Genomic DNA, 144179 nt, shown 5'->3' with positions numbered 1-144179 from the left:
CGGTATGAATTAACATTAAAAAGCATGTTAATATATGTATATATATATATATATATATATATATATATATATATATATATTATATGTATATATGTTGTCGTGTGTCATATATAAATACAATACTTAAATGTTTTTCTGATCAAAGTCAGGCAGCAAAATTCCTTGTTATGTGGACCGTACCGTTCTGGTAACTTGCAAACTACAATTTTCAAATTGTTTGAGCCACGACCCCCAACACCACGCAAAGACTGATTAAATGTGTGATATATCAAATGGTTCATCTTGCAGCCATCCTCTAAATTTAAGTCTGTAAAAATGTCAGAATATTCATAAATAAGGAGGATAAAGTGGTTTTTGGTGGTTTACTGCTGTGACAAGGTACCTACATGCCCCAAATCACCTCCCTTTGTGGAGATAATAATAATGTCAATTTAAAATTTTTAATATGGTATGTGCACTAACTTTGTTGTTTATTTGTTATTGTGTTTTAAAAAAATAATGCTTATTTCAAAGATTTTTCATTATTGGTTTAATTATGACAATCCTGGTAAAACAGCCCAATCACTGAAATCAACATGCGACCAAATTGACCAAATTTTGTATGTAATTTGCAGGTATTTGATTCAAATGTGTATTTTCAGGCTTGAACATATTATATTAGCAGTCTGTGTTAAGAGTAACACTTACTTCCACATCAGATTACAGCCTTTAGGGATAGATAAACATCGGGTTGTGACTTATTGTTGGAAGCAAAGATTGCCTACATATAAACTTATTAACTCAAGGCATAAAGTTACATACTGCTGCTACCAGAGCAGAAGTGTCCAGTGCAGCATTTATTCCAAGGAGCCGTGGTAGTTTAATGACACATTTCTAAATGAATAGCAATCAAAGCAGAATTAAATCTAATACTGAAGTTAGAGGCAATAAAAATGTGGTGAAATGTGAAGCCCCTGTTGGAGAACTGGTTAGTGATGCAGTCAGCAGACTAGCAGGGACATGACAAATTGAGGCTGCTGTTTGAATCCCCCTGAACCATCAACATCTCCTGCTCGGAGGAAATGGACCTGTCAGACTCACCTGACAGATTAAAGTAGCCTCTATATACATGTATGCATTTACTGACACACACTTGCCTTCCGTTTTGATAGCTGCCAGATACCGAGGTAATGGCAGAGTGCATCTTGGCACACACATGCATGTGTGTCACTTAAATGTGCAGCTCTTAATGTATAGGTAGCTGTGTGTTTGTGAAGAACAACAACAACACTGATTTACTGCACTGGTGCACACTCACACAGACTACTCATGCATTTTCAAAAGAAAGAACGGTTTCAGGGAATTGGCTTGAAAACAACACCGTAGATGGAACTTATAGATGAATTTTGCACTGCCAGAGGAGCATTATGCAGGAAACAATTCTCAGAGACAGCTTCTTTCCCAAAGCTGTTACCATACAAAACTCAAACCTGCACATATGTCATGCACTGATGCTCCTGTGCTGATAATTTTCTATATTACAAACACATTCAGACTACTGCACTGATTACTTTCCTTTGCACTACCCAATGCACAGACCCCCATACTACCTCAGACTGTTGTAATAATACCAACTAGGTGTAATAACACCTACTCATACACATGCAATTAATTAATTTTGAGTCTTGAGTGCTTTTTATAGCTACTATTTATGTTGTATTCTTATATTGTGTTTTTTATTTACACTATTACAACTTTTACAGAGCTACTTTTAAATCTCATTGTACCCTGTATAATGACAATAAAGGTTTTCTTTTTTATTCCATTCTATTCTATTCTATTAAAGTGTATGCAAGAGAAAATAAGGAGAATGACTCAAAAAAAAGTAATAGGGGGCAGAGTTTTTCCGATGGATGAAAGCATTAACGAGTGACAGAAAAAGGAGACTGGAGGGCACAAAAAAAAAAAAGATACTGAAGTCATCACCTGTATCTTTAATACGAAGCATATGTTAAAATAAATTAATACGAATAAATGTTGTTATACACTATTAAGAGTTCTGAGTCTGTGGTTTTGTTTTGCAATACAATTGATCTGTCTAAATAGTGCAATTTATTCAGGCAGGAGTGGAAGTGTGCAAAACAGTCACCACCTCATAAGTTGTACTGATTTGCACTCAAAGAGAAGAACTACCCTATTACCTGTTCATAGAAAAATCTGCAGTCTCAGCCCTCAGGGATCAAGAGTAATGACGTTATAAAAAAAAAAAACAAAAAGTGCTGGCTGAGTTTCCCTGTTTACATTAGTTTATCCAAAGTAGGGCAGCCCATTTTGAATGTGGTATAAATCAAGCATGGGTGCCATGAAAAGCAAGCCAATTACACAAAGCTTTGTTCAGAGGGGGATTCTGCTTCTGAAGAAAAAAAGATTTCATTTGTGCATACACAGTAAGTATCATACAATACATGACGCTGCAAATGAGAGTTAATTTGTGAAACAGCACAAAGGAGAGAAGGAGAGTGGGTCGATGAAGGAAATTCAATGAATGACAGGGATCCAACACCAGAGATCAAGAGCAACCAGGAAAATCAATATCTAATTTTGTAGGCAAACATTCTCACAAACTGTTGAATCTCAAGAGGTGATTTGTTTCAGTGCTGCATTCTGCATTGGTGTGATCGTTCTGTCCTGCACTTTCTAATCTTCCCAGAGATGAAACCTGTGTGATGGATTCATTTTTTACCCATGCTGATGTGTCTTTAAGTCTTCTGCTTTTCCCTTTGCTGTTAGTTGATTAAAATCTGTTGGTGACATGTAGTAATCAGAGAAAATCCCCTCAACATGAATTATTAAAATCACTGTTCCATGACCAGCCTGGATATACTGATGTTTTGTTTTGTGCCTAATCTTGTAAAGGAAGGAGAAAACAAGAGAGGGGTTGGTTTTATTGGTTATGTATGAGGAAAGCCCCTTTCAAAGAGGACAAGCTATTGTTCATTAGCGTCTGGAAAAGGGTACAAGCGGCATTCTGTCCTGCATCAAATCATTTTGCTAAAGTTGGGATTTATTGGCTCCCGTGCAGATCGACAGTGTTCTAAACATGACAACCCAGTGGAAATGCTGTGTTCAGGGCTAAAAGTAACTCAATTTCACAATGTCATGGACGGTAAAATAACTGGTCCACAGTTTCACAAAAAAGGTTGGAAAAGCTGCCCCCATCACTCTAAGACACCAAATTTGAAAGTGTGTCATTTTTAATGGCAATTTTTATTCTAAACAAATTCTATAATGGTCTACACTTTCCAAACTCATTTCCATTTATCTTTACATGAGGATTAATTAATCCAATGTCTATCTAGTGTTCTACTGGCCCTTATTCACTGGTGGAGAAGCTTAGCCCTCAACCTATTCAAATTAACGAGTCACCGTACAGAACTTGATAGGCAGTATGATTCATTTAATTTGAATAAGGTGTGTTTGTGTAGGGAATTATGGAAAACTTGCAGGACTGCAGCCTTCAAGGACTAGGGTTCCCCACCACTGCACTAGAACTTGATTCTTTTCGACTCGACTTGGTCTTTATGGTTCTCCATTAGGTAGTAACACCTGGTACCACCAACTTTTTTTAATACCTACTTGGCTGGGGTTCCAAACCAGTTGAGTTGATCTGAAAATGTGACATTTACGGACTGCAGGGCATTGTCTGGCCAGGAAATGATGTCACAAGAACCCCATGCAACTTCCATGTGCTTTTCTAGAGTATGTTGTCTTACCGTCTTCTCTGACTCGCTTCTTTGAACTTGAGTCCAACAAAAAGCTTTAGACTGAGCAGCAGATATACCATCTCCTAGATGTGTCACTTACCATGCAAAGAAGAGGAGATATAAATCAGTACTCCAGTAATTCTCATTCAAGAGATGGCTAGTTTGGGACTTGTCCTACACAACAAACCTCCCAGCCCAACCCACTTGGGGTGCCTCGCGTAAACTCCCTTGCTTGTTATTCAGATGGTGCAGTTGGCATGAATGGATGGATGGAGAAGTGGGGAAAGACATCATAGAGATGTTTTTTTTATTATTAGTATTATTATTATAGAGTTTAAATTAAACTAATAACCTGTTTAAAAAAAGACATGCTAAGTTTAGTAAGGTCAGTCCACTATGCAATATGGGGATATGTTTGTGTTTAAAAGTTTGTGCTGGTAGAGAAATACATTGTATGTACTGTAATAAAGGTATAATAAAGGTATATTAACAATGCACCCATCTACATGGACACATTGATTCAATGATCAAAGACCAAATGACATCAATCTATATTGCAAATATTGATCAAACATTTATACAGCAATGCTTTTATGTGATTTGATTCGAATGACAGTGACTGTGTTAGAATAAGTATCTCATATCATATCATAGCATATCATATCATATATCATAACTGGCTGCTGAATCTGATGGAATCAAATATGCATCGTGGCAGAATTTGTGAAACTCTGGATTTGAATAGATATAATACTGTATCATGATCAAACTTACATGCCTAATATATGGCTGATTTTTTACATGAAGTACTTATCAGTAGTATTGTAATAGTCTTACCTGAAGAAAACAGTCTTCAGAGTGGTGTCAGTTTGAAGAAACATACGCTTTCATTAAAGGGCAGGTTAAGCTACCCACAAAGGTACCACCAGAAGATATATACTTTCATCAAGACTTTAGATTAATAATATCAAATGCCCAGAAGAGAAGTGCTAACTTTGACTGTAGTACATTAAAGCTGCAAAGGTCCACATGTACTCATTGCAAGTTACTTTAAAAAGTGAAATTCATTGTGCAGCTGTTTCTTAAATCCCTGCAGATCATCTGCCAGCTTAATACATTAAAATGCAAATGGAAATCTTTCCCCTCTGGAAAATGTTGAGGCAAAGTCTAAGAGAGAAAAATAATAACGAGGTTCTCTGTCAGAAATTAATCACCGTTAAACATGTCCGAGGTCACAGATTCCACCTCAGTGATCTTTGTTTCTGTACAACAAAGATTAATCGAGAGACATGTGTATGCGTATGCATACACACACACAGAGTATGTTCACTTGCATGGCAAATTAAAATTCATATGAACATTTATATGTATTTAACGCAACAAACTCATATGTATGCATAAAGTAATTGAAATTTTATGCACAAGTGCACACAGTCAGAACATGATGGTCAAACATTTAAATGAAAAGAATGCTTACACACATTGTCACACTACCCCCAACTGTTTTATACACAGTTTTATATTTATGAAGACATTTATGGACATATTACATTCCTGTGGTTTCTATCTTATTCCACACATACATCACATAAACATGCATTTTTTAAAACATATAATCTTTATTTAGTACCAAATGTATATAGAAAAATGCAGTGTGTCTTGCAGTTGTTTGAAGAAGACTCAAATGCAAGCATGGCTCTGGCGGTAGGCAGGTGTAAAATATGTCAAGTTTTATCTAACAAAAGGTGCTGTGTAAGCAGGAAGACCAGAGAACTATAAACCAATAAAGAGTATGGCCAGAACCCAAATTTACTTGATAGGAGAAGAAAACACAATACAAAGATCTGGCGAGGAACAAAGTAAAAACTTACTGTAGGGAGATAATGACTAAAGTAATGCAGGTGTACACTAGAACCTGCTGAGAAGCTGGGCTCACAAGGTGGCAACAACAAAACCTAAAAAGTGATGTAAGGCGTGAGGCTAAATGTGAACCCATGACAAGCTAAAATACAGAAGATGGAAAAGGGGAGCATTTAGGATAATTGTCTAATTGTCAGGTGACAGTTAAAAGTTCTGGTGAATCAATGCAATATGAGCTCCATCTGACTCATTCCTGGGCTTCCTGTCTTTTTTCTGGGAGAGGTATGCTTTTCTTCTTCTATGTATATATGTCCAATCACAACCTGGAGTAAAATTAATTTCCTTTTGTTTAGAGAAAAGGATGCTCAATACAGTTTACAACATTTAACTTATGTTGACGCTAACGCATGCAAGTCCCAATTCTCTGCTTTTGCCTTCAAATTTTCAAATCTCAATCTTATTTTAAACTGTTCCTACAATGCAGTATCATGACAGATCATAACATTCATACATTTACAGTATATACTGTATGTAAAATTTTAAAGATAATAATTTCCATCTTCAGTTCTCTAATGATGTACAGCTTTTGTCACACAAATGATGAAATTTTCACTCTTATTGCGACATGAAGATGTTTACACTATCAACATCCTGCCAGTTGCCATTTTTTACTAAATCAAAGTTCTGTTTAAAGGGGGGAAAAGAGCTGGTGGATGGCATCAAATTCCTGCCTTTTACGTGAAAAATAGTGCTTCAGAAACTTTTCCAAATTTCTTTCACTGTAATTCTGAGATCGCTTGCATTCTGCTTCGCTCCCTCCAGCTGATATCGAATTATATAATACATATAGTTTACATAGTTTAATGCTTATTGGTTGTATTTCCTGTTCTGTGATACAATGCTACCCTAACAGAAAACAACAGCCTACCAAAACAAATCTCACAATTTTAATGCTTGGACAATAAAACTACAACATATTGTATCTAAGAATAATCATTCCTATTTAATCATTTATGCTGAGACTGAGCTGGACCTAACACCTACAATATATGGCGAGTTGAATCAGGATTAAGACTGTGGTGCAATGCTAGAAGACAGTGATTAAATGACTTATCCTTCTCTCCTTCTGGATTATTGTGTACCTATATTTATCTTCCTACATAATTTGTAATGGCACAAAAAAACTAAGTACTCTGGATAAATGTGTCATTTATCCTTTTAATATCCTTTTACAGATTTGATGGAGCTATTTGGTTAAATAAACACAAAAAGTGTGTTCAGTGTAATAGCTCTCAAATAATAATGTGAACAACCTTGTGCTGTGTTTCCAGAGAGGAGGGGATGCTGCACTCTTCAACTAAACATGCACACAGTCAATCAGGGCACTTAGCTGTGAAATGAGTTGATCCTACTGTGACAGAAGCTAGAAGCCGCAGTAAAGAGCATCCAGCTTGTGCACCCTCATTCACTTTTACATTTGCTCTGGTATAAATCAGATGGTAAATACAATATGTGCCAGCAGAAGCTCTCGGGCCTGTAGCTTTATGAGTGTGTGTGGTGACATAAGTTGGATCACTAGTTCTGCAAAGGCTAGGTAAACAATTGAGGTGTGTGTGGGTTGGACCTGCAGTTTAATGATAAATCTTAATGTAAGTGTGTGTTTACATTTGTGGGTCCATTTCCTTATATTCTGCAGATGTATTCTGCACTCAACTGATTGCTAAACACTTCTCCAATTTCATCTGAAAAGAAACATGGCGTTTAAATCCAGACTCAAAGCAAATAATTTCCTCAGTACTCAGCTATCATTTGGTACAGCAGGCTTTCCATCCTGTCTTGGGAATAACTTAAAAACTGAAAAATTTCATCTCAATTCTACAAAAATTAACTGGGGGTAGTGATCTTTTGTGTGTCCTTGCTGAAGTGAAGTACTTCTTTGTTGTTATCCATGGACTGGACAGCATGTGCTTCCACCTAAAGACAATGGGACCTAACCTGATCAGGACAGTTTTGTTTGTGTAACTCTGACCAGCACTTGTTCTTAGAAAAGAGGAATCTTAATTTAGTCAAACTAAAATTTCTGGGAAAAAGAAAAAAAATAGTAGCTCAAAATATAAAGCTGAAGTTGTCAAGAAATGTTAAAAAAAAAGGAAAATTATAATAATTTTAGAATAATCCTAAAAGAGTCCAGACTGAAAGAATAGCAGCAACAACTGACTACTGACTCTATAACATATTACTTGCATGAAGCCACAAACGAAAAGCGTATTACTTTCTGAATCACATGTAAGTAGCAGCAATCAGTAAACAAGTAGCAGACATCATTTGAAGGTAAACTAGCAATTAAATGGCACCTTGTGGAATACACACCAACTCAAGGAAAAAAAAGAAATTGAAATTGAAATGACACTACAAATGACACTACTGAGGAGTCAATAATGCACCTTTAAGCTGTTTAGCAATAACCCTTGAAAAAAATAGGAAGGAAGAGGATGTGTAATACATCAATGAAAGAGTCAAAACAAGCTCCTTAATTTTGTTCGACAGTCTCTCTTAGTCAGACTCACAACGCATTTCTTTGTACTGTGAAGTCCTGCTTTAGCTATTTTCTTGCAAGAATATATATTTATTCCAACTCGGTGGTTAAAGCTTGCAAAATGCCAAGGTTTTGTCACTGCAGGACCCACAGGGCATTTTATCTGACAGCACAGATCATGCCTGCAGCAATGTTAAAACTTGCCGTTCTTGCTAATTTTGTGTTGTCCAAGGGGATCTGTATCCCAGTGCAGACCTTAATTCTAGATCCCAGCTATCTTTACCTTCTGTTTATTTCCTGTTGAAGTGCGTTGGTTTTTCTGCAGTGCATTTGTTTTAGAAAGTTATTTTAATTTATTTTTGTCCTTCAAATTCTGACTCCTATCTCTCATTCTAGTGTTTAGGACATACTTCATACACACACAGTGACCCTAAAACATCTAAATTGTATTAAAACATGAATTTCGACAATAATATGCCAAACTCAGCAAGAAATAGATGAGTATTTAATGTGCTAAACATTGACCAACTGTAATAAACAAAATCAACTGAACTGCTTACACTTTACATTATAGCAATCAATGCAGCAGCCTCAGTAGTGGCAAAGCACAATGTATATCTCTCTTGCTAAATACAGAACTATATTGTAAGAGGAGAAGATACATTTCATATAGGAATGTTGATGGATTAGCCAAAGATGGAACAATGAAACTAGCCTAGGAAAAAAAAAAGATGTATCTCTTACACTTGATTTAGGAAAAGCTTACCAGCTGAACCTGACTAAATAAAACACCACAGGTGTATTTGCAGCTTCAGAGAACAAAGCAAAGTGGTTTAAGAGAGTGCATAATTCAGACAAATCATGGTAATGTGTAGTTCTTATTTAGAACTAGTAACCAAAGTGTTCATAAAAAAGACATGCTTTGCTGCAAAGGTGGTTTAAAATCTCAGCACAGCCTTGGTGTGAATCTTTTTCCTGTCCAGAATTTGCACAAAAAGAAGCTGCAGTACAGCATGGAAAAGGGTAAATAATGCAGAGCAAGAAGTATGCAAGGACACATAATGACCAGGGTCATGGCCACCAGTGTTAGCTAAATATGCATTTGAACTATTCCCTTTTAAAATGCACTGTAATAAGCAAGGACCCTGGTGGCTGTGTCACACAATATTTTTTAACATGCACAGCACAGTCTTTAAAATACACTATAAAACACATTTTTCGACAAACTCGGGGTAAAAACTGGATCTGGGTAGAAAGAAATGGAGAAGTAAAAAAGAGTATTTTCATGCAAAATGTCAGCTCAAAGTTCTTTATTAGACGACAGTATTATGAACAGAAGTTATTATGAACACTAATAAACCAGGCCTTGCTTTAATGTCACAGACATTACTACCTTTTTAATTTCACTTAACAATGGCATTCAGTGTAAATCATAAGGAACATAACTGTCAAATAAACATGTGGGTTTAATGTTTACAGTATGATTGTTTATAACCATCTCTTATGTTTCCTGTTAGTCTTTTTTCCAACCTGCCTTTGACCTATGACACTTTACATCTGCCCTGGTCAGATGCAAGATCATGATGTTGTTCCTGTTTGACATATTTTTTTGCCTGTGTGTTTTTTGTTTTGCTCCAAAACTTGCAACTGGTAACTGCTTCCAAATGGTAAGTTTAAATATTTCTTTAAAAGGATCTTAAACTGCTCCTGCCTCTTAGGTAGTATTCCGCTTTAGATTACATGGTGTGCACCTTATGTATACTGGATTCCAAGCTGCCATCATTTTGACAAAATACTAACAAAGAAACTTTTTTTTCTGTAGAATCTGTTTCTGCTAGCCAACTGTGAAGGGTAAGATCAGGAGGTTTGTGTGTGGAGAGGAATTTTGGGAGGTATCTAAGCAGCCAAACACAGCTGTTCTTGAAGTTTCAGTCCAATCCACTTAAAGGTTCAATGCTTTGGTCTTCAGTTTGCAGCACTGCAATATATAGCTTTTCAAAACTAGCTGTTTTCAAATAACTACCTGCATGTTGCTGAAAGATGAAAACACATGTCACGGTGACACAAATCACTAACTCAAATAGCTAGATTCAAAGGTGGGCTTCCATTGCACATCTGATTTGTGTTTTATACATTATGCTGAACTACTCTGCAGCTTTAACCCCATTGTCTGTGCTGTCAAACTGAACAAACAGGCACCTAAAACCACTGTCCTCTGCCATGCAGATTAGAAATAATAGACCTGATGTCATTAGGTAAACAGCAACTCTGTTGGCTGTGCTGTCAACATAGAAGACAAATGACTTCACAAAACTGAGAGAAAATATTGAGCTCGTGGACAGAGCTACAAGGTGAGATAAAAAGAAAGCAGAAGAGTGCTAATTGGAGGTAAAGATAATGAGACAGGGGAAAAATTGAAGAAACTCAGAAGAGGTGAAAAATAAAAAAAATGGAGAAAAGCATGGATGAGAACTTTGACAGATGCTAATGTGGAAAAAAGAAGGAAATACATATAAGAAGAAAGTAAGTGAAAAGGCAGTTAAGCATAATAAATGCTGAAAAATAATAGCGAGAAAGGTTGGGGGTGGGGTGGAGTTAGCGATAAAAATATTCCTGCAGTACAGAAGCGAATAATAAAGCTAGTGTGAGGTGAAGCTGATATAATAAAAAAGCGAAAGAGCAGGACAAATTGGGAGGAAAAGAGATGGTGATACTTGCAACAATTTCATTACAAGGGGATTTAGAGAATTTTCAAGTCAGTCCCGACATAAATATTTGAGTAATAAGACAAATTCACACTGATGATATGCAATGAAACCCTCCAAGCTTTACCTTGTAAGAATGCTAAATCATTTTCAGGTTGGGCAATATCACCCCTCACTCCTTCTGTGAGTATTATCTTAAAGATGTGTCCTCTGTCTGATGTGCATATGGTGCAGATGCACAAAACAAAGATTGCTTAAACAGTAAAGCTCATTTTATTTATATCATATGTAAGCATCTCATACAATTTTAAATGACCTACCAGTTTCATTTTCAGATCAAGCACTTTGGGTCCAATCAGAGGGTCTCATCGAAATCCTTATCATATACTCCATACTTAACATTATATGTCTAGTACTGTAATTACAAGATGAAAAGGTATCATGAATCATGTTCAACAACATGTGCAACTCATTCAGAACTTCCACGTTTAGTTATTTGCAAGAACCTAGAGATAAATAATGGCACTTTCCCTGCCATATCATAACCAGTCAGTTTGTAATGTCTAAATCGACGCAAACAGTGAGTGAACATAAACGTAACCAGGGGACTTTGCATCTCAGGGACGGATGTACACGGGGGTAGCTGGGGGGGTAGCTGCAAAACTACTTTAGATCATGTTAGCTTGAAGCTATGTAGCAGTGCTAATCTATTTATATGGTAGCACTAGATTAGTTTCAAGATAATGTTGGAAACCGTGTCATATTTAGTTTTCAGTGAGCGTATTTAGGGACTACACATCAACTCAGTTAATCAGGATTTACACACTGCAGCTGAAAAAAAACTATAAAGATGCTCAAAGAGTACTTCAATATCCAAGATACCTGCTAAGTCAGAGCTACATGATCCAGTTTGATTTAAACAGAAGGCTAGCAAGGCTGCTGGTTGGTTTTAAAGTACACTGTGGCATGAAAATATGGAGAAATATAACCTGTAACCAGTATAAAATTGTGTGGGAAGATATAAAAATAAAGAGAAAGGGAGATATTTTTGAAAAGAGGAAGGACAGAGATCAGGCCGAAACAGACCCCAGCCCCAATATCAGCAGCCCTGACAGCCCCAAATGTGGAGGTAGCCACACAAAGATTCATGCAGTCGACCACTGCCACCAGACAGTAAGCCATTACTGTTAGGAGAAGAAGCCATTGATCTTGATGCTACTACATCAAGCTCCACATCCTGCACCTCAAAACAAGCAACTTACATTTCTATGGGCCTCTTTGAACTTGAAAATGCAAATATTTAATATTCCAGTTGCAATCATTATCAGATTATTAATGTAAAGATGTTTTTTTTTTTTTTTGCCTGTCTCTCTTCTGTGACCACAGTTATCACCACAGTGCATGTGAGTGTGGAAGACAATAATCTTTTTTTACTAGTTACTGTTACTGTTATCTGTTATATATATATATATATATATATATATATATACATTTACTGTTAAACCAAGAGCAAGATGTCTGCCCTCTTTCACCCAGTTACCCGTTTCTTCATATCTCTATCTTTCTTTCTTTCTTCAATGCGTTCAGTAAACCCTGATTACTGGTTGCAGTTATTCTTCTTCTTCCTTATATTTCTGGTGGCTGGAAAAATGAATTGGTGCATTACTGCCACCAAGTTGTCTGGAGTGTGGACCAGAATTGTCCAAGTTGTCAAAAACATTAGTTTGTCAGCTATATTTTACCAATCCCATGTGACCCCTGTCATGTCCCTGTCCCCCACCCCCCTCCCTCCCTGCCTCAAAGATTCATAAAATACAGGTATGTAAAACACAAGTGAGTTTTTAAGAACTTAGCTAAGGGTCCCCTACCACAGGGGCTGAGAACAAATGCTACCAAACTGTGCCAAAAGGGCTTTTTAGAGGCCTTGCCTGACATGTCTATGGTAATGTGGCAAGATGACATGTGAGCAGAGGAAGAATGAGACCAATGGCAGGTTTAGGTGCAGATAATTGATTTTCCATTTATTGTGAGAATCAGCACACCTAACTTTTCAACTTTCCTCTGTGCAGACCATTCTGCTTGGTGGTGTATGTGTCATGAGGCACTGACTTCTCAGTCCAATTTAGCTTTCACAGCTGACCTCTGAAAAATAAAATCAACATAATTATTAAAGAACATGACTATATTGGAACATTTTCTACTCAGTTTTACAGCTCATGGATTAACAAGTCAATAATAACAAATAAGCAATGTATTTGTATAGTCTTCAATATTCAGCTTTCTACCTCTAATCACATCCACTCAATTATTCTATTAAGACTGAAATACTGTAGTTTTCCTTTATGTTAATGGGGATGTGATACTTCATGATTGAAGATGCCTACTTATGTGACTTGCAATTCATTCACCAAAGTACAGCTGATATTTTTCTGTCAACTTGAATGATTTTCTGCATTTTCTTGCAGCTAAAAAGTGTTGAAAAAGAAAGATAATTTAATGTAAAGTGTTGCCTTGCAGACTATAAAGCTTAATGAACGGTTTTATTTTGCTCTATGCAAACAAAGCGTCTGTTTCTGGACATTCACACCCAATAACTCTCAATCACTCAGGAAATTGTGAGGCTTGGCAGTCTCAATAGGTGTGAGATGAAGTACACAATGAAGTTTAGCACTTTAAATGATATCAGACTTATATTACAGTTGTCAATGATGCATTTAAACCAGGCTGATGGTTTCTGTAAGTGAGTTGATTGTTTGTCTAAAAATGTTTCCAGCCTCTCTGTTGCTGCTTTATCAAGCATTGTATGTAAGGTTAAGGCTGTCACGGTGCAGCAGATCATGAGAACCCAAATGCAGGCTGACAAGGCAGGAGGCAGACAGAATGCAGAAACAGTTTTTATATCAAACACAGGCCTTATAAAGATATCCATGCCATGCCTCATGGATCTATTAAATGTCCTGCTTCGTGCATTTGGGTCCTCATGTTCCGCACCGTGACAAAAGCCTATTAAATGTTTGGTTCATGTGTAGCATGATTTCCCCTAATCATTCAGTCTAGCTTTTAATTAACTATCTTCATTACAGGAACAGGGAGTCCAGATCACAAGATCATGGAGTTTATATTATTTAAAGAAACAGAAAACAATAAAGAGACAGACTAACTCAAGAAATGACGCAAATTCTCCAGGATGCCTACAAGAAACAACTAAAATGATTAAAAATGTCTTGTTTGAATCTGGATGGAAGCTGATGTTACTTTTGTAACCCCTGTGCTCTATGACCGGGATGGTTAGCCACCATGGTGTTGCAGAATTTGCCTGTTTTCTATAAGTCTCTCGTGGAAAGTGCAATCTGCTATGTGGCCATCTGTTGGGGCAGCAGCAGTAACTGATGTTCTGCTCCAGGCCTTTGACTGTCATTGCGATGTACTGTGGTAGTCCTAACCTTTTAAATCACAGCAGACCAGTTTTATGCTGACAGTATCCAAGTGACACAGAGTAAATTAGCAGATCAATACAGATGTTTACTATCAAAGAAGAAGATAGTATTCAAAGGTGGGAAAATCTCACAAGAATGGTAAGATGGTTTGGCTGTAACACACCCTGAATCACCAGTGACCTGAAAAGATGCTAAACACAAAAGAGAAACCTTACAGAAATGGAAGTAGGTTGTGTTAGGAAGCAACACAAAAACCAGTACCAGGAAATCAGGACAGAGCAAACTGGCCAAACATATTTTTCAACAGGTTCAGTTCAGAACAAAGTTTGACATTATCCCCATTGCCTCTAGTTAAACAGACCTCACGCCCTCCATGAGCCCACAGTTTTTTATTCACACCTGCACTCTGTCATGCTGAAGCTCAGTCATGAACTTTAACACAGCCTCAGCTCCCTCCAGATCAATAACATTGAGACCTTCCCTGCCTCCCCCTCCAGCCTGTCTGTTTCCTGCAGTCAGGGTGGCGAACCAGAGCAGAGCTTCAGCTTCAGGTGGTGTCAGCCCCACAGCAATGGCAAATGTTTCGCCTTGTTTGGAATGCAAACTGTGATTAAATGCGTTCATCTTTTTAAAGTTAAAGTCCCACCCCTATTGCACAAAATTTATTTCAGTAATTCAACTTAAAAAGGTAAACTAATATATTATATAGACTCATTAATGCAAAGTAAGATATTTCAAGCATTTATTTGTTATAATTTTGATGATTATAACTTATAGCTTATGAAAACACAAAAATCAAAATCTCAGAAAATTAAAATATTACATGAAATCAATAAAAAAAAAAATTTGAATACAGAAATGTTCACCATTTGAAGAGTACAGTCATGCATATGAACTCATTATGTGGTTTGAGCCCCTTTTGCATGAATTACTGTCTCAGTGCGGCGTGACATGGATGCTATAAGCCTGTGGCACTGCTGGGGTTTAATGGGAGACCTGAATGCTTCAATACTGGCCTTCAAGTTTTCTGCAGTCTCATGTGTCTCATCTTTCTCTTGGCAATGACCGAAAGATTTTCTATGGTGTTCGGATCAGGGGGGTTATCTGGCCAGTCAAGCATAGTAATCCCTTGGTCATTACCCAGCCATCATCATCAATATGCGTTGATTGATATATTTATAGTTCTATTTGGACCTATGCTGCTCCCAAAGATTTTCAATGCAAAGTCTTTCACCACTACTGCCTTAACCTTGGTTAGGTAAATCCTCAGAGTTGTCATATCCCATATGTGCTGCTTCTTGTAATATTATGAATGATGAGGCATCACTTTCGCTGTTGCTACATAAGGAATCGTCATCCTCAAGAGGCAAATATTCCCCTTCAGAAAGAGTTGTGATATGTTGCATGTTTTCTCTGTAATTCACTCTGTATCACCGACCATAAGTGTTATAGCCTCATTGGCTCTGTATGGTGTCTTTAAAATTTCCTCATAAAGTTTGAATAGATCCACACTACCCTCCCCTCACCCGTTACATAATTCACATGTCTGCTATCAAGCAGTGAAAAGTGGTAACGGGTTTAAACTCTATTTCTAGAGACAAGACCAGCTGCTAGTCGCAATTTTGCACCTTCGGTGCCTAAAAAGTAAGTAAAGTGTTTTTATATGTAATTTCATTTAATTTTGATTTCATTTCATCCAAAAGTGGATGATTTTGCTCTAAGTTCATTTCAAAGTGTTGACAACACCTGAACCAGTCCCAGGTAGTCAGCAATACCCCAGAGATACTTACAAAGCCAAATCTATCATTACAAAGTTTGCTTTCTTTTGCAAAATACAAAATCTGTTCTTTACATATTTGATCTTGAGAAAAGGGCTAGAATGTACCCTTATTCTACAAAGTGACTTTCCACTTTTCATTTATTGTAAACTTGGACATGTACATGTTCCGCAACCCTGAATTGGAATAAGCGGAATAGAAAGTGAATAAATGTATGAATGCACATACATGTTCTTTATCTGAAAGGCTTACTCATGTATCCATTCTTCTGTACTTCTTGAAAGTTTTTTGTATCTTATCGTTTTTACACTAGGGCTTGTCTTTTCACTTGTCTTTCTCTTTGACCTGGTTATCGTTGTTGGCAGATGGAAATGATGACACCTTAAAGCAATTTTCCTGCTCTGTCACCTTGTTCATTACAGCATGATAATGACAAGATGTCTCCTAATGTGTTCTTAACAGAGGAAAAAATATTCTGTCTCTTTCAGATAGACAGATAGACAGATAGACAGACAGACAGACAGACAGACAGACAGACAGATAGATAGATAGATAGATAGATAGATAGATAGATAGATAGATAGATAGATAGATAGATAGATAGATAGATAGATAGATAGATAGATAGATAGATAGATAGATAGATAGATAGATAGATAGATAGATAGATAGATAGATAGATAGATAGATAGATAGATAGATAGATAGATAGATAGAATAAGGCAGCTGGAGTTCATTACAAATGAGAACTGTACCAGAAAGTCCTGAAAAGATGGTTACCCTGATGAGGTCCAACATTAAAGAGGCAAAGACAGAACATTTTTCATTAATATACAGTTGACAGCTGATAAGGAAATGAAGACTGAAAAAGCTTTATAAAAAGGGACCTCAATCATCATGAATACTTGACTATTTGCAGTAACTAACTTAAATTTAAAGTGACTTTCCCTCCGATCAGCAAGGGATTGTTCTAGCAATATATACAGTATACTTCATAATTTATTTTTCCCCTGCCAGGGAAATTTGGCTCTGTACAAAGGAAGCTAACAGTGGGTTATATAATGGATGGGTCATAAGAATGTCAGTCAGTCACTGTGGAAAAAAATCACATTATGCTTATTACCCCTATGCTAATTAACTTTATGCTAATCCTCTCAAAGCACACTGGCTTAACCTCGACCCAACATCAGCTCAGAATGAGTAGGAGGGGGATCAGGTGTGCCTCCAATGCATGTGTGCACTGAACATTATGGTTTCTCAGCTATATTAATATGAGTATGTATGTGTGTGTGTCTGTTAGCACTGCTCTGGTATCAGCTCACCTGTGTCTCCAGTTAATCTACAATCTATACACTGAACCAAGATCAGCTAATCCTGCTCCTCTAATTTTAGCTTTGTGGCAATTCCACGTGTAAGAATTACAGGTATACGTGGCTTGAGAATTAAAGGGGTCATCTGCTAACTGAAGCAGCAGGGGAGCACCAGGAGTTTCATCTGTGGCTTTCCCAGCACACATGCTGAGGTGTCCTAGGTCAAGGCACTGAACTCCTCATTGCCCATGATGTCTGAGTGAGTATAATAGTGACTATGTTGTAAAGATACTGTATGACTGGTCAACAGACTACAGAAGTTCTGCATAAATGTTTTTGTAACCCACATCCATCTTTAGAACAAATAGCAAGCTATGAGGTTATTTTTAATATTTAATTACAAAAGCATGATTTAAGGTTAATTAAAATTTGAATTGTGCAACTTATAGTTGTGGTTAAGGTAAAGGCAAGTCTACAATATATCCAGAAGACATTACTATGAGTGAACTGTGTTTAGTTTAACTTGAAAATTGTCTATTAAAGAGAGAAAATCCTTATAAAAGGGGAGGAAATACCTCTCAGAAACTAGATAGGCTTTATTTAAGATTCCTTGTCTTTTGTCAAGTGATGACCATTCAGAGACATATCAATGCCAAACTAAGTACTGATTTAACACTTCATTCTCATATAAAGAATTTAAGGAGAACTGTAAGCTCAAAGCTCTGGTGTTCTACATTTATTAAAATTGTTCTGAATAAATGCCACATGTGGCCTTCTGTGCAGAGCTGCCCACAATGGTTCAACTTATCATGGAGGTGACAGCCACATAATAACATGGCTGTATGGCTAATGGCTCCCACACAGTCAGGGCTTACAAAATGCATTTCTCTCTGATGACGGTATATTACCCCTGCCCTCCTTCCTCTCAAACACAATGGGATAATACATCCAACAAAGGCAATGATTCAAGGAAAATTACTTGGGCATATAGAGGTGTTTGAAGCTAAAAACCTTTATAAAAGTAGGTTCAATTCTTGTTTGTAGTTAAAAGATCTTTTCAGTTGCTCCCTGACTGGCATCATTGACTGTTGTGTCAGTTTATTATGTGTTACTTTATTCCACCCAGGGTGTTTTTACAAGGATTTCTTTTGCATAGATAGCTTTTTCAAGGTAAATCACAATAATTCATAGTTGAAATGATAAACGCTCAAGCTTTCCACACATCTGGTGGTTTCCACATGATGATATAGTAACAAAGATTTATTTGTGATGAGATGTGTTTTCCTGAACGTTTTTGTGATTAGCAAATAAATATAAATTCAGACAGAAAAAAAGTTCACTGTAATTCATCACCAATCACTAAAACAATATATGGAAATAAACTTCTGTACTGTCCTAAATTTAAGTCCCTTCACAATATTCAACAGCCTGCATAGTTAAAAAATCAATGAGTGAATTGCAACTTATTGACAACCTGAGCAGGACATTGCTTTAAATTTAATTCAAATACAACATGAAAAAACATATATACATATATATATATATATATATATACTTAAAGTGGTGCATTTATTTCCACTGCCGTCTGAAGTGTTGTATTAACCAAACAACAATCCACAATTAATCAAAACACTAACCAAGACATTTTGATGGCTGAATTTCACTACATATGGGTTATCCAGATTAGCTGGGGTAAATAAGCATCAACTAGTCATGCATTCAGATTTGCATGAGTAAAACAAAGTATTACTGATGAATTTCTTTGTGAACAAACCTTGAATCGATCACTTATCAAATGATTTGCCGTTATACAATTCAAGGGACCAGCACACTGTAGAGATCCCCTTTAAGCACAGAAAGTAAATGCATCTTTCAAGCAAATTTCATCACACAAAGGGAAGAAAATCCTGAAAAAGACCTCCGTAAATTCACATGAAACAGGCAACAGCTGCTGCATTAGTCTGCAGCCAAAAAGGTGAGGCAGTGCAATGAGAGTGCTAAATGAAGCAGACGTTGCAAACTGCTCCAGGCAGACCAACCCCACTTTCCAGATGCACTTTGCATGGTACAGGCTACTCCTCTCATGGCATCTCACGGACATGAGTGAGTCCCGTGCTCTGAGGAATGTGCTTGAATGTTTTGCATCTGATCACACAGGCAATCTGTGTGGTTTGAGGGTTGTTTTACATTGGAACTTAGTAGGGTAGGATCTGGTGCTTGATGTGGTTCTGGTGTTCTGGTAGTTAATTGCAATCACCTGTTGCTGCACGAAATAATCCAATTCTGATTAGTCTAAATGGTCACATTTGCCTTCATACCAGATGCCAGAATCTATTAATGATTTTTAGCAAGGGCAGAAAGCAGTTGGGCTATCAGGCAGAAATGATGACTTTAAACCTGAAACTGTGTCACAGTACTCCTCATTTCAATGTACATGTCATGATTCCCGGTTTATCTTCCTTGGTTTACTGTTGTGTTGTTTCATGTTCTTGGTTTTTGTTATGTTCATTGTTTATGTTCTGGGTTTTGGGTGTTTAGGGTCATGTTTAGTTATGTGTTGCCTTTTGGTTCCTCATTAGTTCAAGAGGTCTGATCTGCTCATTCACGTCACCTGTGCCTTGTTAATCCTTGTTAATTGGTTTCAGTTCCTCCTTGCCAGTCTGTTGTTTGTTGCTTCTGTTTGGTGTTAGTAATATGTTTTATTTCATGCTTTTTTTTTTTTTTCTTTTGCTTCCATAGTCTTTTGTAAGTTTTTAGTTTTTGTCGTTAAAACCTTTTTCCCTGCACCGGCCTCCCTCCTGCCTCTTCTGGCTATAGGGATAGTGAAACTGAGGCCTCATGAAACATGAGTCAACTTTAACAAAAATGCATAAAATTATCTCACCGTGTTGAAACATTTGACCCTGTCAAGGAGCTCCATCTGCTGGCTGTACGTCTGCATCACAAGGACAGCTTTGACGTGGCTTCCTCAGTGCACATCTGTCATCCCTGTCTAATTTTTGACTAAGTGTTCAGTGAAGGATATGTTTTCTACCATGTCTGAATATGTTTTTTCTGTCTTTCCTATAAATGAATAAAGGGGGGTGTTAAGTAACATTGGTTTAGATAAACGAATTGTGGTGTAATTTAAAGTATACCAATCTCTGGTAACAGTAGCAGTCTATTCAGGTACATCTGTAGCAGGATGGGAACGTATGAAGGAAGAGGTGCTTGTGCAATGGGGATAGTGATTGTGTTAGTGGTTTTATACAGTTGTACTATGAGAAAAATGTTTTGGCAACTTTGTGATGTGTCAGATTTTTTTTTTAAAAAAAGTATTTTCTCAATAATATTAGGCTTCAGTCTGCTCCTTATCTGGCACACTACCTCTCCAGCTTTGGGGAGATTGCACCTGAAAGAAACACAAGAATTAACTTGTAAATAACCAAGTTTAACATCATTTAAATTCTCTGCTGATGGTGATTAGAAACTAGCCCGGCTCTCAAAGGTCCCACAGATTGTGGTGCTCCTCTGCAGCTGCAGACCGAGACGTTTCCTCTGATGCCTCTGGATGAAGTTTATTATTAACTTTAAAGTCTGCTTTTTTAAAGAACAAATATGTAAATAAAGGAAAATAAAGCCTACCTCTGTTGTTGAAGGCACCGCCCGCTCCATTCTCACACTCTCATACTCCGAGCTCGTTCAGCAGTTACCCTGGTAACCGCGTCTCGCGCAGATGTTTGTTTCCCAAAATCTCTAAAAGCTAAATGTGATCCAGTATTAGCTAATGTTGATGTGATTTTTTACCTAAATTTATTTTCAAAATGTAATGTCACACAATCGCTGGAAGAATCTCCTCCTCTTATAAGCCCACCATCTCCTAACCGTTTGGAATCCCATTTAAATCATTGAGACATTTATAAGCCCGGCAAAACGTTACTTTTGGCACATGAATCATTGTTCAGTAAACAATGTTTGTAACACTTCCATGTCACATGCTTGACACGTGATCGAGCAGATCTGTTCGAGCATAACATCACTATCTGCCTGCACTTGGGTCCTTACGTTCATGGTATCCTGACAGTACATTTTCCATTTTAATCTTTAGCTGAAGCTTAACCCTTAAATATATGTGTATGTGTTATTAGTAAAGATTAAATGAAGATTGCACATAGCACAAGTAAAAAAAAAAAAAAGTTTGAGGCTTGCCTAAAGAAAGGGGGAGAAAAAACACTTTCAGGTTGGATATAAATATCCTTTTTGAAAGGAGATCTAAACTTTTGTCAAATCACAAATCATAGTTGAATTTATGAATTTTATCTCTGCAAATGCCAACTCTAATACAGTGAAGCAGGACAAAATTAAAGAGGGTTTAGGCAGTTCAGGTGAGGGCTCCAAAAAGGCCATTTGGCCACATCTTGGCACCATATAATCTCTAAGTCCTCTCATTTGGGGGAACTTGGGTTTTAAAAGTTTTGTTTTGAAAGAAATTGCTTAGTGAGTACCGGTAAATAAATTCTTTTGTTTTCTAGTAAGCCTCTGCACCCTGGTATTATACATGTTGGCCCATGTTTATTGCAACAAAAAAAAAAAAAAAAAAAAAAATTACTTGGACTGAAGGCTCCAACAGACATTTTGTGGCTGGATTAGAGCTAGACGTGAAGTGGATGAACTGATCAATCAGCCAATAACTAAGAATGGCATGTCTGTGATTATTGGTCAAAAATAAAATCCAAAAACCAAAACCAGATCTAGCAGAATAAAGGAGATGTACTCAGAAAACTCTAAGATTAGCAGATCAAAAGTTACTTCCAATGATTTATAAATCCAATCAGTGCTAAATTTAAGACAAGTTGTGGAATACTTCCCTATCCACTCTGTCTCTTTTTCCTTAAAATTTCCTTCTTTGCTCTTTCCAAGCCTACAGTTGTTTTCTTAATCTATCTTACCTCAAGTCTGTCTCTGAAAACTAGTTGCCTCTATGTGTGTTTGTGTGTGTGTGTGAGCTAAAACTGATCACAGCCCTAGTTCATCGTCTGGATGTTTGTGTGATCAGTCAGGCGTGCTGCAGAGAGCCCTGTAAGTCATAAAAAACAGGGAAAGAGACCACATAAACCATTAAATTGAGCAAGGTTTCACACTCTGAAATGAAAGATGTATGTTAGTGAGAAAGAACATGAACATATGTGCAATTTTGCAAACATTTGGGAGGATTAAACCAGTGAACTTGTCATTTCAATCAGAGTTTTAGTTAGAAGAAGTTGCGTGCCTGCCTTCGTATGTGTATGTATGCTCATGTGCACACATATAAATGTTACAGTCTACTAAATCTTTCCATTATTATTGCAACATGAACGTGTAGGTTTGAGTGTGTGACTTCTTATTCAAGTATGTGTGTATACGTGCATGTATGTGCATGTGACTGTAAAGGACATCTTGCCATTTTCATGCTGTATTGAGCTGTGGCACAGCTCAAAATGGCTCAAAGGTCAAATTAGTTCCATTTGAAAATAATAAGAAAGAGAAAAGGCTGTGTGTCTGTGGGTGTGTGTGTGTGAGTGAGTGAGTGAAAGGGAACCAAGGGGATTTTATCACGTTAATGTTAGCTTGAGATGTTTTATGGCATCTATAGAACTTCAGCACATAGCAGAATGGCCGTCTTCCCTGCAGTTTGTTGTTGACTGTCCTGTTGCTGAAAATGGCTCACAACATGATGATGATGATGGTTGCTAACTGTGTGTAACAGTGTGTGAGTGGTTGTGTGTTTAGATAGGCGAATTAAGAGCTGGGCACTGTTTCAGAATCATGATTTTTCTCCCAGATAGTCTATAACATCCAAAACTGTTTCGCTCCTCCAACAATGTCATTGGCATTTGCAGTGTGTTTTTCTTCCTAAAAAGAAACTATAACTTTAGCTTTTAGATCAATACTGCACAGAAGCTATTTGAAAATGGAACAGATTTGTTAGAAATAATGGATGAATTATCCCACTGCCACAACTTCATCTTATACTTCTTTGAGGCACTTTTAGTAACCTCAGGCCTCTTTCAGAATGATCCTGCAAAATATGCACATCTTTCCTCTGGAAGTTATGTGCAATCCTTTTGGCATAATCATTTTATTTCAGTCCAACTGGATGGACTGCATAAGTGCACAGTTTTTTGCTGTTTTTTTTTTTAATGGTCTTTCAGGATATACCCTATTAGATTCAAATCAACATTGTGAGTGCGTCACTGTTACCATTTCTTTTTCTCCTCCGGTTGGAGACCATAAGGTTTTTATTCAAGACTGTTTTAAAGTTTTCCTTGTCTTTTAACTCTCCTGACTTGTCTACCGTGTTTGACCTTAGAAATGACATTAATTAATTAATTAATTCTCTGTCTGGTTTCCTCTTTGAATCTTTGCTTTTATCACATGTGATGATTTTACAAAGAGTCAGTGACACTGTGAGCTTGCGCCACTGCCAGGAGCAGTTAAAATCTGAGATATCGGCCTCGTTTGATAAGATAATTTCTCATTAGACTGAACCAGTGGTTCCCAAACTCGGGGGCGGGCCCAGTATTATGATGGGGAGGAGGGGCGCATCAGGGCTAAAAATTTATAGTTTTTGCACTGCAAACAAAGCATAGACAAAATTATATAATTATCAATGGGCAAGTAATGGTAATGGTCAATGGTGGGTAATGAAGAGAGACCACAGTGTGTTGTATGTCTCAAAATATTAGCATCTGACAGTACGAAGCCAAACTAGTTACAACACCACTTGGGGACTTCTCATCTAATCTCATATACAGCAGTTTGTTGAACTAAAGCAGTCTCTGTCTCATCAAAAGCTTAACTCACCTGAAGTAGATTGCAGAGCTTCCTGGTGTAAAAAGCCTCACCCTATAGCATGTGTGCCACTGACATGGCTTTAAGTATAGTTAATGAAGTAGCAGACAATAAACTACAGACATTTTTGTTGCACATTTCTTTGTAAGTTTCTTTGTAAGCATCGGGGTGCATATGGTAGTGGGATCGAAGAAACATTATTGTTGTCAATGAAAAGGGGGCCCTGCATACACCTTTGATTTGTTAAACAAATACCAAGTGACTCAGTAGTCTAGAAAGGCTAAATTGACAGAATGTAGTTTCTTTTGTTAATTTTCTGACATCTGATCAGTATTAGCTGTGAAGCTAAGATGATGTGGTTTGACTAATACTTTTAGCCATATCATTCAATCTTCTTCACATTTGGAGCCAACTGAGTTAGTACAGGAGGATTCTGTAATAAAAATGAAAGCACGAGGGAAGCCATTAAATTCAACATCATCTGGTGAGACTAATTTATCAACTTCTGTCAGAAACTCCTGATATATTTCTTTTTAAGCCAGAATAAAGTCAAACTCTGCATAGAGCTCAATGAAGAGGCTGAAAGCTCTGTTATCAGTGTACCTATTTTACCTAATTTAAATGGGTAGAATAAACTCATAAAACATACTGAATCCTCCAACAGTGCACTGTTCTGAAAAAAAAAGGCTGGGCTTAACATGCAAATATAGCTTTGTAATCAATATATAACTGTGAGCCAATTCAAAATCATCATGTCAAGAGGTACATGACACTTATTCAACTCCTTTGTACCCTCCCCAAAGTTTATTTAATGATAGGCTGTGAACCATTAGTGCTGGCGGAGTGCTATAGTCCTGTCCAGAGCTACAAGATGGATGGAGGGGAGGATATAAATGATGGCTCTTGTCATCTTTATTTATTATATTTTAAAAATGCAAGAATAGCAGAATAAGAAGGCAGTCAGTGAATAAACATCAAACTCAGATGAACTAACAAGAAGTGCTTGAATGAATATAAAACCCCTTCCTCTCATTTCTCCCTTTTTATGTCGTCATTTCCTTTGCAGCTGCATATTTTTTAAGAGTAGAATTTTAATAATTTACAAAAAGACATTTTGGCTGGCTGGCTGGCTGGCTGGCTGGCTGGCTGGATGGATGATGGATGATGGATGATGGATGATGGATGGATGGATGGATGGATGGATGGATGGATGGATGGATGGATGGATGGATGGATGGATGGATGATAAATAATCCAAAAGCCATAATGTAATGTTGCTACTGTGGGTAGGACCCTCTTCATGCAACTACTAAAAAGCCATGGACCAACCTGTGGTAAAACCATGCTTGGGTTTATACTTTTAAGAGTGAGATTCTCACCATGATGTATTCTCCCAGAGTCCTGTCCTTCAAAAAAGTTAAATTAACAACATATAGCTTTACTTTTTTTCTTAAAATAGGGACAACGTGTGGACATTAATCACAATGCCGCTGAGTGTTCAAAGCCCCAGGGACCCCCTGTGCTCATCTGGACCCCAATCTGGGGTCTTAAGCCATACAGCAGAGCTAAAAAGAAAGCATCCTTCTGAATACACTTTGCTGTTTAATCACTATGGCGTGTAGGTGCTGTTTCAGCATCCTGCACAATAAGCTTCAAGGACTCCAAAGCAGTGCCCCACCACAGAGCCAACTATCTTGATCAGTTTGAGTATAGTTTAGTGTATAAAACCATACATGTATCTGGCTTTTCCTCTAAACTTCCAATAAATTTTCGTTACATCACAAACGGCTGATATTTATGGTCTCAAATGACACACACTAAATCTGAAGAAATGGAGAGGAGAAGCTGTTCTTGTTGAGACCACGTTAGCCACGTTTACATCATTTTAATTTCCCCTTTAATTCAGAATAAAAATTAAATCCTCTTTTAAAAAAAAAATAAAAATGACCTTTTAAACACCTTATTCCAAATGAAAATGACCATTCTGAATAAAAGTTATATCTAAAGTAAGTGGCAGGTTTATTCTGATTTTAAGTCCAAATTGAATAATTTCCCGATCATGTAAATGTTCATTCCACTTTAAATTAATTACACTGGTTCTGTGCATGCTCGCAAGTATTATGATAGTGTTGAGCTGCTGTTTCAAAACTATTATCAAAATCAAAGCAAAAACAGTTCTTTATTATGTGGTCTTCTATGTTGTAGCCAAAATGAAAAGAAGCAGGAACTATTTTCTTCCAGTAGATGTAATTAAGTCACATCCACCCCCTGTCCAATCAGAACCCTTCCAAACCCCCAGATCTTAAGCAGAATTGAATAAAGCCAATTAAACATGTTTTCCATATGAACTAAAAATTTTTCTATGTAAACATGAAGGAGGATCCTTTAATTCTGAATTATTTCATTCTGTATAATTATTTTCAAATTAAAAAACATCATCTAACCATGGCCAGTGATGATAACTTGACACAAATTACACAAACTGGTGTTAAGACAATTGATTTAACTATTCTATATATTTAATATAAAATTAATGAATAAATAATACTTAAATATTTAAGAATAAAACAACTGTTGAGTAAAAATCCTGTTACAACCACATTGGCCACAGGCTGGAGATTAAAGGAAGCAAATGCATCCCAATATGTTCACTTTTCAGGTTCCTGTTTGTATGTTTACTTAAAACCTAATTTTCACAGCATGCTGGGATGTGACCCAGAAATGGACCACGCTCCTATACAGCAACTATACAATGAACTGCCAGGATATAAGTGAAACCAAGGGGTATATATATATATATATATATATAGAGGTGAACTAACAGGGAGCTGGTGAAGCAAATGAGCAAATCAAACCAGGTGTACCAATGAACAGGTAAATAAAACACAATGCAACACACCAGGGAAGGAACTACAAAATAAAACAGGAAACCAGACAGGTCAATGATCCCACAGGACAGTAAAAGTAAACCAAAAATGCACAGACCATGAAAAAGTAGACAACCATAGCATGTACCAGTCTTATTTTGTATTAGAACATAGAAGAATGAACAGGAGATATTTTTGACTTTTTTCTAAATGGGTATGACAGAGTCCAGGCCGAAACAGTCCCCAGCCCTAGTATCAGCAGCCCTGACAGCTCCCAATGTGGAGCTAGCCACACAAGAATCCAATCTACCACCACCACCAGACAGTAAACCAGAACTGCTAGGGGTAGAAGCCATTGATCCCCAGACTCCCACATCAAGCACCACATACTGCCCCCAAAATACTGACTTGCCTTTATAAGGACCTTGTTATAAATATTTCCAATTGTTTATTCTGATTATTAATGTAAAATTCTTTTATTTTTTATGTCTCTCTAATGTGACCCTAGTAATCACAGCAGTGTATGTGGGTGTGTGTATACAAAAACAGAAATCACTGTTTAATAACACTGTCATATGGAATCTGTTGCAAAATCTTTATAAATAGTTTTTGTCATGTGCAGTTTCCACTTGATAAATTGGGTCAAATTGATGTTGCACAAGAGCAGCTCTATGATTATAATGAGAGGCTCTTTTAGAGTATTAAACAGATTGTTGCTGAAAAGGAGTAAACATGTTCAGTGAACCTTTTCCTTGCAAAATGTCTTTTCAGTTGTTTACACAGATTGTCTTTCTCACAGACGTCACTATCTAATTTAAACCCAGAAGTCACAAGTACCTCCAAGAGAAAGTTATATAAGCTCAGCACTTTTGCAAATTTGGCAACACTTGGGGCTAATTCTGCCAAGACATGCAGTTTTTCATCGTTATGCCTCTGTACCTCATAAACAAATGTTCAGTTCACACTGCATTTTTTGTAGTCCTTCTTACTTAGAGCACATTGCCAGGCTCACTTGTTTGAAAATATTGCTAGTGGAGAACGACCCTTCACTGTCCCTGACCCTTGGTGAGGAAAACGAGGCCTCCCAGTCAGGCTGATGGACAGACAGAGAGAGCACAAGAGGATTATTTCATGGTTGTTGCAGTTCACTGATCTTAATTTTTTTGTACATGGTGCGGCTCACAGCTACGTCTCTCCATGTCAATGTAAATTAAAGTTACAAGAGTTGAAAGTAACTTCAGTGTTTGCCTGTGATGCCCAAAGCGCTGCACTTTTATCTGCCTGTTAACTTTCCTCAGCTTGGCTTCCACTGCAGGCTACAGATTAGTCATTATGCTGTTTACTATTAGAGGGCCAAACATATTTTGATAATAGTTCCTGATGCACAGGTGCCTCTGAGCAAAGAACGGACCTCTGACCTGTTTTGACTGTTTAAAGCTCAATGGAAAAATAAACATATATATGTATTACTATGAAAGAGAAACAGGGAAAAAGCTCATTTTGGACTGAATACAAAAGAGTACAAAATAGTATAAATTCCTCTTGCATGTGCAAATTACAGAAACCAGTGAATGCATGTTAAAATAGCTCATTTACATCATTGCAAAAAAAGGTACATTTGTCCACATGAGCAAAACCTTATGTTGTTGTGAGAAAGGTGCAGAAATTCAAAGATGGAAATTACTTTCTTTGCATGTAGCAATCTTGATATTTACTATAAATATTGTTTTTCATCCTAAATCATATTTTTCTTTGTATCAAAGCCGAACTATGTATTTTCTATGTCTAACTCTTAATGACTGTGCCTAACAGTTATTAGAATTTTAGGGACTGCAGATGGAAATTATCTCTACTACTGTTCCTAACCAGCTTATTTGTTTACACCGTCTAACCACCACCACATTTTTGCTCTTCATTTAAATCTCTCCCCTCATTCAGCTGCACTTTGTTCATGAGATAATGTTATTACGACATGACTTGCTTCATTCTTCACAGTTATTAACCAAACAGTTCATTTGGAATCACTCTGAGCTTCTGTTCAAGTATAATTGGTTTGTGTTGGTAAGAAAGTTTTATTAAGCGTTTATATAAAAGCCTGTTTTTTATGCTTTTTAAAATTATTTAGCGTTTTAGTCAAACCTTTAAATGTACAATTGAACACAGGATCACAACAATCAAATCTGAAAAGTAAAGTCTAACCATAAAACATTTTGGTGATGTTTTCATTGAACAAATTCTGCATTCAGCTTTTCAGTCTCCAATACCATTTAAATGCAGCCAGATGCTGCTTATTTTTTCAGTTTTAGCTCAGTTCTTCAGCTTTTCCCGACATCCTTGCATTAAAATCTAGCTCCTGTCTCTCTGTTGCTCCGTGAACCTGGTCTCTACTACACTGTCTTCAGAAGGTAAAAAAAAAACAGGAAATCATGCTGTATGATTTTAAAACAATTTATTTGTATAATGATACAGAAAATAAATATTTGGCCAATAGCAAAAGTTCAACTCAGTACTTTGTAATGTAACCTTAGTTGGCAATGACAAAAGTCAAACATTCCCTGTTGCTCTTGACAAGGTTTGTACACAGCTGGTAGCTGGTGTTTTGGCCTACTCTTTCGTGCAGATCTTCCTTAGAGTTGTGATGTTTTGGTGCTGTCACTGGGCAACACGGACGAACTCCCTCCACAGGTTTTCTATTAGGTTGAGGTCTGGAGACTGGCTAGGCCATTCCAGGACCTTGAAATGCTTCTTACGGAGCCACTCCTTAGTTACCCGGGTGGTGTATTTGGGATCGTTGTCATGCTGGAAGACCCAGCCACATGTCATCTTCAGTGCTCTTACTAACGGAAGGATGTTTTTGCCCAAAGTCTCACAATACATTTTTACATACATACTTACATACATATGCTGTATGTATATGTGATTGCCGTACCTACAGCCACACAGTATAAGACGGTAACCCACTACATCAACGCATTTCAGTTATGTTAGTTTATGAGTTAACACCATTTTGTTTACATATTTGGTTTAAATTTAGTTGAAATGCTTTAGTTCTCTTTTTGTTAGCGTGCACTATTGTATTTTCAACTCTGTTTAAGTTTTGTTTATTTAAGATGTATTCTTTTCTCTTAATGGTGCTGGGGCAGCCATATGAAAGCTCGGGGTCAGGAGTGAGCACAACCAGTAGAAGCCAAGGGAACAGGAAGTGCCATGGGCCTGTACCAAGACAGCTCCTTCCAGAGGGGAGATCATTTGCTCACTCTTTAAATATTTAGATTTGTTGTTTGGATTTTGAGTAGATTGCTTTCCTGTTTCATTTTTGGCCATTCTTTTGTTTAAGTAATAATTTAACTGTTTAGGTTTTGTCTCTTTGTTTAGATTATTCTTTAGTATTTGTTAACCCAGTCATGTCTTTAGACTGGTCTGATCAGCCAGTATATAAGTTTCCCTTTGTTTCATGTTTGTTAGGTCAGTTTGGTTCTTGTGTTAGTTTGGTTTCTTTGAGTTACATGTTAAACAGTTAAGGTTTTTGTTTAAAGTTATTGTTATACCTTTTGGTTTAGTTTTGTTCATTCAACCTCTTTAAAGGGCTCAAAATGTTTTGTGAGTATTTTGTTTGGGTAAATAAAACCCATTCTTTTTGAAACCACCTGTGTTTTTGTCCTTCACCAGCTCAGTCCCTTACATACATGATTCCAATTGCCTTGATTGGTCCTGTCCTCAATACAGATCAGTCATCCTGTCTCCTTTGCCTTTGCAGAAAACAGCCCCAAAGCATAATGTTTCCACCACCATGCTTCACAGTAGGCATGGTGTTCTTGGGATGCAACTCAGCATTTTTCCTCCTCCAAACACAGCAAGTGGAGTTTATACCAAAAAGTTCTATTTTGCTCCCACATGACATTCTCCCAATCTTCCTCTGAATCATCCAGATGGTCACTGGCAAACTTTAGACGGGCCTGGACATGTGCTGGCTTAAGGAGGGGGACCCTTTGGGCATTGCAGGACTTTAATCCATGACAACGTAGTGTGTTACTAAGAGTAACTTTTGTGACTGTGGTCCCAGCTCTCTTCAGGGTCATTGACCAGTTCTCCCCCTTCTGGGTCGATTCCTCACCGTTATCAAGCTCATTTGTATCCCACAAGGTGAGATCTTGCATGGGGCCCCAGGTCGAGGGAGACTGTGATCTTGTATTTCTTCTGTTTTTTAATAATTGCCCTAACAGTTGATACCAAGCTGCTTGTCTACTGTCGATTGGCTCCTGCCTTGTGCAGGTCTACAGTTTTGTCGCTGGTGTCCTTGGACAGTTCTCTGGTCTTGGCCTTGGTGGAGATTGGAGTCTGACTGTTTGATGGTGTGGACAGGTGTCTTTTATAGAGATAACGAGTTCAAACAGGTGCTATTAATACAGGTAACGAGTGGAGGATAGAAGAGTTTCTTAAGTAGAAGGTCTGTGAGGGACAGAATTCTTGCTTGATTGTAGGTGCCAAATACTTATTTTATACAAGAATTTACAAATAAATTGTTTAAAAATCATACATGACAACAGGATTTCCTGGATTTTTTTTTATTATTATTCTGTCTGTCACAGTAGAAGTGTACCTATGATGAAAATTCCACCATCCATCCGCTCGTATTATTTTTATCAGCATTCCTAAATGATATAGTTTGTACTAAAACAAACTCATTATTTAACAAGATATCGGTATCATTAGATTTAATGACATGGTTATAATTACATCTGGTAAATCACTACTGAGGGATGCAAAAGAGGCATATAGAAGGAAGGTGGAAGGGAAGTTGAGGGAGAACATTATCGGGGAGTTGGTTCCTCCCACATCACAGAGTGGTGTGGGAGGAACCAGCTACAGCTGAACATCTCAAAAACCAAAGAGTTGGTCGTGGATTTCCGAAAACAGCAGCCGTCTCTACAACCTGTCTGTATTGGGAGTGTGGCTATTGAGACAGTCACATCCTATAAATATTTGGGTCTCATCTTGGACAGTAACCTGGATTGGTCTCAAAACACGGATTACCTCTATAAGAAGGGCCAAACGAGGCTTTACTTCCTGCGGAGACTGGCATCTTTCAACATCTGTAGCATGCTGATGAACATGTTCTACCAGTCAATGGTTGCCAGCGTGGTCTTTTATGCTGTGGTCTGTTGGGGGTGCTGCATCAGGAGAAAGAGCCTAAATCGGCTGAATAAGTTGATTAAAAAGGCCGGATCGGCGGTAGGACTGAAGCTGGAGTCAGTGGAGGCAATGGCAGAAAAAAAATTCTGTCCAAATTTCGCTCCATCATTGACAATGCCACACATCCCCTGTATTCTGTCTTATCACAGAGGAGGAGCACATTCAGCAACAGGTTGATATCGGTCCGATGTGCCATGGACAGACTGAGGAAGTGCTTTGTTCCCTCTGCTATTAGGCTGCACAACTCTCTGGAGGGGAGGGGTGAGGGAGGGGGGCAGAGGAGAAGTAAGGAATAGTGGAGATGGGGCTTCCCTGGCTGTAATACATTAGCATGGACTTGTGATTTTTTATGATTGATCTTATTTTATTTTGCCTGGTTTTTATTGATTGGTTTTTAGTAATAGAATTCTTAACTTTATTGATTCATAATATATGTAAGCTTTTGTATGGGGCATGAGCAACTGGTGTTCAAAATTTCCTTCGGGATTAATAAAGTACATTTTATCTTATCTTATCTTATCTTATCTTATCTTATCTTATCTTATCTTATCCCTATACTGAAGCAGTTTGAAGACCAGAATTACAGCCTATTGTCTGTTTTTTGTTTTTTGTTTTTTTAATCTTAAGCCAGGAGGAGGTGTTTGAAACTCTGGAAACATGCACTGCTTTTGCAACTTTTTCAAACGCTTGGAAACACTTTAAATCCAATAAATTTTAAAAGGCTGGTTTCAGTTTGATTAGAAAGAATTCAGTTTTTTCTACATTTGGCTCTGGTGTACACTCTAAAATTACAGTGCCAGTTTAGTGTCAGTTTTTGCCAATCTTGCATTTGTAAAATGAATACAGAATATAGGGATTTCATGATCAATATTGTTTATACTGACATAATTTAAGGTTGCTTCCTGGTGGAAGTTTCAAGAAATAATCCAGGACTTAAGGGACTTAAAACATTAAATAGCCTGAGACTTAATATTGTGTTTACAAGCCAGAAATAAAATCTAACACAAGCAATATGAAACTCTTAAAATGATTACAGACAAATTTATTACTAAACTGGTATTGCTGTTAGCACCTTGGGTCATGTTTGAAAAAGTATTGACAAAGGACCACCACCAAGAAATGGTCAGTTCTTTTACTTTTTATAGGCATAATGTAACTGCCAACAATAGCAATGTGTCTCATTCACAAACTGTTCTCATCAACAAATTTGGTTTTAAGTCCTACTTACAAACTTTTAATGTTTATTGTGGCATTCATGGAAATCTTGTGCAGACATGTTTGAACAAAGCCAGGATTTGTGGTGTCTTCTGCTTTTTAGTTCATTAAAATACAACAATAAAATTACAGTAATGTTTTTAAAAAATAACTTTTGGTAATTTACAAAGCACTTTGTTATTAGACAGCAGATGTTACAAATATTGTTCTAACATTATAAAGACTTTTTCATCCATTTGCACAGAATTAGTAAGTCTTTACCTTTTATGGGTAGGGTTTTAGGTCTTTACCTCTGCAGAGTAGGGCTAGCTAACATATGGCGAGGTTGGTATTCACCAGGAAAGATATTGTAGTGGGTGATGCAGGAGTGAGGAGAGTGAGAGAGGAGAGCAGTGATTACACCTGTGAGCAAAAGTGTTTGTGAGAGAGGAAGTGACAAAACGAGGAAGTGATCAGGGAAACAATGAAAACCTACAGGATACCGACCCTCGAGGACCGGAGTTTTACACCCCTGGCCTAGTCAAGTCAAAGAAACACACTTGTGTATGGGAGGTGGGTGTGGTTCATGTGCTGCTTAAGGCTGCTGGCGGTGAAGATAGCTATGGGCAGTAGGGATAGGTTCCCGTGCAGGCAGGGTAGAGTGACAGAAAGTGGGAATCCTAGGAATGCAGGAATCCACTTTACAGTTGAGGAGGAGGTTCTCTTGCCGCTTATGGAGATCCTCTCTGCGCCAGACCAGTGGCAGGCCCATACGTACCAAACTCCGGAGCCGACCGGCACCAAAGCTCAGACACTGGGGGAGGGTCTCATAACCTGGGCAGGCTAAGAGTTTTAATCATTCTAGTTTATTTTTTGGTTATTTGTTTGTATTTTGTTTGTAGATTTTAGGTTGTAGCTAAGCCAGCCATTTAGGTGGGGGAGATCATAGCCAAGGATGAAAACCTACAAGTGCATTGGTGTATATACCCCTGGGTCACAAGTGGGTTTGCTTTGGAAGACGAGTAGCTGGTAGCGTAATGCTGTGTGAGGTGTCCAGAAGGGGTTAAAGTTTAGTGTGGTGTTGCAGCGCATGTCTTGTTGCAGTGCCCTGTGGAGATGTAGTGTGGTTCTAAGGGGCATAAGCCCACAGTGCAAGGCCTTGCATTGTCTCTGTGGAGGGCTTGGGGAGAAGGACTGTGATGTTCACTCCAACGTAAAAGATGGTTTGCTGCCCTAATAGTTGGAAAAAAAGATTTCTATACTGTAACTCACTGACTGTCATCCTTTGATTGCTGACGTTGGGGAAATACACATTCGGCTCTGGTGGAGAAAGGTTTATTACAATATAAACAATTATCTAAAGTCTAAGAATACATTTATGAATCCAGAAGGTTTCCGTAAAAAACTTAAAACCAAATTAAGGCTAAATTCTAAGAAGATTCTTGAGAAAATGTTGGTGAAATGAGGCCCATTGATTTTAGATAATTCTTCATTGGTTACAGCCTCAATTTCCTGAGACCATTGCAGCTGATGAAGCAAATACTTTTTAAAGTGATGTTTTATGTTTATCAAAGAAATTTTTGTCCAATGACTCATATCTTTTTCATTTTCTTTTTTCTCTTTCTTCCTAATTTCCTGCCTTTTTAAAGCCATCTTCACACAGTTATCTAATAAACTAACCTTATGGCCTTCATAGTTTTGAATGGCTTTCACATGGTTCAGTTAAATTAGCAAGAATTGCCAATTACCCTGTCACACTAGTGGGCACTAGGATCAAGGACTTTACAATTGTTCAAGCAACCTGCTGAGAAATTTATAAATTTGGCTATTTGAAACTTTAAAATGAACCCTATTTTAAAAAGAAACAAAAATAAATAAATAAATACCAAACCATTTTGTGCCTTAGATGATCTTTATCTACCTTAATTTGCAGAGGATTAGTGCAGCGAAAAGAAATGTACACCTTCACAAATTGCCTTCCACACACAGTTAGTGATGACAGCAGAATATGTTTTATGGCAGATTTTGGATCATTTTGCTGCAGCAGGCTGTATAACTGTCAGAGCTGAGAGTTGTGGAATTGCTTAAGGGTTAAAAGCAGTCAAACTGCAGAGGAGAGAAAATGGGAAGGAGTTTATGAAACGTGACATCTCAAGTAGAGCTGTTCCATAAAGTTAGCCCGATAGCTACAGTCAAGGTGTGTTTATGTGTGTTTGTGATATCCTTGCTGACATTACAGGCTATTGAGACTCCCCCTTTCCACTGCACAGATGAAAGATTATTTTGTCTGCAAATTCATTAGCTCATTACTCTTCTATCAATCAAGATGATGACAGTTTGGATGAAGCTAATACAGAAAGCGACAGATTTGACGAGTGTTCCTTCAGCAGTGATAACACCTGAAGATGTGATGCAATTTGTACCAATAATATAGCAATTGATACATAAATTGGGTCCCATGCTGTTTCAAACAAGACACTAATCTGATCCATTTGTTCCCCTCATACTGGTTCAAAAGATCTGAACAGAACACTTTGTAGGTCCCATAATAAATTAGTATTTTAAAGAGTTTATCTAAATCAGAAGGAGAAAGAGCCCATTTATGAAAATAAGACTGAATGGCTTTGGACACATTAAAAAAATTCATGAAAAGGCAGGGGTCCTCAAACTGGTCAGTATCTTGTTTGCCTGCCACCTGTAGTAAGTTTAACATGCCTGTGGGGCTCAACAACACATGCAAAGCCTACATCACAACTTTTATACTAACAGCTGTATGTGTCCACAAGCAGGGCCCTATTGCAAGGTCAGTAGAGCAGGACAGAGGTTGAATGAATGCCTGCACTTTGAAATCAAGGTGCCTGACTGTGTGACTTGGCCTTGCGATGGACTGGTGACCTGTCCAGGGTGTACCCTGCCTCTGGGCTGCTAATTGCTGGGACGGGCTTTCTGAATTGGACTAAGTGATATAGAGAATGGATGAGTGCAGATGTCGTAGTTCAGTGCACCAGCATCTGAACTCATTCAGGCTCCTCTGAGCCTTCTCATTTCCTCCTTTTATCACTTCCTCTCTCACAAACACTTCAGCCCACAGGTGTAATGATTCAGCTCCTCAGGTGTAATCACTGCTCACTTCTCTCACTCTCCTCACTCCTGCTTCACCCACTACACTCCCCTCCTCCCTTAAATGTGACTCGTCCCTGAGTCAAAACATCTTATAGTCCTTGGACCAAAGTGGTGGTCTCCTCCATTAGACAAACTTTTAAAGGACATATTTCAGTCACACACTTGAAAAATAAGTCCATGTTGATTTGGACTCTGTGGTGTTCTAAGGACTTATACTCATGCATGATGATGGAAAAAATGTTTACATGAGGGAGAATTTCACTTAGCTTGTCAAAGCTGAAGTGCTGCTCAGAGTAAAACTCTCAAGATGAGATGATTGAGGTGGAGGCATCTAGGATGGAGAAAAGAAATTGTTGTGGGTCTACACAACTTACTGTTTTTGTTGTTGTCTCTATGGATGGATGGATGGATGGATGGAGATGTCTCTCTGTCTCTTCTCCACTTTAAAAATGCAGTCAACTTATTATTTATTTTTAATATTTTATACTTAAACAGCATCATTTTTACTTGGGGATTAATAAAATATGATTTAATTAAATTTAAATGTAAAAATTTAGCATTTTTCTATTTAGTGACAAGATTATATGCATTTTTATGTATTTTATCTTCAATTAACTGCACCTTTTTTCACACTTAAATGTCTTTTTCATTGTTGAGAGATTTCAGTGTGGACTACAGTGGTAATTCACAGGAAAAAAACATTCATCTAAGGTGACCTTAAAGAAATATTTTTACTCTCTTTGCTTTCAAGGATTCAATCTTAGTCTTGTGGGCAGAAATTACTCTGTAGTAGGAAGAATAGAAAGGATTTTTAATGTATTACTCTGATCTGATATATAAGACATCGGGAAATAATGAATTACATTTTATTAACCTTATTATTAACCGTATTTCTGCAGCAGTGATGAATTCAGTAAATTTCACTGTCCTTCCTGAAATGAAAAAAGTTGAGTTTAGAAATACATAACACCAATCTAACAATAAAAACCTATTATTATCTAGGACTGTCATTGTAATTGTCATTAGCTAAATTCAAACAAGTAGCACAAAAAATCTACCACAGAACAAAATGTGACCATTAAGAAAAAGACTGCTATTTATTGTCACTTATGAACCATGGTTCTTAAATACTTCCACTCTAACAGCTCAAAACAACTGCTGTGATTTAAAGAAAACACAATACTTGACTTGAGGGGTTGATAAGAAGGAGACAGCGTCTCCTCTGAGGGCAAAATACTTCAGTTGAGCATGGAAAGTGGTTCTGCTGAAGGGAAATTATGACTGCTGTAAAACATCCTCTCCTACATCTCCGTGGCCATTAAGCACTGGATTTAAACCGTGCGCTGCACACCAGATGCTTGAAAAGGCTGCTGGTTTATGCTGCATGACTCATTCAGAATGGAGAGAGGAGCACAACATATCTGTGTTCAGTATTGATTAGATTTGTCCATGACCAGATTAAAAATATCTGCTGGATACAGCATGGGTTTTGGGTTATGAGTGCTTTAAGTATGTAGGTTGAAACAGAAAAGTGTGTGTATGTGTGTCCAAGGACTGGTCGCTTTGTATGGTGTCTTTAGAATATAGATGCATTAAAGGCAAATCTGAAATGATTTCTTAGAGCTTGCAAGATGACAGAAAGCTGCAGTGTTGTTTATACAATGTTCATATATATATATATATATATATATAATATTCTGTCTCAATATGCAAATTATTACATTACATTTTGCCACATGCTGCATTTTCTGCAACACATCCTACAAGGCTGTGGGTGTAAATTAGTGTATTTAAATAGCCTTGTTATTTTTCATTCTTAAAGCCTTGTTTTACAAGCACATTGTCAAGTTAATATCTTTGACTGTTGCTTTCTTCTCTCCCCCCTCAGCTAATTGTCAGCCTGCAGTTACAACGGGAGCCATTTTCATCTGTTGGTAAATTATTTATCAGCTTACATAATTCAGTAAGTGTAATAATTGCAAAATACTGCTTAAATGAATAGTGGAACTGTAGTCCTTTAAAAAGCACATCTAAAATTTGTCTCACTGAAAAGTCTTTTTTGTGTGACCTCAGGTTGTTGAGTCCCTACACAACACTGACTCATGTTTATAATTCCTTGTAGTGTTGCAAACATAAATTGCAAACTACAGTGATACAAACGTGCATTTTTATATATGTGTTTAAACTAACAGTTTTGTATGCAGAACCTTTGCTTCATTAATATTCTGATTATGCTAACACTTAGATTTGAGGTGGAATATTTTCAAATAAATGAAACACTTCTGACCCAAAAAGCTCCAAGCGAGTATGGAACTGGTGAAGTAAAATAGAAAATGATCACATTTCCTATTTGGCTTTTGGAAGTACAAAATAATGAAAATATAACTCTTATATTAGCAAGTTTTAGACAGCTGCTAATGTCCCCAACCTGAAATTTAAACTAACAGGTCAGGGTATACACCATTGATTATCTTTTTGGAATGGCACCTGTCAGAACATGGGGTATACTGACCATCAACTGAACTGTCAGTTGTTGAAATTACATATTGGTAAAAAGTAAAAATGGGCAAATGTCCCAATCTGAGTGACTTTGACAAGGACTAAAATAACATGATGTTGTAGGGTGTTTCTGGTATGCTGGATGTTTGCAACCAGAAGTGGTAAGAAAGGAAAACCACTTGACACGTCACAGGATCGTGGTCACACAGAGCTTACTGATGCATGAGGCAAAGAAAATGCTGCACATGAAGCTGTGCAGCTGTAGTCAGGATAAAGTGACTGTATATACAAAGTGACAATGGCTACAAAGGGTCATGAGCCTCCAGAACAAGATCACAGGGCAATGAAAGATGATGTCTTGGTCTAAGAAATCACATTTTCTGTAACATCATGTGGATGTAAGTGTGACTCATTTATCAGAGGAGAAGAAGGCAGAAGGATGTGCAGGGAGAAGAAGGCAACTGTTCTTTTCGTTTCTACTGAGAAACCTTTGATCCTGACATTTATGGGGCTTTTACTTCACATGTATTACCTGACTACAAACCCTCATGCATGACATTACTTCCAGACAGTAGCCTCTTTCAAGAAAATAAGGTGGTGTTTACATTTACAGCCTATAACAGCAACTGGATGATGAATCAGTCAAAGGTGTGAAAATTGCATCATATTTCAGCCTGCAAATAGGATTTGAATTAATAATATCCATGTTCTGCAATGTACAAATAATCTAAATGTCGAAGACTGTGATATAACTGTAACAAACCTTTTAGATGTGTCAGTGTCTCAGTGTGTCACCGATGTGTCAGACAAAATAAGTAATAATGAATAATCATGTTCCAGCTTGTCGTCGCTGCAGTTGAAAATGTGGTGCTGGCCTCAGGTTTGGCTCCTTGTCCCCTCGCCCTGTGCTTCTGTAAGAGATGAAACACTGTGCCTGACCCTAAGATGAGAAGACAGGCAGGGACAAATAAGAGATGATAAATGTATGTCCAGAGGGAGGTAAAAGAGTGGTGTTCAGATAAGGTTAAATGTGCTTTTTATCTGAATGTCAGCTTTTATATTGTCAATGCACTTTGCACATCTTAAATTGAAGACAACTTCAGTCAAGAAATCCTCTAAGAAATCGAATGTGTTCCTAAAATGTTTATATATCTGAAGTTATATTTTAAAAAACGAAGAAAAATGAAACACTAATGGCCAATGTCTTTGGGTCAGTGGCTATCTTAACCTGTTTCTGCCCACCAACAGATGCTTAATACAACTCTGATTACACTGTTTGGCCTTTTTAATTTAGCCATAACTCTTTAAAACAGAATCCAGTTCTCGGGAAAAGGAAGCTTAAATTAAAGTTGCAAACAACTGAAAGCACTAGATTATACCCTACTTTTACTTTTTACTTTTTATGCATGTGTGTGTTTTAAATGCCCCGGCTCTCAGCAAGCTTGGCCCAGCCAGCAATTTTTCCAGTTTTCTCCACTGCTAACAGAGAGCAGCACTTCTCCAACAGTCTTTACAAGAGATGCAAAAAATCTCACCCTGGAAGCAGTGAGAATTGGCTCCTGAGGTTTCCTATGTATGGGATGTCTAACCTTGCCTTTTGGAAATGGAAGATGGTGCTCTGCAAATATGAAGCAGAAATCATCAGTCATACTGATCACCGATTTTCCATCTGTCCATTTTCTATGTCAACTTAGTCCAGTGCCGGTTCACAGCCGGCTGTTATCATGTGAGAGGCAGGGTAGTCACTGGACAGGCCATCACACAGCTAATACAGAGAGACAAATGACCATTCATGCTCAAAGTCCAGTTAACCAAACATGCATGTTTTCAGACTGTAAGAGGAAGCAAAGGTACCCAGAAATGACCCATGCATACATGGGAAGAGCAAGCAAACTTCTCAGAGAAAGGCTCCAGCTGAGGTTTGAAAGAGGAACCTTCTTGCTGTGCTGTGACAGTGCTAACCATGTTAGCAAAACTTAAAACTTAGGGGAAGGCTGTTCAGACATTTCAAATGTTTACCTAATAATTTTCTCCATAACCTCAATGCAGTACTTTATCCAGGACAAGAAGCTTCACAGCCCAGTGACTGTGTGCAGAATCCACTCGACGATTGTGCTGCATCACTCTCTGCAGAAAGCAAAGCCTCGTCGCTCCATCCAACTCACTGCAAACAGCAGAATCTAAAGAGCTTCCGGTGAAATGACACGATCACACTGATCTGATTTGAAAAGACGATGACCCTCTACAGCAAATTCAGGCAACTCACTACCCGAGGTTTGCTTGCAGTATGTCTGGTTTAACAGAGGTCTCACTCTTTCCTGTTTCCAGTCCTCTTCACCCTAGCTGCCTTATTACTCATTTGTTCAGAAAGGGAAGAAGGTGACCTATCCCCCTGCAAGGGAAAAAATGAGTTCTTTGTCCTCAACAGAGGTGACCATTAGAATATGTAACTGCTGAAAACCAAAACCTTGCATCAATCTTTATTTAAAAACAGCTCTGATATGGGACATAATCTATTACATGGACACAAATGATTACCTTCATTTTTCTTGAGGTGTTCTTTCATCTGTTATCTTAATGTTATGTCTTATCCTTTCTTGTTTCCCCATGCTCTTGCATTTACATTTCAACCTTCTGCCCTTCTTTGTCTCATTAACTTGCTGTTCTGCTGCCTGACACTTCTTGGTTCTCTGCTTCTCTATATTTCTCTTTATCACACTGATTTCTCCCCTCTTCTGTTTTTCTTTTTTAAAAGATCCATTTCATCTCCGTTGGGTGGTCAGGGTTCCTGTGCTGTTATCAACAGCTGCTCTTAACAATTTCAAGGTTTAACTTTCACCCTATCGCTCTCTCTTCAGTTGTTTTCTTCTTTTGCATTCTCGTCCTTCTTTCCAATTCATTCATTCTTTTATCAGCTCTGTATATTCTCGATAGTTAAATTTTCTTTTAGCTTCATCCTGCTTTCCTGTTTTTTCCTGCTTTCCTTTTCTTAACACCTGTTGCCTGTGTTTTCTTTTTTTGTAATTTCTTCCCTGCTTTCCACTCCATGTTTTCCTCATTCCTTGCTTTCCATTAAATTTCTTGCTTCTCTTGTCTACTTCTTTTCCTCCACCTCAGGTCCCTTTAGTCACTTGTTTTTCTTCCATTAATTTGTTTCCCACCTATTTCAATTCTTCTATTGACTTTTCACACCTCTCTCATCTTTCTGCTCGCTCAAGCCAGATCTTTATATATAGCAGAATTTAATCAGATCCCTTTATTCTCCCTCCTCTGATCACTACATGAAGGTGTAGAAAGATGTTCATGCAGTAATGAATGTTTTATTGTCAGATTCTGGACCAGAGTTAATCAGGTATGACTCACAGGTAAAGAGAGCAATACAATCAATTTCAAGAATTATGGATAAATCATTCATAATTGTCTTATATCACATCTCATATCTGGTTAGAAACCATTAATTATGAGTTGAACTTTATGGGGGAGGAATTTAAATTTACTTTCTTATTATTTGTGATTCTTTTTTATAGCATAAAAATGCACATTTTCATGTGCAGCTGTGCTGTAAATTTTTGTAATATTTTCTTTGTTTTCTTAAAGGTTCACTATTAGAGCATGACTGGGCCTTACTTTGTCTTTTTCAAAGGGATTCACCCTCAGCTTAAATCTGACAAAAAGTTGGTTTCTCATTGCATTGGACATAATGTTGAAGATGAGCAAAACGATTTAAAGTCTTCTTTCATAAACTGCATCATGGTTCTAGACAATAGTGAAGAGGACAAAAAAGCTTTAATAAAACTCTGAAGTTAGGAAATCCAAAACTGAAAATCTAAAATATAAGATGGAATAGATCATAGCATGAGGAAACCAAAAACTTGACAAGAGACAGTTATTATACTGTAAAACAAGTACAGGGATCTGCCACTGACCAAAAGTATACCAAGAGAGATAACGTTGAACACAGTTGAGAAGCAAACTGGGACCTCTTCTGAATCAAACAGGAAGTGAATCGACATAATGCATAAATGGTGTCAACACTATATAATAAAACACACAAAAATGCTAACTTCAGTGTATAAAGAAAACATTTGAACAGAAAATCACAGAAACATCTGAAGATCAAGGCAATAAAACCATCAAAACCCAAAGATCATGACACAATGAGTTGTATGCAGAGGAAAAGACTAGTGTAAACTCTTTTTCTTTTTATCTTTGAGCATACTTCATTGTTTTCACAATATTAGACTCTTGGACTAAAAAAAAATATGTGTGTAATGTCCTGCTTCACTTTAAACCAGTGTTTTTACCCCTAAATATGAAACTGTGTATACAAATGTAGCTTACTCAGTTACTCTGCTCTCAGTCACTGTCCAGTTTTCACATCTTTTTTTGATGTGTTCAGCAGCACTGATCACCTAACCTAAATACAAATGTGGCACAGATTAGATATTCAATTGTCTTAAAACCTGATCATAGCACATTGCTCCAGTTAATTAGCTTTGGTGCTCTCACTATTATCAGAAAAACATTGCATTACTTAAGGCAATATGTTACTTTCTGACCTGAAGATGCTTCTGACTCATTTGTTTGCACCCTCATATTTATTATGAACATTCCTCGAGGCATTGTTGCCCTGCAGCATCTTTAAGTGTCCAGAGAATCTGCACTTTCATCATTTTCTAGCCCAGAGCATCACATTACAATTCTGTTTTGCTTAATGGCACTGCTTCACACTGGAAATCAGCACATTGCTTTACACATTGTTTTAGACGTTGGCTAATTCTGTAGGAAAACCAAAGAGGGCATTATTAGAGGAAGCCAGAAAAGTGACAGAGCAAGAGATAAGACAAGAGTCAACATCAGACGGATTTTTACTGACTGGAGAGATCTCAGAAGAGAGGCATGTGACAAGGAGGTATTTCAACAAGTAAATGTTTAATTAGAGCAGAGACGTAGTATCCAATATAAGTATTTTTATTTGGACAGAAATTACTTTCCTCCTTTTTTCAAACATGTTAAAATCCTAAAAATGCACTAAAGTTGTTGCAGTCTGGGTACTCAGAAAGAAAGGAACAAAAGATTAAAAAGATTGCAGACAGGCCTACTGGTGGGGAGCCAGCCCTATTATAACTAAAAACCAAAAGATAGGTCCTCCACATGCTCCACACACACAAACACAAACCTCAAAGTGAGAAAAATAAATAAATAAACAAATACAATGGGAGGACCGGATCCCCAGCAGTAGTCCACAATTATTCAAAACTTTTATATGAAAATTTCACTAGAGGCAGCACCACAGTTAGCTCCAAAATATTGAAGGGGAAAGCCAAAATCTAAGTCATTTCAGAAATATATATCTAAAAAAACAAACAACTGCAGGCTGATCTGCAAGAAAATAAAAGAAAGTTAAAATAAAACAAAAATCAGGTTGACTAGAAGTATTGCAGTGGGAAGAAGTCTTATATTAACTATATAACCAAGAATTGTTGTTTTTTATTGTTTCTTTTAAAAAAAAAGAAAGAAAAAAACAATAAATTAAATCACACTTCAATAAAGACAAAGAGTCAACATGCTGAAGGCTTGGTAGTCTCTGGTCATAGCCCTATCCTTCTTATTTATAACAGACTACCAGGTCATATGAGGGCAGTAATCAGTTATAAGTGCCAGGCAGGACCAAGAGGCCAACCTGGCAAGCTGGCACTACTACAGACACAATGCAAGACCGAGGCCCAATTAGTCTTTGTTAGTGGGCGTCACACTAAACATCTGCCAAAGTTCAGAGGCTGGGCTTTAAATTCTTTTACTCCACCTGCTATTAGGCTGCTAAAGTCAAGTCAACTTTATTTATAAGCACATTTAAAAACAACATATGTAGACAAAAGTGCTGTAGAACTAAGAGTGATAAAATAGAAATAAAAATTAGAAGTAAACATAAGACGGATATAACAAAAATAAAAAACTATTTGTGTCATGCTTGTCTTTTTATAATCAGCAGGGGAAAAAGCCAAAGCTTAGTCTGGTTTAAAAGCAAAAGAACAAAGACGTGTCTTTAAACATGATTTTAAAATGTCTGGTAGATAAGGTCTTAATATGAAGGGGGAGACTGTTCCACAATTTGAGGGCGACAACAGACAAAGTTCTGTCCCTTCTTAATTTCAGCCTGGACCCCAGGACAACAGGGAGTGACTGGTCACCAGGTTTAAAAGATCAGCGAGGTAATAAGAGGCCAGCTCGTTTAAAGATTTAAAAACAAACAAAATCTTAAAATCAGCTCTTAAACTAACAGGAAGTCAGTGCAAGGAAGTTAAAACTGATGGGATGTGGTCTCTCTTCTGAGTGCCAGTTAACATGGAGGCGGCTGCGTTTTGGACCATCTGCAGAAGGCACATGAGGGACTAACCCACACCTGAGAGGCTGTTGCAGAAGTCGAGTCTAGGCAAAATAAAAGCATGAATGAAGCCATAAAAAACATCGGTGTGAGTTTGAAATGGTGCATTGACCATGAATTCTAACTTATTGATGATTTTTATATACCAGAACTGAAGGATCAGCATCTAAAATCACATTTTAGTCTGTTTTCTTTTCCCCATAACCAAATGCTAAATACATTTGTCCACTACAAGTTGAAATAGTTTTTTAAAGAGTTTTAAAAATTGAGCACATCTTTTTATTAATATATTGGCTCATAAAATCTGTAACTTAAAATGAAATAGACTGCTGAATGCCTTATGATTTAATCACTTTAATAAAACCTGTGGGTTGGGTTTTGCTGTGAGGTCAGATTTAGCTCCACAGCAGCTAATAAATTAGCAGATTGTGTGTTCAGCTTTTCCTGCTAAGGTCCATCTTTCTTCTTCTTTTCTGCCTCGGTTTCCTTCTTAACTAAAACTGTTTTTGGCCAAAGAAACAAAACAACAAGCAGCAGTCGTAGTAAACAGAGGCAACAAAATGGCAATTTTTACACAATGGTGGACCTGCCTAGCATCCAGCACAGCTTAACGAACCTCCGCATTCTTTACATAGTATGTAGAGACTTAGTGAGTTTAGTATTTGTACCTAAACACCATATGCTGATCAAATTTAGTTGCATTTCTGAATTTGCCTTTTTATTTTTATATTTCATGAGAACTGAGAAACTGAATCAAAGCATTTCTATGACTGTGAAACAATGAGCTATGAGGGACTAAAAAGGAGGCTAAGAGCAGCAATGCCTGCAGGTAATTATTTTGATATTATCTCAAGATCATGATGTTTGTTTGTACATGATAAGAAGTTAATTTATTTAGTTATCTTGAGAAATCAGCCTTTTGTTTTCTGGAGATAAACTGCTGCAACTTATACCAGGTAACATTTAATTTTGTCAAGATCTTGAGGTTATATAGGTGAGCATGAAAATAGTTTTCTATAGTATTCTCATTCTTGCAGTTGTTGGGGGGGCACACTGTCACTGTCACACACACAGGTAGAAAACACTACCTGTGTGTGTGACAGGTGTGACTCTTTCGGTGGCTGATTACTTATGCAACTCACCTGTGAATGTGTGAATGATTGATTGCCTCCTTCTCTTAGAGTGGCTCTATTATGCTCATTTTAGGCTAATTTATTCTAATATGTGAGTCCACAAGGGCAAGAATCAACCCAGCATTTTTTACAAACCCATTTATTTATTTATATAGATCCTCTCCATATCGTCTTTGCTCTCTGGTCCATGACAAAACACAACAACTTGACAGCTGTTTCCTTCTTCCTAGTGTACTTTATGATGTTTGGCGTGGTATTTGATGTTGTGCATGGTCTTTTCATTTGTGGAACAGAAATCTCTACAAGTGGTGCTTGTGTTGCATCCCAAGTGAAGTAGCAGCTCACAAGTTGAGGGAGACACACAAACTCAGTGGAGTCAGTCAGCACTGGGAGTGCAAGACCAGTAGACAACATACTGGAAGACAGACAACAACCATTTGTTTTGCAACATTGTAATACACATGAATCATTTATGTTCAGAGTTTAAACAAGTAAAAAAAATCAGTCAAAACAAGAAGTAACCCTAGACACAACCTCACTTAACAGCCAGGTTAGCTTACTTTTGCAGTGACAGCTGTGTTGTTGCAGTCCTGCGGATAAAATGTGAAAAGAACCTACACCCAGCCATTTGTGAAGTGTCCCTGAGCTTCAAGCGACTTGTAGTTTCTAAACTGTTCATATGTGTAAACTGTGATACCATAAACGAGGTAGCTTGTTATGTCCAACGATAAGGTTGGATGTAGTAATGTAGCATCGGAGGTCGTAAGGATCTGCGTTATTGTTTACAATCATGTCAAATACTGATCCTGGAAAAGCTTGTCCCTGTTTTTCTCCATATTGGTAACTGAGTAAACAGTTTTAAAATGTACTAACTAAAGTATTGTTCCTCGTGTTGCTTGTTTATATCTGAGATGCAATCAATATGGCGCAGGTGACGGTGTGTTGGCTAGTTAGGTCACGTGTCTGATAAAGACCAATAATAATACTCAGTAAACAATGTCAACACAAAACATACAGCCTTAGATGTTCGAGCCCGAATCAGACCCCGAAAACGAGAGTGAACAACTCAGCAAGGAATGCAGCAGGATGTATCTGGTCAATACTCTGCTTGCCAGCTATAATCCGTTGTTTGCCGTCCTTCACTCACCTTATATATTTGTACATGTCATGTTCATGTACATGTGGCAAATGTACCACAATGCCAAATGAGGTGAAAAACATCTGCTGCTAAGAAATAGATATTGCAGGAATATTTAATCAGAAAATCTGTGAAAGAATAGAAGTCTGAAACTAGCAAATCTGCATAAGTTCACATCCCCTCATATGTGTTGTCGGGCATGGTTGTCTTTGCCTGCAAGGCGAGGATCCATCTGTTTGCATCTGGAGGGAGGGGCTGTGGGGTTTTTAAAAATTTATTGTGACGTAGATACGGCTCCACATCACGAAAAACACAACCTGGTTTTACCCTGTAGAGGGTGTTATGAGCCATTTTTTACTCACAAAATCCCTTTTTAAAAGAATTACAAAACTACCAATTTTATTAACAGTTTTCATCCCAGTTAAGTAATACTGTGTTGTTTACAGCTGAAAAAACAAGTTTTGGGGTCCACTACCCCTTTAATGGCTGCACAACGCACCACTGTTTGCTGTCCTGCTCCTTTTTACGTTTCATTCTGAGAACGTTTATTACCATTATCTCCTCCACCATCACCATGTTTGCTATTTCTGAGATAGACGTCAGAACTTCCTCTGAAATCTGTACCGCTGTCTGGTGGATGTAATGACTTTATTTTCTTCAAATTTTAACAAGTATACAACACATTGAACATAACTACATTCATATTGCCAGAGGTACAAAGACAAAATTATAAAAACAAATTCAAAGATTTGCATTTAAAATGGTTTTGAGAGCCTTTTTGTTATTTGAGTCTGATATTGACTGTATATATTGATCTATGTCTTTAAGAAAGTAAGAGGAACATAGTATTTTATTGGTAAATTCACATTTGTGTATGAAAAATTTAGCAAACAAAATTAATTTATTATTATGTCATCTTTTTGAGGACACTACAAATACAGAATAACACATTTTCCTGTTGCAATGAAAAAATAAATTTCCTGAATTCTTTCCAGAATCTCTGTGTGAAACAGCAGTACCAAAAAAAAGATGTGTCACAGTTTCTGAATGATTCCCACAGAAGCTGCACTTAGTATTTATGTCTCTTTTAAATTTAGCATGGGATGTATTGCCTAACAATCATGCCAAAATAAAGGACGCATGGAAGAGCAGTGATGTTTAAAACAGATCCCAACAGATCCCAACAACGTTCCTGAAAGGAGCATAAAAAAGCCTTTAGTTCACGTTTACTTCTTAGTGATGGCTTTCCTGAACTCTGATAAAGATTCCTTTTGTTTTATAGTTTCTAAAAATACATCCATTATCTTGGAAAAATTGTGTTAAGATGAGAAATATTTTCTTGCGTAAACTTTTTTTCTTTTTTAAATCTCTGACAAATTAACTATGTGGACATAATGATCTTCAAGTTTTAACCATCGTTGATCTCAGCTTTTGTACAAAACTGAGCCAAAGATCTGAATACTACATTTACATTCACCTGCTCTACTAGATTATTGCTGCGTTTACAGCTGCCACAGACTGACCAAAAACTGCATCCCGACAGTATTGATTTTACCATTTGACCAGAGACGTCTCAGTTGCCTTTCAGCTTCTGAAAAAATTGTACTTCATTTGTGCTGTTTTTTGTACATTTTTACAGTTCTCAAGTTTCTCTCTCTTTTTCTCAGTTCAGAGTTATTTGCTATGATGGAGCTTCTGAATCAGAATGGTCCCTGACAGAGATAATGCTGCAGGGTTATGAGAAAAAAATGGTCTTGAGGTGTGAAGGGAGCAGCAGATTGAAGTAATTTTGATTGTCTAGTCTGTGGTTTAGCTGCCTTTTATGAACACTTTCTTTCTTTATGCTATTTTCATTGCTTTAGACTGATGCTTGCTTAAATTGTGTAATTCCTGTACAGGCCATTTTGGACTTTCTTTTTTTTTTTTGTGAACAATAAAGATAATTGGTGTCATTAATCTTAAAATATACCAATATCATCATATTAATGTTCAGCTAAAACTTAGACAGGGAATTTAATGAGATGTAAGAGAGAGAACAGAATAAGAACATGAAAATGAAGAAATAATATAAGAATAAAGGAGAAAACTTGAGGCAGAAGGAAAAAGTTCAGTGGTTAAGATGGAAAATAAAAACTCAGAGGTTGTACAGCCATGCACATGGGATCAAATATATTTTGTGCATAAGAATGCCCTGTCCTATTTAACTTTGCCTCCATTAAAAACCTTTCACTTTTTTGATGCTTTGGATTCAGGTCCTGAGGAAAACTCTTACCTCAGCATTTCTGTAGCTGATGTCATTGGCTCTCCATAAAGCCAACAGAATAAATAGATCACTTTTAATTCTTGTATATAAATTTATTTATAAGTTATTTATTTATTCTTATTGCAAGGACATTAAGCAGCAACCTGGTCAACTGTGGACAAAGAGAAGGGAATGGTACACATTCTACTGAAGCACTGCCTTGCAGGCAGACATCAAAGAAAGATGGGGAAGCTGCATACTCAGGGCTCTAATGTAATCATATAGCATATTTCAGCTTGCAGAGAAATACCATAGATGCTTCACTCTACATGCTTTTACTAAAAGTTGAGTAAGGTAACTACACAATGAAAGAAAAGTGATGCAGTGGAACAAAGTGAAACATGAGACTTCTGCTGCACATAACATTTTAAATGTTGACATTTTTATCGTCAATCAGCAAGTTCACGTGACAATAGAAAAATAATTATTAAACATTATTAAGTTATTGTGACCCCAATTAAAATGCATTTAAACGTATTAGTCCAACCAAAATCATACTAAACTGAAGCGCTCCAACGTGGACTCCAACTCAACCAGATGATGCGGTTTGATGTCAAATCAAAGATTCGTCAACATCTGGAGAATAAATAAAGGCACCAGTAATACAGCTTGACTTGTATTTTTTGTTGCATTGACAAACCATTTTTACTGACCATGGTTTTCAGAGGCGTTCCAGATTCTTTGTAGTAGACTCCACAACAAAAAGTCTGATTTTAATGGTTCCCATAGACACATACATCATGGCCAATCAACCAATCATTAGTTCAATAAACTTGGCATTCACACGGCTTAAATAGAAAAGGTAAGTGCAGAAGTGGTTGGTAGGATTTCTGACAGCTGTTTGGTTTTCCCTGTTAAAGTCAGGAGTGTTGTGACTGGCCTCCGCTGTGCTGTGCCTTCACAGAGGAGGAGGAGCTGCCGTGACGAAAAGAGAGTCAGGGTGAAGACAGCAGAGGGTGCAGAATCGATCCCTGTCATGTTAGGATGCCTGAGAAACAAGTCAGCTGGGAGGAACCTTCATGTCACTCTTTAAATACCTTCTGATTCCTGTTGGTTTCTCTCACTCAGCCCGTTACTTCTTTTTCATTTCAATTTATGGGCTCATACAGTAGCCGTAAGTAGAATCAATTTAGTCTGTTGTTCAGTTTGAAAATGACAGCATTCTTCAGTGTATGGAGACTTGGCTTATACATGGAAAACAGTGGTCTGTTTGAAACGTGCTGTAAACATTAAGCAACACTGCATATTAAATAAAACTTAACACAGTAATCTGGTGTTCATTTTCACTGCAAATTTTGATTTAGTTTTAATCAAATACCACGTTTCCACCAAAGGGTCTGGCACAGTACAGGATGTTGTTTTTTGGTTTTTGTTTTGTTTGTTTTTTTATTGCATTTTCACCAGCAAAACCTGGGAAAAGTGCCAGGAATTTTGATATGAGCTGTTTGACTGTTTGGGGATCCTCCCACTGGATCCCAATCTTGCCAACCTAACCCTCAAGGGTGAAGACACAACGGAGTCCACTGATTGTTTAAAAGAAATGTCACTTACCATGCAACTCTGCAATGAGAACCAAGTGGGAACAGCGCCATATACTATGGATTTTTTTTTTTTTCATATGTGTTTAAAAATTTCCCTTAAATTTTTAAACTGATTATTTACACATAAGTAAAATAACACATGCATTCACTTCTTCTTAACTTCTGTAACAGTAATAAGTAAGAAAAGAATATCAATTTTTTTCTTTTCCTTTTTTTCTTGTAGCAGCAACTACTTTCCCTGTACTAGTCAATTATTGTTTCCCTCCTAGATTAATAGTAATTTACTTCTTTAACATTACAGCTGTGCCATCTTAAAGCTGAAGCCTAGCAAAAGCACCTGCAGCTCATAATGTAAATCTAGCAGTAGCATGCTCACCTTTGCACTGATTTTATGGTGATGGCTGCCATGCAATTGTTTTTTCACATTTCTTGTGTTTTTACCAGTGATTGTCAGCCCACACAGTTAAAAGCATCCTGTTTTGCTTTTACATCAAATATGAATGATGTCTATTTATCTTCTCTTTTTCCCCGGTGTTGAAATTTTGTCACATTAGTTTAATAAGAGTACCTGGGAGCTAGTCATAGCTGTGCTGTCCTTGTGGTAGACCAGATATATATGGCTTCCTCCTTACAACAAACAGAGATTATTAAGTCTGATTAGATAATTTCCTAACTCACCATGCCTTTCTACACAACTTAATTAGGTCTGGTTGGGTCTTTCTCTGCCTGTAGTTGCTTTGTTTTTGTTACTTATCAGTATTAAATCACTTCATTATAGATTTAGTTCTTGTGTCTTAGGTTTTTATTCAGCTGGCATTTTGTTTTTATCAGAAAACAAATTGTTCTTGTACCACCAGGCACTGCTCTGGATAAGAACAATGCCTAGTGGTAAGGCAAGGTACAGTAGTGGTACAGACACTTTCTTGGTAAGAAAGACGATTCTTGTTCAAACTTTCGTTACACAAAAGCCACTAAATTGATGTTCACTCAATTGTCCATATCTGTAGAGCCTGCTGGTTCTGTTGGCTCACCACAGCAGAACCATTTTAAAGTGAAATTATTCTTGTAAATGTAAATTCTTGCTGTTCAACTAACAGATTACCACTGAAATTGCGGATCAGAAACAATTTTAATTGCTGAAGCAAACTTGTCTGAATCCCTTTTTTAAAAACAACATTTTCCTGCTTATCACTTATGTTCTTGATTTTTTAACCCCTAAACTACACTAATATTTGCATCTGTGGGTCAGTAGATGTTAAATATTCTGCAATGAAGGCTCAAAACAAGCCTGTGTATTAGTTGCTTTAGCTGCAGCGTTATGGATTTTTCACTTCCTCAGGTCGCCTGAGTCACTGCCTCACTTTCAAAAGCTCTTAACACAATGTAAATAGACAGTTGATGTACGGCTTTGTATTGCCTGTGTATTCTGCATTGTTCTATTTTATTGTTGCTGAAAATTCATGGTTTTCTAATGAGCTGCTGTTTCTTACCTTCCTCTACAGTTGTAAAGGTAGATATAAACAAAGTTTACTTTGACATTAACTCTCTCTCTCTCATTCACACACACACAAACACACACACAGAGGCACAACCAAACTGAAACCACTAGCACAAACATTGTTTAAGTCCTCACTGCCTGCCTGGGGAGAGATGGATATCTCTGACAGGCAGTATGATAGTCGTCTAATCTGTGAAGCCACCTGGAGAAGGCTGATGATTGAAGGCTTTTGTCTGTCTCTCTTGCCATGTCTCTAATTGTGTCTGTCATCCTTCATCCACCACTTTTTTATTGTTCCTATTGTATTTGTAATAAAGGATTTCTGTGCATGGGTTGGTATTTGACTGAACTAGGTTGTAGACCAGTATTGCTATGACATCTATATATCATGTCAGTACTTTAGTCACTTGCAAAAACTTTTCTTTTTTCTTGCTTGGAGCTCTCCAAATACGTCATCTTCGCTACTCGAGCTTGTGTTTTGGATAAATACCCATTACTTCTTAGGTGAATATGTTAATTTAGACAATTCTGAAAGCAAAAATAAATGAATAAATAAATTTTAAAAACAGTTTCTATGTGAGAAGACTTTTTGTGCTGTCAACAATAACTTCTGGGGTTAGAATGAACTCCAGCAGCACTGTTTGCCCAAAAAAAAGAAAGGGAAAAGAAAAAGCACTCTGCACTCCTCCACTCTGTACGAAACCAAGAAAAGTGACTCACTCTTCCACATAAAACCAGAATGACGCTGTCATTATGGGGCAATTATTTTAGAGAAAAGTTTCAATACAAAAATCTCTGATTCTTTCAGCAGCAACTCCCACCTCCTGCCATCACACAGCGAGACAAGTGTCCTTTCTTCAACAGCTCTCTGATTACAGATATAAGCTGGGCATGGAGACAGAGCTGTAATATTGAAGAAATTATCCCGGATAAGGTGAAATTGAGAAGAATAATTACCAGTTACTCTGCTGCATGGCAATCACATGTGCTGCCTATGGCCAATTATGTCCAGAAACAAAAGGTGCTGATTGGTAGCCTGCTGGTCACACTTGGACACGGCTCTGTGTGAATGGAAACACAGTAGGGACTCTTCTCATACATGTACGAACAGACAAATGGCTCATATTTGTTTGCTGAAATTGATCACTGCTAAGTTTATTTTCTTAGATGAAGACATAGCTGTTTGGTTATTTAAAGTAATTATTCCTCTTAAACAGAACCAACTGTCATAAAAAAAATATGAACTTGATGTCTGAAAAACTTGGGGTAAGAAAAGCTTGAAAAAACAATTGGTACTGAATATGTTGCAGCTAATTAGGTTAAGCGACTGTGTCAAAACCTTTTTTTGACACACTGTTGGTTAACCTAATTTTGACAAAAAGAGCACCATACTGAAGAAGAGTCTCAGAAGGATTGACAGGCAGAAGTTTGGGAATCTGCAAGAAACCGTGTCTACAAATTGAGGAACAATTTTACAATAATAAAATAATCCATTCATCATAATTTCATCAAAACATTGAGTATCTGGAGACATCTCTGCACAAGAGAGAAGGACAAAAATGAAAAGAAAAAAAGTAGACAGTCGTGTTCTTGAAGGCACTGCATTTAAACAAAAAGAAAGGGCACGATTTTCCATGGAAATTACTCTGTGGGTTCAGAAACAATTCCAGATGTCATTGTTTGAGAATATAATTTGGTTTGTCATCCACAAATGTAGGATTAACTTACCTGTCTCATATGTAGGACAGTTGCCTGGATCAAATTAGGACAACCTTGCAACTTGTGAACATGATCTAGAAACCTGGGAATGGGAACTGGTGATGCTGTCATGTTAATTAAGAGCATTTAAATCTTCTCCTATACTGACTTATTTCTAAATAGACCAGTTTTTAACAATGCTTGTTTTATTTTCTGCCTAAATATAACTTTATCAGCTCCCTTTCTCATATTGCATTTTATATTCATCATCAGCATGAGCATCTTAACTTATTCTGTAGACAGAATTTTAATCGCCCAAACACACTCTTTATTGTTCCCAGCCATCTCTTCCACTTGTTATCTCCTCTCATCCTCTTTGCCTTTCTCCTGCGCCTCTTCTTTGGATTTGGATAGTCATATATTCTCTAATGTGATAATATCTGGAAAGGAAAGAAAAACTGAGGTTCAGCAGTCTTTTATGTGCAGCCGATCAATGGAAAGTGTCATTGTTTTAGTTTTTTATTTTTATTTTTTTCCTTTGGATTAATTTTCTCACAGAATTGAAAAGACAAGCACAAATGTATAATTTGTGTGAACAAGTGTGTCACTTTGGCACAGTTGAGGGAACAGGAGGTGATGTTCTCTGTTGTTCAATAGGAGATAAGGATGATGAGAAAAAGATTAATTAGAATGAAGGAGAACAGGAAAAAAATAGAGAAAAATATCTTTATCCACACATAACTTTTAAAAAGCTATCATTGTTGGCCTGGGGTGGCCAGGTGTGGCCTAGGGGATCATGGCCAACCCTAAAATCTGACTGGCCTTTTATGTGCCTACCCCAGAATAGACAATCAATTTCTAAACAAATATGTAGTAATAATGTACTGTTGTTATTATTATTATTATTATTATTAGTAGTAGTAGTAGTAGTAGTAGTAGTAGTAGTAGTAGTAGTATTATGCGAATTTAGTTATTAACATTCAGTTTTTTATTATTATCATTTTATTTTATTATTATTATTATTTATTTTATTTTTTTATTTTTTGTATTTTTCAACAGGCACTGTTTAGTCGGCTTGTTGTACTCTGAAGGACCCTCCCTAACTCCAACATGGCGGCGTCCGTACGGGTGTACAGTGCCCTCCGCATCACTATTGGAGGTGAATTGTTTGTCAGTTTTATGTTCCACAGTTTTGTTTTCACTGTGACATATTTAAGCTGCAGTCCGTCTCTAGTATTTGTGTTTAAGAGTTGTTTAGCATATGTTTCCGGCATGTTGTGTGTAGTGACCAAGGAGCAGCCCGTCAGTGCTAACCATAGACTGTATACCAGGCTCGTTGGGAAAAAAAACTCAGTTTCTTACTGTTAGATTATCGTATTGCATGTTTATAAGAATTAACTTCAAGTCCTAGAATTTTGGACTTTGTTGGACTTATTAAGCTCACAGGCGTCCGTTTTGAAGATGAGAGTGCCTTCACACGTGTGTCAGTACTGCTAATCATTAATAAAGTTAAAGCGAATTTTTAAATGAGGCGCTTAATACTCTCAATTTTGAAAGTATTCTCACCAGGGATTAAAAAAAAAACTCTTGTTTTTGGCCAAATAAAATAAAAAGAGGGGGATAACAGCGAAACCTTACATCGCCAATCCATTCAAAATATCTTTTTCCCATCGTGATTAATTATATAGCCTTTCATTTTGTCTGACTTTGTAATAAATGTCCAAATTCAGATGGATGTTTATGAGTGCAGTTACCCCATACCAAGTGTGAAAAAGATTCTTAGTAGAAAAAGTTTCATAGTACTAAGAAACTAACTAGAATGTCATTATGTACTTACAAAACTAATGAAACTTACTGGAAACAATACCCAGTTTTCAGCATATGATACAGTTTGCCAACAAGACAATTTGACCCTGATGAGGAGGCCCCAGTTTAGTTAAGGAGTCAGCCTGACACAACATGTCTGTGACTGTCCATTTCTTAAAGGGTTTAGTATTTTTATTTTACTACCTGTCTTAAGCTATTGTCTTGGCTCTGGCATATAGTCACATTTGAACTAAAACACATACTGCATCTTAAAACATATAAGCTGAAATGAAATATATAATTTAGGATTTAATTTGATAAAAATATTAAATCTAAATGGGTGCTTCAAAATCCCACCTGGAAAATGTAAGAAACTGACATGAACAAAGAGATTAAAAAACAAACAAGCAAAAAAACGCCTGTTCCTCTTTCAGTTGCAGCATCGGTCCGTGCAGCTGCGGGAGTGGTTCATATGTCTCATTTGGCAAATCGAGCCTCAGCTGCTTCTCTCCAGAGACATCCTACGCTGACCCCACCAACAACATGGCAGCAGACCAGACATGGCAGCTTCTTTAACAAGTGTAAGTTTATAGTTTCTAATTATTTGTCTTTTTTCAAGATGGAACAAATGCTTTTGTGTTGCTGTTATTACAAAATGGCTTTTGCTACTTTAATGTTGTTTGTGAAACGAAACGTGCAAAATATTTTAACTGTTTCTTTTCTGTTGGATCCTTATTTGCACGTAAAATACAACAAATCAAAGAAAACATATTTTCAGCACATGTGGACAAATAATAACATAAAAGGAAAAAAAAAACTGAGCGGAACAGAAAAATGAGTAAATTTATTTTTAAAAAAAACACCAAGAAAACTAAACTACAAAATCAAATAAATACAATAATAAGATGTGCAATACCAAATAGAAAAAAATGACACAACTAAACATTAAGCATAGCTATTGCACACATAACAGAAAACAACAAGGACAAAAACATAATCAACTGGGTGACAATACAATGAGTAAGTAGATGAACAGAGATTATACTGGACGAAAACAGTAAAATCAAAACAAACTAACAAAATGACTGTTGACAGTTTTTGTGTTGATAGTTCCAGTTTAACATATAAACTTAGCACAAAGAGTAAGGAAATTTGTGTTTGGTCGAGTATTTCTCTCCTTTAATAATACCAACTGTTATTGTATTATACATCATTGGAAAGTGGCGTAGAACTCGTAAGGATCACGTTCTTTGCAATATTATCCTGTGGGCTTTCTCTCTGGTTCTGAGATGTGCTGCCAGGTGTGTGTCAGTCACACACCTTTTTAGCACTGATTTGTTTTACAGCAGAACATCAATTACATATTCGGGTGTCCAGATACTTTTGGTCATTTGTTGTTTGTGTGAAGAAAGTTTCTCATTAATAAATTCAGGTACATGCAAACTGAGCTTGTTTGGACAACTTGTAGGATTGATGACAGTGTTTTAAATGAGCATATGTGAGGCTGTCAAAGCATCCATTTTCATCCGAGGGTTTCTCGCCGAATCCCTGCTTCATGTCCTGACCACCTTCACTTGAGAGCTGTGCTTTATTTTTCACTTGTACTCACGCACAGACTTCGCCTTCAATGCCATCTGTCATCACGTCTGACTCACAGGTTGCATCGTGATCAGGAAGAAAACACAAACACCAACAACATGTCATGTCACATCCACTGTTTCTGGGATCATATTTCTCCATGAAGACTTTAAATTTTTCCTCTCAGAGCTGTTTTTTTGTCTTATGCTGATTTTTCTCAATGTAGAAATGCACTGCAGGTCTCAAACTGGATCTGCTGTACTGTATATCCACTTTAGAGCAACGGTGCGAATTTATTGTATTTTAATTACAGTCCCAAGGCGGGCCCATATGTCTCTTGGTGGACATCTTTATTTGTGCCCCTTACGGGCCTCAAGATTCACACATTCTTAACCCTGCTTTAGTATTACCACTCTATCGTGAAGTTACTGTTGAACACATTCAGCTATAAAACATTTTCATGTGCAGTCCAAGCCTGGAGAGAACAGACACAAATCTGCTGATGGTCTGATGCCGTGAGTTGTTGAGTTGAGCTAAATTAACTGTTTTGAAGGTTTTGTTGGGGAGAAAATGGACTGAAACTGAACAAGCCCCATCAGGTTTTAAATCTGAATAGCAGATTTGCAGAGATGGTAGATTTATATGCGATTTAAAAGCAAATTTTCTGTCATGGTGGTTTTTATTACTGTGGTCTCATTTGATTTATGCAGTTTTAAGCTGCAAGTATCAATTATTTAAGGTGTTGATTCAGCCACAGCTTTTTTTGTAATAGTTGTCAACTTTGTCAGATTAAAAATTGATAATAAACCCAAAAAGTATATTTATTATGATGTAAGACCGAGAGTAGCAGTGATATCATGTTGAAGTTGTAGAGTAATCCGATAACTTTTTCATGGAAAAAATGTTTGAAATGAGTCAGTAATTAGGATAATTACAGTTTTCTGTTGTTTACTGAGCGACCGACCTGTAACCGGTGCAGCTTTATTATAATATAAAAGTGGGGCTTTGATTTCTAAATAATAAATGTAAAAAAGGCCCACTCTAATCAGTCAAACCAGTCATAGTTACAGGAGGTTCTTGCTCTGTGTGAACTTGAAGTTTGCATGATTCATAGAGTTGCAGCAATACATTAACATTATAAAAGCCATAAATCAGGGTACAGTGATGCACACCAGTTTGACTTTGTTCATCGTGCTGGTTTGTGTTCGTACTGCAGCCAATAAAGTTTGTTTGCTGATACAATCTTGGTCGGCTGCATGTCTCATTTTCATTCCTTAATTCTTTTTTGTACGGATAACAAGACACAATGGAAATTTGGCATGTTTATGATTTATTGCTCTTGTGTGTGTGTGTGTGTGTTGACAGTGACAGCGGAGGAGCTGTGGAAAGGTGTCCTGGCAGAATCCGGAGCTGGATCCAGGAAGGGTCGAGGGAAGCGAACCAAACGCAAAATAAAGAGAGACCTGAACCGAGGACAGCTTTTCGGAGAAGGTGAGATGTCCTTTTGTTTCTCTTGCTTTTATCCTTTTGCAGGGGGACATTAAGAGATCAACTCATTCCTAAAACATCTGACCTCTTACATGCCTTCTAAACTAGATTGTTTACAATATTTTCTCTGTAAATAAAAAACTAAAATTTTCTCTCCTCTGCTGATAACCTGAACGCTGCTGCTCAGAAGTTGGAGCTTCTGTGTCTAATGCCAATAAGCAGCTGATGGACTTGTCACACTAGAATATTCATAAGTGTTTATTAATTTATTGCACTGCTCTGCTAAAGAGAGGAATTACTCTTCATTCACTCCATCTGCCCTTTTTTCCCTATTTGGAGTCATTTTATCCACTTTTCTTTCATTCAGGCTAGCGGTGCGTGCCACACATGGCCTCTCCTTTGCTTTCACTCGTTCATATTTCTACTTTCGTTTCTGTTCTAGTTTAAAAAAAAAAAAAAACACTGAAATTTTTAAAATGACTGTAGAGAAAGAGCAGCAGCATCACGGCATCTTGCGTGTTAGTAGTGTGTCGTATGACGCCTGTCGAGTAAACAACCAACGCAAATGCATATCGATGCTGCTGTCATCATCAGAGAGATTAACTCAATGTTCCTCTCACCATCCGTTTGTTTTTCTTCTCAAAGATTCAGTACAAAACAAAAGAAATGTTTTGACAACAAAGACTGATCTCAACGTGTAACCTTTTTCAGATGTTTTTCTACTTTATGTATGAAGTGAGCGCTTACACATGGAGTTAGAAATAACTTGACACCCACCATCGTTTTACCAGTGACTGGCTGCAGAACCTGCACATTTTTTAAATACAACAGTTAGAAAACAGTTACGTTCAGCATTACATTGTGGTGAATATACCAATATATCTGGGAATGGTATGAAAAGTGATGCCAGGTCAACTTTGCAGCCAGTAACACAAACTTTCAAACATAAAAAGAAGAGATGCAAATTTATCTAGATATTTTGGTAATTCATCGAGACAGCTGGTATCCAGGTACAGAAACGTGGACTTGTAGTGAACACGCTGTGTCCATTATGTTAGTTTTGGTAAAAATCAACTGAAGATCGTACGCTTTGGTCATAAAGAGATGGGAATGACAATACTCAGGTAGCCTGTGGTGTGTAAAACATGCTAATTTGGTACTAAGGGTGCATTCACACCTTAAGACCCATTTATGTTTGATGCAGAGAATGATACGAAGATGGACGGACACTTTCGTCCGTCTTCTGCGTCGGTTATGCATGCAATTTGGTGTGTTTGCATAATAAACCAGCAGTCTTACACAGTTCTTTTTCGTCTGACTGCGAGCCATTTCTCCCGACTGTTGTTCCACACATGCATGTTTGGGTTGTGTTTACCCACAATGCCTTGCAAAGTACCCACCATTCCATTTGTCTGCTTCCTGTATTTGGTTCACTTGAAGCAAACTGAGACATTTGTAGGCAGACCACAGTTTGTTTCTTTGATCCACAACAGAGTTTGTTTATGCCATCACACCTCCCCAAACCAACTAAAGTTTCTGAGCAAATGAACTAGGATTTATATTAGGACTGGTGTGAATGTGCCCTTAGAGGCCCGAAGTGTAACAAACAAATATCCCCCACACAATTAAACCAGCACCACCAAACTGGACCATTGATATAAGCAAGATCGATCTTTACCCTCATGTTGTTTAGGCATAATTCAGCAAATAGGCTTTTGGTTTGACTGAATAACAAGATCCTGCCAGTGTTGTATTATTTTTGTCTTTTTCAGAGACGAACAAGGTGTTTCAGTTTGGGAAATTAGCAGCACCAAATATTTTCTTGTCTTATTTCTGTTTTTCTGTCGTTAATCATCAGGTCCAGGTGGTTTTCTGTGGCCTGGTCTAAACGCTCCGGTGCTGAAGGACGGCACTGTGCCAAGGGTGAGCCAAAGGAGCGAGGCCGAGCAGCAGGAGCTCCAAGCTGAACTAGGTACACACACCGACACAGATAATTTAGTTTCTTCAAAAAACAAATAAAACGCAAGAAACATGTATAAGATTAACATTTTATTTATTTATTTTTACCCCAGCTGCTGTGATCAGATTTCACAGCTGTCAGTCAGCTGTCTGAGAGCTTTAAGCAGAATCAAGGAGAAATAATTTACTGGACAAGAAACTGTTTTTACGAGTCACTAAGAAGAAACAGCAGGACAAAGCAAGGCTTTAATTTTGAGAATTCGAAGCACTGCTGTTGTGAGAAGTTGCAAATTTGTCTCCACTGTGTTAAAATGAATTACGCGGTTAGTTTGAAAGTGAAAGCAGAACCTTTGATGTTTCACGTGCTGTGCTTCTCCAGTCGGCTGTTTTCTGACTGTGTCTCTCTGCAGTGCGTCAGAGGGATGAGTGGGATCGGAAGAGGAAGATGAAGGTGAAAAGGGAGAGGGGCTGGACAGGAAACTCATGGGGGGGCATCAGCATGGGACATCCTGACCCCGGACCCAATGGAGGTAAATTACACTGAACACTAACAGAAATATGTCAAGTAGATGTTGAACTAGAAATAACCACAATAACTAAAACTATGTAATCTGAGACCTTTTAGTTGTTTAATCAAAAAGAAGGAGAGCATCTCCATCGAAGTCTGAAACAGAAATATGAATATGAAGGAGCAACAATGAGTCTTTATGAGGACAGATGAGGCCTCAAAACAAAGCTTGCTCTCAGACTGAAAACCAGAACATAATGATGGCTGCTGTGATGGAAAAAGAAGAGATGGGTGATGTGTGATGGGGTTGTGTGGGAGAGGAAGAGTGACGGGTCAGTATGGGAGCCCATTAGCACTGATGAAGATGAGGCTTCAGCTAGACTGTCAAGTGGGACAATTTCCTTATTTAGAAAGACATCTTTTTCTTTCTCTGTTCATCTACTCTGGTTCTTGTCTTTGCTTTTGCATCCTCTCTGGCTTTTCTTTTCACATGCTATTTTTTTCTTTATCTCACCGTTTAACTCAGATTTTCTTTGTCTGTTTTTACTATCAGTCCCTTTTTCTATTTTAAAAAGCTTTGTCTTAAACTGAGCTCTGTTTTGCAGCCAGGAAGAAAATTGTGCAACGTTTCTTTCTTTCTGTGCTAGTTTATAGTGATATTATTTATTTACACTCATGTTCAAACCTTTCTTAAAATGGGTTTGACATGTGCTGCATTACATGAGAAACAAAGCAGACTCACACTCCTTCAATGCACCTTGTGAGATTCTTTAGGATTGCCTTCTCTAAATTTCCTTCTTTATGCAAGAAAAGAGCTTTAAAATATCACCGCCATACATGTTCACACTGTCCTCTTAAAACACTTGTAAATGTGTTTTTAAGAATCGCCCCAAAGGAAATGTGTTGGTATTTTATATAGTTTTATAATTAAATGATTCAGTTGGTGTGGTCCTTATTTGGGTCATGCCAGGTCTAGTGTGGCCCAAAATTCCTTTTCTTCTTCTTTTTAAACCATTTTTTTTTTGTACTGTTTAAATTCCATAACTTTAAAAATCATTTGCGTCAGAGATGAGACAAAAACTATCATGTTCAATACCTTGGCTTTGACTTTGCACTAATTTGAATGACGTCCCTGGTGAGAAATTTCAAATAATGTCCAAATATGAATCTACAATGTGGCACAGACATACACCTGAGGGTCTTATGATGGCTGGCAAACAGAACCTGACACTTTGATACTCTGTTAGTTCATAAATAATTTGATATGATTAACAAGCATTTCCTAACTTAATCTTATCAAGCCTATCTTTCTGCAGTTGTCAGTCGTCGTTCATGTCAGTACTTTTTCTTTTTTCCCTTTTTTTTTTTTTTTCTACTTAGAATCTGCTTTTCATATAACAGCCCGCCTCATCACAGACTGCCCTTCAGGGACAATAAAGACCCGCTGCAGTGTAATTATTCCAGGTTTCAGTAGAGGCTTTTAATATAGGCATTGAAAAGGTCACGTTTGAGTGATACTGGGAAATTTTCATCACCTCATGCAACAGGAGGCTTTAGATCAGGACTTAGGGTTGAAAGTTGAATGTAATGTTTTACTGTGAATAGTGTGTGAAGTCTACTGTGAGAGGACCGCTGCCTAAGCTGCTCTATATTACAAACCCTAAGGAGCACCGCTAGCTAATTCTATCTGATTCACTGATGGAGCCGCATCTGGCCTCCTCCATCCAGCCTCATTACATGTTTAAACTCGGGGTTTTGATGGAATTGAGTTTAGCTTGTTTACCACAAACTGCTGATGGATGAGAGGCGAGGTCTCGTATTTACCCTTAGTTCTCAATCTCCATTTCATCCCCCCTCAAAAAATGTTGTTTGTCCCCATGCCAGCAAGTTCTTGTTACACCATATTTGCTCCTGAACACTGTATGCAACCTGCACACACACACACAGACACACACACACACACAGACACACACACACACACACACGGCCCTTGTCTTGCACACAAACATTGTCTCTGATCAGGTTGGGTTTCATACAGATGGTGGTTTAATGTCCCAGCTGAGATATGGCTGTGTGTGTGTGTGTGTGTGTGTGTGTGTGTGTGTGTGTGTGTGTGTGTGTGTGTGTGTGTGTGTGTGTGTGTGTGTGTGTTTTCTCCTCTGAGCCTGTACGTTAGTTCTGTTGATGTTTGTCAGTAATTTGTTAGAAGTGAGGCTGCAACCTTCAGAGGTCACTGACAATGAAAAGTGCAGGCTTGTTATGCTGCTGCAAGGGCTTCTGGGTATTTGTTACACTAACAAGAGCCTGTTTTAATCTGTTTATGATGTGTGTGTGTGTGCATGGTTCTCAGTATGTTTTTATTGTAAAGCTAAACTTCTAAACTTAATCTAAACTTCGTTTCCCCCTCCATCTGTCGACAGAAACATACGAGGACTTTGATTCCCGTGTCATTGAGGTGAGTGTTTTCTTTCCCTTGACAAACTCAAGACACACACCAACAAGCTGAAATACCATCTTATTGATGTTACTCATTTCTAAACAGGAAACTGTTTTTTAAAATAATAGATAAGGAATATTTCACATTGGTTTTAATTATCGAGCCGATTTGTTGCTGATCACAAATTAGATTTACTTCCTTTTTATCACCCCCAAGACTATAATCTAGAGCCTACTTTTTATATATTCATTTTCAGCTTTCTCTTGGATCTCATCTTACTGTGTAATAAGAACAGAAAATTTAATAAAGCTAAGATAGAAAGATAAGTTATATCAGCATGTTTGGGTGTGTGAAAACATGTAACACTTAAATCTACATACATGTGTGCAATTTAAGAAGTACAGATCAATTCTGCAAGAGCCAAGCTTTCATCCTGCCTTTACAGACCTGTCCTTGAAGATATGATTTTAATTTGTACTTGCAGTCTCATAAATATAATTGGTCTCTTTCTCCCTTTGCACTAAAGACATTAAATGTCTTAAGAAAAATAAAAGAGAAAACAGAGCTGCATTTATGTGGAAAATTTGTGCAGCGAAGTCCATGCCACCAGCTTAATGTGCACTTTTTGTTTTAACAATATTGGATTGAACAGAGAATGTTGCAGAAACCCTCAGAGGGCTGCAAACTGTTTTCAACCATCTCAAAGACGTAGGAAATCCTCTGTATTCTTTAAGCTGCCTATATGGTTCACGTTCTGGTCAGTATTTGAATAAAAAGGGATTTTTGGTTCAAATGTATTAGATTCAGTAAAGAAGAGTAATAATTTCAGAATCCATTCATGCCCACTGTGTGTATAGAAAACAGAGGTTAGCTTTCAGTGAAATGTATATGTGGACTTAAGCTACGAGCTGCCATTTATTTCTCAGTATATTAGTGAAAATGTGTAAAATGTAGGATTTTTTAATTAAACAGGATATGGATGTTTCCTTTCTGCCTGTTTAGAATTCACCTGGAGTTTGGGAATGTGCATTGGTTTGCAGCTGGATTTTTAAACTCCGCTTCTTTAATCTCTGTGATGTTGCTGGATAATGTGAACTCTGGTATTTATGCATATTAAACGAGTCCTGTCCTGCTCCTTTCTTCCCCATAGCACTTCAAAATCTAAAGTGTTCACTGAGTTCAGGACTGACTGCATTTCAGTCAGTCAGTGCAGCAAGGCAGCAATTTTAAACAAAAAAAAAGTGTGAAATGATTTTTTCTTTTCTACTGGTTTCACAAACAAAAATAATGGATTCCATTTATATATCAGTTTTCAAAGCATTCAAACCTTTTACATTGAATCCATTCATTTACTTCACATTCACTCACTGTACTGACCACATTCAGTCATTCTTGAACATTTATACACCAGTTCTGCCACACTGGAGGTAAGGTGGGTTGAGATTGGCTGGGATCAAGTAGAAATCAAACCGCCAACCTTCCACTTATCATATGAGCTGCTTTGCCACTGCCACAAATGCCTTTAAAACAAGATGCACATATCAAACGCACACATTTCTTTAACATCCCTTCCAAGGCAGCTTCACCGCCATTTACATCTTGTTTCATGCAACCACATCATCTCACAAGATGTTGTAGGTAAACAAACCAAAGGTGATGGGACATGACTTCAATAACTCTTAAAGTGGGACTGACATCTGAAAATTTAGTTGCCTGTAACGTTGTCTCTGCCTCTGGGATGAATGGACTGTAAACCTTTAAGCACTGAGGTTGATAGGAACATGATATTCCTCTTAGTTTTGTCCAGAAAGCTGACTTCTCGGCTTAAAAGGGTTAGTATGTGAAGTGATGAAAGAAAGCAGAGTTTAACTGAAGAAAAATTGTCCATCAAAGACTAAATCTACAAACTAAAACAGAAGTTTTGTTTTCAAACTAGCAGCCCTCAACAGTATTAAATCTATGTGCTGCTATTCTAAAATGATAAAGATTGAAGCTGTGTGTGTGCGCGCGCGCGTGTGTGTGTGTGGGGGGGGGTGATAAAGGTACTTTGTCTGGACAGTTCATTTAGATTCTCTGTCTGTCATGTCGTATCTCACCTTAATTTAATTAGCACTAATGGACCCAACTGAACTAAAGGAGGAATGCCACATACAGAATACCCAAATTTGTGTGTGTGTGTCCCTTGCTTACACACATATTATCATGCAGAGAGTTCAGTTCATAAAAGTAAAAAGCTGTACATTATTAATGACACTAGAAAACTGATTTTCATTTAACTCTCGTTTATCTACACACACACATATATATTTTACATGTTGGTGTGTTGTGTTTTTTTTCCTTTTTCTTGATACAAAACCATAGTAGTAGGGTGTGTATGTGTGTGTGTGTGTGTCACATTGGTAGTCTTCCCCAGCACTCCTGCCTGCATAAATAAGAGTGGTGTCACAGACATTAGACTTCCCCTGGAAACCAACGGACACTTTTATGGTGCCATCGCCTTCTATAAATACACCCTCTATGGGCAAGTGTGTGTGTGTGTGTGCGTGCTGCTATAAATTCAGGTCTAATGAAATGGAAGAGGCTTACTGGAATAAAAGGCTTGTCTCCCAAGGACGATGAGCCAGCATTAGTGAACACATCCAGCTGGAAGAGAGGAAGAGGATGGAGGGAGGAAGAGCTGAAGACAGAGGTGTGGAGGAAAAGTTGTGGGAATTAGTTGGAAAATAAGAGAAGAATAAAGTAAAGTCATCAACATATAAAAAATAAATGCAGCTGTTTAGCATCAGTTGGGAAATGTGAATTGAAAACTGTATCCATTTGTTAATCCAACACACATAATCACTAACAACAAAATAAAAAGTGAGGGAACGGTGATTGATTTGATTTTGATAACATTTCAGATTAAAAGTAGAAACCAGGTGAAACTTTAAAGACAAAATAAGTAGCATTGACACCTAGCGTTTCAAATCAGAACTGCAGTCGAAAGAGAAAAACACGGAGAGCGTTCTTCCCCCCTTCCCCTCGGAGAGTTTCACGTATTTTGCCGGTTTGTGAGAGGACGGCTCTTTTATACACAGTCTATGAAGGACGGAGAACATAGCACCAGCAAACATCATGATGAGGAGCGAAGATGATTCACACACACAGTAAGTTGCTATGCTTTGCAATGCTAGCGCAAATTCCACACGCTAATTTACGTTAGCATAAAATAGAGTGTAAACAAAGCTACATTAGTCAACAAATGGCATGCAGCAGCTATTTTCCCTTAGTCTCACTTAATAAATTAATTTGATAGTAATTTCAGAAGTTTATAAGGACAAACACAATATTCACTTGGCCCAAACATCATTACAGTTGTTGTTGTAAACTAACAGGCCACCCATTTAATCCACTAATACATCCTTACAGTTAATGAGTGCCGAAAAATAAATTAGACTAAAATCTTCGTAAATCAAGATAAACTTTTCGGTTAATTTAAGCAAAATTCCGGTGTTTACCTGTGGAGGAGCTCCACAGGTAAGCTCAGACTTCTCCACCTTGCAAAAGATTCTCCAATATCGATCCTCGTTTTATTCCGTTTTTGGTCGTTTGCTTTTTTAGCAGGATGCCGAGGCTTTTTAGGTTTATCTTAAACTATTTCTGGTCCCCTTCTTATACTAGCTTCCATACCTGCACGCTGCTGCTCGTTTGCTGACATAAAATACCAAACGCTGCCTTGTTGTTGTTAGGCAACCGTGGGGAGTTGCATATGATTGGTTAAGGAACCAGGAAGTTGGAAAGAGCAACACAGTGCACCCAAGCTATTCCGGCACGGAACTCTTATTTTGAAGGAGAAAAACTTGACAAAGACATTGATGATGTTGGAGACAGATTGTTTTTAGGGATGCTTCCATTTATCACTCGCAGCAAATGAAAACATTTTAAATTATTATTAAGGAAAAAATCCTAGTTATTCAGCCTTTAAACCTTTAGCTCATTGGTCAAAAATAGCACCATGTTCTTAGTTGTTCTTTGATTCTTAGTTGTTGGGTTTTTTTTGTTCCTTGAAGTTTTACTTGCAGTTTTTCCGGTGTCAGAGAGTGACTTTGTCATTGTTCCATAGTTGGTCTGTAACTTTATTATGATGGATGGTATTTGTCGGTTTTATAGCTTGTTCATGGTAGCATGTGGGTCAGTCCCATCCCATGCAGACCGACCTGTGTGCTCCTTCTAAAAACCAGGAATGTAGCTCGCTGAGATGACAAACAGATTTCACCACAAAAAAGAGCTCATCATTATTTGAAAATAAATGAAGAAAGAAGCACAGATGAATTGTTCCAACCCATCTGCACTAGATAATTTTTATTTGAACAATTAGTTTCACTTTATTACAAAGCAGTTCTTCATCTGCTGTGACTTCTTGTCTTTTTTTCACAGCCGAGCAAAGCTAAAGACTGGCACAACCAAGAGGAGCCCATACCTTAGATTGCGTTACACATCTCTGAGACTGCCCCCAAGTGGCAAAAAAAATTAGATTTTTTTTGTCTGCAAAGTACCAACATTAAAACGTTGTCCCGCTTTTCAGCCAAAGCAGTTCCAGTGCTGGTGCAGAACTTGTGCTGGAACCTGTTTTAATTTGTTTATAGCTAAGAACTGGTTTGGTTTTCCACAGTGTCACTTACATTGTTTTAAATTTCTTTTCCAGTTCATGTGAATTTCTGTAAAAGAACACAGTGCAGGGAGACGGTTTATCTTCATAGAAATACCAGATTATACTGTTTTACTCATTTTCCAGGCAAATGAATGTCTTAAAATCATCAGTTTAGTTTCAGTACTCTTTTTAAACAACATTTGGTCTTTGTGATCGTTCTGTGTGAGGCCAAAAAAGTGTTTATAAATGATATCCAGAATAAACATTGATACAAACATGCTTTATACATGCTGTTTGAAACGGGATATATAACCGGCAGCTGACCCCAGCTATTCAAAACACCCAACAATATTAATAAACAGAGCTGAAAACACTTTAAAAATTCTACTCTAAATGTTGATTGTGAATGCAGATCATTAATGGCACATTCTGCAGCACTCACAGATGTGACTGACAATTATAAACCATAAAACAATAGGAATGTCAGAGGAACATGTAATAACAGATCAATTGTCCTCCAGCAGAAATGCCCGCCCCGCTGCAGATGAAGCTTCATGTAGAGTATGAATTAACCGGACTAAAACAAACTTTTCTCTTGTTCTTGCAGCCTTGAGAACAAGAACAAAGTTCTTGCTTCTTGCTGAGTATATAACAAGCTTTAGGTTCTGGTTCTAAACCAGCACTACAGCTGCCATCGTGGACAAATCACTTTGTAGAATCATATCTATGTATGGTTTGTTTGGAGCTCCGAATGTACATTCAGACTCAGGTGCAGACTAAAGAAGCAAACTCTGGTAATGCACAGAAAAAAAGTACATCATGATGTGCCATTTCCAGTACAAAGACATCACACACGGCATTTCCATCAAGTTAAATTGCACACGTCTGGCACTCACACAAAGAATTGAGAGGACGGGATGACAGAGAGCTGATGTAACAGTAAAAGCAGGGAGGAGAGTGGGGAGTGAAACGAGACGAAAGTGATGTTCATGGCCTCGCTCCAGGTTCTGCAGCCACTTGGGCAAGACTCAGTGATTTCATTAACAGAGATGCAGCTTTGTCAGTGTCAGAACAGTTTTTTTTTTCTTTTAAACTCTTTTTTTTCTTCCTCTCCTTGAAGTCAACAACCTTGAAACTTTTGTTGAAAGTAAATAGAAAGTAGATAGCAAGAACTTTCAATTGGATTAGACAAGTAGAAGCAGCCGGTGGAACGCTGCCATGTTGTATGCTGATATGGAAATTTACAAAAAAGCTTTATTGATGTTTAAATTATTCTTTTTTTTGTAATACAAGCTGGTAGAAGTTCATTTTTGCTTTCATATCTAGATATCATTTTAACAGATCGTTCTTGTAAATAGTAAGACTAGAGCTGGAGGACAAGACAGAAGTATCTTCTGTCCTTCAATCCTTGCAGCTGTGGAACATGAAGTAATTTTCATAGTTATTCTCGTAGCTTGTAAATATTTATTTGGGAGCATAACACTCATAAAAATGATGCAGGAACTTGCATCCAGATGGCTTGTTATTGGCCGGTTCTTTAGGAAAAATCCACTATCATCACATTTTTTTTGGACCTTGCTTCTAAATTACTTTCTGTAAAGAAAAAATATTTGATTTACAAGTGCAGATTTTAGCTGCATCAACCGTGAAGCCACATTACACAAATTAAACATAATTCCTTATACGGTGCGTTGAAGATGGAAGTTATTTGTTCAAAGTAATAGACAAACTAATTTATCACCATCCTTTTATTTCCATAAATATGTAAAAGAAAACAAATTAAATTATTCCCTTGCAACACGGTGAATATTGCCTGTAGCTCTAATTATTAGGACATAAATTTGACATGAGTTAAATGTTTCTTTCACCTTAATTTCTCTTTTTACTCACACATGTTCACATGTGAGTCATGTGCATGACTGTGATGAACCAACATGAATTTTCTCCTGCTACTAAGCTTCCTTTGGATAACAGCTTGTCAGCTGATACAGAAATGTCTTTTATCTCTTCATCCTGATCATATATTATCACACAAGGTACAACATAATTTAGTTCATTTGAAGGAAATTCAAAATTGTCAAAATCCCAGAAATATGTGGCTCTTTTGAAGTGTGTGCACACAAAATTTTATTTTGAGCTTTATGTTTAGTGCACATACTGTAAATAAAATGACCTTAACTATTGATGAATTGGAGTTGCAGTTTCATCAGATTGGCTGCACAGCTCTGAAAATGGACTCTGTTCAGATTCATTTTAATCATAAGAGTGTTTCAAAGGTTTATCACTTTGGATCTAAATACCCTGCTGATACACCCTGATGATAATGAGGCACATCTGGAGTGTCAGTGAACATCTGTTTCTCTTGTATTTTCATTGTGTGTGCATTGACAGCAACTCAAGCCAGTTTCTGTTTTTTAATTTATTCAGCTCATTGAATCTGCTTCATTAGAAGGGATTTTACACAATCTCTTATCTTATTTGTCATCCTTATTTTCTTAATTAATAAAAAAGCAACACTACATGCAACTGCTTTGTGTAGATTTTCCATCCTGGCCAACAGCTGGATGTCATCTTTGCGTTGTGGTTGAGTGCTGCTTTTTTGTCTAGATACTGGTGATGTGTGGAGACACAGCAAGTGGTAAAAGTGAAGGTTATATGTCACAAGACAACAAAGTCGCTCCTCACTGCTGTGAGTTTTTATCTGAGCTACTTTGTTCTATACTGTGACAAACCGTCTGGCCATGTGTGGATGTTAAAGGCATTTTAGTTCCCCCCCATCATGCTGTCAGAAGCAATCAGTTGGAAACAAACTATGTTTTTTCTTTAGTGTTTGACATTTTAGTGATTTTGATGGCATTTCTCAGCATTTTTAAGGGTTTAATAAACAATAGATTAAATCAGTCGGCTGTGTAATCTCTAATGAAAATAATTAATTGCATCCTTGCATAAAAAAATTAAATAGTTTCACTTATGCCACTTAAAGCAAAAAGATGCTGTAAACTATATCTGCATTAGGGCATCAGTATTAGTCTTTAATGAATAGTACTGCAACAGTCACGTTATTTTTATGCTTAATTTCAGCTTATCCGTGATCTCGTTCTTTCAGTCACTACCCACAGCTCGTGACCATAGGTGAGGGTAGGAATGTAGAGTGACCGACCGGTATATCAAGGGCTTTGCTTTTTGGCTCCTTCTTCACCACAACAGAGCAATACAGAGCCCACATAACTGCAAATGTCACACCAATCCAACATATAGAGTCTGACTGGAGAAATAATACAGATCTAAACACAGGAGCATTATAGCCATGCAGATGTCAGCTACACTTGGCTGTGGACATCAGCAGGTGATGCACAAAAATATCAGTGCTTAATGGATTCAGTATGTCTGCAACATCTTTTAGCTGCAACCTAAACTCTTTAAACTATGCAGTTTGTTTGCAGCCTTAAGAAAACTTCTAATCCAAATCTCAGAAATTATGTAGCATTGACAATGTTCCTTCTGGTCTGATGTGGTGAAAACTCCCTCCCTGCACTGCAGCATATAGACCGATACAGACAGGGAGACACGCAGTAACAGACTGAGAAAATAACAGATGAAACAGAAGCGAGAGCGAGCTTGAAGCATCCTCCCACTGCCGTTATGTAGCTCATCCGGCTGAGATAAACTCAGCCCATCTGCTCTGCTGCTGACGCTCCGCCAAAACTGCTGCATCTTCACCCAAAATGACAAATGCAGCTCAGAGCCCACCATCACCAGAGGAGCTTCATACAGCAGCCACAAGCCACACTGAAACATGAGAGTTAATAAGTTCCTGGACTTTGATTCACAGAAACAGTGTCTGAGATGCCATCTGGTGTGAGTCTTTGCAGAGGCGGAAAGTTACATTATCCTTACGTACGTGCACAAATTTGACAAGAAGAGATATGTTGCAGCTCCTCTTCACAAGCCGGCAGATGCAAAACTGCAAACTAAGCTATTAAAAACCTCTAAATGATTAGCTATTAACAATAACATGGTTATTCGTGTTTATTTAAGAATTCATGTAGAGCTATGTTTTTATGTGTGAATGTATGTGTGTGTGTATCTTGCAGGGTTGTGTCTTTCACATTTTGGTGTTTGCTGCTGCCCTGACCCCAATCCTTCCTCTCTGGCCCCACAGTCAAATTATAAACTCTTAACTGAAATGTATGTGTTGCGTAACTAGTGAAACTGAAGGCAGATGTAGACTTTGAAGTTCCCTCAGCTGAAATTCAGCTGCCGCTTGCACCACTCTGATGGGGATGAAAGTGTCAGATAAGGGTCACAAGTCACCCCCTCAAAATAAAAAAACACAAAATAATAAATAATTAGAGAAAACACAAGGCAGTAGATCGAATTTACAGGGTCTTTGGTGTTGGTGAGGGCCCTGAGGAGGGCATTTCCTCTGCAATGCCCCTCAAGAGTTTAATACCTCCTTTATCAAACAGTGGACATCTGGGAGGTAGTCATCTTTAAACACTCTTTGGGATAACCCACGTCTGCAGTGGCAGATGATGGAGGATTTACTTTCTAAGTTTTGAGTTTTTAAGGTCAAAAGTTGTTTGGGATTAATGTGGGTTTTTCAGTGACTGATAATGCTTATTTAGAGTAGGATGGTGTTATATCATGTTTATTACATGTTTTGACACATTTATTGAATTGAATTGTATCAGGGAAACATCTAAAACCTGCAGGACTGTGGCCATCAAGGACCTGGAGTTTGAGATCCCTGCTCTAAGTAGATAACATGAATGGAAACTCACATCATATGTGATGATGTTGCACAAAACATGTTATCTGTGAGATCCAGTCAGGTTTGAAGTGTCACTGGTTTTATTCTACCTAAAATTTCATCAATAGATTGAGGAGAGACGATTGAGGAGAGGAGGACGAAGCAGTGAAACAGCAGTGTATGCATTGTGGACGGGGTTTTTTGGCACCTGTAATATCTGAAGATTGTGGCATGTTAATCCTGCACTTTAAAATGGATTACAAGTAAATTTCTACTTTATTCTAAACACATTTAATACTCATCTGACATAAATGATTAAATAAAATGGTAAGCTGCAACTTCACCTTAGCTGAGTCGTGTATAGCTGAGGATGGTTTGAAATGATGCGCTTCCTTTCTCCTCATGTCTGTTCTTAATTTCTCTGCTCTCATTCCTGGTGGAAAGGACAAAGAGGAGTCGAGACACCTTAATGTGGCTCTGATTCGATCCATACTGCAACCATTATTTAAAGTCTGTGCTGTAAAACAAATGCCTGTGCCTTATAAGTGTTTTTTTTCCACTATAGCTGCTCATGTGCTCTTTTTTATCTTTTTACCCATTCAGTTTTTTTTACTCATTCACTGTTTTTTTTCAAACTTTTTTTTTATTCACACACTACATCAGTGTAAGCTTTAATATCTACAGCGTAAGAAAAATCTCATTTTGGTTTTCTTTACTGCAGAGCAGATAAATATTTGATGGATTTATTACCGATCCTGAGGGCTCACACAGAAAGCAGCTGGACATCTTTTTCATAACTTGCTGAATGCAATGTCATTTTCTCACTTCTATTCCAACCTCACCCACAGCCCTTTTTTTTTATTTCAGTAGAATAATCGCTGCGCTGTCTGATGGATGTTGTTAACACGATATCTGACAGTGAGGGTGAAATGGTGACATCTTTAAGAGCAATCACAGTGTTGTGTTTTTTCTCTATTTTCATGGAAAAAAAAACAGAGTGAACACAAATACAGCAGAGACAGATAGCCATCATACAGAAGAGATAGAATCACAGTAAAGCATCACAAAGTAAACCTTTTACCAGAGCTTCTTAATCCGGAACAGTCTTTAACTGGCTATATCTGCTCTACGGGAATGCATCTTGGGTTTTTTTCCCCATGGCAACTCCTGTTTTAGCAGTTTCTTATTTATTTTTACCTGCTTTTATGTCATGATGGTGACATGTCAAGAAGTGTGGAGCAAGAGTGGCATGAGGATGCCTGGACAACTCCTAAATTCTGAATGATTTACCTTTACCTGGGCAAACCTCAGATGCGCAAGTGCAAGTGAATGCAACATGAAATCTACTTGTAAATCATTGGCCTCATAGCATAACTTCCTTAGTCATATTCTCAGGTTTTCAGAGATGATCATGTTTGGAGAGTAAAGTTCGGCAGATATTACAATTAGGCCAAAATGGCGATCATAATATGAGGGTAGCTCATCTGGTGTTACACAACACTAGCATGTTGTTGGTCATAGTGCAGCGTTTTTACAGCATCATGTCGCCACCTGCCTTTGTGGGTGATAATATTTGTCTCTCTGCACTGTTTGTGTTTTGTGAAGACGACGTAAAAGTGACAAAAACACTTGATGTGACGGATGTGCAAAGTTAAATGCTGATTAATCACTGATTTTATTTATTTTTATTATTTATCTTTTTAATAATTGTTATTACCACGGCCAAGGTGGAGTCTGTCTGTCTGTTAGCAACATAACTTCAAGAGGTTTAAACGGATTTTGATTAAATTTAAGGAAATCTCAGAAAAGGAAAAAAGGAACAAGTGATTAGATTTTGGAGGTGATCTGGATCAACGTCTGGATCCAGGAAATTTTAAGGGTTTTTTTATTAAGGCAGATAGGGATAATTTGGCCATTGGAGCTTCTAACTAAAGAAAAAAAAAAGAAAAATACACACAATCATTGGCAAAAATCACTTACAGAATGCTTCTGTTTGATTTATTTAATATTGAACTGTATTTAGTTTTATTCCAGTCTTTGTCTTTTTGTTATTTACCTTAAGTTTTCCTGTGTTTATTTTGTTCTTGATTGTAAATAAATTCAGGTGTTAAGGGGTTAAAAACGGTCTCTTTTACATGTGCCACCTTGTTCCTGGTCAGTGCCTTGACCCCTCCCATGTTAAATGTATTTGTAAAATGGAGGAAGAGATTAATTAGGAGGTCAAAGTCCCATCATAATCCTCAGTAGTACAAATCCACACAGAAGGTAAAGCTAATGTCTCAGTGTGGCCGGAAATCTTACTTAAGGCAAACATCTATTGTATAATACGGATAATTTCATGATGTGTTTTATAGTTCGTGTTAATCCCACTAAATGGTACAACTACGCCACCTGCTGGGATAAACTGGTAGGCTACCTGTGTTGTCCCGTTAATGCTAAGCTGTGAAATAGAGGAATATTCTAGTACATTTAGGCTCTATGTAGTCAGAAAACAGATGATGTATGGCAGCCTGCCAGCTGTGATGTTGTTTTCTTTTTGACTAAGACATGATATCACTGATCAAAACGTGCAGTTTTCAATTCCAGCCCACAGTGTGTTGGGTCAGCTGCTGGTTGCATCACCATGAACAGCCAGAAGTTCATTATTGCAGCTTAACATATAAAACTTAATGATCCCAAATGTTTATAATAACTATAAAAAATTTTAGAAAAAAACATTCTGAACTCATCTTTTACAAATCACCATGACTCAGAGCTGCTCCCTTAACTTGAATAGTCGTTAGCATCTCTTTGTGTGTGTGTTTTGTGTTTTTCTTTTTTTAGTCGGCATTTTATCGGTTATTGACGCACTACATACATTCATGTTTGCACACCATCATCTTGTTTTCTTTCACCCTTTTATTTTCATGTTAAGTTACACACGCAGTTCATTCCTGTGAAATTAGCTATTATCACCTTTAAAACTAACACTCAAAAGCCTTTTACCTTCTCCTCTTTTCTTTGCTTACTGTCTTTTTTTTATTGTTTATCCGTGTTGCTGCATCTCTTCTTCTTTCTCTACACCTTGTTTGTCTTCTCACCCAGATTAATCACTTCTCCATATCCTTTCATGTGTGAAGAGGCAGGACATGCTCTTTTTTTCCTTCCTTCCTATCTCTTTACTTATTCTCTTTCCATCTTTAATCTGTCTCTTCTCTTCTCTTCTCTCCCCTCCAACTCTTACTGTTTTCTTCCCTCTTTCTTATCTCTTATTTCATCTCTTCGCTCCTCCAGCATCTCCTCTGCTAAATTCTTCTGTTTTTTTGTTTTTTTTCCTTTCTCTTTTGTCTCTGTGGTGTATCAACGCTGCCCCCTGGTGTTTCAGTGTCACATTGCAGGAAGTTTATCTGTTAGTGGAGAAATTACATCCGAGAGAAATGATTCAAATAAATGAAAGAAAACTGTACCATTACTGTTTAAAAATAAATTTTAAATTATTTACAAATAACTACACTCTGTTTTATGTATTTATGCAACATCTTAAGCCTTTAATGCATTTGTGATTGATTTGTAGGTGAAGAGTGTTTTCAACATGACTGCTAAGGAGGGCAGGAAAAGGTCCGTCAGCTGTTTGGTCGCTGTGGGAAACGGCAACGGAGTTGCAGGTTTGAATCTTTGTTAAACAGAAATATAAATAAACTACAAAATCAGCTTTGAATTACACATCAAATTAAAAGAAAAGATGTACAAATTACCAGAGCTGAATGGCTTCATCTCTGAAATTTTACAGACCTCTGTAGATGTGGGGATGTGCTCAGAATGGCTTTGAGTGTTAGGTTTTTATACTCCTCAGAAGCGAACAGCAAAGTGAAAAGAAAGTGCGGAGGAAACTCTTCACACACTCTTGAGGCACCGGCTTCAGCCTCACCGGCGCTCATTAGCTGATAATCACACGTTTAACAACACTGAAAGCTGTGATTTCTGCCTCCAGTCTTTACATTTTGGGAATGTGACATTCAATTATTAAAAGATGACACTGTAAACACCCCTTCTCTTCGAACTGACCCTCCTCCCTCCCTCCCACCAGGCTTCGCGTTGGGTAAAGCAGCAGATAGAAACACAGCTCTGAGGAAGGTAAGAGCACAAACTAACAAGTCGGATTTGGGTCCACGCTTTGGGAAGTTGGGTTGTTATTAAAACTGAGTAAAACATAACAATAAACTTGACACTGTGACTCACTGGAAAACATTTGTTATTTTTATTCACAAAATATTTGAGTTATAGTGAGTATCAATTAACTGATGTGCATTAATAAAGTGAACAGAAGCAGAATAACCCTGATCCATCAGTGGGAAAGTTGGTGTGTATTCACCAGAGATGGGATGCATCTGAAGCTAGAAAGTATGTGAAATGGTCATTTCAGATGAAGATCCAGCCAGAGGCTTGTATCTTTCTCTCAGAAATCATGATCAGTGATAATGAAGCTTCACTCTCAATACTCCCGTCACGGGATTGGTTCACTTGGTAAATCACAAATTAATTTGCATTTCTGGACTTTTTTAAACCCATATTTCATCTTTCAAAGGTCTGACTGCTCTCACCATTAATAGAGTAATATGATTAGAAAAGGATGTTGTTACCCCAAACATAATGATGTAATACTATTTCTAAAAGCAGGACAGGTTGCACAGATGTAACAGATTTAGGTTGTTGAATGATGGTTTAACTAAACATAGCACAAAAACTGAAGGTATTTGTGTTTAAATGTCAGTTATTTTTTGTGATATTTATGCTTCTTGGCGATAAATCTTAATAATGCTGGTTGAAAAATGGGATGCCATCCCACAGCAGGGTGTGGTGATCAGCATGAGGAGGAGGTGGCAGGCTGTTTGGCTGTTTATAGTTTTTCCACATGTTACTGAGGCCCTTGTTTGTTAAAGGAATCATTAAACTGCCAGTATGTCTTGTTCATTCAGACTTCAATCATCCAATCGAGTAAAATACACCAATAAGAATCAATAGCAGAATGAGCTCTTTGGCAAGTTTTTTATTGATGCGATCCACATGCTCAACTTAGCTACTCATCCCACAAAAGCATTTTCCTTACAAATCTGTCTCCATTTAAAAGGGAAATAAACAGGCTTTCCAGCAGCAAAAAATTTATTACCAGACACCAGACACAAATGTCTTTATGTGCTAAATTTTTATATAACACAAGGACATTAATAGAAATTAGAATTTAACACTTGTATGCAGTATCTTGCACATACACCGTATATTCCACAATTTCTTATAATTCAGAGCTAATTGAGAGGAGGCCACTGCTGAGCATTGAAATCTTTAAAATATATATATATGAACCATTTTTCAATCTGGTTAGCTTGAAAGTCTTAATGTTTTGTCTGGCTGTCGTTAGCATTTAAAAAAAGGCTTTATCATGATTTCTGTCAAAAACATAAAATATTATTATTTAATCATTTCCCTTAAAGACATTAATGTGATTTAATTTAAGCTTTAAAAACCGTGTCATACTTCTCAAGTGTTACTTGTCAAGTGTTGAAATGATCATAGTAAATACTAACCTTCTGTCTTTGGGTGTTCGCGTCATGTGATCTGCAGGCCAAGAACAGAGCCATCCACTACTTGTACTACATAGAACGTTACAACAACCAAACCAGTAAGTGTCTCCTGTTTTTACTCCTCATTCACCCTTTCTTTCTGGTTCTCTCATTCCAGGTTTTTAATTCCCTTTTATATCTTGTATATAATTAATACTCAGACCACAGGTATTAGAAATAGAAAGACTGCTTAATGTATTTCTGAGCAAACTTTAAATAACAATGAAGGAACTACCAGTGTTTTGGGGCTTTTCCCCACAGGTGTGTGGTTAGAGGATTAAACTGAAAAAGAGAAGTTTGAAATGACTCATATATCTAAATGCATGACATTTGTTCTAATATTTTTCACTTTTACAGATATGACCTGTAAATCTTTCAGTCTAAGCCCATTTTTGTATATTTGCGAGATAAAGAGATTCTGTTTGTAATGTTTGGTTTATTATAAAGATCAAAAGTTTAAAAGAATAATGCCGCTTGAGTCTTTTTCTAAAAAAACGTGTGGAAACAGCCTCAGTGGAGAGTGAAGGACTCAGATGATGTGAAAGTATGTTTGTCTGCTTGTGAAAGCCCTAGTTTTCATTGTAATCACAGTGGTAGCAAATTCAGACCAAACATGGTGTCTGACTTGATCTAAAACTACTGATATTTCCCAAGATTGTATTGATTCAAATGGCTGAAAACTCCGTCAACATATCATCTTAATTTTTCCTTCTGTTAATGTAAAACAGAATATATGCCTTTCACTTAAATTACTTTGAGGAGAAACTGAATAGCAATTTATCTTCTGAACCCAGAGCCCCTAAAGTATCCTTTCCCACTTTAAGTCTTCTTCTTTTTTTTTTTTTTTTACCTTCCATCTGTTCCACTTCACCTCCCCCCGTCTCCTCTACTGTCCCCTCGAATTTGCTCATATTCACACAGGGACATTAAATTTAAAACACACCCCTTGTACTTTTTTTTTGTTGTTGTTGTAAAGCTCCATTTGGCTTCTAGTGCCGCTGCTGGAGAGCAGAGTCAGAAAGATTAATGTGTGGGAGTCATCGGCCTCCACCACGCCCACCGAAGGAGAAAGTTAGCTTCCTGCTTTGGCCTGAAACCAGATCAGAGGCGTGCGTGTCAGTGTGTGTGGTTCTCTCGCTTTGCCCAGCTTAATCATGCATAAGAGAGAAGAAATAACAAAAAATGGAGGAAAAAATTCACTGTATACTATTACAGTACCTATAGTACATAATAGTATTCATTACATAAACATATAATGCACATTCTCTTATCAGTCACCCCCATCCCTCCAATTTTTACTTTTTCTTATTTCCTTCTTGACACTAGCCTTTTTGACACTAGCAACGTATTATTATTATGATTATTATTATTATTATTATTATTATTATTGCTATCATTTGTATTCTTTTTTATATTCTCATTTTTATAATTATTACTATTACTATTATTACTTTTACTACTATCTCTCATAACTATTATCCTAAATATTTAAAAGACGGTTGTTTTAACTGGACAGGACATGTTATATATAAACATATATACTTTTCCAAACTGATATTTTTTCCTTCATCTTATACAAAGCTACTTCCAGCCTGTTATGGCAGCATCCCCGGTGTAAGGCTTAATTCTTTCAGTGTTAAATTTTAAAATTACAGGATGCATAAACAGCCTCAGAGTGGCATGTTTCGAAGTGCTGGAACGAGCTTTAAAACAGGATTTTAACCTGAAGCCATGAAGCTGGCAGCACGCTGCTCCCACTGAGGAGCTGTGTGCATCTGAATAACTGATCAGCCACAGCTGCTGCAGTGAGGGGGAGACGCTCGCACGAGTGGAGGACATCTGGTGGGCAGGTAGAGAAACACGAGACCTGGGGGAAAGCAGGAGAAAAGGCACACAACACAGCCTCTAACTGGAAATGGCACAGACACATGAAGCCCTTTAGACTTCATTTCATTATTTATTGCTTTAGCTGTTTCTTCCATCTGTTTCAGCTCTGCAGGCTGAGAGTCTGATGCAGCTGCTGTTTTCTCTCCCAACAGTTTATCATGATATTGAGTCCAAGTTCAAGAGGACAACGCTGCGCATGAAAAAGCAAAATGAAGGTAAGTTTGTGTGTTTGATCAGGATTCATTTAGCACAGATTCTGTGTTGCACTAAGAAAAGCTCACAATGTTGACCCAGGTTATATTTAGTCTTTCACATTGTCGCTGCAGGCTATGGTCTGCACTGCCACCGTGCGGTCATCACGCTGTGCAAGCTCATCGGCATCAAGGACATGTACTGTAAGGTGGATGGATCGGTCAACCTCCTCAACATCACCAAAGCCTTGTTCACTGGGTTGGCCAGTCAGGTGAGGTCGTGTTGGTGAAAGGGATTTTAGGAGGGAGTTCTTAGAAATCTCTTTTCCTCAAAGACTCTTTATTCATGCGTCTTTACCAGACAATAAGAATAAGTTTTGTTGTGATTCTTGAAATTTAAGTAATTTTTTGTAAATGCAGCAGTGTCCCAGTTTTATTCTAATACAGTAAGTTTAGCAAACGCATGTAAATGCGTTTTCATGTTATCTCATTTCATGTCTTATTCATGGTATCCATTGTTATTGTTCAAGACTGATTTAACTGACTTTATATTAAGAAAAAACTCAGTGTTGAAGGGAGAAAATTATTACATAAATTATTTTCAGGAAATTGAAAATGTGTTGCTCTCATATACCTTTCCTGTTTTCTTTTTCTCCATCAGATACAATAAAGTTATAAAAATAGTTACCCTACCTTTAAAATTTCCTTTTCCACTTCTGCTTCTTCTGCCTCCCTGTAGGAAACCCATCAGTCGCTGGCCGACAAGAAGCAGCTCCACGTCGTGGAGTTTCACTCGCATCGTGGCCTGCTGCCGGTGGTGGTGGCGAGTCCTAAAGAGGGAGCATGTCGCAACCCCGAATTAGAGGACGAGATCCCAAACACCAGGCTGCACTGGGACGACGTGCGAGCCGTGCAGGGAACCAAGCACTCGATCTGGGCTGGTGTCAAACGTACCATCTGGTAGATCAGAAAGCAGGACAGATGGTTAAACTGACTGAAGCCAAGAAAGTCAACTTGTAGAGCGAGACAGAAGATCAGTTTTTGTTGATGATCTCCACATAAAGTGGGTTAAGTTTGTAAATGTCTGTTTCTTTTGTAAACTAAAGTCAATAAATGTTTGTCAATGTGAAGGCATCTCATTTGACGTGATACTCCTCCAGACAGACCACAAAAAAAGCATATTGATCCATGAGAACATGTCTAAGCTAAAGTATGTACTGATGACCTAAATGTGAAGATCTAAATCTTATTTAACATACTTTGATTTATCGGGTAATGCCCCTTTAAGAAGACTCTTCGAGCAAAGCACCTTCAAAACTGACGTATAACCTCTGATCTGCATAGACGAAGCTGACAGACCATTAAATGGACTTTTTAAAGATTTGTAGTGCTCCAGGTGAGGTTTGACCTCACAACCTCAGCATTGCTTTGCAGCATACTGACTTTTAAGTACCACACACTGACCAACTGCACCACTGGAGCTCATGCTGAAGTTAAGAATAGTTATCATTATGGGAATGCAGCGGTCATAGAATGATGCATATTGGATTGCCTTTTGTATGAAATACCATAATGATGCTGCTTCTCCATATGTTTTAGTCTTAGCTTTAGCAATGAAGGAAGAACCAGCCACTGAGGACTCTGGGAGGTTCGTACGCTAAAAGCCAGTCATATCATTATTTTGAACTAAGAACATAAAGAGTATTGAAAAGAACTAGTCCTAAAATTAAGCCGTGGAGAACACGAAGTCAGTTTATTTGTATTACAAACTGTTTAATCTGTTAAAATGAGACCTCAACCAATTTAAAACGATGCCATTAACAAAAAAGGACACAGTCAAGTGTATATCACTACGAATTTTTTTCAAAATAAGGCACAAAACTAAACAAATTTATTCTGAAATCTTAAAACATGAAAATAAACTAACGTCTTCTACAGTATGCAGCTGTTATTTGAGGGTTCTAACAATGTATGATAAAAAAAAACTTAAAATTTAATTGGAAAAAAAATCACACAAAAGCACCAAATGACCGCAAGTAGTTTAAAGCAGAGTGAACATGTATGTGATTGAGGAATTTTTTAATACTAATTTAAAATCAGAATAAACCAGCCACTTCAATTTAAGTTTAATTTGGAGTGGCCATTTTCATTCTGAATTAGGTCTTTACAGGGTCAATTTAAAGTGGATTTAATTTTATTCTGAATTAAAGGGGGTTTAAAACGCTCATGTAAATGAGAGATCTGACTGAGCACTTTGGAAGCTATCCTTGTCAATCACAATGTTACATAAAAAAGCCTATTTCATCAACTATCCATTTTAATAACTTGTGAAAATTGCAATTCCTTCAATTAAATATATATAAGAAATTATTCCATACAAATGAAGTAAAAGACAAATGACAAGAGTTTCACTCTGCTGGTCATTAGATAGAATACAGGCTTAAACATTGGCTTTATTTTTCAGACAGGAGGCTATGCCCATCTCTTCTTTTTGTATGTACGTCCTCCCTAATCTATACACAACTTCCTGCCTTATTCTAACTGTTCAATGTATTTCAAACCCCTGTAGAAAGACTAGTATCACAAGCATGCAACCTAGATTAATGGAGTAAACACTCCATTAGTCAAGATTACTTTTTAAATGAAAGAAAAACTTATTTACATCTATATTAACCTTGAAGAGCACAGCAGTCAAGAAGTGTTGAATGTATTAAAGCTGCATTAAAAAATAATTAATTTATAATGTCATCAGAGACTGGTTTTACTCGCTTTATTTACGCAGGATGAGGGGGAACCTTGGCACTAAATGCAAATCATGTTGTTGAACACATTCTTCCATCAAATATTCATTAAATTTCAGTAGCCTAAATGTTTTTTGGGTTGTAAGTTTTCACTTTTTAGATTGTAGCTGAGTATCTCATTTCTCATAAAATAGCTTCAGAGGTGCAACCAGGCAGTGGGCGAGGACTAAGACTACAATGCCATACAAACAGGCCAGCAGAATTTGCTTAACAGCAATCCTATAATAGTCACAGACAGATCAGAAATGCTCCAGATTGAGGCTCAAAGTCACAACCTCAGCATTACACTGCAGTGTACTAACTTTTAAGTACCACACACTGAACAACTGCACCGCTGGAACTACTCTTGAAAGTCCAATTTCAAGAAATATGCTGTACTTGAGATGTCATAGAACCAGGGACCAACTTACGTAGATAATTTATAATTTATATAGTATCAAAACTATCACAGCACCAATCAGTCAGTGTGTGGTACTTATAAGTCAGTATGCTACAGAGCAGTGTTGAGGTTGTGAGTTCAACCCTCACCTGGAGCAGTTTAGTCCTTTAATAATGTAAATAATTAATCCCTCTTCTGGCCACTTGAGGGAGAGCTGCTGCAAATGTGTGTGTTTATCTATTCACAATAAGGATGGATTCAATAGCATAATGAACACACAGCAAACAGCCCAAAAGAGTGAGTTTAATCAATCTCTACTTCTCTATCTGGTAAGATCCAAGCACTCCACTGAGTCATTGTTACGTCAGCTGATTATTGCCGCCACCTGACTCCAATCCTTGGTGCAAACCTCCGCTCTTGGTACCTGCCCGGGATTAGTTGGAATGGACACACCGCCACCTTCTCCGTTCCTATTGGAACCTGTTGGACCAATCACAGCTCCTGAAGGCGCCCTCCGGGAAATAAAGCCTGAGGTCCCAGTTCATTCAGGGAGCAACTGTTGACACAGGCAGTCTGCTCCGGGCCTTCGGAATTATGGTGTTGGTGTTCTAATGAATCTGTGTCTTTGGATTGGTGGCTAGTGTTGTATAGCTAGGCTGTAGGGTTTATTTGTCTTGGATTATTTAATTTGATAGAGTAAGAGTTTTGATTGTTGTGATACCCTTAGATATTTGTATATAAACCTCAAGCCTTTTTGGCTTCGCTTTCTGTTGTTGTTACACCTCGTTTTGCTTAAGACAAGAGTTTCAGTTAGTCAGTGTTAAAACTAGTATATGCTGGGCTAGATACTCCCGTTATACGTATTTCCTTTTTAGTTTATGGGAGCTGCCTCCTCACAGTTATTAGCTTAGTAAGCCAGTTTATTTTCACCTGTGGATAACTTTGATTTCGGTTTCAACTGGCTGGTTTTGATTTAAGAGTGGTTTTGTTTTGTTCATTTGTTTGAGCAGCTTCGTTAACCCCAGCATTTGTTAATCGCCACCAGCTGACTTTGTTCTTGCTGTTCCATTTTCAACAATAAATGTACCTGCTTTCCTTTTAATACCTGGCCAACGTTTCTTTTGTTACGCCCTTCCTCATACCCCTGACCCTGGGTCGTAACAGTCATGACTGCAGAATTTGGGCTTTTTGAGGTTTATGTTTCATGTACTGGGACCACATTGTTGCAATAATAATGAAATCTAAGATTTAGAAACGCTCCAGGTGAATCTCAAACCTGGAGTGGCATTGCTCTACAGTGTACCGTGTAGCGTCAAGGCCCCTCTTATTATCACATTAAAGAAGTCTTCCTCTTCTTGTTCCCTCGCCCATCCTGTCTACAAGTTTTACGGCCCTGAAAGACTACCTGATACCTGAGTTGTAGTCAAACCTAAAAGCCCTGACTTCATTATCTTCAAAGAAGAGACCTTGAGAAACACTCTACATTTATTAAACCCAGAACTAAGTGTCAACTACTGTATGCATGCACACAGATGGCTAACAACCTGGTGATTAACGACACTTAGCCATCTTCCCCTCTTTCAAATGTTCTTTCTCCCGGACGATTCACACATGTAAATCACCTGAGCCGGGCGTTTTTCTACCATTTGGGACACAAGATAACACTCCTGACACAGTTGGACTCTGTTAAGAAGTGTCAAGAAATAACCATTTTTCATTGCAGGACTGTTTTAAATTAAATCCTTAAACTGCATTAAATGTTTGATTTCTGTGATCGTGACTGGTTTAAAATGATCCCACATATTAAGAAGCACAAAGTGTAATTTGAACAGAGTTTCTGGGACATATCGTTACAAAGTTAAAATTAAATGGGTTTTTAACATGAAGTTAGAACTTCTCCTAGTGGCCGTTTTCAAGGTTTCTTACCGGGGATCCCCAGGAATCTTTTCACACTTTACAGAAGACCTTTACCAGAAACATTCATGATAATGCATTATTATAAATATGAGCTTTCTTTCCAGGTCCCAGATTTTCAAAGTATATTTTGTTTTATCAGTGAAATGGTATAAATGTGTGTTTATAGTTCATGAATAATTACCTTCCTATAATAATCTAAGGTCGTGTTTCACTTTCTACAAAGTTATTAATCTGTCTTTTATAAAATGTGTTTTATAATGCATTTTCTGGATGATTGGTATATGGGAAAAATAAGTTTGAAAACTTACATAGACAGTGATTAAAAACCTATAGTCTTTGTATGTAAATGAACCTCAACAGCGCCAATATTCTACGCTGTGATTGGACTATCCACGTAAAGCCCCACCTTAGACAGTAAATATTATCAGAAACTTGGAAATTTCAAGTCAGAAGAAGAAGAAGTTAATAAAGAGAAGAGAAAGAAAGAAGAAGAAACTATCAGGTCTGTAAGAAGAAATAAATCCATGGATTAACATTAGAAAGTCCAACTTAGTTTTGTCTTTGTAGTCATTTATTCGTTTATGTTTTTGATTTTTGCTCAAAGCAACCCAAAACCGCTGCTACGCAACCAAGATCTAAAGTTTTTGTATACAGCGCGAGATATATTCAAAACTTGCTGAATTTTTAGTTACTTTTTCTGTTGAAAGGAACTTTGGGAAGCCAGTCCAAAGTTCTAGTCTTCAGAGCCAATTTCCAACGAGCGTTTTGATCAATAACGAAGGTTTCCGAAGGCTTCGGAACCCACTGTTGCCACACTAGCCATTCATCCCTCAGAGCCAGTGGAGTGTTGGAATCAACCAGGTTCGCCTTGGAAGCTGAACCAGACTGGTTCTGGACCGGCTGTCTCCTGCTGAGCTTCGACCCGGACTTCAGGATGAATCCCACCTTGGCGTCTTGCCTTGCTCTGCTAGGAGGCCTTTCCATCTGCTCCAAGTAAGACCTAACCGAGCCTCCAACTGGGTCTAGCTGATGTCTTTTTAAACTCTAAATTAAGTTCCTCTTTCATTCCAAATTTCATTCAGTTTATTTCTTTGATTGATCGGTTTCATGATTTCTGAAATTTCTTTGATTGATTATTGGTGGTTAATAAATTACTTGCATTATTGTAATTCGGCATTATTTCTGTGGTTATTATGAATGGAATCAGGGTCCCTTCAGACGTTGAATTTGCTGTTTCAGATATGAGACTAGATTGGATTAAAATCAATAATTTTTATTAAAATACCCACTCATGGTTTTCTCTTCTGGGCTGTGAATTAATTAAGCTTATTTCTACAGAAGAGTGGTGCCCGACTTCCAGGAAAAATGAAAGCTATAAGGTCTCATAAAGTAATATTAATTTCTCGCATTAAGATTTTACTTTAATATCGAGGCATTATGCTACAACTGACTTATAAGTACTGCATGCTGACCGATTGCACCATTGAAGCACAGGTATGACCATGTGTTTTCATAAACTTTCCACTTAAGTCTCTAATTTTAATAACATATTACAACTTCAAAACATGTAAACAGACCATTTCTGACTGTTAGGTGTGAATTAAAAACACTATAAACACTCCTGACCCACTTTGATGGAAACACCAACCAGCTCCAGTGGCGCAATCGGTCAGCGCGCGGTACTTATAAGTCAGTACACTGCAAAGCAATGCCGAGGTTGTGAGTTCAATCCTCACCTGGAGCAGTTTAAACCTTTAATCATGTTAAAACTTAATCCCTCTTCTGGTGACCACTAGGAGCCCTGGGGAAACCAGGACGCTCAACATTTCTCGGCTGGCCTGGGAACACCTCAGGATCCCCCCGATTGAGCTGGTGAATGTGGCCGGGGAGAGGGAAGTCTGGGTTTCCCTGTTTAGGCAGCTGCCCCTGTGACCCGAGTCTAGATAAGAGGCAGAAAATGGATGGATGGATGAGCATCATGAACACACAGCAAGCAGCTAGTTTAGATTTCACATCACCCAAAAGAGTGAGTTTAATCTACTTGTACTTCTATATATCTGGTAAGCTGCAAGCAATCCACGGAGTCGTGACTGCAGAATTTGGGCTTTTTGAGATTTACTCTTCATGTACTGGGACAACATTGCTGCAATAATAATGAAATGTAAGTTTTAGAAATGCTCCAGATGAAGCTCAAACTCACAAACTCAACAGTGCTTTACAGTGTACTGACTTATAAATACTGTGTGTTGAGCAATTGCACCACTGAAGCACAGGTATAACCTTCCATTTTAAAAACTTTCCACTTAAGTTGGTCTTAATTTTAATAACATATTACAACTTCAAAACATGTAAACGGACCATTTCTGACTGTTAGGTGTGAATTTAAAACACTATAAACACTGCTAACCCACTTTGATGGAAACACCAACCAACTCCAGTGGCGCAATCGGTCAGCGCGCGGTACTTATAAGTCAGTACACTGCAAAGAAATGCTGAGGTTCTAAGTTCAATCCTCACCTGGAGCAGTTTAAGCCTTAAATCATGTTAAAACTGAATCCCTTTTCTGGTGACCACTAGGAGATCTGCTACAATGTCATGTGCATGTATTTATGATAAGGAGCGTCGGAGCTGTGGCCGTAAGGTCGTTGGTACCTGTCATGGTGGTAATCCCCGAGCTCTTTGATGGACACAGGGGGGTAAGGGATGCCGTGAAGCTGAAGAAAGGGGTCCTGTCCAGTGTTTTTGGCCTGTGGGACTCCAGAGGCAGCTAATGGGTATCGGCAGGCTAAGTGGAACGCAGCTTCTGTGGTCGCTAAGGCAAAAACTTGGGCATGGGAGTAGAGGCCATGGAGAATGACTTCCAGACGTCTTCGAGAAGATTCTGGTCCACCATCTGACACCTCAGTAGCAGAAAGCAGTGCTCCATTAACACTGTGTACAGTGGGGATGAGGGGCTGTTGACCTCCACTCAGGACGTTGTGAGGTGGTGGAGGGAATACTTCGAAGAAGCTTCAATCCTACCAACACGTCTTCGGATGAGGAAGCAGAGTCTGGGGACCCTGGTGTTGGCTCTCCCATCTCTCAGGCTGAGGTCGCTGAGGTGGTTAAAAAGCTCCTCAGTGGCAAGGCCCCCGGGGTGGATGAGCAGCGCCCAGAGTTCCTTAGGGCTCTGGATGCTGTAGGGCTGTCTTGGCTGACACACCTTTGCAGCATCGCGTGGACATCGGGGAAAGTTCCCCTGGACTGGTAGACTAGGGTGGTGGTCTCCCTCTTCAAAAAGGGGGACCAGAGGGTGTGCTCCAACTACAGAGGGATTACACTTCTCAGCCTCCAGGGGTGCTGGAGAGGAGGGTCCGTCAGTTAGTCGTACCTCGGATTGAGGAGGAGCAGTGTGGTTTACGTCCCGGTTGTGGAACAGTGGACCAGCTCTATACCCTCTTCAGGGTCTTGGAGGGGGGCATGGGAGTTTGCCCAACCAGTCTACATGTGCTTTGTGGACTTGGAAAAGGCGTTCACCCGTGTCCCCCGGGGACTCCTGTGGGGGTACTGTGGAAGTACGGAGTGCTGGATCTCCTTGTACGAGCTGTCCGGTCCCTTTACTAAAAACACTGCTAACCTACTTTGACAAAAGCAGAAAGCAGCTCCAGTGGCGCAATCGGTCAGCGCGCGGTACATATAAGTCAGTACACTGCAAAGCAATGCCGAGGTTGTGAGTTCAAACCTCACCTGGAGCACTCATAACATTTAAATGGTCTTTCTGCTTGGTCTATGTATCTGAGGTTATATGTTAGCTGTGAAGGTGCTTTGCTCAAAGAGTCTTCTTAAAGTGGCATTACCCAATTAATCAAAGGATGTTAAAGAAGGTTTAGTTCTTCCCAGATTGGTCATTTAAGTCATCAGTACATACTCTAACTTATACATGTCCTCGTGGATTAATTAGCCTTTTTTTCATGGTCTATCTGGAGAAGTCAAATGAGATGCCTTCACATTGAGAAAGATTTATTGACTCTGCTTTGATTGACAAAAGAAAGACATTTACAAAATTAACCAACTTTATGTGGAGATCATTAACATGAACTGATATTCTATCTCACTCCATAAGTATTTCCAGCTTCTCTGAAAGTTGACTTTCTTGGCTTCAATCAGTTCAACCATCTGTCCCTCTTTGTGTTTGACACCAGCCTATAATATTCACGTACAAATTAGCATGCACGCTGACCGATTGCACCACTTGAGTTTATTGACATACCTAGATATTCAGTAATAATAATCATAATCATATTCATTATACTTAGAAAAACAAGATTTAGAACTGTTATAATTGAGATATCATTATCAACAATAATGTTTTCCTTTGTTTTACCATATTTCTAACAAGCAAAACAAGCTGACCAATGATGATCATTTTCTGATCGATGGCTCTTAAAACATATATGGTGCCAGAAAAAAAGATTACATTTCAATAGCGTCTTTTTGGATGATAGAATTACAGCACTTTACCTAACCAATTATTTACTCTGTTCTAAATTATTGGCTGTAAGTCTACAAAGCAATAATCTGCTTAACCAAATATTGTGTAACATGGCAAAATAAACATGAACATAAACATGAGCTCAGCCATATAATGCGTGTGTGTTTGTGTGTGTGTTACAGCTTTTTTATTATATTACAAATGAGAAAATACTGAGCTGATGAAAGAATAAAGACTGTTGAGTCTGGAGTTATTGTTGCTTGTGGGTATTTCCACCAGACACACACACACACTTGTCCAGAGGATTCTTTATTCTTTAGAAATGTTTCCACCGGATTGCAGAGAGGATAGCATGGATGAAGTAGAGAAGTGTGGCAGCAAAGGCAAACACCTGAGAAACACACACACACACACAAAAAAAAAATATTTATAGAGGGCATGAAACTAAAATTCCTGTATAACAGTCTATCATGATAAATTCACTGTTATTGCTATATTCACTGTATATTATTTGACACAATTTTATAATAAGAACACAGGAGAACAGGATGTTCTTTGTTCACTCAAAACAAAAACAGGATCTTTTTTCAAATTCACACAACCAGTCTTACTGTTTCCCAGCCTTCACCATTACTTAAAAGATAATGCACAATAAAGAATAAATGGACAATGTGAACACCAGGTTGTTTGTGTGAACTCTATTAACTCTTAAGTATCAACACCAATGACATGAACACTTACCAAAGGAAAAAAGTCAAAGCAGTTTATATTTTCAAACATTTCCCTATCAGTATCTAAAGTTTTTTTTTTACAAACTTTGGCTTAATTTTCACTAGTAACACCTGGGTGTTTAAACTATTATCTCCATCATATAAGAACCCAAGCTGTGAAGCCCCTGATAAGTCTGTCTTGCTGGCAACATACTTTAAAACAATAAATAAAAAACTTTAAAATGGAGAAAAAAATTACCAGTACTAACCACAGCAGAAATATCAATCTGGTAAATCCTAAATTCTCCAGCTTGATACAAGAATGTGATAAAAGCCAAATCCACCCCTGCACTCAGGTAGAAGAGCACGGCCAAGCCATGGTACCCAAAATCCTGCAGACACAGAAGAAATATTACAAAACTGGCCACAGCCTATCACCTTTTCTTAAATGTCACATTGTTATTCTTTCCCTCTTACAGCAGCAGCCCAGCCGGAGCTGTTCTTATGACATCCGGCAGCGAAGATGATCATCCAGAGGAAAGTCATGACAAAGCAGAAGACAGAGACGAACATCACCCACGCCAGGGGGTTTGGAGGGTTCACATGGGTCGACGCCACCAGGATCCACACCAACCCACCAAACACCTGCAAGATAAGATTGGAGAGATGGTATATTATTATTTAAGATTTAGAACTACTTGTTTAAGTAACTTTGAACCTGACATTGTGGTTTGGAAAATAAATGGCACTAAAATGCAATTTTAACAAGGTACATTTGAGTATTGATACAGCGAATGAAATTTTGTTGAGCTATAAGAATGACATTTTGATGACATGATACACAACTAAGGCAACCAGTCTTCAGGACACAACAGAGGACATCTTCGCATGATGACTGGAAACAGGAGATAATCTAGCCTGTTCAATAGCAGCAAAATCAAGAAAAGTAAATGAGGCAAAGTTAAAACTACTGAGAAGTTGGTGGAGGCTATATTATTCCCAAACAGTGGTTACTGTATTACTGTACTGTATATATATACATATATATCTCCTGACAGACATCTGTGTGGTAAATCACTGGATGAGACCATATTTGCACATCATATAGGTGGTCAATGCTAAACCACCAGGTAAAGACTAGTACTAAGCTTAATGAGCAGATTTATTATAGAATGCATCTTCTGACCATGATAAAGAGCCATGCAAAAATCCAGGTATCCAGTTTATGACTGGTAAGCTGCTTTTGTACTATTGCTATTAGGCTTTGCTCCCATTGTCAGACCTGTTGCCCTCAGAATATTTGTAGTACCTCAATTAACTGGGACAGCATGTTTAAAGATGTTGGAACATCAATTAAGCAGCTTGTTTCTGTTAGCTTTGTTCCCGCATTCTGTACATTCAGCCCCTCTTACTGAGGTTACTCTTAGAGTAGCATTCCAGTAGTTTGATATTCTCTGCTCTTGTCTATAAATATCTTTTTCCCGATTCCTCAACATCTGATAGTGACATTATTAATCTGAGCAATTCCAAACGACCATAGCTGTACAAACATTAGCAGGGCAGGAATGCTTTTCATCAATTCAAACTCTTGCATTGTTTAAAGGTGTATCAGCTTTTGGGTAAATTTTGGTTCCTTACTTTGTAAATTTCATGGTTTAGTTAGCATCCTAGTTAGTTTTACTTCCTGATTTGTTTAAAATAGTTTTTGGTCTTTTTTAATCCTGCCTTTGCAGTACTTATGAAAAGTTTTGGTCACACGTCTCCTACTTGCTTGTAGTTCTATATTTGGGTTCTTTCCTCCTTTCTTCTGATTATCATAGATTGTGACAAACTGATGTTAGCATGATGAAGGATTCCAACTTGATAAGAATATATAACATGGGTCAAACCTGGGCCATTAAACAAGAATTCATATTTACATATTACGGTGATCTAATGTCTGTTTTATTTGGTATATCTTTGTTTGACATGCCACATTAGTTCGGTTTAATTGCAGTGTACAGGTCAGATCTGAGCCACAGTAAAATTGCATTCTGGTGATAAGCTTACAGCCAAGTCTGTGCATTGTAGCTTTAGCTAGTCACAAACACTTCTGTGGACACAAAATAAATTTAGCTCAAGGCAGAATTTAAACTATTATGTTATTACTCACAGTTAATGTTATTACTCATAATTAACACATGAGGAACTGCTGCTATGTACAAGATCCTTCACTAAGATTTAAAGAATCAGAAAAAAGCCAAAAATCTGTTTCAACCCAAACTGTTAAAAAGAAAAAATCTCCCTCAAAAGAATATATACACTACTGTTCAAAAGTTTGGGGTCACTTCACTATTGAATCCCATGGCTAAGTGACCCCAAACTTTTGAACGGTGGTATATATATATATATATATATATATATATATATATATATATACATATATATATATATATATATATATATATATATCCATGCCTGAAGTGCAAATTAAATATGAACTTTTTGTCATTACATCAAATGTAATGTAAATCCCCCATATGCAAAATTCACTTTATAAAGGTTTTCCAACAGTCATTTGTATCCTTATAGCCTGTGTATCAGGCCCAAAAATGAGAAAATTCTGTCACCTCTCTCACTTGCTTGCTCCACTTTTTGTAAATATGTGTTTTAATGGGTGAGTATGAGATCTTTCCCTTTGTGACCTCATGAAGGGAAATAACTACTCCCCCCAGTAGTGGATACTGCCATTGGCCTGACCCCCGGCTAGCTGAGCCTGCCCTCTAAAATCCCTGAGTGGGTGCCAGCAGAAAGCTGGATCTTCTCTCAGAGAGGGACATGGACAGGCACCACTCATGAACATTTAAAGGTTCAGACACAGAAACAGGCCGTTCTCATTAGAGCTTACTAGAGCCACTTTTGGAATGGCTGAAACTAAGGACCAAGGCTGAATTTAGGGTAATACACTTTGAAAGCAATGTTGTTGGACCTCTGACACCCATATGAAATTGTTGGAATAAAGTGTAATATGGGACCTTTGAAACAAGGCTGTAGGCTGCATAGTTTTTACATTTTCATATTAACCATAAAATTTAACAAACACTTTTAATTATTTAATCTTAGCCTGTCTTTATTCTTTTATCCTTTTATCAGTCAATCCAATCAATGGCTAAGCAGCCGAGGAGTACCACCCTGTAGACCTGATGAAACCTTTGCTCTTCTGTCATAAAACAACACACTTCATTGACATTTGTTTGATGGACACCATCGTCTTGTTGCTTAAACATTGCTTGGATGTGGAGCAATTTACACATTTACACAATGCTAAATCATACTGACTAAAATTTATAGGACTTCCATTTACTACTGGCTTCTGCTTGATTTATTGTGTAGAACGAAAATAAATACCCCATTTACAAGCTACAGAACGAGTATTGTTGCCTGTACAAGAATCTTTGTCAGAAAAGAGGCATAGACAAAAAAAAAAAAAAAAAAAAAAAAAAAATCTTATCAGACACACCAAATCCAATAAAGATAAAAAAAATAATAAAAATAAAAAAAGTTTAATGAAAAACAGTTCAAGCCCAGTTGGCAAATAAATCGGCTGTATCAGAGGCCGTATCGCTCCAACAGTTGACTAATCATACACTTAAGTGTGGGTGAGGTTTAGTTTGCCAGGTTACCTGAATGTTGACCACGCCGTTTATACTCAACTCTGGAATTTATTTGTTTAAATTGTCATACCCCAACAATCACAGCCAAGAGCATTCGAAAAGATATGACTGTACATAGTACAGAATAACCATATACTGCCTGGCCAAAAAAAAAGGTACCACCAACAAAGAAGGTCACACACTCTAATGTTTCATTGGGCCACCTCTAGCTTTGATTACTGCATTGTTTTGATAAGCTTCTGCAATGTCACCAGGTTTCTTTCCATCCAGTATTGCACTAATTTTTCATTAAGATCTTGTAGTGATGATGGGTGAGTCGCTGCATAAAGAATTCTCCAGCACATCCCAAAGATTCTAAATGGGGTTCAGGTCTGGACTCTGTGGTGGCCTGTCCATGTGTGAAAATTATGTCTCATGCTTCCTGAACCACTATTTCACAATTTGAGCCTAATGAATCCTGACATTGTCTGACATTGTATGTGCCATCAGGGAAGAAAAGATCAATTGATGGAATAACCTGCTCATTTAGTATATTCAGGTACCAGCTGACCTCATTCTTTGTGTACATAATGTTGCTGAACCTGACCAACTGCAGCAACCGCAGATCATTGACTGCCTCCACAGGCTTGTACAGTAGGCACTAGTTATGGTGGCTGTATCACTTCATCTGCCTCTCTTCTTACCCTGATGCTCCCATCACTCTGGAACAGGGTAAATCTGGACTCATCAGACCACATGACCTTCTTCCATTGTTTCAAAGTCCAATCTTTATGCTTCCTAGCAAATGGAAGCCTTTTTCTCCTGTTAGCCTCACTGATTTGGTGGTTTTCTTATGCCTACACATCTGTTCAGTCCCAGTCCCTTGAGTTCCCTTCTCATTGTTCATGTGGAAATTCTCTTACTTTCACTATTAAATGTAGCTCTGAGTTCTGTTGGTTTCTTTGATTTATTTTTACCAAACGTTTAAGTGATTGCCGATCACCATCATTCAGGATTTTTTTCTGCTTACATTTCTTCTTTGAAGGCGATGGTTCAACGCTATCCTTCCATTTTTAATAATGCGTTGGACAGTTCTTAACCCAATTTTCTGCAGTTTCTTCAATTTCCTTAGATTTCTTTCTCTGCTTGATGTCAATGATTCAACCCTTCTTAAACAGACTAACATCTTTTCAATGACTATAGGATGTTTAGGAAATCCGAAGCTATTCATTGCATCAGTTGGGGTTAAAAAACTTGTTGCCAGCTGAACTATAATCGCCCATGCACTAATTATCCAATAGAAGGCTCCTACCTATAGTGTATACCTTAATTTTAGATACTTAAAATTAAAACACACAAGTCATACCTGACTCAGTCAAAGGTTAGCAATCCAATATGGTACAGAAATAAACTGTAAAGGAGAATTAACAATCATAAATATCTATTGATCTGTGTCAAATATTAGATTAGAAATAAACTAAATCTGCCTCAGCACTGTTAACATATTTTATCTGTTGTCTGCCATGTTTCCATCAGTCTGCCCCAGGTAGCTATGGCTACACATGTTGCTTATCCTTACAAGGGTGTGAATGTGAAGTAAACAAATCATAGATTCAAAAAGCTCTTTAAGTGCCTTGAAAAGGGCTATATAACTCTGAGCCATAATAATTCAAGATTTCCTTTGGAAAATCCTAAAACCCTAATTTGGGCTCAAATTAGACCCATATATACTGAGCTTGTGAATAAATGTTCACAAAAAATTCAAGGGTTATAGTGTTCAAACAATCTTTAACAACTTTTAAAATGAATCTCTGTAGAAGCATGTGTAGAAAAATTTGCATTTATATTTTAAAAATTGTCGTTTGAAAGACACTAACAAAGTAGACGTGCCTTTGTGAGCATTTTCTTTTACATATACAAAGCAGAAAACTGTATAAAACCCAACAGACAAAGTTCTCACATTGCATGTGACTCTGAAGTCACAACTGGGAATGTTAAATAGACTATTTCTAATTTTACCATGCATGTTATACCTCTGTTTTTAGTCCTGTTCCAAACAGGCTGAATTATTGTTTGTGGCTCAGTTAAACTTTTTAATGAGGACATATTCTCCACTGTTGTTTTTAAACAAAGAAAGACGATCATTGTGCATAGACTGACGTCAGATATTCACTCCCCCAGCTAGAACAATCTAAAGGTCAAAGAAGATGAATGTTGAATTGAACATTAAAAGACAAGGTGGCTTTATTCTTTATGACAAACCAGATGTAAAATAATCAAAATCAGATGCTTAAGATTTACAGGAAAGGGCATTTTCTCTTAGATTTAGTATTGTACATGAAATTTGAATCTTATTCATTACTGTAAATACATGACAAGACTTGAAGTGTTAATTTGTCTCATGTTATTTCTCTCCATTTTCTAATGAAGTCTGCAGATTTGTACATTTTCATGAAAGTCAAACAAAAACCTCAAATTAAAATTAATCTTAGACGCATAAAGCTGATATAAATCATAAAAGCAACTGTGCTTTATCTGTCCTGTTGCTTCATTCAGCAGGTATGTGAGGAGTTTGCATCTTTTTGTTATCGTTAAAGGAGAAGAAGAAGAGCTGGCCGCATTCTTTCCTACATTATTAACAGAGACACAATATGAGTGAAATATGAGAGGTGAGAAAAAGAAGGTGTTCCTTCCTCAAGGTGAATATGTTTCATTGTCTCTCTGTCCACCATGTGTCACACTTTTGATAAAATATTATCTTAGACTATCATATCTAATTGGAGGCCCAATTTAAATTAATATTTCAAAATTGTCTGTTCTTAAATACATATTTTAGTATAAATATATTTCCATTACTCTTATAATGTAAATGTACAGAAAAGTTATCAAACAGCAAAAGTTTAAACACTGTTTCTGCCAACCATTTTCATTCTTTGTCAGTTTTGTGCTTCATTTTTGGATAGAGACTGGGCAACTTCTTTGTACTCATATGTAGTTTGTAATAAAAATAGTCCAATTGTATGTTGCCATGTTTGTTCTATTTTAAGTTAATTTTTTAAAAGTAAAGGGGATTTTTTTTTTGAGTCCCTGCATTAATGACTCAAAGATCTTCTGCAATTTTTCCACTTACCAGTTCAGGCAGGTAAAATATATCTGGGGCTGTCGTGCATATCTCTAATCCACTGGGAAGGCTCCCCACAGACTGAGCAGTAGTTGCAGCCATTTCTGCCTGGTCCTTCTCTCAATGCTGAGTTATCAGCAAATGCACAACCTGCCTAATCCCCTGATCTAACGGAGCAGCAGCAGGTGTAAGTGACTCTTATAGGAAAGCCAGACAAGTTGACAAACCCGTTCTGTTGTTGTGGGTGAGAGCTCCCTTCCCACAACACCTCCTTGCCCTGGAAAAAACCAGACACACCCTTCTTTTTGCAGCACCCAGGTCTGCCCGCCGCTGTTTATTGTGAGCTACTGGCCTGTGACAGGCTTGTGAAACAACCAGAGGATGAATCTTGTGGCCTCCGGATACAGTTAATACCCATAGCTTAAATATAGTCATTGTCACTGTTGAGTGAAGAAACAGTTCACTGAATTTTCAGGTTACGTTTACTCTATGAACCTTATTTATAGTAGCTGAGCACCTGCTGTTTCTATTTGTAGTGCACACAAACTTTAACTGGAATTTCTATTCAAAATACAGATACTTGTGGTGACTGCACTTTTCTTCAACCTTAAAAGTTTTACTGGTTAGCATTTTTATGTTAAGAGTGAATTGCATTGCTTGCCACATTTGTGTTGTTGTAGCACATTATATTAGTTAGCATGTAAGCTATATTCAAGCTGGATTACCAGCTGGGCAAAGCAGAGAACTACCAATCCATAACCCTGGTGTCACTTTGACTTATTAAGACAGTAGTAAGGATTTAGATTTAAGGATATTTTACAAATAATTGTTTTTGGGACTTTTGCTACAAGTTTCAAACCACAATTTATTTTTTAAATTTGATTTTAACTTCATATTACGTATCTGTTCTGCATTTACTTCAAAGTCTACCCCATGGAAGGAAATTTACTATTGTAATACATTTTTTAGAAAAGCAAAAACTGATTTTTTTATTTCTTTAGAGAAATGGAGGAATGGATTCTGAATACTTGCAGGGTGGGGCTCTACAGCGGCTAAAACTTATGAACTAAGAAGCTAGCTTAAGGTACCGGTAAAGCTATAACCGGAGAAGGCAACAAAAGCAAAGGAGCATGTTTTACTTTTGTTGCAAAGTGTTCATGTCTTACCAAAATATATATTTTATAGACCTTTAAATTACCTTCAAATAATTCTCAGTCTTTCCTTTAAAAAGCCACAAGGACTTATAATACTAATATAAATATTCAGTCAATAACACAATACTTAAACACTTTCCTTTCTTCTTGGGTGGGTTTAAGCAATATTGTTTGATTGGAGCTAAAAAATAAAAACTGATTGGTTAAGACTGAAAAAATACATTCTTTTACAAAATGGTCATCACTGTTTGGACCAAATTTCTATCATTCACATTTAGTTTTCTCATGAGCTCTAGAGGTTGCAAAATTTTCTTGCTGTTTAAGTCTGTATGACCAACAGCCTCAATACAACACATATGGGTTTTGATGGAGACATTGTGGCATGTAATTAAAAATACCAGAAGACCTGCAGTTTTTATTTTTAGGGTAACTGCTTTGTAGATTTGACCCCTCACACATGGGTTTATCATAACATTGTTGTAACCATTCATGTGGGTGATACTGCAAGAACAAGTGAGCATGTCCTTCAACCTGAGTTTTTTTCTCTCTCTCTTTTCCTCTCTTTCTCTTTGTCTGTCCCAGTCTCATTTGCAAACCATGAGCTCAAATGGTAAATCTCCTGGTGCACAGGGCTGCTACCAGTGAGCAGTGAAAATCCCCAGGCTTTGAAGCAGGGAAGTTTTTGGAAATCAGTCACGTTGCTTCTTATGTAGCCACCCAACATTTCTTGTCTGGCACGTGCTTCTCACTTCTTGCTGAAAACAAATTGAAGGTACGTTGGTGCCACTTTGCATGCAAGAAGTCCATGTGTATTGTGCTTATTTAACATACAGTATGTACGTTGCCATGTTGACTACATCTGCTGAATGATGGAGGTATAGACTTATACCTTGACTATTTTAGGAGCGTGAACTTTATTAATTTATTATCATTTTAAAATATGCAATTTTGAAGCATACAGATGCTTTTAAGAACTGCTGCAATGTGAAGGTAACTCGCATACATACAGCAGTGGTTTACATGTTTTATTCAGGTTTGGAAACAAAAAGAGAGAAAAAACAACAAACCTGCAGGATCGTGTATTCAGCATTATCTCAGTCTTATAAGTTTCAATTTGAGTTCCTCGTGAACTTCTGTACTTTTTGATTACACAGATTTCAGCTGCCCAACATGAACCCTGACAAAAAAAAACAAACAAAAAAAAACCCTCTCAGGGATAAATTTTACTTATCCAACTTTTTACAGCTACAAACTTGCTTTAGTTGGTCGGATATTTCAGCCACACCTTAATAACAAATCATCCCTGTCATTGGACTCCAGTAATATTTTACTAGACAATGTTCATCATCTTTATTTCACTTAATTGATTTACAACACATATTTAATGAAGAATCATCTAAAAATGTACATTCAGAAATTTCAGATATTTATCCACATCATTCAAAAAAAGGTATAGACAAAAAGGGCAAAGACACTAAACCTATTGTCTTTCAGCTGAATCAAAAGATGGTCAAGGAGGAAAGTTGTTTATAGATTTATATAATTTATATTATATCTGTCAAAAAAAGAGAAAACAAACAAAACGGCTGCATTCTCGCTTCATTGTGTTCTGGACTTTTAAGTGAACACAAGCTGAATCTGAATATTCTGGTCTCTGAATTATTGCATTTTGCATTTACCTGACATTCAAATTGGCTCTGTAATAATTTTACATATTGTTAATTGGAAGTAGGACTTATCCAAACTGGTGGCAGTTGCGCTCACACAAAATAAACATGTGTACAGCAAGAAGATGAAATAATACAACCACAGTTTTTACAGGAGAAATAAAGCATGACACAGCAAAAGAAACCACCCTTGTTATGGCAATATTGTCATGAAACTACTGAAATGTGGCAACTAGGAATCTAATGAAAAAATCAGCTTTGGCTAAGAAGAAAATAATCTTTCTGATTTTAAAATAGAAAGGATTAAAAAAACAAACAAAAACAAAGCTACTTTGTGCTTATTACATTGACAGATTATCTGATTGTGTTACTTCTTTTTAATTCATCTTGTTCATCGTGCGTGGTGCTTGGTGATCAGTTTTAAGACCTCTTCCATCGGATGGCAGAGAAAATGGTGTGGAGGAAGTAGAGAAGAGTGGCTAAATAGGACATCACCTGAAAACATGTAAATACAGACATGGATGATCAAGAGTTGTACAACACTGCAACATGCATTTTGTTTTAAATATTCATGTGACACTCCACTTGAGCTGTAGTTATTTCTTACCTATGACAAATATATTATTAATATATTCAAATATTTGTGTGTTTGAACTTTGTTAAACTTTTTTGGTTTGTGTCTTTTTTTCATGTTAATATTATGAGGGTCACCACTGTTACAAGACTCGTACAGGACCAAATTCAGCTTCTTGTTGAAGAAAAATGTGTGTGTGTGTGTGTGTTTGTATGTATGTTTTTTGTTAATGTGATTTTTTTATATCTTCTAAAGGATGATGGTGTATTTATTTATATATTAAGGTTATATTTTATCATCTAATGTCATTTTTAACTATTAAAAATTGTATTTGTATTCATCCCCCAGAGGACGAATATTAACACCTCCCAGTTGGGTCCTTAAGTGAGACCCTTAACGCTACTGCCTAACCTCTGTAAGTGGCTTTAGATCAAAGCGTCTGGTAAATGACTGTAATGTAATGTAATGCATTTACTGCCACTTACACTGACTATTTAGCAGAAATGGACAAAAAAAAAAAAAGCATATTTTACAGGGAGGAAATAAAGCAGATTTCATGGACTTCTTTTCTGGTTTTGTGTGTTTGACATACCACTGCGGAAATGTACAGTCTGTAGATTTTGAGAAAATCAGGTATTGTAGCTATGTTGGAATACGCGATGGTAATGAAGGCCAGAATCACTGATGCACTGAGGTAGAAGACGACTGCCAAAAAATGAAAGCCAACATCCTGCAACAAGAGAGATGTGATTTGAGTAAGGAGTGAGAAAGATGGGTCAGAAAAGATCTGAGCAGAAAGGTTAGAAGGAAAAGCCAAAGACACATAATAACTCGGGATTGCTGCTTGAACCCCATCTTTTACAGTTTTCATATATCTGTGATTGATCCACCTGGTGAGTCATTTTTATTGAGTGATGTAAATAGTTACGCTTGCTCAATGATGATGCTTCTGGGAAATTAAATATGTTACACATAATTACCTTTAAAATATCTGGATTGATTTCTCCCAGTCACAAATTGTGTTTCCTTATCTCTTTCAGAAGATGTTTGAGTTTATGGCTGAGCTCAGATTCTAGATTTGTTTAACCATAATAATCATTACTTTTGAAAATTCTAATCAACAAACAAAATGTGATTTTTGCTGCAATTCTTAAAACTGTTAAACTTTTCTGGGAATGGGGTTAGTAAGTCAGTGATTGTTGATCATCTTTTCATCTTTGGATAGATGCAGATGTGAGATCTGTACCAAACAAAACATTGACTTCTTTGCCCAAGAGGTAATAAACTTCCCATCCTCACCACTCAATGAACCATAAACTATTATTATTGGTAATGACGATTGAAAACATGGTCATAGAGTGACAATCTATGTGAATGCTGACACTGTAATATTGGCTGAGTTACTAAGGACAATGCTAGTAAAAGTATTAAGCATATTTTTGTGAAAATAGTAAATTTGACAGTAATACAAGATCTATGAGCCAAACGACAACAAAAACCTTAGCTGCACCATGTCAGTCTTTGTGGCACAACATGTGCTCCCCAACCTTAAAGCCTTTGGTTAAATAGGTTCAAGAAAAAAAGAAGAAAAAAATAAAAGATCTTGGTAAGTTTTTAAAGTCTATGTTTACTTATTCTTCCAGTAATGTCTAAAAGTATCTATACCCATTTCTTGGAATTCCAGGAATAATCCTACCTGGATACAATATTAAAACATACATGTACTTCTAGCCTCTGTGTGTTTGTCTGTTTATCTGATTAACCAATCAGCAGATGAAGGGGGTGTCTCACCAGTGAAGGCCAGATGCTGCTCTGATTGGCTCCACAAAGGAAGATGAAGAACCAGAGTGTCGTCCCTACGAAGCAGAAAACGGACACAAACATCACCCAACCCTGTGGGTTGCTGTCTTGAATTGTCGTCGATGCCACCAGGATCCAAACCAAACCTCCAAACACCTGCAGGGAGAGAAGATGAAGGTTTTGTCTTTGTGGATTTCTGGCAGAAAGAAAACTTGCCTATAAGGTTCTCTGTTAAATATGCAAGTAGAGAGTAAATCAGGAAGTTTAGAGCAATAGATTTGTATAAAAATGATGTAGTAGTACTTTTAACCCCTAATAATAGGCTACAAAACAGCTACTGTAGATTTTCCTAAATGCAGTGACTCCACTCTGTAAATTCTTCTGGTATTTTCCAAATATTTGCTGATTACATCAAATGGTTGTTTATTGGAATTCTCTAAGCTTTTCCAGTTTAATCTGCAAACACATGCACAGGCACACAGCCTGAAACCACTCAATGGTGTATTTTCTCTGTTTTCTCTCCCCTCCTTTAACAAACATTGAGCTTCATGGACCATTGCAGGCAAATACCTAAAACCTGCAGGACGGCTGTCCTCAAGGACCAGAATTTGAGTTCTCCTATTGAATGTGTCCATCCGTCTAAGTTAATGACATCATCCAAGCCCTATTCATAGTTTTCTTTCAGCCATTAAACATTAAGCCCTTAATTATTATCATTAAGGACTGAAGCTGGTGCAAACGCTACCAAGGTACATTTTGATCCAAACCAGATCCGATATTTTGTTGAGGGAAATTCCTAAAACTGCAACCAAAAATAAACGTCATCTGCTTCTCTTGTGCATCAGCTGAAATATACATGTAATTTTCCCTGAGAAAGAAATGCAAAGTTTTCACTCCTCTATGAAGGGAAAATTTAATCAAGTTCTCTTTACCCATTTACTAAAGATAAAAAAAATTAGACTTGTTCCATCAACATCTTTTTAGTAAAAGATTTTCCTCAATGTATAAAATGAAGGTCAGAATATGACCCTAACCAGCTATCTCTTAATCTAACTACTCAGTATGTCTACCTTACAGGAATTCAGCCACAGTCATAAAATGCATAAGAAAATAGATCATTTTCTGCAAATTTGTTCTGAAAACATGATGAGCTCAAAGACTGAACAATCTTTTCATAATCTAATAGCTTTTTTTTTTGTTTGTTTTTTTTAACTTCTTTTAAGCCCAGCAACCAACATTCAGAGTGTCAGAAAAGAATGGGCCACACCTTGAAATAAACATGTGTCTGCATGGCTTCATCCTTTTAACCGAATGCTGCTTTTCCCCTTGTTTCTTTGGAAATAGAAACTAAAAATGAATAAATAATATTACAATAAAATGAGCTCGAGATATTGTTTTTATTTCATTATTTTAGCATTTCATTTGAATTTTCTATAAAACCTTACAGTCTTTATAAACATTAATCAGTTTCACATCTGATTTTCAGCTTCCATTAACATCTGTTACATTCATGTTCATTTCTTTCCTAATTTAAATCTTTCAAAGATTAAAGCCACATCTATGGAGTATCTAAATATCTGATGGTGAACAAAGAGGAAACAACCACAAGAACAATGCAGCCAGAAACTGAAGAACTGAGCAAACACGCAGGTCAACAGCCCGTAACTGTGAAAACATGGCATTACACCTGTCACATAGTGATACCGTCACACACAGAAGCCGTATCGCTGCTTCTCCAAATCCGACCTATTTGTCCATTCATCTGTTATATTTCATGTGAAAAGAACTGCCCTGCACCTCAGGAAATTTACCTTTAATAAATATTCTCCACCACATGGCCAATGAAAATGTTTGTACTTTGCTCCCATCACAGCTTTAGTGGATTCCAAATGCAGCCAAGTCACACCTAAGAGTGTCTATAAACCGATTCATATCTACAAAAGGAGTCTTTACAGTGCCAAATATGCCACAGCACGAGGAAGTATACTGTCATAGAAGGGAATGTTTTCTCTCTTTTGTTCTTTTTTATGCAGCTACTTAAGTGATCACATAAGTTTATAGTCTGTTTGCACAAACTGGGACAAATAGTTTAAAATCCATCATGTTTCAGAGTAACTACTGTTTCCATGTTAACAGGGATTTAATTCAGTTATTAAAAATTTCAGTGGAAAACTTAACTCAAAGTGGGAATTATCCTTTTGGTTTTTCTTCTTTTTTTTGGCAGCTTTACATTATCATTAAGTAAAGATTTAAGAGGAAGGAAAAACCTTCTGTTTACTTCATCTCATGTGAAAGGAAAATGAAATATGTCTTCATGTTTTCTCAACAATACAGCTGTCTTTCAAAGACAGCACACTGACGCAGTTATTTTTACAAACTGGTTTTCCTACACCCCAGCTGTATTTTTAATTGTCTTGTACATGAAATGTGCTATACAAATAAATTTGGCTTTGCTGTTGTTTGTTTGCACCTTTCATCTACACACAAATGCAGTTTGGAAGCACTATAAATAAACTTTTGGGAAAATAGTTTCCAGGATGGCAAATATGGGATCATCATGCATTGCCTTTATTTATTTATTTATTTATTTGATAACACAACCAGCACGTTTGACGAGCAACACCACCATCTGTGTGGCTTGTGTCACAACCTACACAGTTATTCCTTTGTTTACATGGCAACGGTGGGAAAAGAGATGAGCTACTGGTGAACCAGACTACCAGTTCATGTTTTCTTCAGTTTTGCTTACTTTATATACAAGTGTAATATTGAGAGAAAACCTTACTTTTCTATCAGTCCATATTAAATATTCCACCTTTCCACACATTGCACAAGGTCTTGGATTTGCTGGAAGTGGTCATTTTCTTGTCAGCTTTCTAATTGCCCAGCATGGCTTCCAATGCAAGGGTGAGATCGCAATGTTTTGATTTGGCATACTTCTGACAGCATTTCTTCAGTTTTCATGTGAGCAGAGGTTTTTTTTTTTGAATGGTGAAATGTGGGAACACAGAAGAAACAAACTCTTTTGCAAAATACTCGTTTTCATGTGGGCACAGGCTCAGACTCATCTAGCATCAGTTACAGTTTGGTAAGATTTGATGCTTTTTAAAAGCTATTTGGTTGGGAAAAGATACAGAAAAATGTCTTAAGGTTGGACAATTAAAACAATTTGGGCCTGCTTCCCAAAACTTCAGAATTAGGAAACCTTCATGGCTTGTATGAAAATACACAAATAATTTTGAACTTTGCAATTTGCATGACATTGCATTTTTTTTATTTTTTACATGAAACCAGATGGAAAGATAATATAAAAAAATGACACTACTTCAAAATTTGTTAGTCAAATTGTTATTATTTGTCATCTTTGTATTATAGAGTAAAGAATCTTTGGGATCATTTAATTTGGTAGCTTCTGTTTCAAAGGACTGCAAAAATGGCAGATGGATTTAGTCATATAAATATTTTTTTTCTTTTTGTCCAATGTCTTAAATGTCTCATATTCAGCTCCAAAAACTTAATAATCATTTCCAAACATGGATGTTTGCACAGCTCTTTGACAGATCCACCCCAAATGGTAACGTCTGTTTTAAAAGCACAAAACAGCAACAAACAAAATGTGTAACAACACAAATGGGTGACGTCAAAGTTACATCCATCAATCTTATAAAGTCTATTGATTCTTCCTTTGACCTTTCATTGCTTCACCGTTCAGTTTCCCTAGTAAATTCAACAGGGATGCATTTATCCTCCACCTTTTCATATCCATGATGCTTTGAATAAACATTTTTGATCCGTCTGTTTTATGAATAGTGGTAGCCAGCCAGAGATTAAACTTGTACTTCCCACTGCGGCTTGGTTTGTGAACCACCGGAGTTGTTCCACCTGTTTCACGAGATTTTATCTTTCATGTTTCATATGCAGAAAAAAAAAGCCTGCAAGAGTTTACCTTTAGTTATAAGCTTAATTTAAATTTCTACTAAATGAAATGTGCTTAATTTTTAAGTTTACTTAATTTATTTCTTTTTAAAGTGTTCCAGACAACCCAATATAATTCAGTTTTTTTTTGTTTTGTTTTGTTTTTTGTTTTTTTGTTTCTTTGTTTTTTTGTTTGTTTGTTCCTTTGTTTGTTTCTTAGCTCCAATAGATTGTAGCTGCTAGTTTCTTTGTTGGTATGGAAACACATGTTGTCAGCAGCAATCTGCCCTACAGGGATAACTGTCAGCATGAACCCAACACGTTGCTTTGTTGTCTAAGTACCTTTTTTCCAGTTGCAAATAAAGAAAAACAGGTGCCGAAGAGAAGATATGAAATGCTATGTATTGCAACTCCTGGTTAATCAGTTTCATCTGCTTGGTCTAATAAACCAACCCCATCAACTCCTCCGATCTTGAGAGCTGGTTAGCTGTTCTCATAACTTTGTGTGGCTCCGCTGAACACACACTGAGGCCCATTAACCAACACAAGACAGAAAGACAGATTCTTATCTGAAAGAAGACTCACCTTTATGGAGCAATAATGGGCGGGGGGCATGGGGGGGGGGGGGGGGGGGGGGGGAGGGGGGGGCTTTGAGAGAAAGAAAGGAAACTGGATAATATAGATGCAACCTGAGTGATAAGGAGCTACTGAAGAGATTGCAAGGAGCCAAGCAAATAAAGAAGAGGAATAAAATCTTCTGGGCCACATGGTAAAGATAGTGGAGATTAAATCCTAGAGAAGTAAGATGGGAAACAGACGATCCTTCACACAAGTAAGTTATGTTAAAAATAATCACAAACTTACAAACTCAGGGATGAAGAAGATGTCAGGAATGGTGGTGAAGATCCTGCTGCCTGTGGGCAAAACATCACCTGAAGTGGTTGAAGCCATAGTCCAAAACTCCAAACCGAAGTGTGTGTGTATCTGTGTGATTTCCTCAAGAATGAGACACAAAACCGGTTGTAATCTGCTTTTTAAAGGTTGTCCTCCCCAGTTCTCTCTCCTCCTACACCAGCTCCAGTTTTTCCTCCACTCCACCTACCAATCCATTCCTAAACAACCTGTTTGACGAGTGCTTTTTGGCTTTGTTTGTGCATCAGGAGGATACCCATCATCTGTGTGTGTGTGAGTGCTTTATGTGTGCATTTTTAAGTGTGTGCCCTGATGGGTTTATGTATAGGTCACTATAAATACCCTGTTAATGCAAAAAAGGACGTTTTCGGAGGGTCACATGAAAAAGTTCTCTATGTATGAAGCTGGTGGAAACAAAGGTAAAACTTTGCCAACTTTTAGTTGAGACATTGTCTTTAATCAAATACGCTTCATCAGATGAGTAAAATAATCTGTTCTCACCACCACGGCCTTGTGTCTGCTAATCCTCCACCTGTGTCTCACTCCAGGGAAGTCTTATCCGCCCGTCTTTCTTCATTCCTGTCACCCTTCAACTGAATGATACAATAGTCTAATCACCTAATTTCTCTTAAATATTTGAAGGAAAAAAAAAACATAAATGATAAGTACAAACTCAATTTTAAGATAAGCTGGACATTATCCAAATAAAAAGCTTTTATCTGTTGTGTAATTTGTTGATTCGCTAATTCACAGACAAAAGTTTATAGAAATGATGTGTTCGCTGACCATCTACACTGTATTTAGAAAATATAAACAAACTTTAAAATATGATGCCAGCAAAAGAAAAAGACCTTTGCGATTCTCATGTGCATGTCTTGCACTGATGCATATTAATAATATAAAAAAATGATTTTGCTCTTTTGTTTAAAACCTGAATTTTTTTTCTTTTTTTTTCTAATTTTCTGGCATGTGAAACCACACGTCAGTTTCATTTATCAAAAGTAGATAAAACGTGAAAATGGTTTTCCATTTCAAGGTACAGCTGAACTCCATATGGTTCTTCTGATCATGATGGGGGCTTGAATGTCTCAATGCAAGGAGATATCCCCACAATTCCAGGATGTAAAAAAAGAGAAGAAAAGAAAAGAAAAGAAAAGAAAAGAAAAAAAAGAAGTTCTTTGCATGGAGAAACTTGTGGTCTTTCATCAGGTTTAGGATTTGTTTTTATTTTATAAATACAATGAACTTGGTCAGTGAGTACTTAAATACTGATGTCTTTGAATTATTCTGCTAAAGGTACAAATAAATTAACAAATTTTTAATTGCATTCTTTTTAATTCACAGCTTTTTCTGGGAATGAGGTTTCCTCCCATTCAAGTTTCCATTCAGTCTTTTTAGGTTGTCATGTAGGTAGTGTGACACACCATTTAACCCCATAACAGTTAAATGGAAGCTTGAGTCCATCTTAATTTTAAGGCTGCCTGCATGTGTTTAAACAGGGTCCCACTGAACTTCTGTTAAATGAGTGTTTTTATTAGTTTTCCACTAAAACAGAAACATTTAGGGCTGAGAGTGAGAGAGGCAGAGGTCTGTTTGGCTTGTAAAATGTACACATGTAAAATGTGTTGGGGAAAGGATGGAGTAGAAATGGATGCACATGGAGAGGCTAATAGGTGGATGAGGAAGTCTTGAATGAAACAAAGAGCAAACATAGAAAGAGATTCTGGGAGTGGCTGGTCTGCTTAAATTGTAGTTTTCTACCTGTCAGTGTATGAAAAATGGTTCAACCAGGAGATGAAAAGACTACCAATTACTTTATCTAAATCACAATACAAATGTCCAAAATGTCCAAATATAAATGCATTCTATTCACATTTAATGACCACTAGCAATCAGAAGTGAGCCATAACATATGTGTAGGAAATGGGTTTTATTGTGCTTCAAATGTCAAACAGGTTTCCATGCGGAGGGATTAAAGTGCTGTTCAGTAACCAAACCTTTTGTGTGGTGTGAGACTTTCCAACCTTTTTGTTTCCCAGTCTCGATCTGCTCTGCCAGCTTTTTTATGTCGGTTGTTTCTGTAGCCTCCAGTTCTCATTTTAAATAGTTTAAGTTAGTGGAGCATTTAATGAGCAAATCTACACCACATGAGCCTAACTGCAGGTTAGATTGTTTTTCAAAGAAAGGCAACAAAAATTCCAAAAAATACTATAAAGAATTGGACTGCAAAATTAAATTACATGTAATCTTAAAAATTAATAACATCTCCTCTTTGTTATTATCATGCTGAACCTTTTCTTATTTAACTGGACATTAATAGGTTTTTTCTAATTTAACAGCTGTCAAAGGAGGACCAGTTTCTTGTGGCATATACTTGTGTTAATGGCACAATCACTAAACTACTCTAATAATCTGATGTTGTACTGTGAGTCACACTATAAAAGCAGCTTTCTTGCTTTCAGAACCTTGTTCTTCTCTTTCAGTCAGAGAAACTCACTTTATTATGCAGGTGCTGACACACCCTGAGTCAACATATTCATCTGTTAGCCTGCTAAGGTCACTAAAGTGTTTTTGGAAACCCTCTCCTGTTTGCTACACAGCCTAAGGTCAGTGCATGTGGAGCAGGAGTTCCTGGTAATTGGATCCTGTGAAACTGACATGACTGCAGAAACCCACTTCAGTGAAGGTGTTAGATATGTTGTTTCAATACAAGAAAAGGAGGCAGAGCCATTTTCTTATTTGTTCAGAGGTTCATTTGAAGTAAACGGTATTTTATTCCAAGATATTTATAGGTCACCTCAGCTAGAAGTTCAGCAATCAAATAACCCAGCCTGATTCCAATGGCTGCATGTGTGTGTTAGATGAGGAAATTCTCTCAAATTAACATTTATTTTTAATAAATATTTGCACTTAGCTTCTGTAGCCATGATCTGTATCATTCATTGTCTTTATCTTGCTACTTAACAACATGGAAAGGTTATGTCTGATAAAAACAGCTAAATTCTACTAATTAAGTAGATTTTTTAACAGTATTTTGCTTTATTATACAAGGCATGACTTATCTCTGCAAAAACACAATGTGCTTTAGAACCTACTCAGTACCGCTCCTCTGCAGCTTTGTTTCTTACACAATTCTATAATGTAATAAAAAAAAATTTTCACATGAAGAGGGATTTGAAAATTATTAACATGTTTGAATATGTGCATGATAAAGTTTTTTTTTACTTTTGAGCCTTGAATAGCAACAGATAAATTCAGTGGTAAAGAACAAACACTAAAGCTACTCTGGAGGAAATCACTGATACTCTAAATGAATTTAAAATAGTTCCTTAAGAAAAAAAATTAAATAAGCATTTCAATTAAAATAGTACACATGAATATTAAAATTAAATGAAATAAATGAACTTGCAGTGGTCATATGATCTGATTTAGTCAGTCAACAGTATTTTTGCTGAATTTTAAAAGACCTTTTAAGATCACTAAAGGTGCAGTATAATAAAGTCAAAGATCAGTGGCAGAAAAAAAATAAATATATCATTAAAATCTGTGTTTCTATTGGATCTAATCATTTTACTTAAACAACTGTTCAACATTTTCCTGCTTCAACACACCAGATTCAAATGAAGTAGATCTCCACAACTTTACTCTGCACGAACCTGTTGAGGAGCTATTAATTTGGGCCAGTTAATTTGAGTGTGAGCAGCAAAACAGCAAAAAATATCTGAAAAAAATCTTGACTGACGGTGTCCTGTAGCACAAAGGTGGGGAAACTTGGCCCCCATCTTCAATGTTTCAATGTTTCCTTGTTGTAACACACCTGATTCAAATTAATGAGTCACTGTGCAGAATTTGATAGGATGTCGGATTCATTTGAATTGAATCAGGTGTGTTGCGGGCGCGTGTTGTGGGCTGTCTCGGTTCTGTTCTATGTGGGGGCTGCTTGGTTGCCCATGTCTTGGGGCCCTCTTGGTCTGCCTCTGATCATTGGAGGGAGGCTGTTAAATCACTCAACAAAACTCACCCCTAATATTTTGTACACACCCCTGCACACCCACCTTGCACACACTCAGATACTTGTTTGCATTTTGTCTTCCTGCAGGTGTTCCTGATGATTGTCTGTTCTGCTTTCTTAGAAGCCTTGGGCTGTTTTACAGTTTCTTTACAGGTGTAGCATGTGGTTGTCTAGTTTTTCTGTTTAGGCTGTTTTCTACCTTTTGTTTTGCTCTCCCTTTTTCTGTCTTTTTTCTTCCCTTCTCTCCTCTGTACCTTCTTCTGTTGTTACTTCGGTCCATTCCAGTGATTATGAATAAAATTGTCAAGAAACATATAATTTTTTAAGAAAAAAGCTAAAATAAAATATTAATAAAAAAATAACATTTAAGATTCAAAGGGAGACCTATATCCAAAAGGCTCCTCTTGGCAAAGTAAACTTGTTTGGCACAATGTGGCAGCCAGACTATCATTCTGCTGTTGTGATGGTGGACAGGGCAGGTTAAAAATTAGAAAAAGTATCAGGTGTGTTTACGCAGGGAAACATCTAAAACTTGGGAGCCTGTGGCCTTTGAGGGCCAGGGTTCCCATCGCTGTAGCACAAGCTGCTCACTGAACCAAGTAGAGTTGCATGAGTGAAGGCCAAGGATGGTTCCTTTACCTAAAGAAGAGCAAATTTTTTGCAATGACTTACATAGACAGGCCCCAGTATTTCTGGTATAACAGACTATGGAAAGGAGAAGTGGAAACTAAATTAGAATTTTTTGGGGAATGCTCTGCATTAGTTTATTTGCAGTAATATAAAATCAAGTGTACTTGCTATAAAACATGCTGGAGATTCTTTTTTGCTCTATCATCTAGTTGATTCTGATATCAGATGCACAGATTAAGCTTATGACTAAAATAGCAGAATCAGAAGAGTAAAGAGGCAAGTGAAAATGTGCCAACCTGTTATAGACAGATAGGCTTCCACCTCTTAGCAGATCAGTGATAAGTAGCACAAATCCATGAGCACAAAAAAGAACGATTGAAAAGGATAACCTGAGCTGCTGCATACTGGTTTAATACTTAATACTAATTATGTTTTATATCCTGCTAATACTAAAGAGTTGCATATAAATTGGAATCCAAACTTTTAAAAAACTGGATAAAGCAGTTAAAGAGAGTTGCACATCCAGCCTTGTAGATTTAATGTATTTGCACTTTTTTGCATTTACATTTGCAAGCAAATGGAGCAGTACCTCTGTAATGAGGAGGAAGCAAGAAAACATGAGGCATTACAAACAGTTTGAAAAATATAAGCTAGCAATAATTCTAATAATAACTTCAAGGATTCACCCTTTTACAATATTTAAAACTAGTTGAGGAACTCAAGACACTAATAGGCCATTACAGGGTGTGATGGCCTGTTCATTAAAAAGCTCAACAATATATGCTCACTGGTCACTTTATTAGATACACCTGTTCAATAGCTCATTAAAACAAATAGCCAATCTGCCAATCACATGGCAGCAACTCAATCCATCGTCATCATTCATCATTCAATCAATCATCAGTCATGTAGACATGAAGTTCAAACTGAGCATGAGATTGAATACTTCTATATAGATGAAAAAAATGTCACCTTGTCTGATGAGTCGCCATTTGGGCTTAGCATTCAGATGGTAGGGTCAGAATTAGCTGTAAACAACATGAAGCAGGGCTTCCTTGTATCAATGGCAGCAATTGTGTGATGTCATCGCATCAATGTGATCCACAATTTCGGAGGTTTTTCCCCTTCTTAGGAAGTCCCATTTCTTTTTTACTCTTTAAGTCAATACATTTTGACCTTCACAGATAATACTAAAGTATTTTAAGATGTTGTTTGTTGATTTGACCAATCAGACAATGTTTTCAACAAACACCTGGAATGGCAAACGGCTTTTTTCATCATGACATCTACTGAATAGGACAAATGTCTTGAGCTTGTTTTGCACCAAACAAGGCAAATCAAGCAGGTTCAGGTACACACCTTTTACTAGCTCCTTGGTTTTGGATCTGGTTACAAGCTCACACACACACAATTCCACGGGAACCTCTGCCAGCTCTGTGCAGCTACAGAAATGTTGGGTGTAGTTACATACTGAAAACCACATATAAGTAATGATAAAGAATGTTCTGCGTTTTAAAGTCTTAATGGCAAAATTGTTCTTTATCAATAAAAAGAGGAAAAAACATTTACATCAAAATCCCATGACTGCGCTGCGACCCCCCCGTCTTAAAGATAAACAGATAATGCAGCAGCCTCACCAACAGCATCAAGCTGAGGGACCAAGCCTTGTTTGTTTGCATGTGTTGACTCTGCTGAATCCTTGTCAGCTGCAGCAGGTCTGCCGTCTAGCTGACTTCTGACCTTTTCAGAAAAAGACACTAATGCTTTACCAGCATGTTAAAAACAGAATCTTGATCATTGTTCAGAGAGACATTGATGTGTAATGTATTTTCTCAGATGCACTAGAATATGGCAGCTGGATTCTGCTGGATTCTTGCAAATTTCACAGGGTTTTTATCATGTGAGAATTCAGTTTGTCAGGTGGCAACCTGGCCATGAGGTTTTTGTCCAAATATAAATACTTGGAAAGCTGCATCAGTGGAACAAAATATAGCTGAATTCACTGCAAAGATGCTGTGTTTGACTTGAAGGGTGATTTTGTCAGTGAGGCGGTGGGTATAAAATCTGGAATTCACAGTAAGTTGACAAGGAGTTTCCATGGATGTTGCGGTCTGTGGGTTTTGGATTTGTATCGATTATAGCGCATTGAAATTGGTTTTGCTGAGCTCATTGTTTTTGCCTGTGTTTAGTTAGCTTTGCCTTATTCTCTATGGTCTGCAGGTTTTGAGTTATTGTGTTGTATTTTAGTCCTTGGATTATGAACTGTTAATATATTTTTTTATGTTTTTTCTTGTCTTCTGTTTTGTCGTGTTAGTTTGGTTTAGTTTTTGTTAGTCTTTTTAAGTCTTACATGATTTCCTTAGTGTGTTCTGTTTTTTAAGGCTTAGTGTTGGTTTCTGTGTTATGATTTGTATCATCTGAGTTTCAGTCACTGACTGGTTATTGCCTCTTGTGTCTATCAATTGTTTTTGTCCCTTTAGTGAGGCATCTGCCTTTCTGAGTGCTCTTCTTAAATCCACTCACTACTGATGTTGCCATTTAACAGTTGTTTCTTCACCTTTTTCAGTACTGCTTACTTTTTCCAGGATTTCATTTCTTGAAACAAAAGAAGCTAATATTTTCAAGGAATTTGTTACATGCCTCACTTTCAATGTTTTGTGCTTTTAATGTTTTGTTGTGAATATAGTAATCAAGATTAATTGAAGGAATAGATGTTCTACTCCATGGTGTTCCTGCACAATAGCCGTTTACTGTGGAAATAACTTGGCTTTTTCAGAAGTGGCTGGACTGCCCATCATCTAATGGGTTTTTTAACATTTATTTCTTGATTTAGCCACTCATCAGAAACATTTTACCATGACTTGTTTGAAGTTGCTTATGATACCAAATTGGAGCTACCACTTCCAGCACATGCACTGAGCACTAATCACCCACAGCATGGGGGAAAAACAAAAACAATCCAAAAAATTATACTGTTTGGATTACTGTTGGTTTACTGCATTTACTGTTAATGCAAAAAGCTTTCTTATTTTATTATGGTATTGACTTTCTGATCTTAAAGTTCTGCAACTATATATATATATATATATATATCAATACTGGCTAACCTGTTTGAGGTGGAGTTGATATCTATGCAGTTTTATTAACACAATGCAACTCCAGTCACAGTGGGCAGCATGCAGTCACCACGGCAACAGTGCAGGAATGTGGAAATACAGGATGTGGAATATGATTCACCTGCAAACACTGAACCACCTAAAGAAAGTGTTTGTGTGTGTGTGGGTCTGTACACACACAAGAAAAACACTTCAGGTTTTGCATTCTATTTGCCTCTATTTTGCTTTGTACCTGTATATATTGTGTCTTGTGCTTGTCCTGCTTTACTGTTGGTGTTGTATTGCTACTGGTACCCAAATTTCCCTGAAGGCTCTCTGAAGGGATTAATAAAGTATTTCTATTCTATTCTATTCTAAAGGTAATGAATGTTTCATTAGGGTTGGTGAGATGGTGCAAAGAATAAATAGTTATTCTTACTGGAAGGAGGACTTTAACATTTTGGATAAAATTCATTTTGCCTTTTGCAAATTAAGATGAAAGACAGACCCCACACATGACTGAAAACAGGAGAAATGGTTAGTCAGGCTTTTTTATAGGTGACAAAATCTGCCCAGAAGCACCTTCACTCCCAATTAACATGTTTAAATTTTATTCCTCTAAGTGCCAAAAAGTGTTTAGGGGGAATATGTGAAGAGTTTAAAGCAGCTTCTCTTTCACTCTTTACATAATTAAAGCAAAAACATACAGTAAATATTCAAATACAGATTATTTATGGTCAAAGGTTTAATTCAACATTGTAAAAGTGAACAATCTAATAAAAAATATGAAAGTGTATTTATCTTTCCATTGCTATAACATATACATTTAACATTACATATTATATTTGTACATACTCTCAATGTGAAGGAACAGCCGAAGGCACCTAAACTGACCCAACCTTCCACTGCTCCTGCTTTTATACCAGGCTAAAAAAAACCTGCAGCCAACCAATTATTACCTCCACACACTGTTCTGATGTCCTGTAACTCTACACTACACACACATGACTGATGTTGAACTAACGGGTGGAGTGGAACTAAATCAGCTCATGAAAAACACTAAAATCAACATCTGAAACTACATAAATGTCTAGTACAATATCAAAATGTAACCATGCTAATGTTACCTCAATGACAGTTACAGAGAAGCAATGTCTCTCAGTAAAGAGGAAGGACACAGAGATGATACTGTCTGATCTGTTTGAGTTGTAAGGTAGAATAATCTTTTTTTTTTTTTTTTTTTAAGACTATAAGTCTATGATAAGTCTTTGCTTCATTTATTTTCAATAAATCCCACAGAGACCCAGTGAGGAATTCATTCAAAAGTTGATTTTATTAATATGTTGCTGCCATGGAACAACACTCGATGACCAAAAACACCTAAATGCACCACAGTTATTACAGGAGGTGTGTTCTTTCATGTGCAGCATGGTGCGTCACTAAATTAATAGCTTTTTTTTTTCTTCTTTTTTTTTTTGTAATTATTTCCTCTTAAACTGCTGAATAAATGACACCAGAATGTTTAATGGCACACTGAAGAATCCCATTTTTCTTGCAAACTTAACAAAAGTTTTTTTTTACATTAAAACCAACTTAAAAAAAAGTTCACTCCTATTAAATGGCGCAGTGACGCCATCATCACCGCCCCACACGGAGGAGGTCAAAGGTCAGTTCTGTGATATCGAAAGCCAAATGTTGATGTGTTGAGTCGAAACTGATATCAGGACCTGCTGATTGGCTGGAGGTGTGCTGGTGGTTTTTTAGAGCATCCAGGGTGGCGAAGATGACTCTGGCCCGCTGCTCCTCTGAGGGCAGGTCCGCCCAACGATAACAAGGCAGCGAAGGTGAGTGGAGGAGGAAGTATGCAGACGACATGTAGACTTTAACAAACTCTTGTTTCAGGTATGGCAAGTCTCTCTGCAAACACACACAAACATGTTACATTTTCAAACAGAAAAGCCTCTCAGTAACTCACACTGACAGCATCCTCTGCAGGCCACTTCTGCTATGACACACAAACAGTTCTGTTTCCATTGATTCAGTAGCCATTACACTAACTTCCTGGAGATTTAACAACTACTTGTCAAAACACAGCCCTGACCTTAGAGTTTAATTGTTACACATTACAGGTCCCAACAGCACAAGTAACACAACTACAGACACACAAACCTTCTGCGCTCTGCTCATGTTGGTCTCAGCCTCCAGCCAGGCACTCTGAAAGAAAACAAATTCATTTTGAATTTGTCAGAAAATCCTGTCACTTAAAGCCTGACTGGCTTCTAATGTGTTTTTTTTTTTTTTTTACTTTTCAGCATGACAACTAACTAGAATTCAGCACATGCTGATACATGAATAAAGTACAGAAATATAACATCTCAACACCATTTTAAAATAGTTTAAGATAAGCATGAGCACACAGCTTTCCTTTTGTACCATAAGAGCATCCAGCAAGTCGGTCTGGTCCAACAGCACAGGAAAGGTTGAAAGTATGGGACTGCATATTAGATCTGAAACAGACAAAAATCTTTTTTTTTTCTAAAAGCTGTGAATAAGAGCACTTTGGGATGTAGCATGGATGCAGCTTGAATGTTACCTGCATTCTGCATGGTAGGCCTGTCCATCAGCAGTGTGTCAGCCAGCAGCTGCCGGTACAGAGAGAGCAAGTGGACACAGCTCAGACTGAACAGAAGGGTGTCTGGAAGGAGACTGGAGAGAAAAATGTTTTTATTTCAAACATTTCAGATTCATCTAAAGATATCAGCCAACATAAAATACCTCCTAATGACAAATTAAAAGCAAACATTGGGCATGTTTTGCTGATATGTTAATAAAAGACTCAAACACACACTAACATTGTTATGGCAGTTGCATCTCAGCTCTGAGAACAAAATGCACTGAGCATATTTAGTACAGGGACAAATCTATCTACATATTCTCTCAGAGTTGATGGTGTATATCAGAAACCAGACATAGGATTAATGACAACTGGCTGCATAACTGTGGAATAGGATTGCATCAAGGTACAATGCATCTTTGCACCTAGAAGGATACAGTTAAAAATTCCTGAAGTACAGAAGCCAGCAGGCTTATTAGATCTGGTCACCCAGCCAAACTGAGAAATTAGACAAGGCATTGATCACTTAAGCAACTAATGAGACACTGGCCACACTGGATAGGAATCAGAGATGAAAAACTGAGAACGCAGCACTCAACCAGTCAGCCTTTTCTGGTAGAGAGACCAGAAACTGAGCATCATTTCATTTAAATAATTCCTACAGTCAAAGAGCATCTATTCTTTTATCTGCCATGGATATAAAGTTGGAGGAGAAAGATGGAAGCAGAAATATAAAGCACAATCCAGAGTAATCAAGTGATGGACAACTAAAAAACAGAAGCAGCTTCAGGAAAAGGAAGAGGCCTGAAAATAGCCGGGCACTGATCTTTCTCTTGCTGAGCTTAAATCTTCCCCCCTAAAAATAGTGACAAAAATGTAAACAACAAAAAACAAATTGGAGATGACTCCAAAGGTCTGATGTGCCAAGCTTATAAGATTGTTGCTAGTAAGATTTTTAGTTGGTTTTTACAAAAAAAAAAAAAAAAAAAACTAAATAAAGGATCTGAAACCTGGCGTAATTTTTTTTTTATCTGATGAATTGAAAAAAAAAAACATGTTTCTGTTCTGTTTCTGTTTATAAAACTGAGAGGAGAAAAATGTATTGAATCCATTTTAAACTTCACTGCAACAATAAAATATGTAAACCTTTCTGAGGTCTGGAAACTTCGTGCTGGCAGTGTAAACACATGCAAGGATTCAGGAATATGTCTGAGCACATTTTGGAAGGATTTGCTGACATCGAACCAGATCACATAATCCACCGCATGTGTTTAAGCTCTGATCCTCCCACCTGAGCTGCGTTCTGGTTCGACTGTTGGGTGATTTCAGCTTTATGATCAGTTTGGGCTGCCGCCTGGCCAGAAGCATTTGCTGGAAAACACCACCCGAAGCTGAAAAAACACAGAAAAGACACTATGAACTAATGACTCTAGTTTTTCTAGTATTTTTTCACCTGAAATGAGAAAAATCAAAGTTTGCCTAGTCCTTCATGTACTAAGTTTGCAGTCTCCACTTACATCCTTTGGTAACTGATGCCTCCACTGTCACATCCTTCTCATAGGGAGTGCCTCCATTTACTGGCAGCTCATAGGTCCTGTTAACATTACATAATATCAAATTTTAAATTAGTAAATCATAAATTATTGGTGTAAATAACCTGTTTTACTCATAGTTGATATGCAGTATGCAGCTCAGCTAGGTTATGGTTATTCTTTCATCTTCTTATCATTCACTAATTGCATTTTTGTGTTTGCACCTGCTTGGAAGTGGATTTCCAGCATCATCGGTCAATTTGAGGAAGGCCCAGCCACAGCTCAGGTCACCTCTCTCACCTGTAGACTAAAACACACACAAGATCAGATGTATGTGCCTCTCAAACAACTCTTTAGCTTTCTTATAACTGATTCTACTAAAGGAGGGTTTTTTTCCATTTTTTGCACCTCATCAAATTTACATATATGTTTCTTTACATTTCGTAAAAAAGTGACTCCAAGTTCAAAGAGTACTCCGAGGTTAGGAGACGAAGAGTTGCAGCACAGGAAACATTCTCCATCCAGGAGGGTTGGCAACAAACCAGTCATCTGGACAAAACACACAATTGTAGCAATAAAGTTGGGTGAAACTGAGTCTGAGTGACATAAGTTTATAACCTGGTGTTTGTGATGCTGTATGCAAAGCAACTGGAGTCTCCTCGTACCTTTGGAGAGAAGCTCCAGGTCTTTGGGCTCTTGGAGTTGTAGGTTGCCCTCACTGTGTGAATGTTACTCAACACCTTTAACAAAAATACAGATCAGATGACAAAAATAAAGTAGATTTAACTGTTCTCACTATTGAAAGATGAGGAAGTACAGATATATTATAAAGGGAAAACTTATATATACCTGAACTCCATCGAAGGCACAGAGGCGGATGTGCCTGCTGAGGACCTGAACTCCAACACCAGGAGTGGGAATCATCCTGCAGCTCCACAAAGTGAAATAAACGCAAGTTCTGACCTGGCGAGAACGAACCTACATGACAGGAGATATGCTTGTTAACAGCAACAGACTGTTCCAGTCTAGAGAGGAAGCCATGTACTGCGGGATATCTGCATCTTTGTAATTAAAGGACGCGCTCACCCTGCCAGTGTCAGGGTCCAGGAAGAGATCTTTAAAGGAGAGCTGTGATTGGCTGAGCTCAGGCTGAATGTAGTAACTTCCTCTGTATGTTTTACCTATAACAGAACACAAATGTTGACAGATTTTTCTACTAATCTTACAGTTTAACAAAATATTACTAGTGAGAGGCAACGATAGCATCTTTTGTTGATTGTAAAGGCGAAAAACCAAACACTCCCTATGACTCTCCATCTTCCTCCAAGTATTACAAACAAATGTAAAGTAGTACTGTTAAACAAATGAATACAATGCAAACATTCTTGGGGTGAACAAAATATCAAATTTGACATTTATCTCCATATTTTGATGACAATGCGGTTAATCATGAAAATACCTGACACAGTGTTTGGAACTCATAACAAAAAGCTAAGATTTCCTGCAGCATTAACACAATTAATGTTTTCACCAGCAGTGATGGAATCAGCCATAATCAGCACCAAGTAGTGCATTTTACTGCAGCATTACTGCATTCAAATTTAAAGCTGCGTGTCATTTGATAAGAACGGCTTTTACATACACACACACACAAACAGACACACACAGCTTCTGCATAATGACCTTCCTCTTCCAGCAGTTTATTAAGAGTTGATGGTCTGAATCCTGAAGGTATGGCTCCCATGGCTGACAGCACGTCTGTTGCATCAATCTGTCACACACATAAACACACTGAATATCATAAATTTGTGCTATAAAAACCTCAAAATGTCTTCAGCAGCATCAGATTTAATGGTGGTAATTTTGGAGTATGTAGAGTTCTACCTCAGTGAGAGCTTTTCTGACAGTAAACCAGTTGGAAGCAGCGCTGCCAAAAAATCATAAACAAACCATGAACAAATTGTCCGAGATGATCTGAAGAAAGACGAATCAGAGAAAATAAAGCGTCGTGTGAATTAAATGAAAAGTAAAAACACCAAACCTGTGTTTGTTTCCATCCTCTATTAACTCTTCACCTTCTTCATCCTCTTCTGACTCCTCTTCATCATCATCATCATCATCGTCTTCATCCTCATCATCTTTATCATCTTCATCCTCATCATCTTTATCATCTTCATCCTCATTATCTTTATCATCAACACCAGAGCCAATCTAACAGAGTAGACAGAGAGTCAAAGAATAAAGCAAAAACTAAAGTTGTAGTTTGTAAATACACATTTGTTCAAATATGGAGAAACTTTGCCAGATTGTATCTAAATTTGTCAAATCATGTTGGATTAAAAAAAAATCCTGCTGCTTTAAATTTGATGAAATGTGAAAGTACTTAACACTTGACTATGATGCAGCTATTGTACCTTCAGAAAGGTTTTTGGAACTACTCCTCTGTTGCCTTTTGTGTCCTGAGCCAGCCACCATCCATCTGCTGTCTTCCTGATTATTGTCAACACCTCCCCTCTCTGAAACAGAAACACACCTGAACCTTCATGGTAGACTGTAAACACACAGCATTCTGATTTACTTTGTGGGTTGATTTCAAGAAAAAGACATTAAAATCATATTTAAAAAAATCATTAAGTACAATTTAATTATTTACATATTGTCTTATCTCGGTTGAGAAATATTTATACATGATGATATGCTTACAGGCTGCATTTAATCATATCAGAAAACATGATTATGTCTGGTAGGTACACCAAAAAAAAAGACTAAAGTTACAAGATGCCTATAAAAATCTTTAAGTTACATATTTGTGTTTCCCTCCTTTCAAGCCTGTTCTAGATGCAGGACTTGATCAGTAGATTTGGATAGCTACAGCGCCATCTTCTGTTTAAAAAAATATTGTAACATGCAGGAAACCTTATATCAGGGGTGCCCAAAGTCGGTCTTTGAGGGCCGCTGTCCTGCAAATTTTCCAATGTTTCCTGCTTCAACACACCTGACTAGATCCAACAGCCTATTAAGTTTTGCACAATGACTCATCAATGTGAGTCAGGTGGTTTTGGAGCAGGGACACATCAATAACTTGCAGGATTGTGGCCCTTGAGGACCGGAGCTGGGCACCCCTGCCTTATATGGTCACATTCTTATAGTAAGGGAAATAGCTCTCACCCACTCTCTCTCTCTCTCTTTAATAACAGTTATTTGTCATCAAATAAATTCAAGCTTTACTTCAGCTCCTCTGCAACATTTTAAAATGCAAATAAACAGTAACTTTGTCGCCACAGGCCCCTGCATGTTACTGACATGTTTTCTGAAACAGGAAGTACTTTACCTGAACAGACAGATCTCCATCCTGCTCTCCTATGAAATCACTGAGGACTGTGTAGGTTTGCAGGTCTGACTGAGATGGAGGCTTTGCAAATCTCTTTCCATCTTCATTATTGCTCCCATCATTGTCAATTTGATCATTTTCATCAGTGCTGTCTTCATCATCATCGTCATCGTCATCAACATCATCTTCATTATCTTCCTTTGATGCATCGCTGTGGATCAAATCATATTAATAGGGAGAAAGTGTTCATTTTGGAGGAACTTTCAGGCTATATTCTTTAGTTTTACTCAACAATCCAGAAGATGGTGAGTTTCAAATGTATGATTAAGCAAATGCTATCAAATGATTAAGAACCATTACTAATGTAGTTTAATTCTATGTAAGTGTAACTGATCATGCACCAAAAATATATATAGTCATTTGTTTTCTTTTCAGCCAGCAATCAGGTACTGACTCTGTTTCTGTGCTGGGTCCTGGTGGTGAAAGCATCACCGCAAGAGTGTTCAGACGCTCCAAGATGTTTTGCAGTCGTTTCTCCTCTTCCTGTTTTCTCTGATCGTAGTTCCCTACAGGAGCAAGCTCATCAGCCTGAAAAAATACAGCATCCGATTATGATTTTAATCTGGCCACATCATCTGAGACTGGTATATTGCAACATAACTGAGCAATCTGTCTTTTGGTCTGCTAGCGATTTCTTTAAAAAGCAATAATTGGACTGGATTATTATACAGCTCTACCTAGTACAACTAGGTTTCTTTGAGAACTAACCTTTGTCAGTTTCTGTAGTGATTTTTGAGTCATTTCTGCAGAGATCTGCAGTTCTTGATATCTAATGGGAAATTAACGTACAAAAATTAGACTATGAAATAGGATGTAGAAAAGACAAGTTATACAAATGTTAACTATAACAGCTGAGAAAAAAGAATAGTGATGAAAAGAAGTTTCAGTCCAAGTCCAGATAATGGTCCTGGAGACAGTTGGAGCTACAGCAAAAATACTCAGTTAAGAAGAACTGCCGAGCCTCCATCAGAAGTGTTTACCTTCGAAATGCCTCTTCATTAGATCCAGTCTTACTCTGTACATCCTTCACCAACCTGTCAACCTTTTACGAGAAACATGATACAATAACAAGTGACACAATGTGCATTTTAGTGTTCATATTACATGCATATGTGCAACCATAAATAAATATTATGGTTCATCAATCATCAAATCAATAATTTATCAATACACAGTGGAAAAGCGCAGTTTACTGTATATATAAGAGTGTTTTGATTGTGTTGTGTTCTGACTAGAAAACAATGCCAAACCTTAAATAATCAACTCTACAGGTCACACTGCAGTATATGTAATCGGAGAAGACTTTAATGCCTTTCTATCCGTATTGTGCCTTCACTTAATTTTCCTCCTCTTCTTTAAACTTCTTGTTGGGACCTACTTAGGCTTTCACCTTTGCTTACAATGAATTTATTTGTAGAAATATTTACATAAATTTATCCTCGCTCACACCACGTCTGTAAAAACTTTACATAATACAGTTTGATAAAAAAAAATGTTCAGATTCAAGTCTTTGGACCACTTTATTTGGATACTGTCGAAATTTGCACAACTGCTACAAGTCATTCATTTATCGTAATTTCATTACTGATATTTCGTCAGTCGCGCTTCAGTATAAAAACAAACTCAGAGGAAGCCGTCATTCTTAAACAAACCTGTCTTTTCACTTCATCCACTTCTCTTCGGACGATCTGCAACGGCCCTCTTCGTTTTAGTGGCATTTATGCTCTGTTTTGATTGACAAACTCCATGCGTTAACAGAGCGCTAATCTTGCTAACAGACGCTACACGTCCACTGGTCGCTAGGCAACCGATTTCTTCTTTGGATACAGTCGTTGGAACAATGGATACAGTCAACTTTTATACCCTTGTTCTTTTTGTGTTCCTACTTGTTAAAAATATTTAAAGAAAATTTATTTATTTAGGTTTTTATACATAAAGCCGAATGCAAGACAAAAAAAAATATATATATACATACACGATTTAATGCCCCCCCCCGAAACTATTTGCGATTTGTATTCTGCTATCGCCACCTGTTGGACTGGAGTGTAGAACCGGTGGTTGGTATCTTATTAACTTCATTTTCCACGTCTCGCAAAGTTATGCAACATGCATCAATAAATTATTTTTTTAATTTGATAAAGACGTTTTTCACAAACTCGCTCTATGTATTCAAGGCAACTTGTAATTCAGGTTTATCTTTTTATAAATTACAGTGTAGTCACTGAATTTATTTATGTATTTTTAAATCTAATAATACTACTACTGCTATTATACTACAATGTCATGGGCAGTTAATATTATGATTTTTTTTATTATAACAAAACACGATTAACGGGTTCGTGCAAATATCTGAGTTGTGTAAGTGTCTTCAAAACGACCCCAGGGTGGCGTACTTTCTTTGTTGTGAAACATGTTACCTTCAGATACTCCTCGTTAGCTTCAATTTCTAATTTTGAAATGAATGATTTTATAACACAGGTTAATAGTTTTGATTATACTATAGATTATACTATATATGAAAAATATGTATACGAAAAAATATCATTTAAAAGAAACATTTTTCCTACGTCTAATGTCGATTAAGTTATTTTATCCTACTTAATTTTGGAAATTACGAACATTCTGGAAGATCTGAAGGCAGCAAACGGTGTATACACGTCATTTATTAACTGGTCGTTAACCTGCAATGGCTGCCCCCATTGCTCTCATTCAAGGTGCTAGTAGAGGACTGGGGTTTGAATTTTGTAAACATATCTTAACAAACAAAAGCCTTGCTTCTGTCATAGCAACATGCCGAAACCCGGACGGGTCGGCGGAGCTGCGGGGACTAGCAGACCAACACCCAGGCAGACTCACAATCCTCAAGCTGGACGTGAACCAGGAGGAGGACATCCGCGGATCTGCTGAGCGGGTTAAAGAGAACTTCGGTCGGCTGGATCTCATCGTCAACTCCTCGGCGATGCTTCACCCCTCCGGGAAAGGCGAGACTAGCCTGAGGGATGTTTCCGCACAGGTAGCGATAGATTTTAACGGCTGTTGGACCACTTTTTTAATTCCTAAGGAATTGAATGAATCATTCATTTAGTTCAATCACTTGGGAAATGCCTAATTATTTTTATGGATCTTAAAATATCCTTCTAACGTTAAGGGAACTTTCCTGTTTTTCTTCCAGGAAAGATGTTTGTGAATGTAACTGGGTTTCCTCTATAATATTTCAGATAATGTGCTTACACTGCTTCGCTCACTGTTCTGCTGCCCAGTTATGTCCATCCTGACACCCAGGGAATCACCCGATGACCTTTGCTGATGCTTACTGGGGTCACAATCAATACCTTAACAGAAAATTGTTTAAACAATTAATCTAGTCACATTTCTCCCTCTTTAGGGTGTCATTTCCACCTTGACCACCAACACAGTGGGCCCCCTAGTCATGGCAAAATATTTTGCCCCTCTTCTTCAGAAGGGTGGTGGTGGTTTTGGTCAGCAGCCTGCAGAGAAATCCAAGCAGCACAGCGGCATCATTGTCAACATCACAGCTAAAGTGGGGTCCATTGGAGACAACGGTATATACAGTGTTATTTTTTGTTTTCAGAGATGTTTGCTGACACAATACACACTGCGCCACTGCTGGAGCCTTAAGCAGAGGACAAAACAAGTACATATCATGTAAAATATGTATAAATGAATTCATACTAATGTGGTATGTGGTTCTTTTTCCACTCTCACCTCTTAGGACTTGGTGGCTGGTACAGCTACAGGATGTCTAAAGCAGCTCTCAACATGGCTACCAGGAATTTATCTATAGAGCTGTGCCGCAGTCGACCCAAGGCAAGTGTTCTGAGTGCTAGTGAGCTTTTTTATTTATTTTAACAATTAAATGAAATGTAAATGGAATTTCTGAACCAACCAGCAACTCGGTACCCCATTACTTTAATCCAGAATAGCTTCACAATCAAAATGTACACATCTGTTTAACAGTTTTATTATTAACCTTTTAGGACTCTCAAATTCATGAAAATCTACTACTTGTCAGCAGTGTGATGGAAATAATCAGATTTTTCTTGTTTATTATTATCTTGATTGCAATAATAACACGTCTTCTCTTTTCTTTCTTTGTTAGATTAGCAGACCATTACTTTAGCTGTAGACTGTAACTACCAATAGGCATTACAGAAGAAGCAGCCCTAACCATCATGACATCACCATCTGTTTTTAAAACCAACCAACCAATTTTATAGATGTTGGCTGTCACAGTCTTGTGCTTTTTGGAGGCAGAAGTGACCAAATTTCAGAAAGTGGCTGTGGAAAGTGATACTTAAAACCTGACAAGACAGTCAAATCTTTTTATCTGTTTAATCAAATATTTCCACAACAACCCCTAGCATACTGATAACGAGGACTTTATTAGCTAATTATATCAAAACAACTAGTGGGGTGAATTAATTACCTCAATATTTCATCAAAAACTTAAGCTAGAGATGTTTTGGGATGAGCCCTTCATGGATGTTGGTGGTCCATGAGGTTAGCACATATCTGCGCTGTTATCATCTGTTGCTGGTGTAAACATGGCTATTATTCATTTACTACTGGACTTGTCACTGAAAGGGTGTCAGATTCTGATCAATAGGTGGGTGCTGTCATACTTGTTTTTCCTGATGTTTCCAGGTGGTGTGCGTGTCCTTGCATCCAGGAACAGTCAACACCAATCTCTCCCGGCCTTATCACAGGAATGTGCCAAAAGACAAGTTGTTCAGCGCTGAACATTCAGTCAACTGTCTGATGAGCATCATAAACTTACTAAGTATTGAAAAGACTGGGAAGGCATACAGCTGGGATGGGACTGAGCTTCCCTGGTAGAATCAATAACTGGGCAAAGACACAAGTGAACTTACCCAACGCTGTTCTTTGTACAAAATGTGCTGAGATAAGCTGGACTTTGAAACAGGAGATGTATAGGAGGTGTCTGGCTGAATCGCAGTTCAGTCGAAGGCAAATCTTCTTTGCTACCTCAAAACCAGCCAAAGCTTAAATCATCTTTCTCTTAATAATACCAATACACAAAGACTAAATGTGGCTTTAAGATGAAGATGAGTTGCAACACCTGAACTGAACTGGGGATAATGTTTTATTATCCAGCATTGCTTGTATAAACGAAGTGGTTTACATTAAAGGAATATTATCTTGTCATTATTATCTGACTCTTTAAAGCGTGTGTTGTGCAGTTCCAGCCTTTATTTATCATTATCTGAAATTTTACAAAGAAATTAGGGGAATCTAAGAAGGTCAAAACAACATCTCGGAGGGAAAAAATGATGGAAACATTTGAAGTTGAAATATTCTGCTTTGAGTATTTGTGACATTCAACACAGGACAAATTGCACAAGTAGGTTGAAAAAATTGTCTTTACTATATATGAGTTCACTTTGGGTCCAAATGGCATGCAATCAGTTGAGATTGAAGCTGGTTTGAACAGAAAAAAAGATCCAAAACACCAGCTGCTGCTTTCTGGTTGGCCCTTACAGTCATCTCAGACATGCTGTGAGTGCAAGACAACCTAAATATATCTCTGAACATGGAGAGATTTGCTAAGAAGAGGAGCAGGGAATTCCAAAAATCAAACAAGGAGTGTATGAGGTTTTGCACATGCAGTAGTTTTTTTGTTTTTTTTTTACATTTTTAAAAATGTTTTACACTCAACAAATGAAATAGAACCACATTTAAAAACAGGCTTAAAAAATAATTGCTCTCTTTTACAAACTGAGAAAATACTGAATTTGACCTGAAGGGTATGATAGTAAGCAAGTTCAGCACAATCGGGCTTTCTTTGTGTTAGCTCGAACTCTAGGATGAGATTAGGATTTGAATCCTGTTTTTCTCTCTTCAGATTTCATGCAGGCTCACAACAAAAGAGCATTTTATGCATCAGTGGGTGCTTTTTCCACACAAAATAAACACTTTGACACGGTCTTATAACATAGGAAGTCTCAGACCAAATCAAATTAATTTTGCTTGATTAAATATTCTGTATATATTAAAAAAAAAAAAAAAAAAAGGTCCCCTCGCCCTCCGTGGGCGGTCTCTCATCCATCCAAGCTCGGGTCCTCTACCAGAGGTCTGGGAGCTTGAGTGTTGAGGGCATATATATATATATATATATATATATATTGACATGAAGTATAGCCTTATGCTTGTTTTATTCAAACATTCACCTCAACAGGTTTCATGTAGTGTGTTCATTCTGAAGTGGATCATAAAACAGCTCTGCCTAAAAGTGCTGATTCTTAGTGAATATTACCAACTGTAAAAGATCAGTATGGCTCAATATGGTAATAAATATGCCTACGTTTCAACCACATCTAAATGAACTGATTGACGTTTACAGTGATGTCTAAATAATAGATTTTCAGTCAGCTATTTAACAATCCAATATTCTTTCAACAGCAGTCAGTTACCTTTTACTTTGTGTTGTAAGGTCAGGCATCAGTGTGGATTGAACACGTCTGCCTGAGCATTTAAATGTTTCTGTCTGATTTTCCTCTCCAAAAAGAATCAATGGTGCTTTTTTTAAAAATCAACAACTGAATCAAGGGCAAGTTGTGTGTTCGGACCATGTTACCATAGTGATCCAGCCAGGTGAAACTTAAAACTGACATCATAGTAGAGTAGGCTTACTCTGCTGAAGGGTTTCCAAACATTTGCATACAGCTGTAACTTAGTATTGTGTCTGGTTTTTATGCCAAGTTAGGCTAATCGCCCTCTGAGAGAGGTTTTGGTGTGACCTAATTATTAGAAGAAAGAAAAAGAAAACTGTATTTCTTAACATGTAAAATATTTGCTTAAAAGTAGAAGCTGGTATTCATGAGAAGAAGATGGACTTGAAATTCCAAACAACTAAAACTTGTCGGTTTCTAAGCCTGCCTCTTTAAGGTCTGTCTCAAAAAGTTGCACATGCAAGCTTGTAACCATGACAATAGTTGAGGAGGCAGATTAAGTGCATTCAGTGACTTAACTCGGTCCATGATGGTCTGGAAGCAGTGCTTTTAAAAAGCTTGTTCTTTCACTAGCAGTGCTCAACATTGAGCGAGGCTGCATTGAGACCAGGTGTGATGCTTCAGTCTCAGACTGTGCAGGATTCATACGCCAAACCCACGACACAACTTTGCCCTTGATCAGATTAAGGCTATTCTAACATACAGTATGTGAAACATTTATATTCACAGATTTTCTGATCTGTTATCTAATCTAGTTATCTCTCCTAAGGGGGATCATAACTTTCTCATTTTCTATATTGTTGCCACTGTTTTTATTCCTAGTAGAAAAACTGTAAATACCTTTTGAGATTTTCTGTTATGAAATAGTAAGTGATTCATGTTCAGTATCATCCTGTTTAGATCTATTTTCATGTCACCCTCCAGACAATATTGGTTGACAGTATACTGAAATTTCTCAACTAAAATAAGTCATTTAAAACAATATCTCTCCAAGTGTTGTTAAGCAGGTATTCCATGATGTGAGCCCGTCTGGTTTACTCTAGTTCTAAAATTAGTGGCAGTCTACATCATTGATTGTCAACAGGCAGCTGATCATCAGTCCAGCCCCAGCCAGCTGAAGTTCACAAAGCATTGTGGGACATCTGTGAGACTTGCTGCTGTTACTGGTTATTTTCAGTCATGATGAATTATTGTAACTCTCATTAGAGGCACTAGGAGGAGCCAAAGGAACCAGATTGCAGGTGTCTGGTTTCTGTCAGAATTCAGGTGTAATAACAAATACTACAAGAGGTTCTTGTTCAAGCTACAGAGTTCTTCCTTTAATGTGATGTGCAAAAGCAGTTTCATTTTCACTGGAACATTATCACAAACCATCACCACATGTTTTTATTACATGAGTCTAAAAATAAGTAGTGACTAAATAAGTAGACTGCCTCTGTTAATGCAGTTTTTATCTAGTTACAAGTTTGTTGCAGTGAGGGCAAAATGTTAGGTGTCAAAGTCACGTCACATCCTCAGTCACTGCTCTGCTGAAGATGTTGCACTTTCAACTTGCAAACTGGCAGGAATAAAAGTTCTGTTTTAACAGGCCAGTATGCATATGCACGTTTTTTTTTTGTTTTTTTTTTTGTATAACATTCTTCTTTGTTCTAAAGAAAGCTGCGGCATTGTATGTGATGCATATGGAAGCTGTGTTTGTGCATGCCACAAAAAGCACAGTAAAGACTCAAGCCATAGTAGGCTGTAACTAATTGCCTGGGATTTGACTGAACTCAATCTTGTTAAGGGATTTTAAACAACCCTGACCTGATTTCTACCAAGTCTGGGTTACTAAGTTAATTTATTAGACTTTAAATACACTAATATTACCCATATAGATAAATAAATAAGATAAATCTTATTTATAAATAAGATAAATCTTTATTGTCATTGAACAATCATGCTGCACATAATGGTACAATCAAATTGTAGTACTCTCCACAATAGTGTGAGAATAAAAAAAACTGAATAATAAAATATTAAAAATAAACAGAGTAAAACATGCACAAATAAAAAAAACTAACAAAATGAAAAGGCAGCTAAGCAGGTCACATATGGCCAAATGTTGTAAAGAGCTTCAGTACTGACTGACAGGATGTTTTTCACACGCTGATGTCTGATCAGTTTTGAGATATCTTACAGTTCCAATTTAAAAAAAAAAAACAAATAAACAAACAAAAAACATTTTATTAGTTAAAATTCCCTAGAAAGAGAGACAGAATTGTCGTCCAATTACTATTTTCCATTATCTAGGCTGGATTGTTGTTTGACCTTTGTTACTTGAATGAAGTGTTCTTGTAATCTAATACTTGATATCTTGTGTCTACTGGATAACAATACATGTTATCCAGACGTCTTTTTCTTTTCTTTTAAGGAATACGTCTTTATTGCTGGGAGTGCTTTTTTCATACAACTAAGGGGTTACTATAGTTCATTTTCGTAACTAGTATATTGACTGTATGGCTGCCTTGTGCGCACATCATGTGTGGAGAGGACTGTGGAGAATGATGATGACAGGGAGCCGCGGCGCTTATAAATAAAAGCGCCCACAGCTGCACGGGCTGGTGGTGGTGTTTAATATACCAGCGGGGAGCAGCCGCGACTCGTTGGTGCACAGAAAGCGACACGGGGCGACTCCATTCTTGTTCGCCTTTATGTAACAGTTTAGAATCACGGTGTAGTTTTACTGCAGAGAGAGCAAAGGAAACCGGTCGGAGGAGGTAAACGGGTTCGGGCCGCGGCTGGAGGAGCGGGAGTGACGTATCAGCCTAACCTAACAGCACACACAGACACACACACGAGCTATTGCTGCGATTGACAGTATCTCAATGAAGGGAAATGACCGCGAGTGACCTCAAAGGACACACTGTATTTTAGCGACTGTTCGATTTTTCTTTTTTAACGACATAAGATGAAAAATGTACGCCAACATTTTTGGTATATTTCAGGGTAAAAAGGAGTAAATTACGGTGTTTGTTGCTTACACGGCTTTCTCACAAGCTTGCCAGCGGAGCTAATATTAGCTTGCTAAGCTAAAGTAGCCGGGGTACATTGCTAGCAGCTAAGCTTTTTACACTGTTTCCCGCAGATGCTAAGATAAGCTAGGCTAAGGTAGCTGCTACCATGGATAAAGCCAAATCGCTGGCAGACAAGAAAGGGGCGTCAGGACCTTTTCATGTCAATAACGGACAGAGCCAAAGGGGGTTTCACAGTCACGTCGTAGTGGCTGCCAACGGAAGCTGTTGCAGCAGCAATGCATTCGGCTTGAGCAGCGGACCCAACAGCGGTACGTTTGAAAACATGCATCACCTGCACCACGGGGAGGATGTGGACTGCAACGGGTCCCCGGCCAAGAGATGCCGGCTGCGGAGGAGGACGGAGTCGTTAAGACGGAACAGACCCCGTAAGTTAAAGAAAAGCAATTAAAACACACAATTAAACAATAAAATGCTTTTCACTACTATCTCTCAATCATTCGCTGTCATTGCTCTGACATGTGATTTGCTTTTTGTGTGACACATGCCGGCAAATATCTGGAATAGCTTGCACAAGCTTGCCGTGTTTCAATAAGAGTAAAGCAACCTCTGACACCCTGCATGTATTTTTCTCGCGGTATTTTATTAACTTCTTGTATTGCTTCTGGAATTTTAATGTATGTTGTGGTTAACATGTGATTTCATAACACAATCTTTTCCTTTCTTTGCTCTGTCAGCGTCTGAATACGAGCTGTCTAGTCCAACAGCCTACCGTCGTCAGGGAGACCTTTTGTGTTTAGCGACCCTCAGGTTGCATTTAGAGCGCCGTGATTGGTTGGTTCCCGGTGGTGAAAAAGCTCCTGATAAGTGGGCCTGGCTTGCCTTAACCAATCAGCGCGCGACTCTTGTCTACAAGACGAAGGGTAAATGGGCTGGAGTCCCACCCCCTAGTTTACCGACAGTCTCGGTTGATGTGAGTGAAGTTCATCCCGCTAAAGTTTGCAATTTAACACAGAATGTTTTAAAGTGTATATGTCTTAGCTCTGTGAAGTCTTATCAGATGTCCGAGCCTGACTGACTTCTAAACATTACACCGAAAAGCTTGTTTTTACACTTTTTGGGGTTCCTTGAATGCACCTTTGCCTTACAATGAAGCTTATAACTGAGAAGAAACCTGGTAAGTGAGACCTGATTTTTTTAAATGGTACTTAAAAGGACGCAGTGTTTAAACATTTCTTAACTGATGTTATGTCTTATTCCTGTCCTACTGTTATTCAAATTTTCTCCACATAATGTTTAAATTAGGCTCCTTGGTGAGTGTTGTACATGTTCAACCTGATATAAGGAAAACACATAAACACCACACTTGAAATTCTCAGTTTATGCTATTTGATGTTTGCACCTCACAGCTGAGATTCGCAGCTTGCTTGTTTGGTCAAAGCCTTGGGGTTTTATTTGTGACTGTCATGACAAAGTTTAATCTTAGGCTGTGAAGATCTTTTACAGATACCAGCTGTGCTTATAAGAGCCTTGCTAGCAACACAGCATTCCCTAACATCTGTAAGTAATTGTGTTAGTGAGAGGGTGGAAGGAGGAAAAAAAAGGATGAAGGTGCCCATTTTCTGTCTGCTTAAAAATTTTTATCACTTGTGAAAAGCCTATAACAGTAAGCTAAACTCCTGCTGCAGTGTTTACATTTTTATCCCCCTCACTTGTTTTCAAGATTAAAATAGATCATTTTTAGCACCATGCATAGGTATGTTTGAGGTTATTTTTAAGGAATTCCCTCAGAATTTCCTTGTTTAATTAAACACTAGTATACGTTGTGGGTCTGATAAGTCATACCTCAATAAAAACAGCTGACCATGTTTTTTTTTCTCTTTTTTTTTATGTAAAGATAAAAAATTATCTGCAAAGCAAGATAAAATAAGTACTTTGTTTTGGTTGCAAAAACATTTACAAACTACTAGAAATGCCACTGTAGACATACACGATATAGTCTAGATTCTCTATTGTGCATGAACTGCAGTATTTGATTTATAAGTTGCAGAGATGTATTAAAAAGACAAATCACCAGAAAACATGATGAGCTTATTTATTTTTAGAGTTTATGTGGGATGGAATAAAATCAGCAGCATTAAAAGCTGATGTTTTCTGCCCATCTGCAGCCAGTAGTGTTTATTACATGATAATATGAGTACTCAGTACTCAAGGGTTGGACCACACCCAGCTTCAAAGTCATCCTTTATTTTTACACCTGTAAAGCTTTTGATTAATTTGCGTGGTTGTGATGTGTTGACCGCAAACAAATTGGAGCATAAACTTCTTCCCAAGTATTCAAAACAGCTTTGTATTAGTTCCTGTTATAGTTGGTGTATCTCTGACATAATTTTGCAACAATGAAACAAACAGACTAAAAAGGTGAAAACAATATCAGCCATGCAGTTACTGCTGATAATGAGATGACTTGTACAACTTTGATGATTGATGGATGAGATCCTAGAGATTTGTGATATTACAATGATAATACAGCTGTGATTCTTTGCTGTGAACCTGAGTCACCAGAGAATGAAGAGTTATGTACAATAATGATGCCAAATATAATTAAAAGCACATTTCATCTGTGAACCTTTAAATTTTAGAGTTCCTCTACTTCATGGTTGACTGATCCCTGGATGAAGGCCAGCCATTCTGATAAATCCGGATAAAACTCTAAGCTTTTCCTCATCAGGGGGCCATCCCTGGAATGTGTTCCCCATTGGGGGTGTGATTTTTCACTTTTGTTCTCAGCGTTTTATTTATTTATTCATATTGTTTAAGGTGGTTAAAGATTGGGGTTACTTTTGGGTAATACTGCCCAAAGTCCCGCTTGTTCCTGCCAAAAGCAACTTGGCAGCATTTTATATTGACTGTCTCCTGGAATGACAGAGCAGAAGCTTAATGACATTTTTTAGTCATTACATAGTTTATCCTGTTATGGTTAACCCAAAATAAAAAATAGTGACTTAAAAGTGGTTTAAAGTTACTTTGGGAAATCTGCATTTTTTCAGCAGAGTGAAAACATAAGAATACTTTTATCTTCTGAGTTTTATTTAAGTTAATATGATTTGTAAGTTCAAGCAATTCCTGTATTCTCTGTGTACCAGACTTAAGTTTGCTGACTTGTGGACATTACTGGAACAAAGTGAAGGATCTTTCTCTTTTAACCCACCAACTTCATCAACAATGTGCCTCTTGTTTTTCTTTCTTGAACTGGAGTTGCAGACCACTGCTCTTGTCAGTGGCAGACAAGACTTTGAACAAGTTGTAATGCAACATCACTTTTGCTGTTTTATTATGAAATACAAACTGATTAGGAGCCGTAGAGTTATCAGTATAAATTGTTCAAGCCCTTAAAGTGCAGAGCAGCTCCCAACATAAAACAATCTAATGGGAAAAGAGATAGTACAAGTTACAATACTGCAATTGTTTAGAGGGATTGTGGTTTGCACAATACAGCATGTGGCACAGTTAATGATACCTAATGTAAAGTTTGCCATGCAATATCACTGTAGCATTAGACTAGAATAATGTCCCCATCCCTTGAGTGCTGGCACTCTACGTTATTGTGATTTGGGAGGGGTGCGCATCAGCTCCCCGGTGGTTGTCTGCGTCAGACATGCAAATTTGGAGAATCATATTTCCAACTTCTGAGCTACTGTTATACAGTTTATTTGAAAAAAGTCATTTAGCTTAACCTTTTCTAGAAAACAAAATGAGCAGATTGGTTAGTTTGATTATTAAGTTTTAGATTTGTAATAAGTGAAATTGGTATTGTGGCTCAGTGATTTGGCTTAGTTACAGATATTATGGGGATATGGTAGAAGGAAATGAAGAAATAAATCACTTGTTTATGCTTTGTTCATACAAGGAAGGTTTCTGTGGGGTGAGGCTGGAGCAGCAAGTTTTTTTTCCACTTTGAGAACAAAAAGGGCCTATAGTGCAGTTAAGCTTTTGAGAAGTAGTGGCAACAATTTAAATTATAAAACCACAACTGAAACTCTAATTAGAGGTGAATTTAAATGGGTCGTCACTTTTTCATATTGAAGAGAAAAACTTGCAGTTAAGTGCTATGGCACACCCAGTTTCCAGTTAGTCCAGGTCAGTCTTTACACCTTGAGCATGTGTGTTAATTGAGTAACAGAATAACTCCCATAAAAAGATCCAGGTTTCTGAAAAAGGCCCTCCACAGGTTGAGTCAACGTTCCACTACAGCTGGTTTACAGATGAATCATGTACAGGAGCTGTAAGCAACTTTCTGTAAGGGTGTTGGTAATTTAGTTAAATATGTTTCAAAGAAATTCCATTGCAACTAAATTCCCTCTGCTGTGTAAAGAATAAATGAATTCTACATATTAACTCTGGATTTCTCTCAGAGAAAACAGATTACAAGGCTACAGGACCTTTACCTGGATTTGGGAGGCTTTTTTCTGGAAAATGCATCATAAAAATGGTTTTGAAGATTTTTCAACCTCTGTATACAATTTAGAAATACAGGAAAAGCATCCAGCTAGCTTTCACTTCCAGCTGCCCTTTAGCAGAATAGCTGCTGTTTGACACACAAATAATGCAGGAGCAGTAGAAATATAGAAACATAATATATCTAGATTAAATATGTTTTCTTCTACGGACTATAATTATTGTACACTGATGACTAAAAGCCATGGACCTCATGCAAGGTCGATTATGATCGAACTGTGAAACTATCCACCTCAAACGACACATTTAGTTTGTTTTTTTCTCATCTGTATAATGTAATGTTCAGTGAACACATCACATTGTGCTGTAATAGCACAAAATAGCAAATGACACGATAACATTTATCTTCATTGTTGCGTTAGATGAACATTAGCGTCATTTAGCCAAACTAATGTGCATTTACCTGCTAAATAAAAAGCTGGTGGTTATTCTGCAGATGTGGTGTAACATTTTTTTCTTTCTGCGCGAAGTCGTCATGGTTCCTACATAATCTTTTATACAAAGTCACAACATTGAGGAATCTTTATGATTAACCGTAGAATATAAGACCGCAATTAATTGTAGAATTAAGTAATTGTGACCTCCCTAGTCTGAAACACCTGCTTAGTTTCTCTACAAAACAAAGACGACTTCTGTCCTCACACTGTTTCTTCAGTCTGTTGTGATTTTAGCTGACAGAGTAGACAAATGATGTTTATTTTTCACAGATATAAAAATTGTGTTTTGTGTTTCAATATTGGTTGATTAATCTAGTAATAGCAGTAGCTGTATTTGTTACAACAGTCATATTCCAGTACGAAGCTATCTGAAAGAATTGATCAGTTTCCATGTTTTGGATTAGCTACTATTTTTGTAAATGTATTTATTTATTTTTATTATTATATGACTGTAAATGGAGAATCTTTGTAAGGGTGCGAGGCGTGCATGAGGTTTGGACCCAAATACAGGCAGATGAGGCAGGAGGCAGACGGATGCAGAATAAGATTTTAATTACTAAAACTAAATCAGAGTACATGGACTAAAATTGGCGTGAAGACTACAAGGCAAAAAGACAACAGTAAACTAAACCGGACATGAAGACTATAAACCCACAGATCATGACAGTCTTTGAATTTTGTATTGCAAAAACAAGGATTTTGACACTAACTTGTCATGACTATTGTTTGTGATACACTGTATAGAGTGAACAATGAATTGGTAAAAAAAGAAGAAAATGAAAACAACTACAAAATGATAATAATGTTATAAGCCTGATTTTATCTACTATTAAAAAAATAAGAATAAAAAAGAATAATAATAGTGGAAATCTGGAACAAGGTGATACTGAGTACTTGAATGATTCGTGGCAAGGCTTGCATATTAAATTTCTCTCATTTGACAAATCAGTAATTCATTTAAGGTCTTCTAACACAGTTTAGTAGCATGAAAATGTAAAGTAATAACAGCAGTACTGCAAGTAGTAGGTAGTAAAAAGTGATGCACAGAGAGTGATAATAATTTTACATCAGTGTTGCGAAGAACTGAGCACAAAACGTCCTGTTAATTTCAGTAATATGTTTATTATTATATCCACGTTACAAACACAATCTGCCACTGATTTATGTTCTCGTCTTATCACAGAACGTATCTCAGAACAGAACGGGACAAGTTTAACTGAACCAGACAACTGAACTCAAACATGACAACAGCAACACTAGTGTTGTCCTTAGTTTTAGACTATTCACACTCGCATACTGCATCCACCGTGTGGACATGCAGTGCGAGGCAGGTGTTCGTTAGGCCAGAGGCCTTTCACCTACATGGACATAATTCACTGCTCTTGCCCCAGCCCTGCTCCTTGTCACAGTGACCTTTGGCTGCACACCACAGGGTGTATGTGGACTGGAAAGGTGGGCACCCCTAATGATTCCAGAACACGTGTGATTCATTTATGAAAAAAAGTTTCAGTATTTTCTGGGAATTTTTTACTGTTAACTTCAAGCTGCAGGACTTGAGGGGATTTAAATGCCACAGTCTTAGACAAGTTGAAAAGGAAATGTTAAACTACTGTTTATAAGAGAAAAAGAACAGTCTTTTCAGCAGGTGCCAACATGTGACATCAAAGCAGTTCCTTGTGGCATTGAGTATTTTTGTTTGCTATTTTCAGTGCGCAGAGGAATGTTAATGCAAGAACTAAATCAGTTTTTTTTCGTAGATTGGGATAAATTTTGAGGTTAGAATAAGTCACTCAGTTGTGTTTGTAAATCAGAAGTAGTCTGCTGTGCTGGTTACATAAAGAAAGCTGTTGTTATTATTAGAAAACAGGATTAATTATTTTACCCAGTACAAAAACAACTCATCTTTCAAAGACAAATACCTCAAATAATTCAGATTTCAGTACTTAAATATTGCACAATATTTAAATGGATAATGGAAACCAAGTAGCTTTGCTATCAATGGACTTTATTCTTGTATGTCACCAAGACTCCAAAATCACATTGATGTCCCTCTGAGGATAGCTTCCCTTGCAGCGGGGAGAAAGAGGACAAAACAATGGCACATCTGTAAGGAAATGCATTTTTTATGAAGTGGAAACTGTGGTCCGACACGGCTAATGTTGACACGTCCTACGTCAGCAGGCCTCTGAACTCTGGTCTGGCTTTACCTGAAGTAATACCAAGGCTCTGACATTTGTGTCTGCACTGCTATTAATACAAAACACTGTCTCCTTACAGCTCCAAATATCAGTTGTAATTGTTTTATCACTTGCCTGAGGCAAAAGCTAGAGTTTGTGGTGCTATGATGTTAAAATAAAGAAATTTAATTATTTTTTGATAATCTAAATCACACCACTTACTGGCTGTGAGTGTGTTCTTGGCTGAGGCTGTGGCAGAAAATGTGATTGTCACTTGAGGCACACACTGTGAAGCAGCTTGGCTGGCATGGGCTGCTTTTGCGTGAGGTGTTTTCTTTCATCATATAGTATATCATTTCTTGGCAGGCAAAAGTCATAAGTGTGAAACTTAACCAGCATGTGTAAACATCTTCTCAGCTTTTGCTACTTGGTATGAACTTTTTCTTTATGAAGCACCCAACTTCATAATGAAAAAAGAAAAAAAATGGATCATTACATAAAAATCGGTTTGTACATTTAGGTAATAAAATCATACAAAATCCAATCTTTTAAGTTAAAATAATCTATTGCATAATTGCATTTTCAGAAATATTGTAAAGCTGAATTTTCCAAAGCAAAGCTTGCTGCATCTGTGCTTTTAAGTTCTTGTTTACAGACATTAAAATGGCTCACTAGGTGAGAGGGGACGGCAGCAAAAGGTCAGCTGAACAAAAGGTGAGGGAACACAATGCAGTGGAGGAGCAGCAGCTGACCAGGTAACAGCTGTGGTATCAGCATATAAGAGAAGTCGCAGTGATGCTGCAACAAAATACAGTTGGATTTAGCAAAATCATACAAAAACATTCAGCTTAAGCAACTCTGGCAGCTAACGATTCCTTGACAAACTCAAATGTTATAAAGAAAAAAAGAAAATATTTTTAATACACACCTGAACGTTGATTTTTAACACATTCCAGCTCCATCACACAGAATATGGCACAGTTCCTTAGATTTTAGAGAAATCACCTGTTTCCAGCTCCAAAAATAGATATAATCTAATAGATTTTTAACTCAACTGCAGTTGTTTTTGGCTAATAAATGGGTAAGATCCTGCTTTGTACTCACTTCTTTTTATCTATTGACAGTACTGTATGATTTATAACAAACATTAGATTCAGGGCTGCGACTCAGATTGTGATTTCACCTCATACAACCCCAACTCCTAACCAATGCACCAAATGTTTTTCTCTGGTGAATAGTCAGGTTTGCAGGCAGGTCAGTCTGTCACCCAGATTCTTCTTCCACAAAGCTGTTAATAAAGCAGATGTTCTATGTGGTTTAGCACTGACCTTCTGAAATATGCAAAGCGTTCCCTGAAAAGGGCGTCATCTGAATGGGAGCATGCTTTGCTCTGACCTAAACATACATTTCAGCAGTGATGGTACCTTTCAAGATGTTGTGTTAGCCTACACTTCCCCATACCATCACAGATGTAATCTTATAAACAGAGTGCTGATAGCAGGTCTAATGGTCCTTCTCTGTTTTTAGTCCAGAGGATGCAATGTCAATTAACCCAGTTAGCTGCAAAATGTTCATTCTGTTGTTTCTTTTTAGTGTAACTTGCATTCCCTGGTTTTTGTTGTCCCTGTTTCAGCTCACTTTAGATGTGTTGTCCCCATCAGATTTAAGATAAGCTAATATTTTTCATAAAATTGTAAAATGCCTCACTTTTAACTTCAATATGTTTCTGTGCTGTAAATAGTATACTAGTTTAAATTATTTGCAAACTAGTGCACTTTGTTTATAATTTGATTTTCCTCAGTGTCCCAATTTTTAAAAAATTGGGCTTATGCACAGTACAACTTCAAACTGTGGCTGTTCGTTGCATTTTGTTCTAAAATTTGAGGCAGCTAGGTGCAACAGTGTGACTTAAATATGCCCCTCTACCCCCTTTTTTGGCTTGAATTCTTTTCTAATGTCATCTCACATCTTAAGAAACATCAGGAGGGATCAGGAATTGTGCATACCCGTATGTACATTGTGTTATAGGGAGAACAGAGAAAGTTTACATAATCTCATCATCATTATAACAAGATCAATTGGGCACAAAGCTGACAGTTAAAAAGCCTTGAGCTCTTTTCAAGACCTTCTCACACATACCCTAGTCTCAAATTTATGATGAAGACAAAAAAATGATCTCAGCTCATAAAAAAAGGCTTGTGCAGCCTATAAAGCCAAAATGTTAGAAAGAAATGAAACACAAAATGCCTTGGCATTTTTTTGGAAAACTAGTTTGTCAACTTGACTTCATACTGAGAATATGCTACAACGAATGTGATGCATTACCAATGAACTGTCACTCCATTTTCACTTCAGTTGCAAACTGTCAATCACAACATTGATATAGATTAGAAAACAAAACAAAAAACAGAGAGAGAGTTGAAGTGAATACCACTCTGACACATGTGTAGCTCTTTGGAAGTGATTTTTGACCAGCTACTTATCAGCATGGGACTTGAAATGTATTCATATTAATTCTACAAAAACAGCATTACTGAATTATTTTTCTCTTGTAGTTTTATTTTGTTGTGACATTTTCACCTCTTGAAACGTGACTATTTTTTCTTAATTGCTGAGGTTGAACTATTTTTATAAATTATATTTTGTTATCTCATTTATTAGTAACATTCAAAATAGGTAAAATCTGAAACTGGTGCAGCAATGTTGATTTAAGTTGTGCTCTTAAATGTCACACAGGTGTTATCATCAGATCTACTGCACTCACCATCTCAGTCTACAAATTTATGCAAAATAGGAATAATTTATGGACGCAAGTTTGCATATTTTAAACAGAAAAGCTAATAAAAGTATAAAATACATGTTTGTTGGTTGTTCTTCTGTGACCTGGGGTCTGTAGTGCACAGCTGGGTTAGTGTAGTGAGGTCACTTTAGGTTCAACTCTGGATTTTCAGTGTCACAAGGCTGATTGACTCGGGTGTATCTCTGGTTTTTTATGATGGCAACCCAACTTGCTCCTGAGCTGCAGCTCCATGACAGTGCTCAGTCATCTGATGCTCCACATATTTTATATCAATATTCACATATTCAGAGCAGGAAAATAGATTGAATTACACCGTTCATAACTAGCATCATGGTTGTCAATTGGTAAGAGTAGTTCAACCACATAACCAGAAGATAACCTTGATATGTTGACATGGCTTTGTAGTTTTAGGCCATGGGACTCCCAGGCTTAAATTTAGTGAAAGTGGACTTTGCCTTAATAATCCAGACAGTCAGCAGTATGTTGTGAAATAGACACATCTCCTGATCATCCAGTCGGAGCCATGCTAATGGCACGGGGTGTACCAGGAAGTCTGTAGCTCCATGCAGACTTTTAAAGACCACTGTGTGCTAATAAATATCAGACTTCTGTGTTCTGTGGTGTTTTGCCAATTGACCAGAATGCAAAAATGATTTCCAGATACTTTTGGTAGTCTGCCAAATTTGGTTTATTGAACAGAAATAATTAATTGATTTATAATTTATGCAATAAAAATGCTACCAATCACATATAAAGTCAGATTGATTGATCTATAAAAACAAATATATCTCAATACGGAGGAATGAATTGTTCTAGCTTTGTAACAGGTAC

The 144179-nt window shown here is 37.4% G+C and overlaps 6 protein-coding genes and 2 non-coding genes across 9 annotated transcripts in view; 5 read left to right on the top strand and 3 right to left on the bottom strand.

Annotated features, from left to right (window-relative positions):
* The first annotated feature begins 55839 nt into the window (after window positions 1-55839).
* Window positions 55840-82710, top strand: mrps5 (mitochondrial ribosomal protein S5). The gene is made up of 12 exons (XM_042010848.1): window positions 55840-55909; window positions 56991-57137; window positions 59500-59625; window positions 61481-61594; window positions 61992-62111; window positions 64510-64544; window positions 77463-77553; window positions 77976-78022; window positions 79508-79565; window positions 81546-81608; window positions 81720-81856; window positions 82324-82710. The coding sequence occupies exons 1-12, from the start codon at window positions 55861-55863 to the stop codon at window positions 82546-82548; spliced, it is 1212 nt and encodes a 403-aa protein (XP_041866782.1). The 5' UTR covers window positions 55840-55860; the 3' UTR covers window positions 82549-82710.
* Window positions 82711-88331: 5621 nt separating this feature from the next.
* Window positions 88332-88425, top strand: trnai-uau. Its single transcript has 2 exons — window positions 88332-88369; window positions 88390-88425. It is a non-coding gene; the product is annotated as a tRNA-Ile (tRNA).
* Window positions 88426-90321: 1896 nt separating this feature from the next.
* Window positions 90322-90415, top strand: trnai-uau. The gene is made up of 2 exons: window positions 90322-90359; window positions 90380-90415. It is a non-coding gene; the product is annotated as a tRNA-Ile (tRNA).
* Window positions 90416-90898: 483 nt separating this feature from the next.
* Window positions 90899-98801, bottom strand: LOC121655779 (myelin and lymphocyte protein-like). Its single transcript, XM_042010618.1, has 4 exons — window positions 98625-98801; window positions 92340-92507; window positions 92132-92254; window positions 90899-91543 (listed from the first exon to the last, which is right to left on the bottom strand). Exons 1-4 carry the CDS (start codon window positions 98715-98717, stop codon window positions 91469-91471), a joined length of 459 nt encoding a protein of 152 aa, XP_041866552.1. The 5' UTR covers window positions 98718-98801; the 3' UTR covers window positions 90899-91468.
* Window positions 98802-101104: 2303 nt separating this feature from the next.
* LOC121655161 (myelin and lymphocyte protein-like) lies at window positions 101105-108743 on the bottom strand. The gene is made up of 4 exons (XM_042009622.1): window positions 108590-108743; window positions 103802-103966; window positions 102603-102740; window positions 101105-101931 (listed from the first exon to the last, which is right to left on the bottom strand). Exons 1-4 carry the CDS (start codon window positions 108674-108676, stop codon window positions 101857-101859), a joined length of 465 nt encoding a protein of 154 aa, XP_041865556.1. The 5' UTR covers window positions 108677-108743; the 3' UTR covers window positions 101105-101856.
* Window positions 108744-117328: 8585 nt separating this feature from the next.
* Window positions 117329-125797, bottom strand: nphp1 (nephronophthisis 1). The gene is made up of 20 exons (XM_042009483.1): window positions 125564-125797; window positions 124892-124953; window positions 124620-124680; window positions 124306-124439; window positions 123852-124062; window positions 122935-123036; window positions 122562-122731; window positions 122405-122447; window positions 122204-122291; window positions 121607-121701; window positions 121370-121498; window positions 121186-121260; window positions 120959-121069; window positions 120745-120827; window positions 120506-120582; window positions 120280-120379; window positions 118968-119080; window positions 118808-118881; window positions 118544-118588; window positions 117329-118291 (listed from the first exon to the last, which is right to left on the bottom strand). The coding sequence occupies exons 1-20, from the start codon at window positions 125627-125629 to the stop codon at window positions 118013-118015; spliced, it is 2118 nt and encodes a 705-aa protein (XP_041865417.1). The 5' UTR covers window positions 125630-125797; the 3' UTR covers window positions 117329-118012.
* A 773-nt stretch (window positions 125798-126570) lies between these two features.
* On the top strand, window positions 126571-128781 carry zgc:65997 (uncharacterized protein LOC794398 homolog). Its single transcript, XM_042009526.1, has 4 exons — window positions 126571-126924; window positions 127297-127474; window positions 127645-127739; window positions 128577-128781. The coding sequence occupies exons 1-4, from the start codon at window positions 126598-126600 to the stop codon at window positions 128766-128768; spliced, it is 792 nt and encodes a 263-aa protein (XP_041865460.1). The 5' UTR covers window positions 126571-126597; the 3' UTR covers window positions 128769-128781.
* A 4307-nt stretch (window positions 128782-133088) lies between these two features.
* The window catches only part of pank1a (pantothenate kinase 1a), a 22292-nt gene continuing 11201 nt past the window's right edge, over window positions 133089-144179 (top strand). Inside the window, exon 1 of one of the 2 annotated variants that reach the window (XM_042009870.1) lies at window positions 133089-133844. In XM_042009870.1, the coding sequence (XP_041865804.1) occupies window positions 133565-133844 (280 nt within the window). In that variant the 5' untranslated portion in view covers window positions 133089-133564. Of the gene's footprint in view, window positions 133845-134324; window positions 134594-144179 lie in introns of those variants that run through there. The other variant, XM_042009871.1, reaches the window with a different exon arrangement.

The sequence above is a fragment of the Melanotaenia boesemani genome, chromosome 16 (assembly GCF_017639745.1).
Source record: "Melanotaenia boesemani isolate fMelBoe1 chromosome 16, fMelBoe1.pri, whole genome shotgun sequence".
Lineage (NCBI taxonomy): Eukaryota > Metazoa > Chordata > Actinopteri > Atheriniformes > Melanotaeniidae > Melanotaenia > Melanotaenia boesemani.
This window is presented reverse-complemented; position numbering and strand designations above follow the sequence as displayed.

What these genes read in the sequence shown, in the direction of transcription:
- mrps5 (XM_042010848.1), top strand. Translation starts at nt 55,861, where the DNA reads ATGGCGGCGTCCGTACGGGTGTACAGTGCCCTCCGCATCACTATTGGA. An exon ending in GGAGCTCCAAGCTGAACTAG is followed by an intron (nt 61,595 to 61,991) that starts GTACACACACCG and finishes GTCTCTCTGCAG; the next exon opens with TGCGTCAGAGGGATGAGTGG. An exon ending in TTGATTCCCGTGTCATTGAG is followed by an intron (nt 64,545 to 77,462) that starts GTGAGTGTTTTC and finishes ATTGATTTGTAG; the next exon opens with GTGAAGAGTGTTTTCAACAT.
- LOC121655779 (XM_042010618.1), bottom strand. Translation starts at nt 98,717, where the DNA reads ATGGCTGCAACTACTGCTCAGTCTGTGGGGAGCCTTCCCAGTGGATTA. An exon ending in GCTCCGGCTGGGCTGCTGCT is followed by an intron (nt 92,255 to 92,339) that starts GTAAGAGGGAAA and finishes CTGTGTCTGCAG; the next exon opens with GATTTTGGGTACCATGGCTT. An exon ending in AGATTGATATTTCTGCTGTG is followed by an intron (nt 91,544 to 92,131) that starts GTTAGTACTGGT and finishes TGTGTTTCTCAG; the next exon opens with GTGTTTGCCTTTGCTGCCAC.
- LOC121655161 (XM_042009622.1), bottom strand. Translation starts at nt 108,676, where the DNA reads ATGGCTTCAACCACTTCAGGTGATGTTTTGCCCACAGGCAGCAGGATC. An exon ending in TCTTCTTCATCCCTGAGTTT is followed by an intron (nt 103,967 to 108,589) that starts GTAAGTTTGTGA and finishes CTCTCCCTGCAG; the next exon opens with GTGTTTGGAGGTTTGGTTTG. An exon ending in GACTGTACATTTCCGCAGTG is followed by an intron (nt 101,932 to 102,602) that starts GTATGTCAAACA and finishes ACATGTTTTCAG; the next exon opens with GTGATGTCCTATTTAGCCAC.
- nphp1 (XM_042009483.1), bottom strand. Translation starts at nt 125,629, where the DNA reads ATGCCACTAAAACGAAGAGGGCCGTTGCAGATCGTCCGAAGAGAAGTG. An exon ending in TGGATGAAGTGAAAAGACAG is followed by an intron (nt 124,954 to 125,563) that starts GTTTGTTTAAGA and finishes TTCTCGTAAAAG; the next exon opens with GTTGACAGGTTGGTGAAGGA. An exon ending in CCTGGAGCTTCTCTCCAAAG is followed by an intron (nt 121,070 to 121,185) that starts GTACGAGGAGAC and finishes TGTTTTGTCCAG; the next exon opens with ATGACTGGTTTGTTGCCAAC.
- zgc:65997 (XM_042009526.1), top strand. Translation starts at nt 126,598, where the DNA reads ATGGCTGCCCCCATTGCTCTCATTCAAGGTGCTAGTAGAGGACTGGGG. An exon ending in GGGGTCCATTGGAGACAACG is followed by an intron (nt 127,475 to 127,644) that starts GTATATACAGTG and finishes CTCACCTCTTAG; the next exon opens with GACTTGGTGGCTGGTACAGC. An exon ending in TGTGCCGCAGTCGACCCAAG is followed by an intron (nt 127,740 to 128,576) that starts GCAAGTGTTCTG and finishes TGATGTTTCCAG; the next exon opens with GTGGTGTGCGTGTCCTTGCA.